The sequence below is a fragment of the Nesoenas mayeri genome, assembly GCF_963082525.1.
Source record: "Nesoenas mayeri genome assembly, chromosome: 7".
NCBI lineage: Eukaryota > Metazoa > Chordata > Aves > Columbiformes > Columbidae > Nesoenas > Nesoenas mayeri.
In genome coordinates, this window is record NC_137551.1 from 11,417,160 (window position 1) to 11,561,338 (window position 144,179).

Here is a 144,179-nt window from a genome sequence, read left to right on the forward strand (position 1 = left end):
AGAAAGAGTCAGGATGATACATATCCACCTTCTTATTTCTGATGTTGCGTTTCTGTTATTGAAACACATCAATGCTAGAGATCTTCTGAGACAAAAAATTCTTGAGTTACATCAGGGATGAACATAGTCTAACACAGTCAATAGGTGTCCCCAGATATAATGCGAGAACTGCTATATTATCGTAGTGTGCACTGCCTTTGAGCACCCTGTATTGACAGTACTGGCCTATTGCAACTGACTGAGGTCATAATTTCATTTTTTAATAGAAGAATCTGTTTAACTGACACAGGAACTAGTGGAATCAGACATGAGATAAGCAAGCAGCCACCTAAGAACATGCTGAGCTTCTTGGGGCAAGGACTATGTTATTGTGACTGGATTTACTCACTCCCTTGTGAGACTGAGATTTCATCCAGAACTGCTGCACCGTGAGTTCTTTGTTGGGGGGGAGGGCCACACAAATGTGCTGGTTTGGAATTTAATAGCTGTATTCAAGGTGAATTTGAAGCCATGTGTTGAGCTTTTTTGATTTGACACTCTGTGAGGTGTGGAGCTGCCAGTGGCAGACAGCATTACCTGGAACCACGTTCCCAGAGACAGGCCTGGCCCCATGTGATTGGGGAAGGGGGGACTAACAAAGATTTGAATTCTCCCATGGGAAAACATTTTGTTGAAAAATTTCTCATTTATTGTCATCCATTTCAAGAACATAAAAGGTGCTAGGAAGAAGAGGTTTTTTCTGTGACATTTTTACCTGGATTTTACTGAGATGGCTATTTGCAGAGAACATTTGGAGATCTGAGTTTCGATTTTAAATTCACCTTTCCCCAAAATCAGTCTCTGACATCTTAGTTTGGGCCTGTCACTCTTGAAAAGTTAAATGCTATTTTGGGCTCAGAGTCCATTTCTGATATTTGGAAATACAAAGGCAGTAATAACTTGAATAGAATAGGAAATGGTCTTATTAAGCCCTGTCTTGTTCTAGCAAACCATACTCCAGTTGATCTAACGTTAGGCCAGCTGTTAATAATTTTACAAGCAGAGCATGAAATAGCAGCTTGATACCTGACTAAAGGGGAGCTACAGCATTGCACAAGAACATTTAAATGTACTACCCTTAGTGAGCAGATGTTAATGCTATTTCAAGGAGTGTCAGTGAAGAGTCTTTGATATTGTGATTGGGATACTTGCTATTACATCCATAGTGACAGCTCCAATTGACAGAATTAAAAAGGCAAAATTAAAAAAGGAATTATTTCATGCTCTCAAGTGCAGATAAGAACAGTTACATCTCTGCTACGTGTCTTGGCTTGACAGTGGATTTTTTTTTCTTACGGCTTTTCATACCCTGTACAATTCTTAAATTCTCTGTGTCATTTCACTTAGTCTCCTCTCTCATATTCTCTTCTTTTCTGCCACATCTTTTTATTCTCCTTACCCCTCCTCCTAAACCTTCATTCTTTCTAAACATCTTTTTTTTTTTTGTGACTTTTATTTATTTTATAGTCTGGAATGGGATCAAGCTGGAACACAAGAGATTCCACTTAAATTTGAGAAAAAACTTCTTCTCAGTAAGGGTGACAGAGCACTGGAACAGGCTGCCCAGGGGGGTTGTGGAGTCTCCTTCTCTGGAGACATTCAAGACCCACCTGGACACGTTCCTGTGCAACCTCACTTAGGCGTTCCTGCTCCAGCAGGGGGATTGGACTAGATGATCTTTTGAGGTCCCTTCCAATCCAGAACATACTGTGATACTGTGATACTGTGAATTACTTTTAGTCCTCATTATTTCTTTCTGCCGTGGCTTTTCTAATTCCTGTCCAGTATTTTAAGGTGATCATCTGTGAGATTATAGTGAGAAATGGTGAGAAAAATCTCACCTCCACTATCCCCACCCAAAAAATAACACAGAAAATCTCTGATATGTTTGAACATATGGAGAGACATCACAGGCTAGAAAAGTATTCATTCCTTTCTATGTAGGTTTTTGAGGTGGTACATGTTCTATTTAACCAGGAGGCTTTTTGGCATTTTACCATGAGATTTTTTTTTTTTAGTAAGATTAAAATATGATATTAAGAATAAGAAATACCTCTTTACAGGAAATAAAAATAGCAAGCAATGTTATATGGCACTTTTAGTCTAAGGGCTTGAACTGCTGTGTAAATAACTCTTGCATTTTCACTATTTAGCAAATATGTAAACTGAGGTGCAGTAAGGTTTTTTCCAAAGCTGGCTCAGCAAAGCTCTCAGTATTCTGAATCCATGTGTCCTAAGGAAGCGTGCTGGTGATCCCTCCTACGCAAACAGAAATTACCTTGACAAGTGGAAATAGTTGAGATTTATAAGAGTGATAACTACAGCTAGACCACATTTTTCAATTAAGTTTGTTTAAAATGTATCGATGCATCTTGATTTAGGGTCCCTAAACAAAAGGAGTAACTGAGTATGTAATGTCAGTTTGACTCATGTGTTGGTGCAGTCAGGATGTGCATTGATGGGAACTGAGCAGTGAAGGCTGAAGTAAGGAAGGAAGGCTGGAGGACAGGGCTTCAGAAATCCTAAACAGAATCCCCTGTGACCAAGAGAATGTGTATTTTTGTTTATTTGTTCCACTTAAGGAGCTGATCAAGTTGTTAGTTAAGACTCGAAATAGACCAAGGACTCAGAGTGTCTAGCAGGGATTTACCACTTCAGCTTCTGGTCTTGCCGCTCATCTCAAGACTGTTGTGTTGTTTCTTTTGGCAAGATAAAAACCTCAGCAGAAGACATTAGGACATGTCAAACTTTGTGATCTTGGATCTGCTCTAGGTAATAATAAGTATCAAGCTAATGATAAAAGTAATTTTTAAACCGATGATTGTGAAACTTGTCATTGGAGATTTGATTATGATATTAAAAGCCCTAAGAGGCTGGGGGATGCTTCCTAGGTGACAGACCTAACAGGTAGGTAGCTGTTTGGCTTATTTTCAGTGGGCTGATTATTTTAATGGTGCTGGTATTTGATATAATTTATTTGAAGTTACTGCATAATTAATTCTTCTGGGATGGTTAGTGGATCCCTGATGACGCATCTTTATTATTTTATATACTAATAGATTATTTTATATTTCTTAATATTTATATTTCAAATGAAATAATTAGACATGCATAATTTTTACTTTTCTGTATTGTTATAGTGTAAATATTACAAGAAACTTGAAAATTGGTGCATGACTTCATAGTCTGTAATTACCTTTGCAGCTCAGTTTTTGGCTGAATTTTTGTAAAACTTGTGGATTGGAATTGGTGTTGTCTCAGGCAGCAACATTAATGATGAACCAGAACTTTACCAGTGTTTTATGTCATTATCTAAGCAATGTGGTACACATTTTAAAATACTAATCTCTCTTGATGTGCCGCATCAGTTTAAAATTATTCACATGACAAAACTATGGAATAAAAATACATCTGGGAAGCATAACATAATTGGTGGAATATTCCCCAGAGTGAAAATTTGGTAAGAAGCATATTTTTTGCTTAGTTAAGGTAGGAATTCTTTCACACTATATTATGAAACAAAAATGATTTCTGCCCAATCTGTAGACGGAGTAACAGATTTTTTTTCTGTGTACAGCAACATTTAACTTTGCCGTGATTACTTTCAATTGCCATTGGAAATTTAACCAACAGATCAGGCCCTATAATATCCCACTTCTGTATTCACGAATAAAGTAAAAGGTAAAGTATGGAAAAGGACAACAGCGTTAGCATTGTGTGACCTGAAGTAAGATACAAAACTAGTCACAAAATAATTACACCTTGACTTAACAGAGTATAGAATGTTCTGTTTAAAGTATGATACATTTTCTAACAAATATGGGCTTATATGGAAAATAATAATCCACCTAATACAAAATTACAGGCAGAAGATCAAATTTTCATTCTATAAAGTTGGAGAAATTTTCCAAAGTGTTTCAAAAGTTTAAAATACTTGAAACCACAGTTAAATATCTTGAAATTAATCAAATAAGCATTTCAAGTGATCCAAACTACTTTCTTTTTTCAAATGTGGTGTATTGTGTGGAAAAAAAACCAAACCAAACCAAAACAAAAACAGAATTGTAAGATAGGATTTTTGGTTTGAGAGGAAGTAAATTTTCTGCTCAAACATACTAAGTAGTATTTTATAATACTACTCTTCATCTGTCCACGTGGAATCTGTGCCCCTGTCTGCAGCCTTAGGAGGGGTATCAGGGTAGGACTGAGAGAGATCCAGCTGCTCTTTGCCATCTAATCACAGTCTCCTATGCGAATATATTTCTGTCATAGTGTGGAGGACCTTGCAGTGTATCAGCTCTTCTGCAATTGTAGAGTGATTTCTAGTTCTTGGGGCTGCAGTTCCAGCACCTTGTGTTGCAGTTCAGATTCAGCAGGAAAAGTGAAACAGTAGAGCTGTCTTCAGGAGCCCTTGTGAGCTGAACTAACTGTGCACATACCTATTGACTGAAGGAAATTAACTATGTGACAATGGAGAGGATGGGTTGCAAGGAGCTTGAGATAACCATGTGGGCTGTGAGGAAACATGCTGATTTATTTACAGTAGGTTTACTATGATATATTGGTCTCTGCTAGGTTTCAACCTTTCTCTTTTGGAATGTTTCTAAATGCAATTTGAACAGACGTTTTTCTTAACCCTATTTTTTTTTATTAAATTATTTTCTTCTCCAGCTCCTGAATTTGTTTGGGGTGGATTTTGAAGGGATTTTTTTAGATACCATATTTTTTATGTTAGCCTCACTTTGCAAATATGTTTATGCATTGCTTGCTCATTTGCAAGCATTAGCTCTGCCGCATGTCTGTGTGTTACTGTATGCATTATTAAAGATTTCAGTTCAAGAGGCTTTGTAATTGGCTTATTTATGCCAAGTCGTCTCTGATTTCTTTAGTTTTATTCATACTCCTCACTTGTTCCCAAACATACCCATTCTCTTCTACGTAAATATTCCCCATGTCAGAAGTAAAATAACACCACTACCAGGTACAGCGATGTATTCATAAAATCTACTGGAATTTGGTTCTTTCTTTAATATGTAAGAAAGATTTTAATCCCCTTTTCTTTCCTTATGGCATGCAGCTTACTGTGCATAGCTGGAATTCTGGTAATACCTTAGGAATGATGGATCAGGTAATTCTACTTGTTGCCTATTAGTACACGCATATGAGCATGACTACATGTATAGGTAGATAGATGCAAGGACAAATACCAAGTTTGGCATTACAAAAGAGTTAGAATGCTGGACCAATAACTATTATTGTTACTAATGTCTGTGGAGGACATCATTTTTAGAAGTTATTTACTGTGTCGAATGAATGACATTCAGATGACCAAATGATGGTCACGTAAGAACCTTGAAGTGGACCTGCCTTATAACTTTTCCTTCTGTCAACATGCCAGATAGACCAAAAGGCTTTTAAATTCAAAAGTCCTAATTTTCTTGTACTTTAAAAGGAGACACTTAATGCTAGACAAATCTTGGAATGGATAGGTGAGACAGAACACAGGGTTTATAAACCAATCTCATCCTGCCTAATGTGGGTTTATGTGTATCCTTAATTCTACGTGTGATTTCAATCACCTCAAGGTACATCCATGTTAACAGGTACTGTAGTGCACTAGTAGTGTTTTTTGAAGAGCGAAGTAATTTGATGCTGAGGCAGTGACGTCCACCCATAAACACTTCAGGGGGTTATTTTTGTCTAGCTCTAGTCTAGTCCTATGGACTGAAAATATTTTCCAGTTTAATTTCATGTAAAAGGAAACCAACTTACATGTTCCAAAACAGTGTCATGATATGAATCAGTGCATGGTAGATGTAGAAAACCAGGACATTTGCTTTAAAAAAAAAAAAAAAGCACTGAAACACTTCTGTAGATAGACTGTAGATAGACCATTCAGACGTTCTCAGTTGCAACAGGCTGTCCAATTCCCCTTGAAAATGCAGACTCTCTACTTGTGCATATGAGCATCAGGACCCCTGTTCCTTGTAACAATCCTCTTGTTCTCTTCCTCTGCCACATCTCACAGGCTGTTTTAGCTTTCCCAGCTTGAGCAGGATCCGTTCTTCCTCTTCAATGTTTCATCTGACCCTATTACTCTTTTTAAAATGCATATACAGTTTGAGAATAAACAAATAAAGTAAGTACTGTCTATGATAATCTTACAGTACGAAGTTTAATCTGAAGATACAGATTATTTAGCGGTATGGAAATAATTTGGCTAGCAATGTTGGTAAATAGCATCAGAATTAGTGTAAGTACAGTGGAGGCAGGAGGGCCAGTGGTAACTCTCTGGGTTTCAAGTTTGTTATGTTGGGCCACAAAGCTTAATGAGAGAAGGCTTTATAGTTCTTTCATATGTTTATTTGTTTTTCCTATTGATAAATTGTCAACTGGATGCGTTTCAACAAATTTATGATTGCAATTACTCAGCAAATGTTTGTTGTTATATTTCAGGCAGTGAATTGCTGACAAACTGTTTTCTATCAGTGATCCTTTGAATATTTGCTGTTAATTGTTTATATTTGCAAACTGATTTATTTTGACTGCATGCACAGGTGACACTTTTTCTCTTGCTTGAATATGTATGTTTGTATGACCAGGTCTCCATGTTGGCTTATGCAAGTTTCATTATCTGTGAAAATATGGTTAACTTCATTTGTGATTGTCATTCTTCTAAGCTGAAGAAGCTTGGATGAAGCTCTCACAAAAGTGAATTCAAAAGCAAACAGATTTGAATATAGGTGAGGTTTGTTTTTTTTCTTGTTTGCTCAGCTCTTCAGTTATATGAACAATCAATTCCTATGAAATTCGGGTTGTATTTTTCTTTTAAGAGGTATATCACATTTTTTCTTAACCAAAGGGTGTTTACATCACTTTAGATGACTTGTAGAGGTTAATTGCTGACTTTTGTTATTTGGACTCTCTTTGTTCAGAATAAGACTTTCCATTCATTTAAAACAGGAATGTGGAAATCATGCACTGAACACTGAAGTCAGAATGGGTCAAATGCACACACTAAATGCTACTTAAATATTTGCCATGTGAATGTACATATTTTCTACGAAATGTATACTTTTCTGACAAATCCTTGAGTTCTCAAGGACTTATGAGTAATGAATTCACAAATGGTTTTAATTCTTTGAACTGAGCTGCTTCTTGGAAAATCATTTTATTTAAAACCAAGGAAACAGGTCTTCTGATACTGCTGTAATAAGTAAGCAAATTATTCCTCTACAGTTCATTTAAAACAGTTCGGTTTTAGCAAAACCAGACTTTCAAAATTATTAATCCTGCGTACCAAAATTTGTGCACTTTTTTAGAATATAATCATCGTAAGACTGTTAATATTAAAGTACTATTTAATTTGATTCTACTATTTCAAGCTCTCAAGTGTGAGTAGACAGCCCACGTTTTTTATGTCTTCCCTTGCAAAGAGAGATAGAAATGTGCTCATGTTTCAGTGGACAATGAGGTTCCCATGTAACTGCTTAGTATCAGATGTTGGGAATATCCAGAGCTGAAATCCTGTGTACCACTTGTGAGGTCCCTTCAAATACATTTCAGGGAGAACAGTCTCAAAACTGTGTGTGGAAAACTTTTCACAGCAACCTCTTTTCATGCTTTTATCAGGGTTTCAACTGATAAATATCTAAAAGTATTATGTGTTCTTTCCGGTTTCTTCTTTCTTCACTGGATAACTCCACAGTTCTTTCTGTCCCATCTGTACCAGATGTTTCTTCTATTTGTTTCTGTTTGCAAGTCATCAAGAACTGATATTCTTCATCTGAAACAATGATCCCTAGAAAGCCCCTGGTCTGAACTGAAAATAAGAGGAATTCAGACATAGAGTCTGTCATAAAGGAAAATATTTTAGAGGGGGTTTTTTAGCCAAAGTTAATTTTCTGGTACTTTATGTTAATTTTTATTTCCAAGATTTCTTGAAAAATACCATGTGTATACTTAAGCATCATGCCAGTAAATAGCCATATCAACTCATTATGGAAGAGCTATACTCCTAAATTTACAAACACGTTAACTAGAATTTCCCAACTTTTTGGCCCGCAGATAAACGTATTATGCAAACAAAATGCTTTATTGAGTGATGTCCTATATCTGGAGAGCATATTAGAAATCAATAGCAGTACAGAATGAAAATTAAGTAATGTGGTTAAGCATCTCTAAATGATGCCATTTTAAAAGCTGATTAGAAATAAATATGCCAATTGCTATGGAACCTCTGTTTGAAATAGAAAGGTGATTATTCAGTTTATGTCTGCAACAATGAGACTGCAGAGCCATAGACTGTTGCGCATGATTTGATGAAAGAGTGGACCATTATGAACACAGAAGCTGCAATAGGATGCTGCAATAATATACTACATGCAAACTCTAAGAGAAACACATCTAAAAGAGGTTAAGAAGCTTGAGATGCCCATTATTCAGATCAACTGGGCTAGAGATGAATAAGGTAACACTACTAAGATGTAAAGTGGATGACCAGATAGGATTACTTGATTCTGCTGAGAGTAAGCTACTTAACCTACTAACCCAAGGTGATCAGCCAACAAAGAAATGAGGTGACCATCCTAAACAGTTTAACATGATCTGTTTTGTTTGGGTTACATATTATCATAAACTCAGAGCAACATCTGCAATATTGAATGACCAGCAAATTCTGTTTGACACAGGAAACAATTCCTATATAGCAAAGATTTGGCATAAAACTAACAGGTCATGGGTGAGGGTTAGTTGTGGAGGGTTTTTTGTTTATTTTGTTTGGGTTTGGTTGGTTGGTTTTGGTGTTTTGTTTTAGAGGCTCTATTTTCTCAAATTTACATCCACAACAATCTTTCTTATGGCAGGCATTCTTCTCAAGTCAGTAGATTTACTTATGATTAAAGAAAAATATTCAGAGTAGAAAGAAGAATTAGTCTGGTCCACCAGGTATTACTAATCGTTAAAATAAACTCTTTGTCTGGCAGTAGTTTCAGATAGCCAGACATTTGTTATTATTAGGATCATCGTCTCGCCTAGAGAACTGCACAGAGCTTTTCCTTTGGCTGCACTGCCAGAGCTTTACTTTGAGGGAGCCCATGCTTTCCCTCATTCTTCCCTGCTGGAAGAACAGGGGTGTCAGATTAAGCCCTACTGTGATTTACAAATGTGAAATAGCTGCTCTTTTGCAGCTCCTGTTTACATCTATGCCAATGAACCAGAGAGATAAAATGTCAATATGCCCTCGAGGAAATTTGTCCTGATTTCCATTGTATAATGATTACTTTAATTCTCTGCATGAGTCTAAATACACTGGAGTTAAATGAAAAGACCAATCCTGGAAATGTGCTGAGACACCAATATTATCACAGTAATAGTAATTTTCCCCTCTTCTTTTTCTAATTTTCCTAGAACTTTTTATACAACTTCGAAACATAGAAAATCCTCAACTCTACTTACCTTTTAAGAAAAGTGTCCTGACTCCATTGAACTTCATTATGTTTTTAAGGACCTGAAGCGATCAAGCTTTTACTTGTCCCCTATTCACTCAAATCTAGGTCTTGATGCAAATCAGTACCATAGATATGGAAGGTTTGTCTCACATGTTCAGATTTCATAGCTAATCCAGTACTAATATGAATATCTTTATCTTTGTCTGAATTTCCATTGAGTCATGCATTCATTTCTGAAGCTGTTTTCTGTCCATTTCATACCACCAGAATGATAAAATACCTATTTTGAGTCAATCCCTTCAACTGAGATAAACTGATGTACTCCACTGAAATATGACCTTTCCCCACTGGCATTTTGAGTGCGTAGTTCTCCTGAGTAAAAGCAAAAAGTAAAAGGAAAGAATACTAATTTTGCTTTATAATGTATCTTACATTTTCTGTTTCTTATTTTAACTACTTAATTATTTTTCCTATGCTTAAAAAACCCTGAACAATTACAATCTGTGGGTGGCAATAAAACCTTTGAGAAGCGTTTCTAATAAAAGAACAGTAGCCTGTGAAATGTGCTGCTGTGGTGTGCAGTAAGTATAGTGGTTCACCTTGAACACTTCTTTTATTGAATACTTCGGGGCAAGGATGCCTGATTGTGTGTAAAAGCTTCTCATGTATGGTATGGAGACCTTGTGTGCTCCTTCCTTCGTGCCCTTTTCCTCCTCCTCTTTTTATTCAAGGATGCAGCTGCCAGACACAGAGCCGTGCTCCTGTACAGTCTTCCCAGGAGGCCTTGTGAAATCAAGTTGCTCGCTGTGTGCCAGCATGGCTTTTGTTCCTTCGAAGATAGTGCTAGGAGCCTGCTTCCACTGCCAAGAATGCAGGCAGACTACCCTGAAAAAAAAGAAAAAAGAAAAAAAATCCCTGTTTTATTCACTGCACTGTTTCATCTTTTTAAGTAGCTGGCATCTGCAGCTGGTTGTGGCAGGGAAAACCTACAAACATTGCACTTGATGTTAATAAATGTGTTTGTCATTAAGTGGCTGTTGTAATGCTTTGCTTGTTTGCCTTTCTGTGTGCACTTTCATCCTTCACTGTAACACTGCTGCTGCCTTGTAATTTGTCTCAGACATTTACATCGCTGGTTGCAGGTATACAAACCTCTTAGATCAAGTAACTGCTCAGACACTTGATAAAAGGATCCGTTTAGGGTCTTTCCTATTCTGTCTGCCAAATTCAAGCACAGCCTTGATGCATGGAATACAAACTGCCTTATAGTCGTAGACCACATTTCACTTCTCCTTGGCTCCTGACTGAATGCTACAAACCATTAAGGAGTTTATGTGAGATCTTTAGTGCAGCCACTCATTTTACCAGAGTCTATCAATGTCTCCTGTGACAGCTTTCTATCTCTCCAGAACAGCTGGAGCAGTTATTCCTAGAATCCTCTGAGTGAAGTCCGTATTTCAAATAACTGAAAGAGGATCATATAACAGTGCTCTCAGTGGGATAGCAGCCATTATCTCCTCTGGAGCATGCCTGCTGTAGAGAGAAGGCATCTCAAAACAACACATCTGCAATTCTTTCAGGAGAGATGTTCAGGGAGATGTTTTTGTATACATGGAAAGGAGAGTTCTCCTCCCCTTTCAAAACTGCCCTCTCTTATTTCTCCTCTGTGCAAACTGTGACAACTTGACAAAGTCAGGCTTGTCTTAGAGACCGACTGACGAAAGTGCTTGCAACAATTTGGACTTGATCTGTATGTAGACGAGGATGCAGGCTGCTCTCTGTCTCTTTTCAGCAAAGCATATGAACATATGCTTAAGTCTCAGGGACTTTAGCAGGACTTGAGTGAGCAGGAGCCTGAGTACAATGACATGTATGAGACAAGGGGAGAGGAAGGATGAGGGGGAAATCCTGCCCACCTTCTTTCCATTACATCTTGGCAAAGATTGTACACTATGGACTAACAAAAGGAGAGATGGAACGTGGGTCCTTTAAAGACAGATTTTCCCATGATCTCACACATTTGGCTCTGCATGTAGTAGGAGGTATCATAGCAGGGAAACATAAGTGGAAGTTAATGTCCTTTCTCATAAAAGTGTCCTGTTTTTATTTAACAAAATGCAAGACAATAGTTTATGCCAGTTCCTTTGGTTGCCATCAGTAATAGTAAACTTAGTGTTTTGTAACTGTACTCTGGCTTATGTGGTTATAGGAAATACTAATAAAAGCAGTTTGGTTGCAAAGCAACATAACCAAGGTAACTGAAATTAAATTGCCCATATTGGAAACTGAACACTTTCTAACGTTCTAGGCTGTGAACTGTCTACAATAACCTCACTAATGTATGCTATTCTGGGCTGAAAGAAGATGTGCTGTTTTCAAAGGAATAAGCAGGTTTGCTTTGCGCCCATGTGCATTCTGCTCTGGTAGTCCCTCTTTAGCTGGGATCTCTTCCTGGCCTCCAAGGGAGAGACTTTCCATGCCTTTCAATTCAGCAGCAAAGCAGCTTTTCATAGTGGAGCACATATAAGTTATATGCTAAAGAGTGAATGAGTAGCTAAATACCTCCCAAATCATTACTTAAATTAACCTAATTACCTATGGATTAAAAGTGTAGCGGTGTATAAGTATAACAAGCAGGAAACTTCTTAGATGTGTAACACAGGAGTATGGAAAGAGAGAAGTAATAGGAGAAAGCAAGGCAGAAGCTACATCATACTTTAAGAGTCTGGGGGCAGATCTGCAGCCCAATGGGAAATCAGGGAGGAAATCCACAGCAAAATGGCATTCTGTGGATCCAGGCTTGCTCTCTATCCAGTTTCTCAGAAAGCAGCTGAAGACTAAGACCAGTTCCTTAAAACTGCTTGTTTGCCTTGCACCAGAGAACAAACCAACAGCAAGGGACCTCTCTAACAAGTGTAGAAATGGTTCAGAGAGACCTGTTTGTCTCTCTCCAACTTTAGGATTCCTTGTAAAGCCGATATTTCTGGGATTAGAGGAGGGAACAATGCTGCAACAGTGGTAGAGGGCCAAGGGGACACATAAGGGGTGCAAAAGGCCAGCAGTCCCAGAAAAAGGGGATAATCACTTGGGTTTTCTTTGTCTTTTTCACCAAGGTATACCTGAAATCAGTTTATTATTTTTATTTGCACTGATATGTTCTTCTAGATGTTATAGGCAGTTCAACTTTACTGACTGTTAACTGTCCTTTGTGGATGGTGTAGCATGAAGATTTACTTGTTCTTCAGGCTTATCCAGAGATCTGTAGATTACAGGTAAATAACTAGAACTCTTATTGAACATTCTGAGAGAGGGGAAAGAACCACCTTTAGCAGTGTCCTAAGCTCTTTGCACTTTAACCAGGCTTTGCTATCTGATATTTTCTGACTGAGAATTTTCACTGTTCTAATTCAGTGTTTCAAGATGTGAGTGGTAGGAAGGATATGTTTTGAAAGGTGTAATTATCTCTCTTTAGCAGTGAGCTCCTCAATGCTGCTTTGATTGTGATACCTCCACATAGCCTGATTAAATCTAAGCCAGGTTAGAGCATTAGGATTAAGGACGTAAATTAATTGTAATTACATCAGAGCCAGTCAAATTAGCGACTCATCAGTAATATAAGCAATGCTAAATGGCATCTAATTCTGTATAATAATTAATTGGGTTCTTCTACTAAATAAGACCTGACACATTGGTCCTTTATCAATCCACTAAACGCTGGTTAGCCTTGGGCAATTCTAACATGAAACAATTACAAAGGTTCTAAAAAAAACAACATGTTTTTCCCCATTTTCATTTTAAGCTCTGACACCCTGCATTTACATGCTTCTCCTAGTTTTCTATTAATTAGGTCCTTCCACTCTTGTATTTCTGTTACGCACTGTGCCTGTCATCCTGGACAGCTGATAGCTAAAATTATGCTGCCCACAGAGCTTGGAAAGAAAGAGTCTAACAAGCTGGAAAGGGCAACCAGAAAATGATCAGTTCTGGTCGTTTGACCAGAATGACCACTCAAAGGAGGGATGATTTCTGAGACAAGATCAAAGCTGGGAAAATAAAGGTAAAAAGGAGGCCTTTCTGTAAGGGAGTAAACATCAATAAAGCAATAAATGATTTAAAGGGACATCCTGTTACAGACTAAGGAACTCATAATTTAGGCTGGATATCAACCACTCCTGCCCTCTCCCCTTCTCCTTGACCGGAAGACATGAGAAAATTGGAATAAAATCTCAAGGGAAATGATGCAGTCATCAATATGTAGTCTTTTGAAACCAGTCTAATAAAAAACAAAACAAACAAAACAAAAACAATCAATCAAACAAACAAACAAAACCAACCAACCAAACAAACAACACACAATGAGAAGATATCCTGTAGAGTACAGTCTTAACTTTGCAGGTGTCTGGGCTAGCAGATCAATCGGCCTTTATCATTTCTAACAGCAGCAGTTCTGTTCTATACCTATTCTAGAGATGCTGCTGTTGGCTCCTTACCACTTGAAGTGATTTGTTTCTTGTTTGTGTGACAGATGAAATTCACTAGCTAGTCTCTCAGACCTGCATGGTTGCCCTCCCGCTGCTCCGAAAGCTTTCCAATTACAGATCCTGCACAAAGGAAAACATATTAGCTGTTCTGAGACCTTGGCTGGAGTCTGGCTAACCTTTATTCAGGACAGAACCTCAAGGGAAGAAAAGCAAACTCCAAACCACCTTTCTATTCTTCAGGTCCATTGAGTTGCCAGGAAGTAGCTTGGCATTGTTCCTAATAGCCACAGAATACCTGAATGGTGTTTACTGTAATTCTGGGTACTATTGTACTGTAAATATTACATACCACAGATCTTCCTGAATTATTTTCTGGTTGTATCATGGGTAAGTTGAATTCATCAGTTTCCTTTTAAATTGCAATATGTAGTATCAGTGCCACATTTAGTATCAGTGTTCTAGAAAAGCGGGTTTGGATGTTAAACCCAGAATCTCACCCTTCCTAGGTGGTTTTTCTCCGAAGAAGGTTGCCAGAGTAATCAAAACTGAGACACAGAATTAATTATTACCTGTTCAGTTTTTCACTGTATTCATTCTTAGCCATTTAAAAATATAGCAAGAACTTTACAAACCCAGGTTTGTTCACTGTTTACATGCTATGAACAATGCATCTTTTTTCTCTCGGAGCGTATCTGGGTTTGGGGACAGCCAGTGGGATTGTGTCACCCAGTGAGCTCAAAACTCTAGAACGAGGTTCCTGCCCCGCAGCTGTCCTGCTGAATGCAGTGAAGCTCATGGTTCCCTCTGCCCACTTGTAGAAATGCATATCTCTGATGGAGTTGATGCTTAAAAGGAAACTAGACCAAGTATAACTGTAATGCAGCAAGAGAAAAGTGTATGGGGGGGAGGGAACCAAAAAACCCTCACAACAATAACAGTAATCAGGATAACAAATTCAATTCCAGAGAAAGGCACTTGAATGTGCCCTTATGTGCATTTTTTAATTAGGTGCTATGTCAATAGGCTCAACACAATGTGCAAAGTTCGCTGTCCGTATGACTTTATGGGTCAGGGATGTTGTGTTTTGTGGATGTAAAACTAAAGGCCAACATGCTTCTGCGTGACTTTTTATTGCTATGTGTGAATCTAAGAGCGCCATCTCTGAAGATAAAAATGGTGCCTTTGACTTTTCATGTCAGTTATACAGCTGACTTACCATTATACATGATTCTGATTTTCCAGAGAAATTTTTCCTTACTCTTATATTTCCTACGGTAATGTATCCCTTGTCCAGGATCTGACATTTTCTAACCAGTGTCTGTATTTCAAATTGACATTCAAGTGGTTTTATTTGAAAGTATTTCTAATGTGTTTTATCTTTTTTCTCTTAAATTATTTTTTAACATAACTCAATGTTGTTGTGCTTTTCTTATAATATTCCCTGTGGATAAGTCCTCTTCATATTCACATATTCACAAATGTATTCTTTGTAATACATTTGTGTAATTGTCAGATACCAAGAATTCAGGAAAAATGGTAGCTGTGGTGAGACTTGCTCCTATTTGTTCTACATGATTTACTCGAAAGATTGCTTGCTCCTGAATTCACCTAAGAGCATCCTATTTTTAAAACCTGCCAGTGCTACCTCTGCATGAAGTAGAGACAGTGTTATGGCATTTTTATAAATAATATCCAGTGACATTCATAGCCTTGTAATCAATTACTTGGCCACTTGGCCAAAGATCTGTAGTACTGTAAATGTTTATACACCCAGAGTGCCTCAAGGCCTGCATAACCATTTGGCATACACCATTTGGTCCACAAGTGTAGCATGGCCTTGCTTACAAAATGCATTCAGGATGGCAATTGGTAGCAGCATACTGCAATGTTCATGGGGTAACAGGAACGGTAGATTTAGCACTGGGTATGACAGAATAGGTTCTGAGTAATCTGAGAATATTTTAACCAAAACTTTTTCTACTGAAAGCATATGTGAATGGATAGATATGGAAATATGTGCAGACATAGACACTATTATACTAGAAATTATGTTTTTTCCCGTTTTATTAAAAGTCTAAAAAGACTGATCATTGAAACTCATATTAATTGAAACACTGAATGCCCTGTGATAAAATGCCGTGTTATAGCACACGTTTGGGAAAGACAATATAAAAAAGATAAAAGGATTCCTTGTTCAGCTATACTGCAGAGCACAAGAGTGAGAGGGAAGTAGAAAAAAAAATAATCAATAAAGAAGATTCTACCTCTAAGTCAGATTTGTTACTGCTCTCTTGGCTGGCCAGCTGCCTCCTTCACATGTCCAGTGTTATGCTGCCACAAGAATTGTCTTATAACTACTTGGAAAATGAGGAAAAGTTTTGTTTCGTTCAAACTGTCTCTGTGTAGTAAGCTCTTAACATCTTAAAATCAAAAACAAAAATCTCTTGCTTTTGAAACCCATTTCTTTGTGGTTTTTTGTGGCATATAACTGATGTTTATTGATATGTGGGATTAGCAATATTGCTCCCATCAGTCACAAAAGAAGCAGAGCAAAAAAAATTAGAAATAGAAAATGAAAAGACTTGCATAAGATGTACAATTTTTCTTTGCTTAATATAGCTGTGGACAGGTGAAAATCTAGAACACTTTTCCGGGGACAAATTTGTAAAGTAGTGTCCTGGTTTTGTTAAAAACAAGACCAGTGGAATGCTGAAGAAGCTCATGTTTAGATTTATTGCTATGACAGCTAAGAATTCTGATAACATCCCATAATTGAGAGGGGCATGTTTGCCAGAAGGGGTGGATGGAACAGGTGACTAAAACTGACCAATTGAGTATTCCACCCCATAATCATCCTACCCGCTATATAAGAGGTTGATCATGAGGGTCTGCTCCTCTTTGACCATGGCCAACATCTAGAGAGGACCCTGCCTGTCTGCCTGCGATCTATAGGCCTCAACCCTGCATCCCTGAAATCCAATTTCCAGTTTGGTGTGAAGTCCCTCTTCCTTATCTTTCTATCACCTTTTATGGTGGGAGGGATTATCTGCCAGGGTTTATTGTCACCTTGCTTTAAACCTTGACAAGTAGCCATAGGTAATTTGATCAGAAAAGCTTACCAGCATTCTCAGAGTGAAGAACCATTCTTGTTGAAACTAGTTGCAAAACTTTTATTAGGCTTTCTAGCTCTGATTTGATAAAGCAGACCAGAGTTGAATCCCTCTGTTCTAGATGTTCATTGGATGGCAATGTAGCTGTGTCTGTGGTATGTTATCCCGTGTGGCTGGTACAGTTAAGGGTAGTGATGCTTCAGAAGGGCTGGTTGGGGCAGGATGTCTGTGCTAGGTGTGATCCTTTATTTCTGAGAAACTTCTATGCGCTTTAGGTAAATTGTTCTGCTTTTCATAAGTTGGTTTAGGAGAGCAGGTCAACAACTTATTGTCCCAGAATCAGAAGAAAGCAAAGGTTTCTTAATTTGCTTTGTGAAGGTGAGAATCAGAAATTTGAAAACATTAGTAACTTACCTGTGTCATCTTGGGAATGCTTTGTCCTCAGGTGTATCTTGATGGCTCAAATAAAGTAGGTAATTTCAAACAATAGCATTATAATGAAAATATTAGATGTGTGTAGTGAACATGCTACTTCTACTCATACCTAAAACTTTCTGTCTTTTGAAGAATGGATCTTTTAAACATCTTATGGTTAACCCATTCAAGATCCTCAAACTTGTGAATTCCTTTGCCTACATTCTGAGCAGTTTGTTTGTTGGAAGCACTGAACAAAACCAATGTGCACTGCTAGGAATGAATACCAAGCAAAACAGGGAACTCATGCTCATTTCACTCTAAAACCACATAGAACAGAAGATCTGTTGGCTGTACCCTTTAATAACAATCTTAAAAATTGGTTAAAACCTACTGGGTAAAATGGATGAAGAACTGGTGTCCATCTGTGTTCTGGGGGGTGGGATCTATGTGTTCTGAGCAGGTCAGGTGAAGCAGATTGCAGAAAACCATCTGGTTTGGGTTTTTTTTTTTTCTGTGATTCAGGTAGGAGATTAGGCAGTTTACCTGACATCTTCTGTGGATTTTGACAGTGCTGTCCAAAATAGTTTCTCTAGTTGTTCAGGGTTTACAGGAAACTTTGGTACTTATGAAATGTATTTGTCACCACAGTTATATTGGAATTAAAGCTTTTGCATTTTTTTAACATGTATCCAACAAAAGCAATTGACATCCTGCTCTTAATGGGGTTTTTTCTTTATGCATTTCAGCTACTGATTTTTGTGGGCAGCAGGCATGGATGTGCTTGCACCCTTTGGAAACTGCACCTAGAACCTCTAAAAACCTGTCCTTAAAAGTGCCCAGATCACTTTGGGAAAGAGGATTCTCGTTCCTGATCAGATTAATAAATATAATGCCTGGGATTTACTGCATGAAAACACCTTCTACTTCACCTTTGCTAAACTCTTTATTCCTTCATTGGCACTTTCTTCTTGTACTATGCCAATGATTTAATCATGACTATGATTTACTGCCAATATGATTAAACTGTGAATACTTCTGTTGTACAGGGAAGAGAATACTTGCCTGTCATTAGTTGCAGAACCTAAAGAAATAATCTCTAACTTGATAATCATTCTGTAAATAATGTAGAACCACTTCATGTTGGTAAAAAGTGAAGAAATTATAGTGTATGTAGTAAAATGCCTAAATAAAGTATAGTATATGTCCAATTTTCATGATAATTCCAATATAAGGAAGTAGAGTTTGAGTTTACTGTGGTTCAGTATATTTTATTCCATTATTAAATACCTGTCCTCCTGGCAGTAGAAGCCTGTTTCTTGGTATCAAACTGTGCCCTGCTATCACAAACAACTAGTACTGGGATGAATAACAGTAGTGTCTTCTGATTCAGCCTTAGGAGGCCTGGGCAAATTGCCACACATTACATTTGAGTAAACCAGGTAATAAAAAAAAAAAAAAGTGTTTTTCAGGTCTGTTGTATCTGAACTTTGGCAGTTTTTGTCCTGCTCCTAGCAAGGAAATGGAAAAGGCTTGTTATTCTAACATTTTCATTTCAGGTGCCTGTCTTTTCATTACTATGGAAATTATAGCTTTGAGCAGTACCATTAAAAAAATGAAAAATGCATATTTCTGAGTTCTAATGGCACCGTAAATCACACCACTTCAAGAAATTTCTCTTTTGTTCAATACAAATTTATTTTATATGTAAACAAAGAGATATACTACATTAATGGAAATAATTAACTATGCATAGCTAAGGCTACCTTACACTTATCCTCACTTTGAATCCATATTAAGTTACATTAAAATGTTTTGTGACCCTAAGTACATTTCACATTATCTGAGACATTTAGGACATGCTTTAAAGAAGTTTAGGTGAAGTGACTTGCTCAGATTCATGTTGGAGGTCAGTAGCAAAATGAAGACTAGAATCCTCCAGGATTCACTCCTAGATCTTTTCTCTAGGCATTACAATTTTTGTACTTTGCAGTAATTTTATTTCACAAGACAGTATATATGTGAAAACTTGAAATCCTAAGATTTCCAAATAAACGAATAAAATTATACTTAATAGTTGTGATGTTGGAAGGGATGAATCATGGTTCGCAGGCACTGTATTGTTGAGTTTTTTCCCCTCATTACTAACATTCTCTTGGGAAAGGCTTGCCTCATACATATTCAGACATGCCACATCCCACATGGTCCTTCAATTTAAACCACATTTTTCTTCTTTCTGCGTCGTGCCTGTTTTATACATAATTGTAAAATAACAACTTTTAGAATTGTCCCTGATAAATTGAGATTGTAAACAGAAATTAAAGCTGCACTTTGCTTCAGTCTTTCACTTGCTAGATAGGATATCCCTCCTAAAAAGTAGTAGAGCCTGGTCCAGTGGGAGTCTTTTGTTCCCTGCTGGAAAAGGAATTTGAAATGTTGGGGTTTACCATGTGCTATATGACTGTAAAATGATGAAATATAAGAAGGAGGGAATCCTACAAAAATACATTTGGATCCATTTTTGTTTCATGAACTGTTGAAGCGAATGAGATGGGAGGGGAAGCTTTCAGATAGGGGGACAGATGTTCATGCAGTAAAAGAATTGGGACAGATCTTGGGAAATTTGCTGCCTATTCTTGCTTCCTTTTATCATAAACTTGAGCAAGCAACTTCATCCATTTATGCCTCTGCTGCTAGAATGTTAAATGAAGATAAGCACTTATTTTGTCTGTCTTGCCTGTTTCCTGTCTAAACTTACTGGGGAAGTGACACGCTGTGTGTTTTCTGAGGAGAGACTCTTCAGTAAAGTCCTAATCTCATCCAGGTTCTCCAAGTATTTCTAGTGGTGACAAAAATAATAAAAACTTTCCACATTTCTCCAGGGCTACATGCTGTGTTTCATAGCTGACTGTGTTACACCGTTGTAAGGCCAGAAACAGACAGCGTAGATACATTTGGAGGCCATGTAAGAATCCTGTCACTTTTGTTGCTTTGTTTCTTTCCCTTGTGACATAAGACTTTACATTTTTTATGAAAACTAGGTGGAATCAGAGGGCTGCATTGTATGTACATGGACACGACATCATTGCACTGCCCAGTTAGGTTTTCCCCAGGTACTTTTAGGAATCTCCCTGTTTCTCCTTATGGTAAGGTGCATGGCCACTATTAACATTGGTTAGAACGGCGTACACACTTGGAGGAGAGAATCCATGCCTCTGGGTGTATTTAATTGCTAGCAGGCCAAGACTACTTCTGCATAACATAGCGTATGCATAGAACATGGTAAAAAAACTGAGAGGCGAAGGACTTGCTCAGGAAGGCGTGTACTTTGCTCTGTGGGGAAGCTCTGCAGAACTTGGAAAGCTCTGTCAACATGGAGAGAAACATAGACGGCAAGCAGGAGGAAATGTCATTTTTGAGAAGCGCATAAGCTATAGTATGCCTGTAACTGATAGTTTGGGTTTCCTTTGTAGCATACAATCAAGACATGCTGCTGAGAATGATTAGCTGTAGAAGCAAGATGTTAACTTTTTTCCTTAAATCCCTTTTCCTTCCTGCATGATGCTTGGAGATTGCTGTGCTGCCTCTTACTCTGACTTTCCGGTGACCTTGCATTAGGTTATAGTGCAGAGGAACAAACTGAGTGAAGACAATATTAAAAGGCATATTGTTTTATTTGAGGGAGTGGAAATTGACTGCTAGGAAAGTGAAGAAAGGTCCAGTGCGTGTGCTCCAGTCCTAACTCTGACTTCTCTGTAAGTAGTTTGATTCACATTAGATACCACTCTTTAAAGTAACGATTTCGTTTTTGTTTTTGTTTTTTTTTTTTAATTTTTCTGTGCCACAAAGCACTGAGTAACTTTTTCCAAAAAAAGGACTGAATGTAAGCATGTGATTAACCACAAAAATTCAAGCAGCTCAGTGACTTCAGGTACTGAGGGAGGTGGCTTCTTTGGGAATATGCATTTGTCTGAAATACTTTTCTGGAGAAAAGGCAGTGTTGGACTAAAGAGTTAGGGACAGTCCTTATGGGTGGTTACGTTATGGGACCTGTTCTGAGGGATGAGCATACCCTGAGCTATTGTGGCATATCAAGTTTCTCCTGAATCCATCTGGAGTTAAGGGCTTCACTAGATCAAGGATTGAACATTGTACAATAAAGTTGAATATTAAAGACTTCACTAACTGTCATTAGAAAGGTTAACTCACCTCTTACATCACAGGTCCAAAGCTATCCTAACAGTAAGCTAATTGCCTACAAAGAAAAACCAGGAACTTTTCAGCGATACCAAGTGTTTCAATCCGAGTACAGTGCTCGAGGTCTCTCTACAAGTAGGAATAGGAAGACGTGACAGTGGCCTCTCTGCAGGATTGTGACTTGCAGCCACTCTGAAAGCTGTAGGGCCGGTGGCCATTGATATCAGTTAGAGAAGCCTTTCGGAAGCTGTAATTTATACCATTTATGTTCAATGTACAGTTAATCTATGAAGTGAAGGAAAACGAAGGCAATTTAGATCCATCCGTCCATAAAATAGGTCACCAAAGAGCTGGTTTAATATGGCACTAGTAAAAGCATAGTTGCAATGAGATAATGCTGGAATGTAATCAAATGAATGTATATAATTGCATGTAAACAATGTAAGTGGCTTTTAGTGGAATTTCGTAAAAAAAAATGATATCAAGTCAGCAATGAGCCAATTTCTAGATCATTTAATGAATACACGTTGTTTAATATTGAGAGTGGAAGTCTGCGTGTGCCTGTAGCTGATTTCTAATTAAAGAATAGAAGATCCAGCTGAAGACCAGAACTAAGAAACGTGCATTTCAAAGCATTAGGAATAGCCTGCTCATTTAGTAGATGCATTATTATACTTCTCTCGGATATGTCTTTAGTTTTCTGAAGTTAAATATGATACATATGGGAAATAGATTGAAGTGCATTAATTGCCTTATTCATCACATCATTAAAATTACGTGTCTAGCTGCAGACTAGCTGCAGTGTCTTATTGTGTTTCTGGTACACATCATTAAAAAAAACGCTCCTGCTAGCAGTATGCAAAATGCACTTTCTAAATAACTGTGCAGCGATTTGGGGCTCACTTATGCAACATATTGCTACAAACTATTGTAATACCCCTGGCACTCGCTGAAACTCGTCGGGCTAGTGATGGAATTAATGAGGCTGGTGCCGCTGCCGTATGCGGAGCACGCTCCGCGTTGGGCTGCTCTTTGTCTGCGGCGCTGGTCGCTGGCTGCCGCGCCATCTCCAGGGCTGAGCCCCATCAGATAATGAACAGCACAGCCCTGCCACTGAGGGGGTGGGGGCGATGGGAGAAGACTTATTATTCCTTCACTCTCAAACAAAACAAAATCATTGAACTGTCACGGTCATTAAGGACCCTGGGGTTGTCATGGAAACGACCTTTGGGGGTTTATGGCTGTTAATGCATGAGTGACTGTCTGTATTATATGTGTGTGGAAGGGGTCACCCTTTTCTTGGTGGCTTCTAAAAAAAGCCGGATTGGATGGCTAACATTCAGAAAGGAATCTCTGTGCTCCATGGTGCAACTATTTTGAATGTAGCAGACTTTGAAGCAGCGGGTGGGAATGAAAAGCTTAACTGACAAATATTTAGACAGAAACATAATTACTCTTGAATTTTGTGTCAGTAGCAATGTAACTTTATTTCCAAGTTTTGGGAAATAAAATCAGATTCCCTCATCATTTTAGAACACTTTTTAAAAAACCTGGAAGCAAATAATTTTGCTTCAGGTTAATTCAGGATAGCAGTACAGAGCACTACCTCGGAAATGGTGATACATTTTAGAGCTGTCAGTGCCAGAAAGAAAATTTTTAATGTACACAGCTAACAAAATCTCTCTCGTCATCATACAGGCTTCATATACAACCTTGGGCAAGTCATTTAACTGTTGGTCCTATTGAAGTCAATGCAAACCATCAACTGACTTCCAATTTGAAATAGCAATATTTGTTGAAAATGAAGAATACTTGATTTTAAGAATGTGGTTTTAAGGCTATAAGTAGCCAGGAAGAGCAGTTATGGTAAATGTACACCAAACATCAATTTTGCCTATTTTTTTTACACTCTCGAATGGAAGTCATCCTGGCATTTTGCTTTATCCGTCACTATCTACTGGCTGATTAACAATTAGACCGTTATACTTCAGTTTTCAGTAGAGACTACAGCACTTGTCTCTACATGAAGAGATAAAAAAAGAGGGAGGGGGAGACAAAGAGGCAGCAAAGCAGGGATAATATTAATGATTCCTTTTACAGGCAGTGAGGAAATACCACCCCCACCCCCCCAGAAGCCAGAAATAATAACGACGAGAAACATTGGTAGCCATTTTTTAGTTACTTTTTCATATTGTGTGGCCCTTAATAGCTATTCTGTTTGACTCTTCAGATCTTTATTCCTGCAAAAAGTTCTGTTTACAGTATATTGACAAAGGAGCTGGATTCTTCTCCCTCCACGTACTTGTTAGATGAATGACTGTGATTACTAGGTTTAAACTGGAGGCAGAATTTTACCTAGCCCGTGCTGCAGAGGAGGAAACCAAGTTTGGCTATGATGAATTAAGTACCCTTGATTTCACGGATTTTTTTTTTTTTTTTTCTTTTTTTTTTTTGAGTTGTCTCAGGAAGATCACATCACCTTTCCTGACTCTTATCTATTTTCTGTGAAGTAGAAATATTCACATTTCACGTTTCATACATACCTTGTGTTAAAGATCATAAGCTACCTGGGTAATACATCAGAAGACCTGCATAAATATCCCTGACAGTGCAGTCAATAGCAGGATGCTAAACACAGGCACTTCATGGCCTTATAACCCATTTGCCTCCTATATGTGCAGCTTCAGAAGTTTCTCAGAGTGGTTTGGCACAGCAAATACAATGACAAAGTTGCTGAAGATCATGATCTTATTAGTTGTATTGGTGTGCTTGGTGTATTTCAGAAATTCTGCTTTCTTGTCAGTGAACTGGTTACAGAATATCTTTGTTAAACAGATTAAGAAGATAAAAGAATGTAATTGAATCACTTAATCTTTTTGAGCTACAGTTGAGCTGGAAGAGTTAAAAAAGTAACTGTTTTTATTTATGTTAATGAGTGTGTTCAAAATATTTAATTAAACTAGGGGCAAAACATGTTTGAAGTGAGTCTTACTAGACTTTCTTTCCCTAGACTCTTTAGAGACCTCTACATGTCAATTGCTAGTGTGACCTTCGAGGCTTTCTGGCCGTAATTCTCTTCAGTGTTGCCTTGCATTTTTATATCTTCTGGAACTGAAGGAAAAATAAATTGTGAAAGCTCAGACTGAATTTAGTCAAGCTCAGTGTCAAATATGTTTAAATGCAAAGCTTTTCATTACTTCAAATTTCCTTGAACTGGGGCAAATGCATGCTGAAAGCTTGTAGGCTTTAAGAACTGTTGATTTGCCATGCCAGGCACCTGTGACACTGGTCATAATCTCATCTTGACGTCTTGTTTCCCCTCCTTGTTTTTGTCTTCTCTGTATGTTGCTGCTCTTCCTGCTCCTCCGAGCACTCCTTGTCCCTGCTGCTTCAGGATCTCCTCTCCCCATGCACCACACCCCACCACTGGCTGCACATCTGGAAATGTGGAGAGTTCGGATAGGTTCCTTTGCTCTTCCTTGAGCTGAAAATAGCAAAATAGCACATTAACTAAGAAATGCATATGGAAGTCCATCTTGAGCACCTTATCATGATTAGTTTTATCTTGTATTTAGTCAACATGGTAACAGCACATTGTGGTGGTTTTGGTTTTTTGGTTTGGTTTGTTTTGTTTTTTTAACCTGGAAGGTATAATAAATGTCTGGATGTTTGTTGATCAAATATAGTCTCCCTATAGCCTAAGACCAGCCTCTGAAATCAACTTTTGTATGCTAGATAGACTGAAAAAAAGTTTTATATATGTAATTCTTATTAGATAACCTTTTTTTTTTTTTTTTTTTTACATTTCTTGAGATGTGTTCAGAGATCATCAGAAATCACTTAGAATCTAGACTCCCTCCTAACATATTTTATTATCTCTTATAAACATGGCTATAGAAATAAACACAGACATAAAGAATTAGAGAAATATTCCTTTGTCCACTGTTCTGCAAGTTGCCATATATTTCAATGCCCTAATCTTCTGCAGCCTCCTCCCTTTCCTGTTAGTTTGGATAAATGTGGTATCTTTCAACAGTTGAATAATTCAGAGCATAGTATATTGTAAGACTTGTTTTTCTTTTGTCAGTAATATTTTCCACTTAGATTTTAATTTAGTAAGAGAGTTTCAGTACAGGACTCACCAAGGATAAAATCTGAATCTGAAGACATTGGTTAGAACCACAGCTACCACTGATGTAAACAGGGCGAGTTCCATCGATTTGTCCTGAACTGCACTCGTGTACACCGGTTTAGGATCTTTGTTGCTCTTGCACTTACATGGCAACCCAAGGGGAATTTATCACAGGAGTACCATACCAACCAACCAGTATAAAAAAAGTAGATGATATTAATTTTCTTCATCAGTCTTCAAGGATTACTTTTGTAATTACATCAGGTTCAGAAATGCCCTTAGATTTGTTCAGTGCCAGGGAATCTGAATTTATATCAAATGCTGCATAATTCATATGGCATGGACAGCAATTATGTGTTAATTGAGGGGTGTAATGTTTAAAAAAAGACACATTAAGAAAGAACATCAGGAATGCTGGAATGAAAAAAAAGATCTTCAGCCCATTGAGGCTCATTTCTTTTATTGTTTTCTTTAAAATGGTACTGATTGTGTTTCGAAGGACATGAGAGAACATTAAGTTCTCTGCTTCTGCACCATTTCTTGGTCACACAGCATCTGAGACATTATTCTTTCTAGGATCAGTAATTCCAGTGTCAGGTATTAAATTATTCCTTTCCATTTTACTCACTGTTTTAAAATGCCTGTTGTATTATCTCTTAGCAGCAGCCATAATCTTAAAACCAGATACATTTCAATTAATACAGTCCCCTTGATCCTTTATCACCTTTCAGATTATAGAGATTAAGCACTATAACCTATTTATATTGTCCTTGCTTTTTGTTCCTACAGTCAACAGAGTTGTCACTTTTCTCTGCACTTTCTCACATGTTATAATATCTATATTTGTACAACTATCTTGAATGGTGCACTGGTAATCTGAACAGAGTTTCTGGCCTGTTTCCATGCCTTTGGATAGTGAGGACATTTAGCACTGCTAAGAAAATATTTGTGGTTTGCATTTCAAGTGTTACTGTGCTGACACGCACTATAGGGGAAATCCACCTCACCCACACAAAGCCAGTGTCATCAGGATTTCAAATAGTCTCTTAGTGGAGGCAGGGAGATGAAATTCCAACACCCTAATCTCTAGACAGGTCACAACAGGCCTCTAACAAATGATCTTGACATCTGTTATTTCATTCTTCAGGCTGGAAAAAGAGCTGGGGGCTACTCTGTGCTACTGGGCTGGGCTCTAGGATTCCTTGCTGAAGTTGCTTCCTTACTGTCTCTGCTATGCCAATTTACTCAGGTCTGAAATGAAGCTCCCACTTGTAGCATGCAGGATGTGTGAGTTTGCATAGCTTGACAGATCATAATATCCTGTGCTGCTCTGTTTTCTGCACAAGATGATAGGAAGGGCCTTCATTTTCATTTGAACTATCTGGACCTACCATTTGGAAAAAAGCGTCACTGTTAACAGCTAGAAAAAAAAAAGTGCACATTTCTTTTTAAAAGAGAGTCAGGTTTTGTCCAAAAGAAACAGAATTATATGGGCCGAGTCCCTTTTAAAAACTACCGTCAATTTTAAAAGAGAATTTTGCTTTTTTAAAAATTCAATTTGCATTTTAAATGTTCACTGGAAAGGATATGAATCAAAAGCATACTTTGCAATTCAAATGGCTTTGTTTGTTTTGTTTGTTTGCTTTATTTTCAAAAGTCTATTTAAAAAAAAAAGTGTTTTACCCAAAGCCTGTGAAGTAATAGTTGAAACGTGATGTCATATTCAACAAAGAATGCATCCATTCAGTGATGGAATCTACAATTGCCAGTAATTGCTACGTTCATTTGGATGACTTTTGATCTGACATTTATCAAATCAACGAGTCCACACTGAAAAACAGGGGTAATTTCTTCATCTGTGTAAGAATAAACCAGTAACAGTGAAAACTAAGTGACTAAGTTACCTGTATGATTTATCTGGTACAACCCATTCCCTCCACTGTAGCTAGGTTCCATGCAATGCTGTGAGGCAGCAAAAGATGAAGTATCTGTTTCTGTCACAAGAATTGTTGGATACACTTGGAAGACTCAGGATCTGAGGAGCAAAAGAGAGAGGAGGCACCTCAATTAGTTTAATTGACAGTATAACCACGTCACACTGATGGGTAATTATTTCATCATTGGTAGTGATGCATGCATCAAAAGAGGCCAGTGCTGGCTGCCTGAAACACAAGTGGGTCAACTCACTTATCATCAGACTCTGCAACCTAATTGTCCGGCACTGTTCATGGGGAGTTTCTCTCTCACCTTATTTCTGTACTTCTCTAAGTCCTCTTCACTTGTATTATCCTAAAAAAAAATAATTTAGAAGCCAATGTTTTCACTGTACTCTTCTCTTTCAAAGACACTCACGGAAATTCTAAATGCTGCCTAGTTTACTTCAAAGGCCCAAGGCATCCTGGTGCCTACTTTTTTTCTCCCTAACATGAGTGTTTTCTTTCCTGCTATTCCCTCCAGTGTAGTGCCTCTTTCTTACCAAGATTTATATCTAAACTCAACCGTTGATTCCCAGCTTTCTTTAATAGCTTGTTTGAAGACAAGGGAAATGTGGTAGTTCTAATCTTTTTGGCCTTCAGTGCAGCATTTGATATGGTGCCACATGGGAAATTACTGGTGAAGGCAGGCAAGATGGGGATTAGTGCAAGAACTGTACAGTGGATAAAGCACTGGCTAAAAAGAACTGACAGAGGGTTGTCCTGAAAGGGAAAGTACAGCTACAGGTAGGTAGGTCCTCAAGGACCACTCTTAGGGCTAATCTTAATATTTTCATTAACGACCTGTGCATAGAAAATAAACCTGAGCTAATGACAGTTGATGAGGAGTGAATAACAGAGAAATTGCCTACAAGCAGGAGGATAAGAATGTCATGAAAGAACTGGATGCTGGTCTATATTAATAGAGGTGGGATTTAATTTAACATTCAAATTGTAAATCAAGAATCCATACTATAATCTAGAAGCTATACACACAGAAACAATGGGGGAAGGAAAAGTTTTGGGCCTTTTCGTTGATCACAGTAGAACTGTGAGTCAGCAGTACAATAAAGTTATGGAAAAAGGTGTGAACTCAAGGTGTGTCTGGCGAAATATTTAATATGGGCAAGCAGTGGTAGCATTGCAGGAAGTGCAAGTAAGATTTCTTTTGGAATGGTAAGTACATTGGCCTCTTAAGCAAAAAAGATGGTTTCCAGTTGTAATAGAAAAGGTTTACTGAGATGAAAAAGGAAATGTATATCTTGCTCCTTAAAATAAGGAAAAAAACCCCAACCAACCAAACAAATGTTGATTTGTTTAGCCTAATAAAATAATCGCTCTTTCATGGAAAGACCAGAAAAGAAAAAGGAACATTTATCTTTGAAGATAACACTGATACAAATACAACTGGGAATCTTACATTTTAGAAGTTAGATGGACTATTTTGCAGCAGTTTTCCTATAATAGTAAAGATATTAAGAAACTTTGGTGGCTTTTAAATGAGGATGGATAGCTAGATTGGTTTATGATCACTGATAAACTCATCTCTGAAACAAAGTTCCTTTCCCTTTAAGGTCAGCACCATAACGTCATCCTGCTGACACAAAGAAAGACTAATTGTATGAAGTCATAGGAGGGTTAGCAAACTAAAACTTTGAATTTATGTGTAGTTATAGTTTCCTTTATTAGATGGAACTCCAGTTTGATAGGTGTAAGTTTACAGGTATAGTTATGGTATGGCTAAAATAGATATTCTGTCTTATGTGCCCTATCATATTGATACAAAAGCACAGGGGAATGAGAGGACTGAAGGTTAAATTCTGAGAAGTCATTTAGAATAAATATTTTAAATAGTATGCTAAGTTGTTCTTATTGCGTGACTCAGTGGAAACATCATGCATATGTACAGACCAAAAAAAAATTCAGGGAAAGTATTCAGTAAATATAAACAGAAATAGTTTTCTTGTAAAAAAATCTAGTAGAGAGGCAATAGAATTTGTAAAATGGTACCTATTTTGTTATAAATAGTGGTTTATATCTTGTAGTTAGAGTTTACAGCCCTCATCAGGTCCTCTCTGAACAATTGTTTTCTGGAGCTGAAGTGTTTCTGCTCTGTCTTATCTAGTAGTGAAGGCCTGATAAGCCAGACTAGCCTGATTTGTTTAGTAACCATGCTCATTTGGTGCCAAACCATGTTTTTTGCATTTTAGATATTTTCCTTTTTTGGATAATTTCAGTGAAGAAATTTGAACATTTCTCTTTAATTTTCAATTTACAGACTGTAATGAAGACTAAAAATGGTGGTGAGATGTTTAGACAAACATAGGATTAGTGACAAAAAGTAGCTGATCATCTATACTAATTCAGTGGCTATAATAGTGGTTTGTGAGAACTTGAAGAGTGGCAAGAATGGATGAGAGCCTTGAATGTCTTTAGTAAGGAAAGACTGGTGCAGAAAGCAATTATTTCAATGGATACTGACTTGAAACTGATACAGCAACAGTTTTTTAAGGACTTTTGTATGGTTTTTGTTCTTCTGCTAAGCCAGCATATCTTCCTGAGACATCTTCTTTCCCACTAAAATTGTAGCATCTTTCGACTTCGGCTTCATAAAGCCTTCAAGCAAATGCGCAGGAGAATTCTAGTAAAATATACTCAAATTGGTATAATTATCTAGAAATCTGCTTGCATTGAGTCCCACTCTGTATTCTGTCGTGCAGAACACAAAAGGGATTGTATATGAGAACAGGGAGTAAAGGCTGAGTCCCGTGAATTAAACCTCTCCTTTTCCCCATGCGGGTAACAGATGGACTCTTTTCCTTGGACTCACATTGTGTTGTGAATCCAGGCAGCAGGGTTATCCCTCCAGTAGCAGCAGGTCAGCTGCAATGGGAAAACAGGGACACGGTCCCTCACCACATGTGAACAGCCGTGCTTGTTCGCTTGAAGCGAGAGCTCAGGAGCAGCCCTGCTATGTATAACAAAGCACATAACCCCTGAAGTCCAGGTCTTCATAGGAGGACAAAAATGAGATGTTTGTCTTTACAAGTACCTTGGCTGAGTGTGGGTAGTGCAAGAGAACTGAAAAGGCACAGGCAGCATGAAAAGCAGTGGCTAGAGAAACAGCCTCTTCAGCAGGAAGATAAATGTGGAATCTCATCAGCATTCCTGAGCTCAGTCCTCTCCCTAGGGCCTGTGCTGGACCGCTCACAAGAAAGGAGGCTGCTCAGCTCACCTGTTTAATCACTTCTCCTGGGTAGTTCAGAGAAAAATATCTGGGCCAGGTGAGAAATAACATTGTAAGAGTGTCTCTAGTCTTGGTGCCTGATCTGACTAGTCACTGAATGCTGAGTGCATGGTGCGGGAGGGACCAGAGACATTGCTGTTTAAAAGACCCCTGCATTGGTGATATTTTTCTTATTGTATTTGTTTTAAGGACTCAGAAGGGATACTCACATACCTACTATGTCTAAATGACTAGGTTTAACTTAGATAGTAGAAGCAGTAGTAAATTAATCAGAGTAACTTTCCATCAAAATTATTTCAGCTGATATATTAATGTTTAAAAAAAAGTAGATCAAGACATTCTGCACAACTGGACCAGCACGCTAACATGTCCGTACTCTTTCTGGTACCCAGACTAACTCAGAGCCGGCTCACGTTATTCACTGTAAGATAACATACTCTAGCGTCTTCAGGATCAGACCAGAGTTGAGCTATGTAGTTGGTGACTTTAGTGTGCGTAAAATTCAGTAATAATTCCTATTCATATGACTTTATTAGTTGAATCATGTCAAAAACATGCTTTTGAGCCAGAGCAGGTGTCAGTCCTGCAGCAGCATGCCATCAACATAAAACAGAGTATGATGAAGTTAAAACTTCCTTAAGGATGATATCCAACATCAGTGATTTGTTAGCTCAAGCCTGATACTGGATGGGAACAGATTAATACAGTAAGAACAAAGGAGCCAGATGTAGAGGTTCTTGGCCATGTTTTACAGTCTATGCATTAAAGGCCAGAGTTAAAGACAAAGTTTGATGTTAATTCCATAAGTCCCAAGAAAAGACTTCTGGCTATTTTCCTTTATGGTATGATTAAAAAAGACTTACGTAATTAAAAGCATGTTACATAAAACAATTTATGTAATTACTTTATAAGGACTGAATGTGGTCCTCTTGGGGCAAATAATATAAGTGTCAAGCCTTACAGAGCCTAGGCACATGCTTGCTTACCTTTACATATGTGAGCAAACATTGAGAACAAACAAATATTGAACTCCTCTGGTGAATTTCTTTAGGCAAGAAGCTGAGACCTGGTAATCCTGAAAAAAACAAACAAACAAACAAAGATTCCTCTTCTGAAAGCAAAGGCCAAACGTGTGGAGCCATGGCCTGTGGCCTTGCCTTATTAATGGAGTTTCTAAAGATTAGAACTTGCAGTTAGTGGCAAGTTTGTATGCAGAGCAAATTACCATGTGTTGTCTGTCTAGCTCCAGAATTTAAATCTGTTACCGAATCTCTTTATTGAGAGCATTATTTCCTATTTTCAGTGTGGTTCAAAACAATGTAAGCTTCAAATAATGAGGAAATAGAGTTTATGAATAGGAATAAACTAAATGGCTTGATATAAACATTACTTTAATTCAAAGTCCAGTAAATAAGTAACTAGACTGTGATAATGACAACTTTTTGGCTTTGAAATGTATTTTAAAAGATACTGGCATTTCACTTCCTGAGCAGACTGGTTCTATTGAAATCTGTTACTTTAATGTATGCCACTGTCAGTGGAGCTCTAATGAATGAGCAGGTCTGGGTACGGCTCAAGAGGACTGTGGGCTGGAAGATTAGTGAGATGAGGATGCTGACAGGTACTTTGCTTCACGCTTCTGCAGTACTCCTGAGCTCAGGCGTGGTTTGAAACTGTCAACAGCGCAGTGCCTTTATGGGGTCATGAGGCTCATGAGAACGTGAAAATAATCCAGTAACAGACAGACTGCTCAAGACCACAGTGCCAGCAAACAGGTGACAGGTTCATGTGTGATTTACATAGAGTATTAATTGATTAACCCTGAGAGCCCTGTGGGTGATTACTGTGCTGATGAGTAATTTCCCATGCTGATTCGTACATCCTCCTTTTCCTCTGGCTCACTCCCAAGTGCCCTGAGCATTATTCCTTTGACGTTCTTCCTACAGCCTAAAGACGTCTCAGCCCAGTCTGGGTTTTGTGCTGCTGGTGACCACCACGGTTGAGCCTGGCTGCAGGCTCGCTCCATGAAAGGGTGGAAGCCAGAGATGGTGGGGCCAAGCCCCAGAGCAGCCTGGCCACAAGCCATGGGCTCTCCTACTTGTGTGCATGAAGATTTACAAAACAGATGGGGAGTAGATCTCCTGGTTTTGCTCTCATGACAAGTAGCAGACTGTTCCAAAGACAGTGCAAAACCACAACAGCTTGTTCACATGAGTAGTCGTGAAGGTCTTAAGTCTTCTATGAACAGACGCTATTTTATTGCATCGGCTACTTTTAGACTTGCCCTGGTACCTGTCTGGTTTTTCTCTTTCAAAACACTAATTGAAAGTTTGTCCTTTCCACAGCATTCAAATGGAGAAACCTTACGAGTGTCTTGTTTTTCAAGTTTCTGGAAATAAAGGTGATTGGGAGATTTGCCACTTAGTATTTCTCATTTCACAGCTTGATTTTAGAATGTCTTCTGTGACAAAATGAGAAAATATTTGAAAAATGAAGGAATTATAATAGAAATAAACAGCTATTATTTTTCTTTGGATAATGTTTCCTTTAATTTCTTAAAGTATGCTGGATTGCATGTTAGTGTAACCAGATGTTCAATGTATTCCACATCTTGTTATTATAACCCTAGTGATTTACCCCAATAATTTGCTCCCAGTATGTAATAGTGCTTATATATACGGGTAGGTTAGAGCTAATTGCTACACAGTTCTTTTTATTAGGGCTATAGAGATTAGTAGCCCACACAAGTTTATGAAACAAAATACACATTTACAAGCATGTAGATCTGATTAAATCTGAGAACAGTCATTCTGAATATAAATACATCTAAATTTGTAAATAAATACATGTAAAAAAAGAGTGACTTTTTAAGGAATGTCTTCTACTGCTTTCCTTTGTGAAAAGGAAAATATTTTTCAGTTGATAGTTTTGTGAAGACTTATTTGTATTTTAATTTTCTATGGAGTAATATTCATCCTAAGAAGGCTCAGTTTCACCAGACTTGAAGATCAGTTGTCTTTTTGTGTCTGTGGCTCCCCAGCAGCAGGGATTGCACAGCTGTACTGCATTCCACAGAGCATAATATAGTGTGTGCTTGATTCCACCTATAAACTTCTGAACTTCTGTTGAAGACATACCTGAGACAGCCATAATAAGATAGTTGCATTCTTTATAAAATGGATACTATTCTACAAAATGAAGGTCATTATAAACTCCTTTGGTGGGTTACTAGTTTGCAAGCTGAAGGCCACTCAGAAGTAGATTCTCTAAATTTCTAATAGATTTGTTTTACTGGTTTTCTTACCATCTTTAATAACTCAATTTGGTTAAAAAACTACTTAAATATGTATGTGAATTCTATGTAGATTAAGAAAAAATGCTTACAATCAAGTACATTTTAATATGCTTTTAGAAGTGTGGATTTTCATATTAAATGAAGACCTGTTAGTACTATCTGTAATAATAATAATACATGGAAGTTGATGAGGAAAACTTTGTGACTAAGGTTTCTCTTATGCTGTCTATGCTTTGTTATTTTTTTAAATAAATCATTATATTTGTGCATACTTTTAAATTTTTGCATAAGGGATTCACAAGAGGGTAAAAAAAAACAATAGATGTGGAGATTTGAATGTGTTTTATATATGCCAAATATAACTGGGATTGGTGAAACCTTGTATTGTATGTATACAGCGATATTGTGCTGATACATGTTGTACAATTTTGACCTCATTAGTTTTGCCTACTGATAGACTCACAAGTTTCTAATTAGTAAGACTAAGCCTTGAGGTGAAAAATGAAAATATGAAGTGAAATATTACTATTTTTATTATTATTTTTATACTGTAATCCTTTCTGCTTGTCTCCAATTTTGACTTACGCATTTGGATGCACATCATACATGACATTTGGATGTCCTTTGAGCAGAAATCACTCACATGTTTTTCTTTTGGTGGTTTGTGCTTCTTCCCATGTATTGTCTTTGTTTCTGTTTCAGATCTTATTCTGGCAAAAGCATATATGTGTACATTTTATGTACAGAGAGAGTGTTCTTTTCTGTTCTGTCCTGTTTAAATGTTTCACAGTTTGTCTATGAACCTGGATTCTTTGGCCATTCAGAGAGTTTAGAGAGCTCCAATCAGGGAAAAAAATGACCAGCAGGTTTTAAATCATTTCCATAAGCTTTATGGGTGGTGTTTCCGCTCCCCGTCCAGCTGCTTCAGCCTGGATGCCCATCCCTGGGCAGAGCTATGGGGCTCAGCCTGGCACTGCTCCATGGGCTGATGGGTGTCCACAGACATGAGGACTGCCTGCAGCACACCTGGGAGCACTGGCACAGCAGCCCAGCACTCTGAAGGTGGTACTAAAGCTTCAATCCACCTTTCCTAAATTCTCCCAAGCTTTGCAAGCTGGGAGTTCCCCACTGCTCCCTTCCTTCACTGTGTATTTAACACAGTTAATAAGTAAAGCAAGGATATCAGATTGGAGAAGGCATGTTGTATTCCCTTCCTATCCCTCCTTTGGTAACTTCAGCCTGACCCTGCAGTAGCAGTTAGCTTCAGATTTTAAATTCAGGAGGAAAAAGCATTACTGTACTTGTAATGCTGCACAACGTATCTTCAGGTTTGGTTCCTAAAGTATTCTACGTCTGAATCTCAATTCACCTATTTAAATGTGTTTCGAGTGCTTGTATGCAGAGTAAAAAAAAAAAAAAATATTGGCTGGAAGTCTGTATATCAGCCCTTCGTTCATATTCTAACATTTGGAGTGTTTATTCATTTCTGCGGTTGTTGGACTGGGCCCTATGTTATGCCTACCTTAGGGGCTGTAAGCTAGGGACAAGATACTAAAGCCAGTTTTGTCAAAAAATGTTAACTGCCACAACTTGTGCAAAGTTTGGCTGCACGTTAAGCAGTAGTAACTTCCAGAAGGTCTTCCATGTCAGCTGTTGTAGGGAGCCTCTGAACAGTGCCCAATGCAATGTCTTGTTCTTAAGGATTTAGTCAGCTGTGGTGCCTGAAAGTTGCTTGTCGAGCCTCAGAAGCTACAGCATTCCCTCTGCTGAGGGAAAATTCAGACACATACTATCCCATGACAATCAGCTCACGTTGTCAAGCTGTTCTTTTAACTGAAACCCAGAGTGACAGGAGACTGTGAAAGTAGCTGAGATTCCCATATCCACAAGTGGATCGGAGACCTGAGTACCCAGCACATAGTTGGTAGATTTATATGAGGTTATGGCTGTAAGAAACATCTGAGGCAAAAAGAGACAGAAAATACCGTGAAGTTTCAGTGGGCCAGGAGGCATAACTGTTAGGCAGGAGAGAAAGGATGGCTTAAGCAAAAGGGCCAATTGTGTTTCTAACATTGCAGCATGTAACTGTCTCTGCATTCATGAGGAGCTGAGTATGTGTATCTGAGGCACTGTGTAGTTACAAGTAGTTTCTGTCATTTTAAAAACTTAGACTCAATTATGTAATTATTTTATTTATCTGCACATGTTCTCTCTGGAGAAAGTACCCAAACAGTTTCTGTTGCTATTAATATTATTAGGATAAATCCTCAGGAATACTGAACAACTGCGTCTTTCATGAGGGAACACCTGAGTCTGCAGGTGTTCAGCATAGTAAAGGTTTCTGGATAATTTGGTCTGCATCTTGGACTTAACCCTTCTGTATTGTCAGGATTCAAAGACTCAGTTCTCCCCTGAGTCCCATCTCACGTTTGGAGATAACAGTTTTATGATACGGGATATATTGGCACTTCAGTTCCTACGGAAAAATGTTACACATATTTAAACCACCTACTGGTAACAGCATCACTAGGTATCTTTCATCTTTGTAAAGCACCGAGTAAGGACTGGATCCTGAGGAACTCTTCACATTCAGAAGTGTTCTGTTCCTCAAGAGGACATTTAAGACAGCCAGAAGAGCTTTATCTGAGAAAGAAACACAATGGCATTGAGCAGAACTGCTTGATTAGTCATATTAGGTATTTGACATTAAATAGAGGCAGCCTATGGTTTTTATTATTGTTTTGAAAAGCAGCACTCTGGGAGGTACTAGCCAGTAATTGGGCATGTCTGCAAACAAAACATATATCCAGCTTGAGTTATTTGTATGACAGCAGTAGAAAGATTATCATCATAACATCCTTCACAGAATATTTCATATCAGGCAGCCCTCCACAGCTGTAGTTCTCAATCTTTATTAGATCTATTATGCAAACACAGAGGCTTCTTGAGTCAGCAGAATCTCAGCAAGCTGATATGTGTTGTTCATGCTGCCTTGCAAATCACTTTCCCTAATCACCTAAGAGTTGATTTAAGTGGAGGTTGATTGGTTAATTTGCTCTCAACCTTGGAGAACCCATGAAATTGATTATTATAGTAGTTATTTAAAATACATGGTACGTCCTTATTTCTTAGGGTTTAGCTGTATTGTAAATACAAGAATTTATGGATCATTATTTAAAAAAAAAAAAGAAAAAGAGAGAGAACAAGAACTTCTCTACTAGGCCTTTGTCTATGTTGCTTTTAAATCAAATAAATTTTCATTAATATCCCTACTTGTACACTGTATGACAAGATTCCTCTGTCTAATTCACAGAAGTCATGGAAAGTGTGGACATGAAGAGAATAAAGAACAACAAAAAAAAGTATTATATCTATCTCTGTCTCATGTGTACTTCAGTTTACCTTTCCAACATTTTTCATGCTGTAAAGAGTTAAAAGTAATGAATACAATTGGGAAAACCTCCCTCCCTACTACCCCTTCCCCTACAGTAAGAGCAAAGATAATCTAGAAAATACTCGTCCTGAGGGAAATGATGGGAAAGCTATTAATGGGGTGGAGTACTGCTATCCTGGTTCCAACTTTCTAGAAAAATTTTACAGTTCCCAGCCCTGCCCTGGTGATGAAAAGGGAGAAAGGGGGGCTGAGTAGTTTCCCAGTACTGCCCTGAAAATGTCTGTGAATGCTGCCCGGGCTTCATGGTTTCACACGATATACCATATATTTCTTCTAGCCATAATGAAAAGAGGGTAATAAAGCTTGAAAGATCAAGTGCTTGGTAAAGGAAAAAATATTTATAGTCCTGCATGTCATTTTATCCTTTTGCTCTAAGTGCTTTGGTTGAATGAATAAATAATGCTTTGTTTATAAGGCAGCTTTTTTGAATTATTTTAATAAAGTATTGACAATCTTCCAGGGGGAAAAACTTTACAGGTAGTAATACAGATGAGCTTATGGGCCAGAGATGCAGCACAAAGATCTGCTCCCAGAGTGACTGGTCAAGGCAGCAGCACCACCACCCAGGAGAAGAGTCACGGTACAGCTAACATGGATAAGGAGAGTGTTGAAAGCACAGATTGAACTGTCAAATCTGTTTCTTCCTCTCCTTCTTTGCAGAAAAAAAAAAAAAAAAAAAAAAAAGCAGCATGATGTACAGGTATTTGGTCTCAATACGTAAAATTAATCTGGTTTCTCCTTGGCCAAGACATCTTAGTAGAACATAGCAGAATTTAAGAAGAACTCAACTTTCCCAGGCAAGAATAATCAGATTTCAGTATTTATGTGGAGCAAGACTAGTGCAGAGTTGGACAGCTAGCTTTCTCTTTTGTGTCCACCAGTTCCTCACCAACTTGCACGAGTGGGGCCAGAAGTTTGGAGCCTGCCCCGCTGTTCCCCAAAGTGCTACCTCACATCTGAATGAAAGTCACTGATAGGGTCTTTGTCCCCTTTCTCCAGCATGCTTGTGGTGCTGTGGTCTAATCACAAATGGTGAGGTTGGGTTTGATCTGGTGTTTAGGGTTTTTTTTTAAATTTATCAACTATATTAGTGCAAAATCTCATCCTCTGACTGCAGGGCTGTTCTCTACTGGCTGCTGTACTGTTTTGTGCACAGTTTCACCTCACTGGTTTCCTAGGTGCATGTATTGAGGCAAGCTCTGTTATCTGGCAGCATTCATTGCAGTTGCTAAAAGCCACGAAAATGTAAGAATTGCATGTCTGTGCCTTCTTTTTATAGTTGCTGTCTGCATCTTTCTGTATACAGTTAACTCTTCGGTAAAATGCCTTGAGGAATTAGTGTGTGAAGTATCCCATCTAATAGATCTTCTAAGTGCATTTATGAAGACATCTTCAGGCAACACTATTGTCATACACTACAGTTATAGAGGGCACATCTTGGGTCCTGTCCTTACTGGTAAACAAGCATTTCTGTGTATTACCTAGTGACTAATTTCTGGCTGAGAAGAAATGTTGGTTGGGAGAGTGCCAGCAACAGTTGGGCCAAAATTACACACACACACGTTAAAAAGAATTTTGCATGCTTTATATCTTCTGCTCTTTTCTTTGTTGGGTAAATAGGGTGCCATTCAGAAGTATATATTTTTTTCTTTTCATGAATTATTCAAAAGAATAGAGGGGAAAAAAAGACTGTTGTGTGCAAATCCTTGGTCATTTTAGTCAACTTTTTGCAAACATTGACACTTTCCAAGAGCTGCAAATTCTCAGAACTCCTGTTTTCTAAAGATCAAATCCGAACTGACTAACCTGCAAAGAGTGCTGATTTGCTACCTGTGGCTTTAAGCAAGTACAGCAGTACATTTTCATTCTGAACAGGTACCATCTTCACTACTGTATACAGCATTTTCCAGCTGGGGTCCCCGCTACCAGTTGATTAGAGCCTTTTCATGCTGCTAAAGGACAGTGAATTGCTGTAGATCAAATGCTAGCAATAACGGCAGATGACCTCCTCTACTTACTGGGGGGAATTTGAAAGAGGAAAAGCATATATATACTATAAACTGCCACATTTGACTGTCAGAAGAAAAATACAAATGTGTAATCACCTTTCAAAATGATATTTCTAGGCAGATATTTTTAATCACCTGTTTTTGCAGATGGCTTTTTTATATTCAATAGAACACATTAGCACAAGCCAGGATTTTCTTTTCAGACTCTGGCACCTGAACCTCAATTAATATAGCTAACAGAGTGGGAGGAGAACAGACAGGACGTTAAAACACCTATAACCTGGCACAGATGGAGCCTTGTGCTTTCTGTAAATGAATTTACTTTCTGTCGTCCCTGGCCAAATATGGTAGCAAAGACTAATATTGCCAACTTTTTGATAACTTCCAGTTTGCAGGGGTTTCCCAATGGAGGTATGATCTGTGTGCTGAGCCTCATTTAATCATTTTGATGTCATCTCTTCAGAAGCTGGTAAACAGACTACTAAAAGTATTTCGTTTAGACTTTTTAAAAAGCATGTTTTACTTTGAAATGAGTATTTCAATAATTTATGTATAGACTAAGATACAATTTTATCAAGTGAAAATGCGAATGAAATATATTGAGTTTATCAACGCAAACATTTTTCTTATATTTCTAAATATTATATTTCCTATACATTGAAGCACTAATAAATTATTTTAGGAAATCTAAACAAAAATTCTCATAAAATGGAAAATCCAGATTCCCAGAGCTCTACTGGTGAACTTTGTAGGCAACTCAGTGTGAGACTCTGTGCTTAGACAGCAATAATCAGCTTCACAGACACACACTGGAGAACAATTTGTAGCGTGGCAGTTTTATAGAAAAGGATCCATGCCGTATGAATCAGCAGTATGTCCATTTCCTACATTGGAAAAGTGCAGATCTTGTATTGGAATGTGCCAGAGGAGCATCTTCTGTGAAATGCATGAAATAAACCCTTCATTTCACACTGTGCCAATAAGGCTGGGCACTGCACCTCTGGGAAGGTGTGGAGTACGTAGAGCAGCTCCAGACAAAAGGAAGAAGAAAAGTCTTGAAAGAGTGAAGGATTAGGTTGTGCTGTCTGCAGAGGTCTGAATGAAGACATGGATACAATGTTCTAGTATGTGAATGTTATTTTAAAAGAGAAAGGGAATAATTTGATTTTCAGAGAATAATTTGTTTTACTATCTAGAAGGAGAAGTAATGGGCCTAAATTAAAGCAAAAAGGTTTTTGGCTGTGACTATGTTAGCAAGTAATTAGGCACAATAAGAGCCTGGCAGTGGATCTAAACAGTTGGTGCTAAAGCCTTTATGTCTACACTAGTGCACTTTGATGTTTTTCTCTAGACTAAATTTAGTCTGGTGCCCTGGAGTGAACATCCCAACTATCCATGAAGTTTGAAACAGCATGAAGAATGAATCATTGGTTCAAACGCATATTTTTCCCATAGGTGTTGGTGCACATTTGATGTGCACCTGTAGCAGATCTTTCAGATTAGCTTTCTCCAAATAGATTCTGACTTCTGAGCACCAAAAATGTTCAGAGAACTGAAATAACGTGATATTGACTTAAAAGTGTATAACTGCTGTGAAGCAAACCACTAATGTAACCAGCTTGCATTATGTTATATACGTAAAGCAAAGCTCTTGCTAGTGCTGGAGGCTTTGAATCAATGAATGAGACTGATGCCTTCTAAGAAGTTAGATGTATTTGTCTGGTTACATAAGTATAGCCCTTTTTCCCAAGATATTTTACACTACAGTTTTCGGTGCTTCCATTGTATAGACAACATGATTCCTACCCAGAAAAAGGGGGAAACTGAGATAGATAAACATTGTAATTGAAAAAGTGTAAGGGGTCACTGGCCTGAGTGCAGGATGAGATGTATTTAGCTCTTGGGGATACGAATAAATTTAACCTACTGTAAGTTATACAGCACTGGTGTACTGTTAGTATTTCTAAGCCAGTTTCATAACTTTCTCTTTTCAAAAATTGACATTTAAAAAGTTTTGTTGCAATGCTTTTTCTTTTTTACTCCTAACATGAAAATGGAAAATTGATTTCTTAGGGTTACCGAAAAAAAATGTTTAAGCTATTTTATTTTTTAAATTCAGCCTACAGCAAGTATTTATGATAGCTTTAACAACTTATAAAAGTGGTCTGCTGATTTCTAAACTCACTCTTTAATTGAGTGGCATGAACTTTAATTAATTAAATGGTTGTCTGTATTTTTAGCTGAATTGGGATATTAAATCTATGTTTCTTATGAAAATGAAAGCAGATGGGGCACTATAGAGGACCAAAATCAATGTACTATTGTACTTGAGTTAGTTTTGATTTTTTGGAAGTTTCCACTTACTATTACATGCTCAAAGAGTAGCTACTTCCAAACAGTCTGTGATAACAGGTTCGCTGCAACCAAACAGAGACATACCTTGCAGAATATCCTGTGTTTACACTGGCCAGTGTCAAATTAATATGATTCTCACTTAGAGGCTTGGAATGTCCTCTCGGATTTACATGGTACAGTGTTCCCATTTTAAAACATTAAATCCCCCAAATTTTAGTTGCATTTACTTCACAGGCTTTACTGGCTTCCTTCAGTACATTGCACTGTTTTAATTTCACCTTCCTCTCCTAACCTTTCCCTATTTCTCACTCATACATACCTAGACCAAATTCCTTTTCAAATGATGATACAACTCTACAAAAATTTATACATGTATGTTAATCAATTAATCATGGTTGATTAAAAAAGTCTGTTAGCCAGTAGTTAATCTAATGATACTATGACTGAATAATCATTTTATATGACGATTTTCTCAGTTTGGGTATATTTTCACTTGAGTTGGTTTAATCCTTCACAGTAGCACCAGAATATCATTTTGAAATTTGGGAAATTACTGGAACTGAATTTATGATGGTAACTATGTGATGTGCAGTCAGAGAAGGGAAATGCCATTAAATTTAGTGGCTGGTTTTGCCTTTCCCAGTACCTGTCCAGAAGGAGGATACTTGACCCTTCGCACCTCCACGTTGATGTTGCTTTTAGTATTTCCTTGTTTCTGACGCAGTTGCTGTCTGTTCACCTTGGCTGGGGAGCTGCATTCTGTGCACCAGTTCCTTGTATTCTCCTCTCCAGCTGTAGGCAGCGTAGGCACATACTCTAATCTCCAGTGGCTTATAGCCGTCTGATTTCAACTTAATGTCTACTTACAATGCGAAAGGCAGTAATATATGCATCTGTGCTGACCTAACATGACCTCACTGCAGTCAGAGCAGTTTTCAATGGCCAATGGGACCTACCAGGTTATGTTTCTGGCTGCACTGATGTGTAAAAGAAAGTCCTACCAAGATTCTTCATTGCTGTGCAGCTGATTACATTTTTTCTCCAGTAAGTGCCATTTGGGGTAACTATTATCAATTTTATGTCCTGAAGCGTATGGCAAAGGCTTGTTTCTCAGGTAGCCATGGACTTTTTTTTTTTAATTAATTCTTCTTACAGGCCTTTAGAAGCACAGATCACATTCCTAAGATATAATGATCACATGATATAGTGTTACAAGTTCTTAACAGTGGGAAGTCAGTTTGTGTCAAATACTGGATTCCCATTTTGGTGTACTGAGATTGGAACTGAACCCAGGTAGCTTTTTTTATCAACACAACTCTCAGTTTAGAGGGTCATGTGTCAAACTGATAGAAAGCTGGGTAATATGGCCTTTTACACCACTCATCTTCCTTAATTTTCCCCAAAATCTTCACATAATAACCATAAACCTGATGTTACCACAGCTTTTGATTTATGGTTGGATTTATTCATGAGGTTTTATTTATTACTAGAGTTTCTCCCCTAAATAAAGAAAAAAAAGAAGTGTTCATTACGAGGTTTGAAGGCTTTCTCTGAATGAAATAGCTATATGCAAACTGAGATAGGAAGAGAAAAAAATCACTTTTTAAATTCTGTTGGAAATGTTTGGGGCTACTTACTGTTTCATATTTTAGATGTCTAATTCAGATGCTGTGCATTGTCATTTAGAAGTGCAGATATATTGAAGAGGTAATTTAGGTCCAAATTTTAACTCTTAAAAGAACCTAAATATTCAAAAGTAGACAGAGCTTCTGTCTCCGTTGTCAACAGCTATGAAAACAAGGGGCAGGAACTACTGTGATTAATTACTGTGAACAGGAAAACAGTTATGGAGTTAATGAAAATACATTTTTACAGTAAATTTTTAATTTACAAGCATGATATGCATTAAATAAAAGTTTGCATACACAGCTGCAGAATTAACATAAAAATTTGGGAAACAGATTTAACATTGCTTCAGAAAACACTACATATTTTTATTTTGAATATGTTTGTGTACAGACATATGAGGCATAAAAAAGAGCATATTTTGCTAAATGTTCACTGAAATGACATTAACCATGCTGTTGAAATTCTTTCAGATTTTTTTCTAATTGAGATTAAATTTAAGTTTGTAAATTGTTTCTAAAGTGTTAGAAATTTCTTATTGATGTTTTGACTAATGATTACTTTATTATCATAGATTTTTATGGAGTCCAACAATTGAATAGATAGTGCAAAACCAACTCTGAAACATACTCCTTACTTTGATGTTATTTAAGTATGATCCTAACGTTAAGCTAATTCTTCAAATACTATGCTGAGTTGAAGACTAATTGAAAAGCTACACAAGACTCATGTGACAAAGACCGGGGAGTGAGGAAAAACAATATAAACATCATTTAAAACAAACTCTACTAAACTGAGAAATTGCTCATCTCAATGAGAACATGACAGATTCTGTTTGGTTTCAACCTGCATTCCAGATGACTGAAAAGTGGCTTCTACAGGAGAAGCATAAAGAATGTCAGCTGAGCTAGATTTTTCATAATGGAGGACATCAAACTGGGACTACACATATACATATACAGCTGATGATCTGGAGCCAGAAAACCGTGTCATCATCTTCTTACAGTCCTAAATAAAGACTACTGCTAAAGCAGCATCTAACAAAAATAAATTTGGCTTTATTTTTGTCACATTGGAAAAACTGTGTGTCCTCTACTTAAATAGATGCTCAAAAAAATTCCAACTATTCATTTGATCCAATACTTAAGACTCACGGGGTTTTTAATCATCTGTTTCCAGCCTATATACCTGGTTAGCAATCAGCTCCCCTTCACTTTCTGTCGTATCCAATGACACTCACTTCTTTTCAGCTGCCATGGGCAACTTTTGAGGCTCTTTTTGTCACTGCTTCTTGTCAGATGTGTAATGGTTTATGCCCAGAGAATGCTTTTCTCCTAGGACATGCTGCCTGAGAATATTAGCACTCAAAATAGTCCTTGAAGGTTTTGAGAAAACAGATTCCTGTTCCTGAGATTCCTAAGCCTATTTTTGGGCTGCTGGTACAGGTGAAGTGTTGCTTGCATATACTGTCCCATAGAGATGGATCACTTCCAGAGAAACAGCACTAACCAAAATGCATTTGCTCCATATACCCACACTTTTCATAATGGGTAAGCTTAAGGAAAACAAACATACATCAACAAGATTTATTCCAGCAAACTGTTCTTTTGGCTACCAGATTAGAAAGAAACTACAGAAGAAAAAGGAAAAAAAAAATAAAGCAAAATTGATTTAAGAGCAAATCTGACCCCAAGTTCTATGTGTCACTTTAAAGCCCCGACACATATCACAGCAATACAGACTGACAGATGGACTGAGGTGCTCTTCATTTCCAGGATGCTGTCTGTCAGAGTACAGTTTGGTCTTGCCTCTCTGTTCATATAACGAGAGGTTTTACCAAAAGTTACTGGATATGATAAAAGTGAATAAAAGCACATCATGACAACCACCCATTTCCTTTCTAATTTATAGGAACCTATTATACAGCAAGTTCATTGGGCTATTTTGAGACCGTGAGAAATGACTGGAATTTCCTTTTGGCTTGTATAAGAAGACAATGTTACTTCTGAAGTACAATACTTCTTTTTTCTTTCACCTGTGTTTTTTTGCTCAGGAAATAATTGTGGTGCATCGTTGCTCTTCCACTAAAAAACTCCAGGGACTTGCATTTTGTAAATCACATAACAAAATTGTTTTTGTAAAGCCCACAGATGACCCATTAATAAAACAGATGTTGGGACTGAGGCACAGGTGCAGCTCTTCTCCTGCACAGAAACACACAAGCCCCGGCATACAGACACACACCCAGAGTGCATGCTTTCAGCACGTTATCATGTCAATGCATGTTTTCCTTGTCTTTTTGTACTCAGTCTCTCAAATTCTGCAGCTCTCACTTGTGCTTCAACTGCTGAATGGAAATGTACCATAGCATATCAGGAAGACTCATCTATTCTCCGATCAAAACAGTAGCAAATCCCTTCCAGTTCTCCCTGAATACTAGATTAAGGGTGCACCAAATATGAGTTTAATGGTGAGAGTCAGAAGAGGTAAGCAGATTCAGCAATGCAGTTTTCCGCCTTGGATCAGAAACTTGGCTATTGTTTTTTTTTTCTTGGGGACTTTTTCCTGTTGCCTCTCTTTCCTATGGAGAGATCTCATTCATTTCAAGACATATCAGGAAGACTCCTGGTGCTCAGCAGCTCTGAGAGGGAACAACTTGTGACATCTTTGACATTCCCTGATTTTAGGGGTGGAAAGGGATCTAGCTGCTCCACACCAAAGCTGGATTTGGCATTGGGCAAAGGCCTGCACAGAAAGCAGTGTTTCATGTCACATATTTCCCACCCTGAGCACCAAACTGCCCCTTTCAGCAGAGCAGTTAAACACAGGCTTATATCCTATTGACTTCCTAGCACTTAAACATATGCTTAACAGCTTGGCTGAATTGAGGTAGACTTAAGCAAATGATTAAGTACTTTTTTGTATCGGGTGTCAATATAAGGGGGAATATTTGCCTGCTCTGCTTTTAATCTTCAGTCTTACTGTTCAGGAGTTTACATAGGCAATTCTGGGTCAAGCAACCTCTCTTTGAAATACTTTATCCTCTTACAGGTGGATGTATGTTTTTTGTCTGGTTAACCAGCATGAGGTATAGTGCACAAGACAGACTGCTTCTCACTTTCCTTCTCCTAGCACATTTCTCAGGTCACTTCCATTGAGTTACTTTTTTATATATTGATTCTGGAAGAAAGTATTGACTGCTTGTTTCAATACTGCCCGGCATAGCTAGATGTAGCAATTTAGCTCTCTTAAGGCAGAAATGAGCAAACTCCCACTGCGACAGCCATCCATTGATTAACATCAAATACTCACAGCCTTTAATGTCATTCTGTACCTAGACTCCTATATTATTTGCCAGTGTCTGGTTCAGAAAACACAGGGATATAAATCCAATTCCATTTTTACCCTCTCCCAAGAGAAGGAGATTCAGAGATATAACACAATCTACCCAAAGCATAAATCTGCAACTGAAGCTTAGATGCCCAGTATCAGACAACAATTTTCTAGTGCAAGCTGCTGAATTGCTTTCCATGGGTGTCTTTTTCATTTTCTCTGTCATCATGCAAATGGATGACTATTGGGTAATACAGCTTCCTTTTTACATCTGAATAAAAGCTTCGTACTCTGTGCTTTATCTCCTGGTGCGTATGGCAATCATAAGAGCATTTATTTTCATGAGCTTACACACCAACCTAACTGGAGGGCCTTTAGGAAGGGGCTAACCTTTGATATTTTTTAGAACAGTATGAGACAGTTGGCTATTCTGATTTGATGTGCACCAATTTACGGCTATTAATCAGCAGGGAAAGCCACTAATGAACTAGTGGCAGATTCCTTAGCTCTGAAGCAGGTACTGCATAGCAGGGTTTCTCCTGTCTGCTAGTGAAATACCACTGCATGTTTCTAAATAACAAAGATTTTCATTGTGGCTGAGAGTTGGTTTACTTCTTTCCTTATGAAATATTTGATTAATTGGACCTTTGCTGAACAGTGCCTCATTGCTGTCTTTTCCAGTGTAAGATCAGTTTTTCCAGAAGGAACCTATACACCTGGGATTATTTTTACCATGAAGTTCTCTGCAGCTTCAAATTTCACATGGCTTGTACACAGACAAGACAGCTGGTAGCCTGTGAGGCTGATCTGTATTAGCCTTAAAAACTGTGGGAACTGTTTGTGAGGGTGAATTTTATTTGAGGCCAAAAGTCAACACAATGAATATGACTGTAGCTTTGAACACTTTTTGAAAGGCTTGGTTTTAGTCCATTCTCTCCCCTTGGGGGTGACATGATTGCACTACATAAATACTTTCTAGAAGTAAACATCATGGAGACAAAAGAGCTAACTAAATTAAGCTTGCCATGAATTAAAATAGCTTGGAAATTGGAAGAGGCTTTTACTACCTAAGGGAGAGGTCTTGGAATAGCCTTGTAGATGGAATAAAACTGATTAGATGTCTGAAAAACTTTGTCAGAGGTTGATACCTTTATGAAAAGGTCAATATGAAATGGGTTCTAGTATTCTGCAGAAATAGGATGTGATGGACCATGAAGCCATTTTCATGAGCTTGATGTCCAGCATATATGATATTGAAGTGATACTCAGGTAGCATAACTTGCAATAATTGTTGATCACAAAGACAGTTAAAATATTTATAATTTGATTAACAGGTGCTGAGTTGTCATGTGCTATATTTAAATTGTATGTGAAATATGTCTATATGAAAATACCTATTGCATACCTATACCATTAAAGCTCAGTCTCATACCTCACTGCATACAGGCACAGAAGTTTTGTCTGAATGCAGTAAATGGCAAAATCTAGACCCACAGCTTCATAGTCACAGGTGATGGCAGGTTCTGTAAGTGCGTGGGTCGGAGGAAGGGCACAGCCAGTGGGAGGAGCAGACCCAGCAGCCCAGTACGAGTCCTGCAGCGTGGGCAATGATGTGTGTAATGGGTAATGACCACTATGTCTGCCCACCTCTGGATAGTTACATAGCCTCCTAATCATCTAGAGAGCCTGTCATAATGAGCATATACAGGGGTTCCCCTGGACCAGCATTGTGGAGAGCATATGCAGTATGCAGTGCATGGTGGAAAAATGTTCTTGGGGTGGTTGGAACCAGCCTCGGTGCATGTGAAGATGTAAGGAGGGTAAGATATTCCTCCTGCTGCTCTTGTGCCACGGTCAAAGGAGTAAATGAAAGGGCTCTGTGTCATACATCTCAGCTGCTGGCTTCCCAATCTGATTTTGCATTTCATAATAGCAAATAGACTGCACTGCTTAATTGACATATAACCCCGCATGGTCAAAAAGTTTAATGGAGCAACGGATCTAGGCAGATTTAGCCCCTAGGTTGCTAATTTGATTCAATATCACTTTGTTGATAACTCCTCTGAGACTTATGAATTTAAACATTTTCTTCTCCAAATGTGAATAGTACAGAGACTTTACTATTACATATTGGACTAATCTATTAATCAGCATAGCTGGATTTCAGTACATTATCAGCTGAGAGAAAAAAATCATAAACTAATCTCATAAAATCTGTTTAATTTGCAAGAGACAAAGTGTACCACATCTTTTGTGAGGAAGATTTCCAGTGAGATAGATTGAAAAAATACTTTCCTAACAGGGTGTTTACAGAGAACTCTAGCATTTAGACATGTGCACAGTGCAATCTTGCTTTACGAGCCGATAGCCTGCATGGATTCTGGCTGGATATGGGCTTGGAAAGAGTTAATGCTCCCGCTGACTGGGGGGAAGTCCACAGCTGCATCCCCTAAGCACAGGGATTTCCAGCCTCTGGGCTGACCCAGCTGTCAAGAATTAAGTAGTTCCTCAGCACTCTGTAAAAGGGAGGTGCTCCAAGGAGTTGGTTTGGCTCCTATTAAGTGTTGGATGCTTTGTGAGGGACAGGAGGGGAAAACATGAGCTAAAAAGAAAAACACCCTCCTTTTCTTGCTTTTTTCTTCATTTATTAGATTCAAATTTTGCACGAAGTTCTTTCATATTTCCTTTTAAGCTTCTGTATATGGGCAGATAAGGGTGTATGTTTGAATTATCCTGTTGGCAGTATTAACCAAAAAGCTTTTTTCTTAGGTCTTCCTTCTGTTAGGGAATAAAGGGTTCCCAGCCAGTTGTCTGCTTTTAAGCTGTGGAAGTTAGTTTCAGGTTTACCTTTGGTGACCATGACTGGTCAGGTAACTTCGTGCTAGGGTTGTATAAAATGGATTGCTCTCTGTATCAAGTGAAGTTACTCTTCTCCTTTAGGTCTGAATGGTGTCTGGCATAATTTTCTAAAACTTGATAAGAAAGGAATCTGCTGCTTTATTATACAATGTTCTGTGAAAGGTAGTAAGTTATCTGAGAAACTACAAGGAAGGCTGAGGAGCGGGAGAGCTTGGAAATCGTTTGAAAGATTAAATCTGTCAGAATTAAAAGCAGCTCTTGGGCTCCATAGAGAGGTTATATAGTCTGTAATAAACTCTAGTGGTACAAAACCTTTATTGTGATTTGATCAAAGGTATTTTGAAAAAGAGCAGTAGAAAGTAGTCCTGTTAGTTCCTTTTGTGCTCTGGCATTATTTGGCTGTGGCATTTGTATCATGCTACCTGAACAAATAGCTTCAGCTGTGCAGAGTCTTCCCAAATGGGCAATCACATAACTCAGTAGTTATGAAAGTAAGAATTTATTTATTGGAGGTAACAGATTTGTATCAACTCTGTGAGTTTAATTATTTTATAAGAAATATTGGGCAACCATATGCTAGGAGCAGTAAAGATACCCTCAAGCAACTCTGTTTATACAAGTAGTTTTTTTCCTCAAAGCGTTGTTCTGTCAGGTTTGTTTTTGGTTTTTTTCACCACAACATGAAGTGCATTTATTATGATTTTATTTTGCAGCAAAAGAGAATGTCTGTGCCCCCTCTCTGTCTTCATATATCTTGATTTTTACTGCTGCATGTCTGTGTTCACTTTGCTATTATATACATCTAGATTAATATGGAAAGTTTTTCTTGGACTCAGTGTATTTTTTGTTTTATCCTGTGCAGCACTGACACTGACATCATAATCCTGCAACTATAACCTTACTTTGTTTTGCTGGGTAAACGTTTGACACCAGAAGTCCACTTTGATTGTACAGCAGGTTCAGGAGGAAAACAGCATCTGACAGAAATCTTGTATAAGCAACCAAAAGGGGGAAGGGAAGCCGCAGACCACAGAAGTTACTAAGCCACAGATGTACAGAAAGTGGCTCCTCGCATAGCCCACAGACAAGCTGTTGGTTGACTAGGAACCCTCACAGCTGCCTGCTTGCTAGCTGGTCCTTGTGCTTATCAGCATCCTCTTATTGAACTTGGTAAAAGAGCAAAGGTACGATAGTATTTTTGGAGGACAGAATCTACTCATGAAAGCTGGACAGCACTTGACAACATTTTGTCTCTCTTGCTTATGACAATTCATTTTTATTTTTTTTCTTCTTACACTGTAGAGATTTATCCTTCTGTGCTTTGAGGATACAATAAAACAGATCTTCAATTATTTTTAAGTTTCTTTATAAGGTGTAAAGAGGCCTTTTGTTGTAAGGAGCCTTAGAGCTCCCCACAAAGCCACAGGACCTAGTTTTAGAAGGCCACACTGAGACTATATCTCACGTGTTACTGGGCTGTATGTTGTAACAGGCACCGATGTCTCAGAACCATGTGAGGTGGAAGGGCCAGCAGGCTTTACTGAACTACTCATGTTAAATGTTAGGTCTCCTATAGCTGTTACTTAACAGCTTAAACTGTCGTGTTTTGTGGTTTTAATTACTAAAGAATGACAATTTATTTCTTCACCAAAGAACAATGAAATACATTTTTAAGGCAAACAGCAGCTGCAGGGTGTGGGCATGATTATTATAAAATGCTCACGCCCACAGGGCTCGGGGAGGCATTTTCTTCTGCCTTATGCCTCGTAAGAACCGTAGGGTACAATTGCTGTGCGATGGTAGCCTCCCTGTCATTTTGTATTATTTAATTAATTCCACTACATTGTCTTCAAGCTCTGCCTTGCAGTTATCAAAGAAACTCAAATATCTGCCTCACCAACTACATCAGTGGTTTACCTCCTATTTGAGCTTACTGTTGCCATCAAAATAGAATGGGACTGTTGTCCATGATGCAGGAGGGGAAAAGACTATACAGTTGTTCTATTTAATGCCTAGATTTTGTCAGGAGGACAGTCCTAAATTTCAAGGGGCACATGGGTTGAGCAGATCATAGACTAATTTATTAGCAGCTTAATCTGAATGGCTGCCAGTTTTACCCTTCTGGTATTACATTATAATCTCACCTCTTGGATTTCAAGACTATTCTGCTTTATATGGTTAAGTGTAGTCAGTTGAGAAATTTGTTTGCTTGCACCTATACTTGAGCAGTGTGCCTGTTCAAGAAAGGCTTTCTGTCTTCATTTGAACACATCAAGTCCTTTTGGCCATCATAGCTTGTTCCAATGGCAAATCTTCACCAGTGAGTGGTCAAGTTTTTTGACTTTTAGCCAGCTAAATATTGACCTCTCCATCTTGTAGCTCTGTAAAGCCTTTTCTTTCCCTTTACAAAGCCTTTGCAATGAGGTCAATCTTCAGTCATCTTTTTGAAAATTCTAATTAGATGGAGGCCACTGCTTTTGCTTTTCCCTGCTCCCCCACCTTGAATCACTTTGTTGTTCTTTTCATGTCTTTGTCCTTAGACCTATTATTCTCATCTCAAGTTAATTATTTCATTTTGATTTTATAGCATCTGTCAAACACTCTAGGCATTTTCCATAAATTAAATCTGCAAGCTTCAACTGAAAGCTTAGCATAAACAATGTAGAACAATCCCATCAAATAATCATCATGCTCAAAACTGCATATCACTATTTCTTGCCTCAGTATATCAGCTAGCATAATGGAGCTTGCATTAATGGCTATTTTTCTCTACGTGTGGTAAAAAGAAAAAATAAAAATAATGTGAATGAAAGCTCTTCCTTATATTGTACTAATTCTTCTGAAGTTTTGGAGTCTTCCTATTGAATTCAGTCTTTTTTCATATTAGATAAAAAAACCTTACAAATCTATTTGAAATTAAAATCTCAACTGTCAAAGGTGAAGTTGGAGTTTTTTTGTGGAATAATGAGTGTCGTAGAAGTTGTATATCCGTCCACAAAGGTGATGAAGCACTGGCAATTGAAACCTCATTTACATCACCAATTTACCTTAACTGTGTTAAGTAATGGTTTAGGAAAATAGTTATGTTATAGTAATGAATTTAATGAATTTCTGTTTGTTGGTAGATGTTCAGAACCAGAAGTTGCAAGTCATTTCCTAGTCATGTTGAAACCTTTCTGGATGTGCTTTGCATGTGAATTAATCTTCGAACATGGATGATGCAGCAAAGCGGAGTAAGTTATACCTATATTTTGTACTTTGCCCCATGCATTTCATACTTCTTGACTTCTGCTGGAAATACTAAGACTAATATATCCCAGAGACGTTTTCCATTTTCACAAAAAGATAGCATTAGGTAGTTTTCACTTACTGTGAGACCTGTTTAAAATATACAGTCTTTCTACTCTTCATGTTCCAGTGTGGAAAACTTCAGCTTATAATGGTAATTAATATTAGTCCTTAAACATGTGAGTTTATGACTTGTTTATTTTCACATGTGAATAGTATGCTATCACTTGGAATAAGACCTTGAGCTCCATAACTTACATCTTGTACACTGACCACAGGACTCATCTTCCACTTGCTGCAAACTATAAACTAGATATTTTGCCTTAGGTCAAGAAAATTTTCCGTCTGAAATGACAGCCAGCTAGAAGGACTCAATTTCTTAAATAGTAAAAGTCATTCTGAGTTATCATTCTCTTATTGCAAATACACGTTATGTAAACTTATTAGGGAATGGATTTTGCCCCAAAAGAAATGTTCACTACACAGAAATGACAACAAACTAAAACAAACCCTGAAGCTGAGTAAGAAAGTAGGTTTTAATTTTGAGAAGATTTATTTTTATGCTGTTTACACTAACATTTAGTCTGGTTTGACTTGATTCATTAAGTACTTTGTAGTCTCTGCCTGTCACATTTTAATCCATGTTTTACACATTAAAGTAATGAACTTTCAGTGGTACATAATAATAGATCATAGCTATGATCTGAGACTCATTTGTGGTACAGAGACTGCTATTAAAATGCAGATCTAAGCATAGAGCTTTTATGTACTTTCCCCAAGCTAAGCAAGCCCTTTTAAAAATATATATATATATATATAAAATAAAAAATAAAGTGCTGAAGGTACTAATTAAAAAAAAAAAAAAAAAGTCTTTAAATTATTATAGGTACTGTTTCAAAAAAAAAGATGAAAAGTTGATCTCAGGTTTACAGTACAGATATACTGATTGCATATTTCTAATATCTGTATCCATAACTCATTGCCTAAATTGAGGTGTTTCAGGTGCTATTTCTTCCACTGCTGATTTGCTGCATTGCCTTGAACAAATCCTTTATCTCTCAAGATTTATTTACCAATTACTTGTCTTTAGAGAAGGCCCTATGTGGAGATCAGTGTAAAAGGACCTTGATTTGTACTGAATGCTACAGCATCAACTAAAAAAAGCTTTAAAAAAATGCTGTGATAAAGGAAAGAAAACTTTGCTTTCTCAAGGAAAGTAATGCTTCTGAAATACAAGGTGAGAAGAGGCTTCAGAACAGAACTGCTGCAAAATGGTCTGCAGAAATCATGCATTTGTTTTCTTTTAAAGAAAAGAATACATTTAAATAATTGTTTCCATCTCCAAGGATTGTGTGTTACTGCCGACCTTTCTGGGGAAGTCACCTGTCTCTGAAGTGCAGCCATCTGTTTAAGATTGCACTGCAACATCAAACTATCAAGTAGGAAAGCAGATCAAGTAAAACAGCAACTACTGCTGGAACAGTGGAAAAATATAAGTAAGCAGAATTAACTAAGGACTTGGAATTTTGCTGTATTTACCATGATAGATAGTCTAAATTCTTCTTAAAAAAAGAACAGTTAAAATGTGAAGAAAGATCTCAGCTTTCAGGCTGTATCTGAGAGTCAGGTGGTCCAATTACTGCCCTATTGTGAAGACTCTCTAGAGGTTGCTCTAGTCCTACTTAATTTTATTCCTTTATGTGCCTTAGGAGTTTCTCTGAACATCACACCCTGGCTCATGGAGGAGCGGAGTACACAATCACTTCTCTGCATTCTCTCCTCCCATGTTTTTGGCCCACATTGTAAGAAACTCTGTGTGGCTTCTTAATTTGAACACAGCATACCAGGTAAATCTTACGTTTTGCTCTAGAGGGAAATGGAAGATCTTATAATTAGGGCATTAAATGAGACTCAGGAGACTTGATTAAGTTGGTATATGACCTTGGAAAGTCCTTTAGTCTCTCCATGCCTTGCTTTCTAAACTGTAGGTTCTAGTATTACCTGTCTACTCACTGGGGAATTTGAAGCATAGATGTAGTGCATGGCTATCACTGAAGAGTAAAATATCATCATCCAAAACACTTGACTGATAGAGTTTAGCATGTGCCACTGCATACTGAACTCTGAAGATGATAGAAATTAAAACTTTAACTTGGTAAATTTTGTTTTCCTGGTGATAAAGTGATTTATTTGATGTGGTAAGGCCAATCTTTCTCCCCTCTGTATTTTCCAAGGCAGAACTTCCATTTCCTTGGGCTGTTCTGCAGCAAAAAGAATTGCTATCAATCTGACAAGTTGTTTCCAACTGCTGCAAGGATGTCATTAAAAGGATCTTCCTAACCCACACATCAATCTTCTTGACATCTGTCATACAGCTTAGATCATATATATCTTTTTCTCCCCTGTGAGAAAGAGTCATAATGTAAACATTCTTTCATTACTTTTAGTCTCATGTCTAAAAGAATCATATACTTATTTTTGGCATGTCCAGCTTCCCCTACTAGCACTAGCTACAGATCTACAAACACACTCCCTGATCATCCTCTCTTTGCATCCTTTTCCTGGTTACTGATGAGCTTGAGAAAGACAGATGTGGACTTTGCATGAAATCAGCTGTACATATTGCTGACAGATTGCTGGACAATCCGATAATGAAGCCAGTTAGCTCTTATTACTCTATTCTTTGTTTGCACTGATAGATGAGACTCTCTTAAACTGTCCCTAGCTAGACTTTCCAAACTGCTTGTCGTATTTATTCTTACTCCTTTTTCTCATCTTTTTCTTGCAAAACCTTTATTCCCTTCTTTTGGTTGCCTTCACCTTTGATGCTGCTCCTATATTGAAAATAAGCTATTTCTGTTTTCCACTTTAATGTGTGCACTTGCATGTTAACAACTAAAATCTGGCATCACGCTCGACTGTAATTCAGATGTCAATTTGGATTGAAGCCATTCCTTGGAGGATGTACATTTGAGGTGGCAGGAAGTAAGTGACTGATAATGAAAATAAGCATTTATTTTGTCAGAGCCTCAGCAGATCATTTATTGGAGAGCATATTCTAATGAGTGCCACCCACACCTACCAGATGTGTCACTGGGGATTAGGCCAGATGCTGAACAAATTTGATGCCCAAAGCAACTTGAAGGAGGGAAAGAAGGGGAGGATTGCAGAACTTCAATCAATAAGATAGTGGGTTCCAGAGATGCAAAATGGGTTAGAGACCTATGGCACCCATATTAAAATTTCAAACTTAGTTGTTGCTCTGGGCTGTATAACTCAACAGTACCTATTCAGCTAAGTGGCATCCTCTGTTTCACTTTTTGGTTGTGTTTGTCTTTATATGCGTAATGTAATTAGTAAAATGTCGTGATCTGATGGAGAGATGCGGGCTACATGTTGTCACATCCTTAGTAATCCTTGTCCCCCAGAAATAGTGCGACTTGTCATTTTCATATTCCTCAGCAGCATAAACGTATATTTTCCTAAAGCTCCAAATCCAGAAGCAGCCTTCTCTTTCAGTTCATACACACAGGTGGGGTTTGCACACATTTTCCATCAAAATTATTTTAATATACATAGACAGACACTAAAGAATAAAGTATCATTTCCCTTTTTCTTGCCTCAACTTATTAATTGATTCCTGATATTATTTGAACAAACGTTAGACCCTTTTGAGGAATTCAAGATTTCCCCCTATCTACTTTCTCACTACCAGAATATGGGATTTCTTTCTGTTGCCATTTTTCACAGTCTCTTCTCCTCACTGTGATAACTCCCAAGTGTTATTGTCCTTTAAAATTGCTTTCCCCCTCTGGAAAAGGCTTACTGATCATCTTCGGTAAGTGTGAAAATTCCCCATCCAACGACCAGCTAAACATCCTTGTTTCTCCTAGTGCTGGCCAGCTATGTTAAGGACTTGAGCCTAGATTTTTTTTTCTGTCATATATGGTATTATCAAGTTATAATTTCCACTGTTGGCCTTCTCTCTCTACCTCTCGGAAACAAAGGCTGACTTTGAATAAAAAGAGAAAAAATACATTCTGAATAGATTTAGAATTTAAAAACAATAGTATGAGTACATTGTTGCCAAGTGGAATGTGGAATTGATACATAAAATGTTTCTTGTTAAACATGAAGAAGAAACAGCAATGAAATTTCACTGTGTCCATAATAAAACGTAGGAATCACAATTCTTTAAAGTATACTAAAAAGGATTTTTGTGATTGGTTGTTTTCTTTATGATTCCAGTTTTTACCATGAATTGTAAGTTTCAGGAAACTAACGAGAACAAGGTCATAATGTTCATTATATTCTGTGTTGAATGTATGCAAACTTAACTCTGTACAAGTTTGAGTCAACAGATGGTGTTTCACAAAAGCTCAGTTGTATTCTTAAATTTCCCAATGTTTCATAAAATTTAGTAAAGTTTGCAAGCTTCTAGTGAAAACAACGAGAAATTCAAGCCATGAGTGAAACTTGGAAAGTTGTCTGTTTGTTTGTTTTCTTATTTTGTATTTCAGTAATAGCAAGGCATAAGATGTAAAAGAGATTAGATGTCCACATCGTTTTCCGTACATGGGGACAGTCAAATGTCTTCTGGAATTCTGTCAGAGTTCCTGGTTGTGGGATTGTTCAGTTTGTCATCCATGGCAACAAAAGCATCCTCTTCCCTGGTTTTCACGCATGTACAGCATGCTACAGCAAGGTGGTGTGTTATGATTTTTCCAACAGTGAGGAAAAGCAAAATAAGCTTGAGGATAATGTTAACCTTGATGATTAAGAGGAATTAATGTCTTTAGCAGTCAAATATGTGAGAACATCTAGAAGAACTGAGTTTTGCCAACTGAGCATTGCCAAAAATCCTCTAATGTCAACCACTCCAGGGTGTTCATCTTGTTTTTACATTGGGTCCACCCTCCAACCTCTTAATCAAATTTGCATGTTTAGATTGGAAGCATTTTGGGACCGACTCCAATCTCTTTACTTGCCTGTGAGGCACCTAATGTACTTCAGGCACCCAGTAAAAACAATAACACTGAGATTCAATATCCTTCTCTCTATATTTCCAGAAACACATGAGCCAGAATTAGAAATCTGAGCCTATCAAAATTTCTAGGGGGATGTTTAGATAAGGATTTTTGAACACTTACTAAATGATTTCATTAAGTAACAGTATTCTGATTGAAATCTCATTTAGTCAATATTGTCATTAATGGCAGCTAGTAAGAAAAGTAGCAAGAACTGTTTCCTCATTGATTATGTTTGAGTTTACATATTTTTATTAGGAATATACAGATATTTTAATTTATATACAAATATTTTAATTCTTTCCATGCATAGTGTTACTGACACCTTTTGTCTCCGTCCTTACCAAATGCTGTACATGCATAACACATTCTATATTTCACATGGAATAAAAAAAAAAAAAGAAGCAGAGAAAGAAAACCAGAAACATTATTTTGCTGAGGTAAAAATGTGTGAGCAGAACACTGTCTGCAGTTTCAGTTTCTCTGGTTTTGAAAAGTTTTTAGTAGAACTAGAAAAGTAGAAGTGTTTGAAAGTGTGATCAAAGGTCTGGAAGAGCTTTCAAAGATTAAATAGACCAGGATTCTTCAGTTTGGAAAAGAAATCAGTGAGAGGGGATACAACAGAAGTCTGTTAACTCTCAACCAGTGTGGAGAAGTGACTAAAATTATCCTTTACTGTCTCTTCTAATTCAAGGACTAACTGGCCTAAAGTAATAGCAGGATCAAAACATCAAGTAACAGATATGACAGAGAGGCTTCACCATAGGAATCTTTGGGCATTAAAAGTTTACATAATTTTAAAATGTCACATAGATACACTACTGAAAGAAAAGTCTGGTTTGTATTATTTAAACATGTAGATATTTCCTCTAGATCATAAAGTCCCTAAAGCTGAATGCCAAGAGTTTATATCACAGCGAGACCACTGTGTGATCATCCTGCAAAGGCATTTGCCTTTGCCCACTATGGCAGGCAGGACAGTGGCCTCCCTGGATGTTTTGATGTGTCTCAGAGATGGATGGAGTGACAGAGAGATGTGGGCTCCTGTATGAGAGAAAGCATCAGCCTCATAACAGATTAACTCTGCAAAACAGTAAATCTCTATGTTGTCCATGTAAGTTAATGATCTCCATCATTGCAGTCAACGTGAAAAGTATAGTAAGGAAGGGCTCTGCTTATGACTAGTATTGGTTTTTATATACAAATGTGTGGGAGTTTATTATAATCTGTGTAAATGAAACTCTGCATTGACCAATAGTTTTATTTTCTGCAGTGATCCTCTTCATTGGTGCATATGTAAAAAAAATGGATTTGATGATCCTTGCTTCACATTTATCTTCCCGTGTATTTTACGGTTATAACAGTCAAGGGCAATAGCATCAGAGATTGTGTAATACTTTCAGGAAATGGGGAGAAAAGTAGAACATATATTAGGATTTGGGCTGAAGCTCATGCAGAGAGCAATGACTAAGATCTCATAGATATTTCCTGTTGGTCCAGCAGCTGCAGAAATTACTAAGGCTTTCCCCACCCATTTATTTTAAACCTTCACAGTGCTATCTCTTCCCCATGAACTGCATTTAAAATGTAAATAAAAAGAAGGCTTTTAGGAGATTTAACTATTTCCCTTGGTATTTAAATTATTCAATTATAACTAAAGCTATTAAAATACAGTTAATTAAAATGGTTAGATTGTTTTCCTTTGCACTGATCACAGCATTGCCCTACTTCTCCCTCTAGCTGTTTAATTCGTATTAAAAATGATAATGCTTTGCTTTATTCATAAATGCAGTAACCTTATGTACGTTCTTCAAGTGATCTCTTTGGTACAAACTGTGCTGATCTTCTTCTTTTCTAGCAGTGAAGCAGAAATTCTGCTGTAGTCTTTGGAGGTTTAATCAGTAGTAAGAGGACTCAGAATTTAAACACTAGCATTATCAAGTAATGAGAAATAGCACAGCTCCAAGTAAAAAGCATTGTTTTTATTTTGATGCAACATAATGTCATTAGGGACAGCAGGAGAACCCTGGAGGTTATTAAAAGGTAGAACCTAAGTAAAGGTTTCATAACTCACAATATAAATTTACCAGTTCTACACTTTTAAATATTTTATCTGAATAGTTTCACAACACTCTGTTGGGAATAGCAATCCAGCTGAAGTGCGGAGGGGTGAGTGCTTTAAAAAATATTGAAGATGCCACGTCATGTCTTATCATCTTTATTTTCACAGATAAGAAGGAGAAAAATCTAACCCTCTGTTTTTTTGACATTACAGTTAGAACATTACAACCTTTCTGTTCCCCTCCAAGGTCACAGAGACCTTCCTTGTAAGGCACTTGTTGCCTCCTTTGGGAGACAAAGTTACAGTGAAGTGAGGAGATCTTGATAGCCTCACACTCTCACTGAATAACAGAGTTTTCCAAGGTAAACTCTAAAAGCAGCTCCTTTCAACTGTTTACATAGCTTTGCATGGATTTGTGTGGTACAAGACAAATGTCTGCGGAGGCACAAAGGATATTATGCAGCTATTGTAACAATAGTGACATCAGGTCAAGATGAGTGTGATGGGCCGAGAAGGTCAGAACTTGATGTACCTCTGATCATCAAAGCACTGAGGGAGCTATATATTTAAAGCCACATCCAAGACATTGATATTTTTTTCCCCTGCCTTGTTGGGTAAGGCTCACAGGGGGGGATGTGGATATGTTTGTTATAAAAGAAAGATCCCTAACTAATTTAGCATCGTTTTATCTCCACCATGAGCATCTGCACAGGGGGGGAGCATACAGCCTGGCAACATAACAGTTTATATGATTTACATTCATAGACCATTGCTGAAATTCCAGCTCCACTGGAGCAGACAGAAGCACTCCTTTGGATTTCAAATTGGCCACTCTTGCTTATTTTCATGTAATATCGGTTTCACAAGAAGACGTTTCCTCTTCCATGTTTCTCAAGGGTATCGAAGGCTTTAGATATTGCTACAACACACAAGCCTAATAAACATAATTTGCCATGTACAGGACTGCCTGAAAAAACAGTGCTGTGGGGAAACTGTGCAACAATTCTGTGTGTCTCCTGCTGTGTGACAGAGAATGTGTAACGCATGGGTAACGAGAGAGCTACAGGCTGCTCAGCATACACGTGAATTGGATGGGAGGGCTAAAGGGCTAATTTGAGGCTTCCCGATGTAGCACATTGGTAGGAAACGACTGCATATAATATAGTCAGTTTAGTTTCAGCCCTGAACAAACTTAGGACCAGGTCAGTTTGCTACACTTGATGACAAGGTAATGGCAATTCAGGAATTCTTGCTGATTATTTTGGTTCTGTTATCTACACTTGGTATTGCTTCATTATGAACTATCATTGACCGTAACAGGAGTCTAAGTGAAGAAACATGCTCAATAACCTAGAGAACAAGCAAGAAGTGTAGCTAGAATTAAACAGCCTCTGGTATTTCAGACCGTGCTAAACCTCTGACTTTTAATCCAAGAAAGAAATGTTTATTTCCTACAATCCTACCTGTTTTTCTGTTGTATTACTTTTTTTCAAACTAAAAAAGCAATCTTAGTGGAATTTGGCAAGCATGAGGGCATTTGCTTAGCCTAATTCTGTATCTCTCCATAAGACTTAGATTTTCACACAGTGAAATTATTCACCTGCCACTTAGATGAGGGCTTCAGACATTTTCCCTAAGTACCCTTGCATGTGTCTGAGTCTATGGGGAGTCTTAAAAAACAATGGTTAGTGGGACTGCTTCCAAGGCTTACTCCAAGTGTCTGGTCCAGTGTTCAAGACTTAGCAATACTGGTATTTTCTGCCATCTCAAATGAAATACATTGTTGACAGTTTTAAAGGAATTTTTTTTCATAGTTGAAAATTGCATATTCAGTAAAAGTTATTAAAGACTTCTATCATCTGTAATGTTACATTGTAATAAATAGTTTAACTAGATAGGTTCTGTTTTCATTTTGTCCTCTTTGTAATTGAAGTTGTCACTAACTTTGCCTAAGGGTTCAGTGAGTTCTATTGAACAAACCAGTGATTCAGAAATGTACTACAGAATATGGCTGTTCACTTATTCATTCAGTGGAGCCTGCTACAGAGACAACATCTGCTTATTTGACTTCTGATGAGGTGTGTGGATGGAAAAGTACATTATTGCTTCTAAAGTGTTATTTTATTCACGTAGTCCTTTTCTGAGAGGCTTTGTAAGGGATTCCTTCTCCTTCCTTAGCTAGACCATTACAGTTACAGTTGGTATCAGTGCTCAAGTTTTCTGTCCCTGATATAGTTCACATGACTGACTCAGCTGGGCTTATGCTGGTGGAAATCCTACATCTACAAATATGCCTAGCTCTTTCTGGTATTCTGTAGCACATCTCCTTTGCCAAAAGGAATAACATAAAAAATTTAAATATATTTTTTTTCCAGACAAGAAATTGTAATTGTTATGCTGAGGGTCTATCATAGAACTTTGTTTATGGATTTTTTATATCATTGTTATCTCATCTGTCAAGGAGATGGTTGGGTTGATACCATTCTTGAGAAAACAGTTTTGCACTGACGTGAATCCACGTATGAAAAATAATGGATTTCTGGTTTGTACTAAGATTTGCCTTCTCATGGTTCTTTGTTTGTTCTATTATTATTATTATTATGTCTGTTACTAGAGGTGGGAAAGAGTCTACGTGGTATTCAAATAAGGATATTTTAGTTGCTGGTCTATTTTGTGGGCTCTTTAAATGGCATAAGTAAATCAAGGCTAACTTTTCTTGCAAAACTGAAAAGTCCATAACATTTCATTTGTGAAATGCAACACTAAAGAAAGGCAAAGGCTGACCAACAAGACACGAAATAGTAAAAGTATTAGAGCAAGCCAAGTTTTAAATCTCACACTGCAGTCACACCTTCTGCATTCTTATAAGTTCTCCTTCCACAAACAGCCAGTTCTTTGCTGCTCTATTGCCACAGTTTCTTCTTATTTGTTCCTATTATGGATGCAAAATATTTGTTCCACAAAGAATTCTGGGTGGTAGTGCAGATTAAATCACTGCCCAGTGCAAAAGGCTGGCCAGTTCATTTTGAAGTTATTGTTTCTTGATCAATTCACTATTGACGGAGGGTGAAAGCAAGATAGAGCTTCAAATTCTATCTTGAAATTGAGCCAATATTAATTACAATCTCATCCACAAATCTTATATTTGAGGTGGATTTATGAAATGTTATAATTTTGCATAAGCTATAAAACAATACTAATTTGTAAAAGATTTTATCTCATGATATAGGACGTAATTCCTAGGATCTTGTCTGTTTCGTTACTTTTTAATGGTCACAAGCTCATCAGGTATTTTTGGTTTTTTAGAATGCTGATGGGAAGCTGTGCAGGTGCATGATAACTGCTTCCTGGAGATGGCAATATTTTATTGCAAGTGACTGATTCCCTGTTATGTTGGTGTTTTGTGGTAAAAACAATCAAAGTGAATCAATCAAAAAAAGATCTTAAAATCTGGAATGAAGAACAGTTTCAACTTCAGTTGAAAATACACTAAAAGCTCGAATCTTAAATTACAAGAAAGGAGAATAAAGATCAGAGAGCTCATTTGAATGTGTACTGCAACAACTGAGCACACACTCCAACTCATCTTGTTTAATCCTGGGAAGCATAAGGACTGCACGTCACTTATAACTGCAGCTTATCCTGAGTTTTAGGATGCATTCATCCCATGTATGCTCTTTGACATCTGTCATACGGTTATGTAAAAGTTTCCGATGACATGCCTGACTGCTAATCTTGAATCAGGGTCAATTCCAGTCACCGTTCCATGCAGTGAGGGTGGGGTTGCTGTTCCCTTTACGCATCACCAAGTCTAGTCTCATTTATGTGTGTGGTGCCACCATTCTCTTCTTGGATACTGCTCTGTAATATCTTCTCTTTTTTTTGCCTCATGTGGCATACGTATTTATTTAACATCATTCTTTTATTGATGGTGCCACATTAAAAAAATCTTGTACTGTTAGCAGATGTTCGCTCTCATTTCCAGTCCAAGTTAGAAGAAAGCCTGGAACAGGCATCATTTTTCTCCTCCGTTACTACAGGTGCAGGTCTAACCACTGGCATTTGACATTAATTCAAGCTAGGGACCTGCAAAATTAAAAGTATGAACAGGTACATGAGTTGAGCTGAACCAACTAGCACCCTTTACAGGGAGCTGTATAGAACTTATATTTGTGTGCACAGTCAGTAACTGTACCATTCAGTTACTGTAAAGCTGATGAAACATCAGGTTTTTAATCTACAAGAAATATCGCCATTTTAAAGTTTCTATTTGGATTAAAAATGTGAATTTTCAGAAAAATATAATTTTACATTTAACATTGTAATGGTAATTTTTACTTTACAGTACAAATTAAACTGATTATTAAGGAAATGCCAAACTGATTTAAAAAGAAAGCAAAAGCCACACACCAAACTCGAGTCTAGAAAAAAAGATCATTGTTTCACTCAGCATCAAATAGCAATTTTCCAACACAGAAACTGAAAATGAACATCATGTCACAATATTTTTATTAAAGTGGGGTTCAAAAAAATTCTTAGGGACGCAGTGAAGAGCAGCTGAAAATGGTTAATGGTAGACATTTGGGTAGAGTGCTGATCAGGCCACTGAATACTTTGGTGTTTTCCTGCGAAGAAATTCTAATTTGTATATGGTAAGGCTTTTTAGTTAAAAATATTTATGCAATGAAGACAATACATTTTCTGAACAAAACAAATTCTCTGTGATATTGCTTTAAAAAAAAAATAAAAAAAGGTAAATGAGGAGGAATATTTTTAATTCACTTGAACCTTACAGATGCACAACTGTACCTGCTTCTACATAGGTGCATGCAAAGATGACAATGAGGCACAGGACTGACACCTCTGTGTGGCCATGCACTGGTCACAGGTAAGAACCCACTGAGCTGTTCGGGGCCAAAATGAAGGAGTCCCAAAAAAGCCCGGAGAGAGAGGGAGGCACGCTGTGTCCTTATGTCTGACAGCCTGTGGTGTCACACACTGACGTTACAAGCATATTCTCCAGGGATGTACCAAACTGCTGCTAGATGTGCTGTAATCTGAGAGGTGTTTTGCTTGAGCCCACAGAGCCACCCCTGGGCTAACCTGCTGAATTGTTACCCCTGATCTCCTCTCTTTAGCACCACTGTATGACCAGAGGTTAGTCCCCGTGCAACTTTGAAATTTTGCACTCTTTCCACTCCAATACTGTGCAATAAAAGCTTTTGTATAACTTCTAGCTGCACTGGCTTTGCTTCTGTATATGTAAGCTAGTCACTCTTCCTTCTAGGCCAGTACACAAATCCACGTTGTGTAACTGCTCTGTGACTCACCCTCCCACTTGCAAAATCCCTCTTTGAGTGGGCCTGGCCGGCTTGCAGTTCACTGTCTGTGGTACACTGACACATTCTTATGCTCTTCTTTGGATAGTCCTTGTGTTCACAGGCCTGATTTTTTCCAGCGAACAAGTGTCACGTTTCATTATAGCAGCCATTTCAGTTTTCAAGGCCTATAGCACAGACACCATGCAGTGTAGTATCTGTGATTGTATGCCGTTCTAGTAAATCTGATTATTTCCTGGCCTCAATAGCAAAACCAGACCTCTTCATATTTACATTTCTTTACTTAAACATTGTTTACTTGTCAAAACTGTAAAATGACAGACACAAAGAAAACAAAACAGTTGTTATGTTGATTTCACTAATGGAATTCATCAGTCTAGTGTAAGGCTGAGATAACGTGATCCTTTCATATCAATTACTAACATTTTGTTATGTTTGTTTATTTAAATCATGCTGTTTTATTTCAAGAGAGCAAATCTGAACTCTGTTTATTAGAAACCAAATAATTATACAGTAATCATATTGTTTGTGATTGGTTAGTCCTTGCCCTCTGCCTCATGGTTATCAGTATAAGTGGAATGAAAACACTAGAAACCTTGCTTATTCACTGTGCAGGAAGCAGAGTCCTTGAGGAAAGGTGTATAAATCATGTGGATATTAAAGCCACAGCGTGTTTGGATGTTACTTCCTGCAACTGATCTGGGTATGCAACAACTATTCCTTTTTGAAAATACTACTTGTCACAGTTTTGGTTTTTTTAATAAAAGCTTTGAAAAAGAAATCCAGGTAGAAGAGGCATTAGAGTGCTATGGAGTATTTAGGGAAAAAGGCTGAGCAGTTGTCTGTTAATTCCTCAATGTCCAACGCAAATATGCTGCTCTTGATTATTCAGGAAAAAGCCTCATTGTCAAGGGACAAAGAAGTAGAAAGGGAAAATATTTGTACGTTTATCCATGAATTCAGCTATGGACTCCTTTGAGCCCACATCATCCATGGACTTTCTAAAATACAGGTTTCATAAATAACTGTATCAGATCAGCATCCAAAATTACCTTTAGTAAGAAAATAAAATTTATTTGTGACAAATAGAACAAGTTCTGTATGAAAGCAGAACGTGGAGGCCATTCAATTAAGGAACAGAGAGCACGTCCTAGTTCTGAATCTCATACACAATCTATGAAGAGTTTGCAAACAAATGATGTTTAGATTAAGTGTTCATTGAATGACCTTAAATAATAATATCTGAAAATGATGCTTTATCCAGTGACAATAGATAGAAAAAGAGACATCATTTTTAATTTAGGAAAATCTGTTCTTCAGATTCCTTGGACAAGAGCATCAGCTGCACTTGGCACAGCTGGGGGGAGGACAGAAAATGTGCCTATCAATCATACATGTAATTTCTGGTATTCAAGCTGTTCTAGGGCCACGTTAGACCCCGAAGTACTTTAGACAAGCATCACAACTGCTCTAGCTTATGTCTTGCCATAAGACTTCATTTCAGCCCCTAGGGGTCTTTGTAACTTTTCTGCCACATGATTTTTTCCAAGCCATCTATGTAAACCACAAATTTCCCACATTCAGAAATAGTCTCCAGAAGAACAAATCCACCCATCAACAAAACACAAAGCAACTGAAAAATGATGAAGGGATTTCCATTCTAAAGGCAAAAAGAGAGCTAAAGCATTTTCAAGTAACAGGGCCATCAGTCCCAGAGAAGACACTGCTATCTTTTGTAAAGCATTCAAATCCTTGAACTAAGGCAGAAAATAAGTGAAGAATGCAGGTTTGAGATCAATATACAGGGAGATAACTTCCATGATTAATAAGACATGAAAATCAATTATAAACAATTAAAATATGTTAAAAGCTATGAATCAAGTTAATCAGGGCTGCACAATGTTATTACTGGGGACAAATGATGGAAAATGAGACAGTACAAATTGACTAGAAAATGCAATAGTCTCCAAAAAATAGATTTTTTAAAAATCTTATATGAACAATAATGACATTTCACAAAGGAATAAGGGCATTCACTATTTATGATCGAATTTGAAGGAAGTCAGGAACTACTAAATTATATTTTTGACAACTGACTAAGTACAAAAAAAATATTAGAGTATGAGAAATTTTGGATATTGTGAATCTCCCAGCAATGGTAGGGAGAGATTTGCTCTGAGGTTGTAAGAAGTAGAATAAAGACCTAACAGGATTAGATTTGTAAAGGTATATAAGTGCTTTAGTCATCTAACTTAAAATGTGGAAAATATTGATGATTAGAGAATATGCAGTATGAGACTTCAGCATTGATAAGGACAATTGATGTTTTAGTGGACCTATTGAATCTGTTTTCTGGGCATCTGTGACTGGGCTAATAGAATTAATCATAAAATTATCCTCCTACATTGGACTGAGCTCAGCTGACAGTGATTAAAGTTTTACTCTGTCTGTTGAGTTGGAAGTTGTCTCCGAAATCTCATGATATAGATTAACATGTTCATACAAATTTCTAACAATTGTTATGTTGATCCAAGTATGTAAATAAGGATCACTATTGACAACGGGTTGGTTTTCTTCATTACTGTACGTTTTTACTGCTACAACAGTACATTATTTTAAATACTTTGCCTCTCAGTGAGTTTTGACTAAACTAGGGGGTTGTACTGAAGCAGCATTTTCAGTTTCCTTATTCCTTCAATTTTAATGAAAGCCAAAAAGCAAACCTCAATGACTAATATATGCCACTGCCCATCTCCTCTCAAGTGCTGTCCTAGCACAGTGCCTTGTATTCCTATTTTTCTTTAGTACTGATAAATACATGGGATTTATTCATCAAATGTTGTAACAGGTTGCTCCACAGCACTGATACTTTTCTCCTTGCAGTTCCTAAAGCTTCACTGTGGGGATATACACAGTTAGCATTAGTGCCGTTGGAAGTACTGACTTAATAAAGGTGATAAACATTAATAGCATGGGAAGACCTTCCTTACAGTTGGATTTTGCTGTTATTTTCATCACCAATACAGCAGCATGGTAAAAATCACTAGCTGACAGCACTAATACCAGTATTGGCAATGGTGAAGTCTGAAAGTCACTTGAAAGTGGGTAGAGGCTGGGGAATGACATCGGAAAACCAGAGTCAACTGGCAGCCACCATTGCAGCAGGAACTTTTTCTTCCGTGGCTTTAGAATGTGGAAGAGTTTTACAAATTCTTTATTTTCCTTTTGTTGTATTATATAGTAAAAGCTTTTCTGCCTGACACTCTCAGGGATTAAAGAGCCATCAAAAGGGTATGGTGAGCTTTGTAAATGATGGGTAAGATTTCTTGAAATGGCTGCTTAGAGTTACACATGTAGGTCTATATGGGTGACAATGAAATCATTTCAGAATGTAAATATCTAACCCTTAACCAACTCTAAGTCAGTTCACATACTTTTTTTGATAACATTGTCTGCAAAAGCATGATATATATTTTAGCTATATAGTATGACTATAAATGCACTGTAATTATCTATCTGCATTTTAAAAAGTTATCAGTGGTTTTGAGAAACATCCTCTTTGTGAACACTAAGACACTCAAACCCAATTGCCACCTTTAAAAATATGAGCTGCTTTTAACGGCTGACTGTGCAGTTACCGTTATTAATATGTCCATGACTTATACAATTATCATAACTGCCGTATTGGGAACCTCTCCAGATTAGAGGACTGTTCACATGATACCAAAAAGAAATGGATATAAGGTTTTGAATCTGTTTCACATTTGCCATTTGAATGACTTATGATTAAGGTGTTTTATTTCGATTTTTTTCCTCCTTATTGAGACCCTAGAATGAATCATTATAAGAGGCTATGCGATTGGGTTATTAAGATGTTTGAAGTCGGAGTTATTACTACTATCCTTTATGTGATCTTTTACTGAAAAGTCCAGTGGCAACACTGGAAATTTTCTTTTCACAGGCGTTTATTTTAACAAGAACTAGAGTATCATACTTACTATTACAGTTCAATAAGAATTAGAACTTAATTTCATCAGCAGTTCTCCCCTTTTGCCTGTAATGATTAGTCCTATTTTGACACAACACAGCAAAGATTAAAACATCACTAAATTTTAAAGTTAGATCTGTTTTCTATTTATTATATGAATGTTATGTCTTGAATTTACCACAAATTAGCCTTCAGGGAGCTATAACGGATTCCATTTGAATCTATAGCAACTTGAAGAATTGGTTAGGCACATGCTTAAGTTTTTTGCTCTTCAGCAAATTGTTTGAGCACATGCTTATGGCACGGTGAGAACAGTGAGACATTAGTTACGTGCTGACGGCTACATTTGAAAGTTCTGTTTGTGCCTGAGTACCCTGCAGAATAGAGGTGGAGTTGTGAAGTGAATGAAGTAGAATGAAATGCCTCTGTCATTCTACACCATTGAAAACTGCATTTCCAGCTTGTGCAAGTTCCACATGAAGGAAAAGGAAGCCACAGAACAGAATCCTGTTCTCAGTAACCCATACAAACAAACCAGGAGGCCTCTGGTTTCATGCTGCAGTACACTAGATCTTTGAAATTACATCTCCCTTCAGCCCAGTCTTCTTGCTAATTTCCATGTACAGTTTATGTTCAGTTACTGAAATCAAAAGATATACTTATATCTTATGCTTTTTGAAGTCGGTACTTCAAACAGCAACAAGATTGAGACAACATAAGCTCTGTTCTTAAATTTAGCAAAATAACTTACAAGAAGAGAACTTTATTGTGACTAGAGAGTTTCTCCAGATACTTTAGTGTTTTTTCTTACTTTAAGATAATGTCTTGTTCTTTTTATCTACTGGGCAAGCTCCTCTTTTTCTTGTGGAAGTAAGTCTCATCTCTGTTGCAATGGAGTTCAACAAGAATACATCTGCATTAAAAATACAATTTTTGCAGACAGGTTTTTTTTTTATCTGAAACAAACAAGAAAATGCAAACCCTTGTATGTGCCCTTTTTTTTCCCAGGTTAATTGTAATGAGTGACCTACTACGATATTTTTAGGCAGAACAGAATTTCGCATAACTTGACAAAAAATGCAAACTTCAAACTCAGTCACAGATTCATACTGAAAAATCCATTCTTATGTTCTGTGATTGAATGTTACTACATAACAGTGACTTTTCATGAGCAGTTTTGCTAATTCAAAGCAAGGAAAATGGAAATTTCAAAATGCTTCTTCCATCAGTGTACTTAGTTTTGGGCACAGGACAGACATTCCAGTAGTTCATGTTCTGTTCCTGGCCCTTCTACAGACTTGCTGGCCATGTAGTTCTGTCTCATTGTCTGAGTGTCTTTTTTTTTAATGTACTCAGTTTTAAAATAAAACAACCTACCAGTTCTACTAGTCCCCTTTTGTACCTTCTCTGGAGGATACCAGTGTAATAAAATTGCAGTCTACTTTGTAATGTGCTTCAAAAAGTACATTGCAGCAGCAGTAAGACACTGCCCAGCCTAGTTCTCAAAAAGCTTTAGTACTGACAACCTAAGCAAGTAGCAAACTACTACTATTATACTCTGAGAATGAGACATATTAACATTATGTTCGTTTCTTTGCTCTGCAGTAGTGTCGAGGCTTAGAAAGCCCTTATGAAACTCATGTCAGTAATTTATGTTAACAATATTTTAAAGCCAGAGTCATTACTAGTAGAATGTCACGCAATTCCTTTTCTTCTGGTGGTTTTTCAGTCATAGGAATAGAAATTGTGGTCCACAGTGTTCTTGAAACGTGCTGAAATGTCAGTTCATGGATATCTGAAAAACAGGTTTTTGATCCAAAAAATCCAGAATTACTTTTCTGCCCTGGAGACTGCCAATTCATTGTTGTCCTAATCGGAGCATGTGTAGCTCAAAACTTGACTTAGATTCAGACACAGCCTTTGTTTTGAACCTCCTGCACCACTGACATCTGTTCTGTTCAGGAGGCTTTTTCTATTTGGATGCTGAACAGCGCAGCCATCAGCTGTCTCTGGACGCTCTCCAGACTAATGCTGCCAGCCACAGGCAGTGCCCACCTCTCTCACCTCTCTGCTCCTGCAGCCCAGAGCACCGCAGCAGTGCCTGGTAGTGCCGAGCAGGGCAGGGGCCATGGCCCCGAGGGTTTTTGCATCGCTCTGCATGAGCAGGAGCTCACTGGGAGGGAGATGCAGCTCCTCTGAAGCCATTCATTGCTGAGTCCCAGCTGGTCATAAATCCCTGTGCAAGTTGTGGTCCAGGTTCTTTCTTGATCTGTGTTATGATGTTGATAACCTCTGTGTCTTAAAATGTATTAATATTATTATTTTTGCCAGTGCTACCTACATAGCCTATTTAGAAAATGGAGGAAAATCAGATAAGAGAAAGCCATCTGGGGGGGAAAAAAAGCACTTGCTTCAGAGCGTGAAATCAGAAAGTTCTGACACAGAATTTAACTAACTAACTGAGAACAGGTATTATAGTTTTGTTGTTTGTGGGGGGTTTTTGTGGTGTTGTTGGTTGGATTTTTTTTTTCTTTTTTCTTATTTCTTAAATCTAACTAAAATCTGGTAATTGCTGTCAGTTACACCAGTGACTTAAAGTCTGCATGACCTCAGTTTCCCTTGCACAAGTGTACTTGCACTATCATATTTCCTGAATTATTCACTTGCATGATGGTAGTGTCCCAAAGCCAGCTCATGTTTGTGTCCCTGTTGTGCTGGTTAATGTATAAACACAATGTAGAGAGACAATCTGGTTTTGGAGTGACATCTAACATCAACATTTTCCATATATAGAATATGGTTAACTTTCTAAAGCCATTTTACCAAAATAATCTGTTGCAATTTTTTTACTATCAAGTAACTAGTAAATTTGAAGCAACAATTTGATGTTAATTATTCAGGTTTAGAGATCCTATTCCTTTCTCTCCATGTGCCTTTCAATCTTCCCTTTGCAACAGCTCATCTCTCCTTTTAAAAGTCTCTTTTAAGAACTAATATTAAATACATTCATGAACCGATGAAGAGTTCTACTGGTTACTTTTATATAAAGCTTATTATTCACTTGCCAAAGGCCTGAAGTCATAGTCCAGATAAGCCATCCAAAGGGTATATTTTCTCACTTCCAGTTTGTTATAAACTACTGTCCAGTTCTCAGAAGTGAGGAGTGTTGGTGTCAATGTGGACTGGAAATTCACTGATCTTTCTTAGCTCAGAATACGTTTGCTTAGCATAGATGCACTTTGTATCTTGAATCTTGTAACTTGTATCTATAAATTATGTTAGTACAGAAACATCTGAAGTAAAACAAAACAAAACAAAAAAAAAATCTCTAACATACAGAGTACACATAGGCCTGAATCTCCGTGACTTTTATGAAAATGAGAGAGAATATTAGATATGAGGGGTTCTGATTCTAATTGAATATTATTTGCCTCAGTTTAAAGGATTTGTCAAAGCCCACAGCAACAGTGCGTTGTTTCTACTGTATTTGTTTAGAAACAGAACATTTCGTGAGATTTTGAAGGTTAGGAAAGGGAAATTCTTTATTTTGCTCTAAGACCCTGAGCTGAACATAATTCAAAATTTGATTAATTTATTTAGTAAACCACAACTTATGTTTTAAATTAATGCTACTGTTCAGACTCTCGGCAGAAATCTTGTAGAGTAGGCAAAGACACACTCCTTATAGACATGTCCTTAATTTTCTTTCTTGTTTTTCCAGTTGCTTCAACGTATCAGAGGTGTTTCACCTGTTTCCATGTCCTCTGCTTTTAAACAATAAATGACAAAATAGTCTGGAAAATGTGTATTCCTACTAGCCTGCAGTAGCCTCTAGTGGCCTGAGGCAACTGGCAGTATGCAAACCAGAAATGCTGCTAGCACCCATGACTTGTCTTTCTTAGCTGCATGTAGGTTAAGTATATGTTCATATCTGCTGTATTTGAAATAATACTTGGTACAGGGCCAGTGTAACATAAGACAAAATAAAGTTTAATGTACATTTTCAGTAAAGCAAGAAAACAAGTCTGAATATGATTTTATTTTTTTTTAATCATGATCACACATTAGCTACAAGGCCTAACTGAAGATAAAGTCAGCGTTACAGATTATATGTTAATTCTGGGTGAGAGTCCATAACTTGGTCATGGATTTCAGGTGAACCAGTTTATATCTAGCTAGACTGAAAGATCCCTGAAACACATTACTGATGGAAAGAAACACAAACTCCCTTTTATGCATTTAATTAAAAACATTTTAAAAGTTAACACTAAGAAATTGTTGTCACAAGTGTCAGGCTGCTGATCATAATAGCAAAATGAACATTTTCTAAAACACCACAAATTAGACCATGAGGAAATCAATGAGCTGGTCTTAATACTAGTTTAAAACTCAATATTGTATTAGTACCAATGAGTCTTAAACTCCAAAGAGTGACTGATGAACATAGCTGTTCAGAGAGTTAGAAACCCTGAAAAAATCATTCAACAAAATATAAATTGAAGATGACTGCTTTTCTGCTAAAATCAAACTACTGTCTTATTTTTGAGCCACAGAATCAGAGCCAATAGAAAGCTTCCACTCTTGAATTTCTGTTGTGATGGCTAACCCTTTCCTTCATTTTCACCTTGGTAGAGATATTTACATTATGAATCTCAAAAGAACACTCTGATTAGTGGAAATACATAGCTGACAGGTTTGTAATTTTTAGAAATGTTAAACCCAGAATACACAACCCATTTTACTGAGTATTTTTATGAGATTGTTTCAAGAATACTTAAACCTTTGTCTGTCGTCTTCCATGTGTAGATGTTATAGGATCATTCAGACATACGTACATACAACAAGCTTTCATGCTCTATAATCAAAGGATAAAAGGCTTGTCTATTTCTCAGCTAATAAAAGCACAAGACAAAAATAGTAAAAAGAAGATTCAAAGCATAACCACATGTTGGCCAACTTTCAAGATTGCAATCTCAGGACTCTTGATGACCTGGAACAATACTGAAGAAGCCAGAAAGTGCTGGTGCAATGCTCTTAGCTACTTGTCTTCTTTAAGTAGGGAGAGATACTGGTCAAAGGCTAAGGAAGAATCTTTCTTGATAAAATGTTTAGTCTCTTCCAAGGTGATTTGGTCTTGGATTTCCGGAAATTCCATTTTCCTTCATAGAGCCCATTGAACTGAAAAGCAAGGTTTCTACTCCTTATCCTTAATTCCTGTGATTTATGAGTATCACTCTCTCTGTCTTACTGCATTTCCATTCAATCCCTTCAAACAAATCAAGTGTGAAACCTGGGACTACGCAACTCATCGGACTAAAATCTAAGATACTAACATAATAAAGTAATGCTTTTTTTTTTTTTGGCTTTTTTTTTTTTTCTTTGAGTCTTTCTCTGTAGAGTCACAGGTAAAAGAGAGAGATTGCTTTGGCCATTTACAGGACCTCAAGTTGTATTATCAAATACCTGAGTAAGAAGAACTGACAACAGGCAGTCACTCCGTAGGTGTCCACCAGTAAATCAAAACAAATTACTAGCATTATGTAACCGAGCTGTTGTCACTGGTCTTGCAAACAACGTTTAATAATCTATATGTTTGAACTAATGCATAAATCAAAATTTTTGCATTTTAGAAGAATTTATCTTGGTAGCAAAAACCTGCTACCCATAGGGAAAAAAAAGTCACATGAATTCTACGATTCTGTATAACTTGCTTTTTTTTATAATTGCGGATTCCCCGGGTTTTATTTTATAATTTTAAAAGAAAAATCGATTTCAAGGGAAGAAAGAAAGGGAAATTATGCCAGGGTGCACTTTCATGATTACTTTCAACCAATATAAATTCCCAGAGATACCGAATGGGATATCCCTGCTCTCATTGCACATGTAACATCTTTTCTTCTGTCAGCACTCATGTTGCTGAGCTTTGTGGGCAGCCAGGTCAGGTATTGATCCTGAGGAAAACAATCCCTTTTTCATTTCTTGGATTAATTTTCCTTTTTTTCTTTTGCATGCCCGAGCAATCACAAAAACGTGAGTGTTTACAGAAGAAAAGTAGTGGGTTTATGCAACTGAAGGACAAGAAGGGTCTGTCGTTTTGACAAAAGCGTGGACTCAGGTCAGTTTTGAGAATGAAAATATTCCATTGGTTAAGAAAAGTATAAATAGGATTTACTCATATGATGAGAACCCATTAATGTCCATGTTTACATGAGAAAACATACCAGTGTATCTATTGCAGAATAAACTCTTCTGGAAGAGTTAACTACATGACCTTCCTGTTCCAAAGCAGAAATCACTGTTGTCTTAGAAGAGCTACTCCAGAATGTTAGAAATGTTTAAGATAACATCTCCATGGGGAATTATTCTAGAACAATTGTGTTAGCCATGTTCCTCGGAGACAAGAGATAAAAATATTGTTTGGCTCATGATGAGTATTAAGAATGTACTCAGCGTTGATTTGTTTCTTGGGCAGTTTGCAAAAATCAGGCTGTTTACATAGTGTAGACAGAGTATACAGGCATTTTCTTGTTTAACACCTGATAACTCACCTTTGCTCTTTTGTGTTCTGCTGAATTGTAAATGCTCAGTCTAATCATTTGAGAGGGAATCAAATGTTGTCTGATACTCAAGAATCTGTGGAACAGATCTAGTGATTTAGTATTATATATAAAACCATTAATGCTCCTCCATGCCTTAGTAGAGCTATAGTTTCCAATACGTTATTCTTTTTAAGATGGGAGTAGAATAACCCAAATGCCTGCACACCTTAGTGCTCAGATTTTCAAGTTGCTCTGTTACTCACTAGCATTGCGTGAAGGAAAGGGCAAAGCAGTCTGGATAGTATAAGACACTTTACCACTGGAACATTGCCCAGTGCTTCAGTCAAATCCAGTCAAGCCTTTTTGAGGTAAAAATAGTTCAGTGTGTTTTCTTTTCTCTTCCTGTATACTTCTTGGATCTTCTTAGAAGCCAAAATAAAAATGCTGGAGATGCTAGTGTGGATCTTTGTTTGATGGCTTACAGGAACTGGTAGAAATTACATTAACTTTTTTTGACTTAGGAAAGTCTGGAGTATGCAGTCCGTGGATTCCATTGGAGTTGAGTATAACTCAGGCTTACCTGCTAGACAGCATGTCTGGTTTAATTAGGAAGAAAAATGTATGTTCAGAAATGGTGAAAAATTGACTATTTCCACCTCCTTTGATTTTCTAGCAAGTCTAGACGCAGCTGCTATCTTTTCAGACGTAACTTAACTTTAATTTGAAAACTTACAAAGCAAAGTTCTTACTCCTACATTCAGAAGATGTGATTGGAAATCTTGGGAAATGTGATTTACTGTCAATGAAAACTAATAGGTTTTTAAGATAATTTAGAATGAACAACTGAAGAAAAAAACCATCATTTTGAGGCCTGGCTAGCATCTTTATTATTTTTAATATTTGGTATTAGCAGAAGTAGGCAGAGAAATCTACAAAGAGGATGAGATTAAATATGTCCCGGGTGTCCTTGGTGCCGAATGGTTGATGACTTTATCTAAATATATCTCTGATATTCACAAGGAGTGACAGGACGATCCTGTTGTAAAAGCATGACTGTGTCCCACAGCACTGGGAAACTGGAGCACTGGATTTTATTCTGCTTCCCATCATTTAAAAATCAAGCCAGGCATCTTCTACAGTGGTGCAAACTCTGCAGGAGAAGACAGTGATCTCTCAGGAAACTTAGTCCTTTATCTTTGTGTGTCTCGGTTCCATATACGTGAAAGAGAGATAATGATAATGCTTTCAATTTCTGAGCTGGTACTGCCTGTCTATTTTTAATGCATAATATAAGTTGTGTGGGTACTTTATAAGCAAATATGACAGTGATGCTTTAATCAGGATTGTGAATTTATTTAATGACAACTAAGTGTCATGGAACTCTTCTGTGACAAATAAATGTGTATGATTCTTATAAAGGCAGAAGTAATTGTGACAGTGACTGAACTGTGTAACTCATACCACAGAACCTTAAATTTAAGTAGTATTTTCATAGGGTACCTAACTTCCTATTTTGTTTTATTTGTTTTATAATCATGGAAGTTGAATGTTCTGAGAAGTGACAGCAAGTCAGCAGTGGAACCAGGAGTTCTATTTATAGTGTATTAAAAGTTAATAAATGATTAGTGGATGTTTTAATAAATAATTAGATGTTGTTTATACAAGGGTCAAATGTGACTTATAACCATCTTTATCACTTACTACTGATGTACATGGAACCATCTGTAACCATCTATAATCACCGCAAAAGCTACGAGGGCTTGAAATATGCATTAAAGAATCTATTAATCACATATTAACCCTCTATAAACCATTTCAAATGGATTCTTAACATGAAGTGTGACTAATGCTTCAGGTTCTGATTTTAAGGTCTGGCCTGTGGACAATCTTATGTTGACACTGTGTCTTTAGGACCAATATGTCACCCTAGATATAGAGCTGTGACTCTTTGTGATTCTGTGCCTCAGCATCATTATTTGTGTACTGTCTGTATTCCCCTTCAACAACGTTCACATCAGGAGGCTTCACAGTTTTATTATAAGCCCTTGGTTACCTCTGTAAAACATCAAGAGCAGTGGTTAACCACCAGCTCCATCATTATTTCTTAAAAACAACTGAAATGTACTAAAATGAACTATTTGACATATTGCCCACTTTTTACTTTTATTACTTACAGCTCATTTTACAAGGTGTTTCAAAAAGATGGACCAAATTTCGAAGCAGTATTATATCAAATTTGGTCCATCTTTCTGAAACACCCTGTATAGAAACATGCAGGTCAGATATTTTGTGTTAAATGCCTGCTGTGTCTCCACTCCTACTCTTTAGCATTCCTTCCTTATCAGTGTGTTTGCAGCCCAGCAAGTGCAGGGCTACTCACGGCGGTCTGGAGCTCAACATCAGCCAGATGCTTCAGTGTGAAATGTTTGTATGTGAATAGAGTGGTGAGAAATCCCTGGACCAGCACACTATGTGCCAAATTCATCCTAAAAGGAGAAGCTTGTACATGAATGATGAGCTCAAATACAGGGTTAAGCAACTGTGCTTTAACTCCTTAACAGAGACATTTGAATCTCAAGCTGTTTGTCTCACTTTGAAATGAACACACAGAAATATTCAAACATGTAAAGAATGCAGAGCTGGCTCAGCATTCGGCACTGTTACTGTTGGTGTTACTAGTGGTTAGTAACAGTTCAGGACAACTTATGGGTTATTGTACCACTCCAGTGATCACTCCCAGGCAGGCTGGTTTCAAACCTGCAAGCGTGGCCTCATGGGACCACTGCTGTAATTAAACAAAACCTCTCTTATCTTACACAGTGGTGTGTGCTAGTAGCTTTCATGTCAGAATTATCTGAGGGAGGCATTCTTTGTGGGAACTGCATTGCGTCAGTGCTGTTGATCAGTGCTGGCTTCTTGGAGATGCTCTGGGTTGAGTGTCAATACTGTGTTCTCTGGTTTCCTTTCTTGCTGGGGCAGGCACTATAAATTAGACAATAGTGTTTATCTCAGCGTGATACTTGTTTAATGCCACAGATTGCTCTTTTACTTCACTCCCTATAGACTGAGTAAACTATTTCAGTTACTTTCAATTCTCTCATTCTTAATATATTTCTGTAGCAGTTGGAGGAGGGAAAATTAAGAGTGTTGGATTTCTTTTAATCTCTAGTATAGTTAGGGTTACCATGACTGATACAGCTCCTCTGTGTTTACATATGTGTGAACAGGGTGGATATGTTGAGTGAATTCCTGCTATACAGCTACCAACATTATAAAAATCGTGATGGTGACTGACGGCAGCTAACATGCTTTCAATTCTAAGCTGTTGGAAGAAATTCATTGGTAATCAAATGGATGGGAAAATTTCTTTGCATTTTCTTCTTAGTTCAGGTTTGTAGTTTGCAAGAGTTCAGAATTTTACAAGACTATTTGTTCTATGCACAGGGTTTTTTCACTGAAACATTGAGAGCAGAGGTAGATAGATGGCTGATGTCTGAGAGACTGCACAACCCTAAGTTCCTTTTTACCAGCAGGGAAATGAGTTCCTATGTATTAACACGCATTTTTTTTCCCCATGTTGCTTATAGAACTTACAGTGAAATCTACCAACTGTGTTGGTGTCATTGATGTTTTTCTTATTGCACTAATGTCATGAGTTATTTTTATATTCTGCTTCTACTACAAAAATGTTAGTCAGTGTTGACTGACTGTTGTGAACATTAATAGTAGCAGCTTACATTTTCACCATGGTTACTATATTGCTACAATACCCTCACTAACACCATTTAAGATTAAAATTACTAATGGTACTTGTAAAATACATGTCCATTGATACTTAGATCTGGGTGAAAATTTGAAAAGATGGTATGAATTTGAGAACATCCTGCAAATTTAGAGCTAAAATTGCTTCAAGGCAGAATTATAACCAGTTAGACACATGCCTCAGTAGCTTTGAATTTTTTTCCAAATCTGATGCTTTTGATTTTAAACTGGATAGTTATTTCATCACTGTGCGAAACACCTAGCTTAGCCACTCAAAAACAGTGAACTCCCACCATAAAAGAATGTTTCTGCTTTCCTGACACGCTGAGCACCTTCTCCTCTCACCATCCTTTAGGAACCAAGTGGAGACAAGATTCATAGAACCTGAATGGGGCTTGAACGACACATTGATCTGAGCAGTCTCTCTGCACAGGTGTGAATTTTGACCAAAGTGCTGAGAATTTGCTCAAATTTCTTTGCAGTTAGGACAGACAGTCACCTGGAATCTACTTCAAGAGAAGCAAAATTGTATGCACAGCTAGTACCTCGAGATAATTTTACTTTTAAAATGATAGTCGCAGCTTATATATTTGAGATAACAGATGCAGCTTTGCCCTGCAGCAAAGCCTTATTCTGCATATCATGTGATTGTTACATGAGGAATACATCCTGCTTAAAAATAGAAATGCCTGCTGCACCAGTTTTGGTAGTAAAGAAGTAAAAGTCATTATTAATAGGAATGTTTATCATGCAATTTTCAGTCAATTAATTTTCACTAATCAAATCCACATGATTTGAACCCACATACCACACCCCCTTAAGCAGTGAGTGTTAGCATATTCAAAGAACTGAAAATCCTGATGAGTATTTGCACTGTGATTGCTCAGGAATGTAATGGAAACTGAGTGAAAGAGTAAGAAAGAGAAAGAGAGGCTGCTCTAAAGGATGGCTGTGTTTTGGCAGATGCTAATGTGTAGCTGTCCTTATAATTCCCAGGGAACTTCAGAGAAATGAAAGGTGCTAGTCTCACTATCCCAGCAAAACTGCAGTTGGGTGAATTGTGTCCTACCTGTTTAAATTTCTCTTGAAATGGGTCTCAGGAGTGAATGCATGCTTAAGGATATCACTTTTAGAAAAACAAGAGTGACACTAGGAAATGCCCAAAATTTTCATTAAATAAGTAATTATCATTCTGAATAGTCTTTGTTCAGATACCCATCTTTTGCAGAGGCAAACCTAGTGTAGGATGAACTGGCATTGAAACAAAAATGACAGTGTAGCCTAAGGCGCACAAGGCACTGGGTGCTGTTGTCAAAGCTACATCTCTGCCACTGGCTGCACTACTGATTGCACGGCCAGCAGTGGGATTTCAGCACCATGCCTGCTCTAATAGCATTGACGTGCTTTTACGTCTCTGAAGCAACATAAAGAAGCGTGATTTTCCTGCTCTGGTACTTCTTGACTCTCAAAATCAAGTGAAATCTCTTCTCACCTAGATGGTTTCATTCTCTCATGCCATTTTATTTCACTGCTGGTCTCTGAAAGTCAATAGAAAGCCCTTAAGTGAATTACAGACAGGTTCTGGTTCGCTGAATACAGAATTATTTTCAAACTGGGGTAAAAACAAAAACTCAAACAAACAAACAAAACCACACACACCAAAATACCTCTGTTTTTTAAAGAAGACTAACAAAATAGGAAAATGTATCAATTTCCTTTATTTTTTAGCCCACTAATTTTTTCTAAAACATTCTGGTGACTTTATGCCAGACACCTTTGCATCTCAGTAAAAGATACCGCTTGCTTCTGCTACTGCTAGAGAAAAGTTTTAAATACTGGGAATTTAATTATAAGCAAAGACAAAATATGCATTTATTGCCTTTATAGTTTGTTGGGTTTTTTTTTTCCTAAACTTAGTTTGTTGTTCTGCAAATATTTCAGTGCTGTAATTGAGTAGAGTGCAAAGGATTTTGCGTGAGAGAAACTAAAGCTAAGTAAAAAGATGCAGCAACACACTGGTAGCTGGTGTTATTGCAGTTCATGTGGAATCTGAACAGATCTGGTTCTCTGCTCATTATGTAGCAGGATAGAGAGACAGACAGGGAATGTGTTCTTTCTGAGCTTGCTTTGCAGCACTCCACCTTCTAAACAGGTCACTAAAAGCTAAGCAAAACCAGGTCAATTAATGCATGATTATGGGCAATACTTCCTCTTATTTTCCTACCTTTTGCTGACATAAATTCAATTTATTTAGCCAGCTAATACTGTAACATGCTATCAAAAGCCATGCTGAATGACAGTTTCTGGAAGTTATCAATCCCCTGATAAAAATAAATGAAGGAATCCAGGTTTTGAAAAATATAACATTGTTTTCTTTGCTTTACTGTCTTCCTTTTTACTTTGTTACTTCACTCATCATAGTGCGGCTGTGACTGAGAAAATGATAAATGTTTGAAAAGATGCACATTGTGGGATTTTTCTTTTCCGGCTTCTAACCCTTCTTTCCTCCTGGCACAGGCAGGCTTTGGACAGCGGCATTGCTCCTGAAAGCCAAGGCCAGCCCAGGTGGGCAGCAGGCGGGCAGATTGGCCAATGTCAGGAGGTATGAGCGGGAGAAAGGCAGATGGGGCAAAACTAACTAGGAACTCATCAACCCCAAGGGCCTTTCAGTTTAGCATCTGATATAAAATCCACCTGCGTCACAGAAGTCTTGCAATTACAATGGGATTTGGTTCAGGTTCAGGACAATAAGTACAACTGAGGCCCAGCAGTAGTTGGGAGAAGATAAGGCCAGGTGCTCTGGTGCTGCTGCTGGCATACAGTCTGTCCAGTGGTAATGAAATTAGTTGCAAGATGAACAGATCTAATTTCAGGGTGAGGGACAAGCTGCATTCAGCTCCAGTGTGGCCAAAGGGTGTGCTTTCTACACAACATGCGACAGCTCTTCATTTCCAAGGAAACAACTAGATTAAAGGGAACTTGCGTCATTTGGGTGAGAGGGAAGTGGAAAGAATTTATGGAGAGAAAGGGAACAGGAACCAGAGGGGAAATGTTTCCAAGGAAGATATCATCAATTTCCAAATGTGGTTCAGTGCCTGAGAGTAGTATCTTTTCAAGCAGCCATTCCATAAATTCCATCTTTTACCCCTATGAAACTGAACATTTATAACAAACATACCAAATGGATTAAATAAGAAATAATGATTTTTAACATAATCTTTATTTCCAGCTAATTCACTGTTATAATGGTACATACAAAGTAGGTAAACTCACCTGTTGATGTTCCAGACTGAGACTGAGAATGGGTGAAATCTGTTACCTAAATTTCAAGTGAGTAATTGGATATCGCATTACTGAGCTCAACCTTCAGCCTAGATTGAAGTTTTTGAAGTTTGAAATTTTCTTCTCCCTCAAATTCATACAGCATTGTCCTTTTGTTTTAGGCCAGGGCAGACATGGGACAAATTAAAAATCACCAGGGAATGCTGTATGAGCATGGTTGGTGGAGGTGCAGAAACTTTGCAAAATCTTCTTTTGGGAACTTGTCCCTGAAATTTCTAGATTTAATTTCAGGCTCTAATTTTCCAGCTCTGTTTTGTTAAGTAGCTGAAAGTGTAAGTTGCTGATCTGAACTGGACTTGCCCATTGAAAATTTCCTGTTTGGCTTTTCAAAGCCAAGTACAAATCTTATTAAGGCGGCAAAAAGAAAATATATTTATTTGTCTACAAACCTCACTTCTCCAGCAAACAGTGGCTACAACAAATTGTTCAACCCAGGATATCATAAAACCTGGTAATTTTTTAAGCAAAAGCCTTTCCTTTTTCCAGCGGTTCAAGTCCTGGCATGTAGTGCTCGTTGTTTAACAAAGGACAGTATCCGGCTCTTCTTTCCTGCTTCTGTGTGGTCTGTCAGATACTTATCTGAAGAAAAGTGAATTGCAATTTGCTGCTCAGCAACAACATGGACATACTGCACCCCTTGGGAGGGATTATATAAATTCAAACCAGAGAGAATCTCCCGCATTCCTTTTTCCCCTCCCATGTGACAACTCTGCTTTCTAAATACAAGAGACTGTTCGAAGCAGGCTGGCTGTGGAGGCTGCTTTGATGTCCTGCCATCACACTGAACTGTGGAAAGCCTTCTTGTTGTCTTATGTAGAGAGCAGTTGAGGATATCAAAGGGAAGATGGGATGTTAAATTTTTATTGATGAATGTTTAATAGTCTGGGTTGTAAGCTGTCAGGAGTAATGCAGTAAAAGGATTCATTCTGAGTCTTGCTGTTTGCCATACAGTGCCTGAAAGTGATTAGTCTTTAAAGTGTACAAATCTTTATTTTTTCTTCTCCAGCAATTTATTTTCTGCAGCAGATTAAAAGAAATCTATCATGATACTTAAAACAGAGTCAAGTGGGCACATTAGGTTAATACACCAGCCTCTCAGCTTGAGACCTGAGTTCGAATCAGGTTTACAGCAAAAAAAAAAAAAAAGCAATGAATTTAGCACTGTTTTCTGAAAGCCCACTAATGTGACAAGTTTGGTCACATCCCACTGTGCTTAGGGTCATGCATCTCATGAGGTGCAACTTTATACCTTGTAAAACATGAAGTATGTTAATTGAACAATGTGCACTAACACTGGGCACAGTCCAGAGGACGCAGCCAGAAGATGGCTGAGTGATCTGTTCCTATTCTCCCCACAAAAAAAAACCCTTCAAATAACCCAAATTTCCTACCTCCTGGAATGCCAAGGTTTTAAAATAAATGTAAGCAAAAAATATTTTAAAAACATGGCTTTCTTGTTCCCCATTCACCATTGAAAAAGTGTGCTCAATATAACATCTAACACACACTTTGAAAGTAAACCTAAGCTAATGTAAGGGAAATTCTGGGGAAATGGGTCATATTGTTACAGGTTAGTCCTGTTAATTAAATGCTTCTAAAGACACAAAGCAATCCAGGTATGTTCCTAAAGGAACAGACAGTGCGCGAGGGATGAGCAAATGAAGGTAGAGGGAAAAGGAAAGGTGAAATCCTTGCAGGAGATTGTATGGCTGGTGCATGTTTCATTACCCTGCCAGTTAATTATGAACAGGTAGTGTGGGCCTGACAGGTCTGAGTGATGCTTGATAAAGCTTCTAGAAACAAAAATTTTTATTATCTTATGCTAAATGTATTTGTTTGTTTCAACATGATCTCTAACCAGCTATGGTTTAAGACTCTTAAATTTACAAATTTCAGTGAAGTTCAAATGCAGTTGTGAGAAAAATGCCAGATAAAACAGCCTTAGGTTCAGGCTCACAGTGTATTTTGTTGAACTCTACTGAACATATAAAAAAGCTAGAATCATCCTTTAACTACTGCCCTGTTCTGTAGAGAGCTGTTTTTTGGATGAGGAAAAAAACATGATTATCCTTTATGACTCCTAATCAACCCTTGATCACAGCTAATTTAGTGACTTTTGACAGCATGAGAAGCATTTGCATGCTGTGAATCCATATTTATCCACTAAGAAACGGATTGAGATACTCCACTCATGCCCTCCTAGATTTCTGAGCAACCATCAGATAATGATTTTTGTTTGCTACCATCTGAGCTGGTGATGAAAAGCTTTCTCAGTTTACAGTCATGTTAGCAATAGGTTAATCTACTAACTACTATCAGTGTTATGATATGTTTTTAAAAGAACACTTTTCTCTCGGTCATCCTAAAAAAAACCAAACATGAAACAATGATTTTTTTTAATGAGATTTCCCAGAAAAACTCTGGCTTAAACAACAACAAAATCTAATGTCCATGCAAACCTATGGAGACAAACTGGTGAGGAAGGAGAATTCTGCATGTGTGTGTGTCATTTATGAGGTGTGTGGGGATAAACTTATGCACAGGGATATGTATGTGCCTGTGTGTTACACACCTGCAATCTCTGGTTTACATATCTGTACAAAAGCATGTGACTGAAAATCTGCACCAGCTCTTTGTTGTCCTGGTACTGATCAAAGGCAGATGGAGCTTCCCTTACTTGGAATAAATAGCTCTGGTTTCTGTTTTATTTTCTCTTCTTGAGACTGTTTGCATAATGAAATCTTCAGTAGAGCATGATTTAACAGTAAACTCTTCAAAAAACAGTGGGCTTTACTTAAGCACCTCGAAAGTCAGACTTAGAAGGGTGATAAATACTTAGGTGGACCCAACAATTAACTGAAAACAGTTCTCAGTCTTAGCTACAGAAGGCTGTAGTGGGAAGAGACAACAGGATTTTCCCAAAATATTGTTTAAGATTAGAAGACATGGGGATTTTCCCTTGGCTGACAGGTTGTTGAAGTCTACTTAGAAAGTGCAAAATTTTCATTGCTCTCCAAAACACTTCACTACATCTCTGATTTTTTTCATTCCCTGCAAATCTGTGACAAAGCATCTCACAGTTCCACAGTGAATCAATGAGAAACAAAGAGCTAATTAAGTTATCATGAATTATTTTCTGTAAATTATGTATGTTATAACAGTTCTTTGGTGTAGGCATAAAATCTCATTTTAATATGTTGATTTAAATTTAATCTACATAAGCAATGGGAATATTATTAATACTTTTTTTTTAAATAATGTTTTAATAACACTGCTTTCCAACTCCATCTCTCACTAAGGAGAGGAAGCACTGCCAAGTGACTCTCTGATCTTCAGGAAGACAATTGGAAATCAGAAAATGGCCCAAAGAACATTGTCTCATTGGGACCTTTCTCGGGCAGAGCAAGTAAACTTCAGACAGAACACTTCTTGATACAATCATTGGGCTTTTCCAATGCATGTCAGATGAAGATGATCACAAATTTTTCTTTTTTTTTTTTTTATTGGAAAATATTTTATACTTGAAAATATTTAAGAAAATGTTCCAGGGGAAAAAAAAAAATCACAAAAATATATCTGTCCTTTAAAAAAAAAATTAAAAAGACATTTCTAGCTTGGTTACCTCATTTGGCTGTCCTCCAGAGTTGGATTCTCTGAAGTGTATCACCTGTGAATGTCCAAGTCAGCCCAAGACTGACTATGGCAATGTAGCACAGGGGCTGAGCAAGACAGGAACATGTCAGCGTCACGGCAGCTTCTCGCAAAGGCGCAAGACTTTTCTTTTGCGATGCCTCATTCCTGTGATTCTTAAATTTGCTTTGATTTAGTACTTGTCTTTTAATTTTCTGGCGTGCATAACTTAAAGAGATACCCAGAACTTTCTAACTGCTTTCCAAGTTACTGGGGAATAATGTCCACTGCATTTTCTTGAATGTGAGCTAGGCTGTTGGGTTATCTTTACCATCCAGGCTTTGCCTAAAGCTATGGTGTTATCATATGCTAATCAGTGTATTCCAATATACTCACACCATCTAGTGTGGATCAGTTAGTGAATATTTTGTCATACACTCAGTTGCCTTAGGCCTTTAAAACATTTTTAGAACATATTTGCTAATACACGTCAACAATGTTACTTTTCTCAGCTTTTAAGCAATGCTATACATGGCCGTGAAACAGAAGGTGCTGAACTCATCTCAGAGTCTGATCCCAGATGTTTTTATGTGCTGCATATTAGCTACAAGTTTACTGACAGTTTACATTGGCTTTGTTATACCTCACTGCAAGGTATTTTAAGAAAAACCCAAACATTCCTTATTTCTCAAGAACTTTTAAGTGATACAGTGGAAAGTAAATGGTTGGATCTAGGTCTGTCAATTATTACATGCTGCGTAGTCTTTTATTTGCAATAACTATACATTAAATATCATGCAAGACAATATAAAGTAACCCTATCCTTGATGGACAAAAATGATGCCTTTGTAAGCACATCCCAGAATGATCAGTTGCCTCTGGCACTACTCTTGTTTTAATGGCAGCATTTTTTTCACTCCTGAGAACTGAGTATGTTGATGGTGTCAACAAGAAAGTCCTCATGAAAGAACTGCTGCAACTTCAAAGTGCAGTGCCTTGGCCCCTGCCTTGCTAGAAAATTGTTCCCTTCCTTTCTTCACTTTAACTCTGACCTTGAGTTTAAATTCTTGGTTGTAAGAGACCACTGAACAACGTTGCCCCTTAGCACCTGATTGCCAATGCCTTTATTAGTGAGTGAGTGTTCTTGATGCCTGCAGATCCCCATGGGAGTTACTGAAAATACTCAGCTGCTTAGAAACTAAACAGGCAGAAATCAGGCTCACCGTCTCTGTCCAATTCTGTCATGAGATAACATTTCTCTCATTCCAGAGAGATCACTTCCCATTTCACAGAACTACAGTTACAGTACAACAGCAGAGAAATATTTTTCTGGGCACAAGTGGAGGAGAGTATAATTCTGCTGGTTTTTGCTTTTTGTATATTCATTTGCAGACACCGAGGCTCCTCTTCGGGGTGGCCATTTAAATCTCTGTTTATTTTTAAGAAAAGATGTAAACTTAGCAAAACTCAAGGAGTTCTGTTGAATAGGACTAAATGGTTCATATCAAAGCCCTTGTTGTTCAGTCTCACTCTCACACCTAGTGGCACTACTTCTGTACAGAAATTAGGCACAAAAATAAGTATTTCTTAGAATTAGGACCTACATACATTGACCTCTCGATAGGAATGTTCACTTGCTGGAAAAAAGTAGAAAAAGGCAGCATAGAAGATAATAATTAGAGGGAAAGGTATGTTTTCCCGTTCATTTGCCTGGTTTGCTAATGAAAGGCTATATTTGGAGACAACAGTGTGCTTCAGTTAGGTAGTTTAAAGCTTTTTTTTTTTTCACTATGTGCATGTGCCAAGCAAATTTTAACTGCATGCATAGGAGCGCTTTTAAGCAGTTTCTAAAGTTAATGGAATAATTTACTTGAGTCATTAGAGCAAAATCTGGTGACATTTTAGATGTGTGAATGATCCTCCATATTAGTTAGAGAAATTGTTTTAAATTTGTAAAAAGGAAAGCAAAAAGGTGGCAGGTTTTAGGTTATTGCAGGAGGTTTCATTACTTGTCCAAGCCTATGTCTACAAGTGTAACATGGGAAGATGACTAACGTCTAGGGCTGCAGAAGGAGTCATGTCTCTGATACAGTGCCCATCTAAATTCTAGTAGTGTGCCTGGAGGCCGTATCACCTATGGGAAGCACAGGCACGTTAGCTGGTGTGGGGATGTTCCATTGATGAAGACAGAGGTGGTTTTACCAAGCTCAGATTTTCCAGAACAGCTTAGAAAGTGACAACTAAGATCTAAGGGCCTCTTCAGTCAGCATCCCCTGGTCTTATAAAGTTTGTGCAGCCTCCCTTGCACACATCCACAGCACAGCAGACCCTGACCTTTGTTTTGTAACAGGTGAGTCTGGGCCTCCTAACCACTCACAAACATTTAGTAATTGCATAAATGAAAGGAATATTTAAGGAAGAGAAATGTTGGTGTTTTGAAATAAGAAATTCTGCTGACACTACAGATTCTGAAAGCATGATGTGCTCAGTGAAAGTACTTGAACCTTGAAATAGAAATACAGACCTCTTAATTAATCTCTCTGTTATTCTCTAAAGTGCAAAGAAAACTAATACAGAGAATTTTCCTCTTAATTACAAATAGAATCTATGTATGTTTGAGTGTGTGATGGGGAGGAGAACATTGGACCAGGGCAACAGAATATTACACTTCCTACATAATTATGTAGAAGGGGTAGGTTTATTAGGCTGCAGCATGCCATTATTTATGCAGGTGAATCTTTATTAGAAAACTACATTTTAACTTTGCTCTTGTTCAAGTTGTAGCAGAATATCTTATCAAAATCTGTTATTTCATGAATGTATGTATAGGCCTCGAATTATTTTCCTTAAGGAGAAATTTGCCATATAAACAAAGTGACACACACTTTCTTTAATCTTCACAGTTACGGATTTAGTTGTGCTGGATCATTCTTCAGTTGCTCAAAACATTAAAATTGCTTCCTTTTAAGGTGCTATTGTTAAGGCTAGGAAACATGATTAAGGGCATCTCCTTCATTTTATTGGTCAACATATGGAGGCATTGTTCACTTTCTTTTCATGTTGCCTAGCTTACTCTTGTAGCACAAAAGGAGGATATTCATGCTGCCCTCAAGCCACCTCTCATCTTCTCCAAGTGGCAGGTCAGGGAAAGATGTCCATGGGCTATCTCTAGTTTGTGGGTCATAATCTAGTCATAATGGTCATGTTGGCACTGACTAGGGGTCTCTACCAGTGATCACTCCCTGAGCTGCAGCACCCTTGCAAAATCACACTTCAAACTTTTAGGACATCTACCTACCCAAAGTGAATCCCACCCACATATCACATGCTTAGACAAACCTTTCCATAGCTAAGCTCTTTAAGCTCCCTCATCAAGGCCCTTCTAGGATTCATCTCTACTTCACTCATCTGCCTAATATACAGTTTGTGACATCTAGAAGTCCATGCCCACTTCTATCAGTCATTTTTTTTATACTGATTGACCCTCCCAGAAAAGATACTCAAGAAAATGTTTTTCAGGAACATATGGGTGCCCTGTGCCACTGTCATAATCTATTCTCCCCCTGCTTGGTGACTTCCATGGCCCTGATGCAGTCAACCCAGACCTTCTTGGCAGTTTCTAGAAAGATGTGATTTACTGAAAAGATGTGACAATATAGTCATCAATTACCATGACAAAGGCCCCATCAAGTGAAAATGTTTTGCCCTGTGCCAAGAGTCTGAATGATGGATGATAGAATCATAGAATCATTTCACTTGGAAGAGAACCTCAGGATCCTTGAGTCCAACCATCTACAGTGGATGCTCATTCCTGAGTCAGGAATGCACCCAAATCTCACTTGGAGAGACTCTTCATAGCCTTATGGTCAATTTTACTCTGTTTATAATTCTGATACCAAACTGTTTTTCATCAAAGACTCTAAACCACGTTAGTCCCTGAATGAAAGTGGCTGTTTCAGAAAAGTTCTCCAAAATTAGTTCTCAGGAGTAATATACCTTGTTGAAGAGAAGTACCTATAGCACCCCCACCTCAAAACTAACTCTCATCCCAATTCCGTGGACAAGAAGCTGACAGTGGACCTAGATGGTGATGTGATGATCAGGTGTGTGAAAATGCTGCATGTTCTGCCTGTGCCATAGAGCCATTGAAAAGATACTGTGTGGTTTGGAGTGGCAGGATGTTTTGTGAAGACCCAGTGGTGAGCGCCATGCCACAAAGCCCTGCGGGACATGGACTGGTGGATTCAGGCAACTCCCATCAGGGGCATTCTGAGATACGCTTCATCTAAGCCCTGGAGCATTTTTTAAAGGCTCCAAGTTACATTTCCTGGAGTTCCAGCTAGGAAGCATGCAGGAAACCTGAAGATCATTCCACAGACTAGGTATGCTCAGGGCATTTGACTTTGAGGATACCATCACAGGTGCTAGAAAGGGGCAGCTGAGACACAGCCAGAGCCTAGGTTTCCATGTCAGTCAAAGGGCTAAAGTTGGGCAGTGTCAATATTCCCAAAGGACTAGTCAAATATCACAAAGGATGACTGCTGGATGCAGCTGTGACCAGGACACTGGAAGAGGTACGAGCTGTACAACTGCTTCAACAGTCTATACCCTGGACAGGACAGTATTAGTGGAGGGTGAGCTCCGCTCCTTTTTTTCTTCTAGCAAATCTGTGCCTGCTCTTCTTCCCCATTCTCTCAGCAGTGCTTTGTTCCAAATTATGTTGCACAGTTTTGCAGTGTATCTGACTTTTTTTGTTATCAGAATGTCTCACATTCACAAATTCTATGATCTGTGTACATTCCTCAGGATAACAATATAAAACAATCAAGGAGGGGGAAAAATGGGTAAATGTAATGTGCCTTGTGAATGAAATATTGGCAGAATGGGCTGTGTTGAATGTTGCTTTTCTTCTGCCCCACAGGGGAGAAACTGAATTAATTCATCATTTTGCTTAAGCATGGAAGAGGGCACCATTAAAGAAAGCTTAGAGAAAAGAGAGTTAAAATGATAGGGTACAATCATTTTAATCACTTGGGCTCAGCTTCATAAAAGGAGGTGAAATTCCTTTTCATTGGTCTTCAGAGTGCATGGATTTCATGCATGATTCCTCATCAACTTGTCTGCTGTACATAATTTAAAACGGTGATTTTTTTTTTTGATTTTTTTTTTTTTTTAATATGGCTTATATAACTCAGTGGATGCTGTATTGAGAAAGATTTGCACTGTTTTGGTATTTTTCTTCCATGGTTCATTCACTGTTACCCTCCAAGAAAGTACCAATTATTTAAATAAACACATGCATACCAAAGTGAGACAACCTCCTGTGCAGCAGCACCAGCTGTTCCTGACCTGGCAAGCACATCTGCTAGAATCAAGAAACACATTCTTATGAAATAGAAAGGGATGAGAAGTGGAAGGAATAAAAAAGCAACACCCGGAGCTCTGTTAAAAAAATACATATATATATATATATTCATAACAAATGAACAGTAATGGAAGGAGTAGAGACAGATCTCTCTAACCAGGCAACCTCTGAGCCCCATCAGAAGAGGTGGACCTTGTCCCTGCAGTACAACTCAGCTATTTCTAGTCCTCTTGGCCTTCTCCTGAAACAAAGTGACAGCTACTGTTTTGTGACATTGCTTTACCAGCCACTAAACTGGGACATGAAAATAAAAGGATTAGTTATGCAGATGACATAGTTAAAGAGAAGCTGGCACAGAGGATGCTCCTTATGTAGGATATAATGTCAGAATCTATATGTGAACATCAGAACCTGAACCGGAGTTGATGCTGGCCTTTGTCTTTTGTTATTTGCCATCGTGAATCTTCCTCAGGTACTACACTGTCCGAAGCAAGTCTCTGAAAAGGGATTCTCAATAAGAGGGCTGGACTGTACATAGTAACCGTAACTGAAAAAAAAAACCTATTCTGATGTCCCTCCAAAACAGAGATGGGGAACAGCAAGCCACCAAACTCATTATCAGCCTCACTTGCCCTCCTATAAATCAAAAATGAGCTAGTAACTGCTATATGCATAAACTATACCTTTATGAAGGTGTTAAATATGCAAGTAGATTATGTAACATCTAAGCGTTATGTTACAAACAATGATAAAAATAAATGCTGTGGGATTTGAAAGCCCAATGAGAAGAGCACCTGCTTAATCATGAAGGACCAAGAATCTGTTTAGGGCTTAGTGAAGCACCCAGCAGCCATTAAGTGACTCTTTTGGCTTCCTTGGCAAGAGTTAACATCTAAATAGCACAGGCAGAGTCAAATTAGGCGGGGATGACCACTAGGAGGAGGATTAAATTCTTTCTAAGTCAGTGGGGTATGGGAAACCTTGGACCTGGATGGGGCCCATGCCAGCTGTGACCAAGCCCCTGACAAGAGTCTCTCTTGTCTTTGTACCCTGCCACATAGGGAGCCTGTCCTGAAAACACAATTTGGGTAAGAATGTCAATCAGATACAACGACTGACAGAAAGGTCTTCAGGATTTCATCTCAGAGGGATTCACTGTGGGTTTTTTGCTTTTCTGTAATGTGTGTCGTCAACTAAGTAAATGTTTCAGTTATTTTAGGGTAAATAAAGACTTGTTTTTCCTTTTACCTTAATCTGATTCATAGAGCTGTAAACTCAGGGTAAGAGGGGAAAAACCAAGTCACTAAGGTCTTGATCTTCAAATCCATCATTGTCAATAGGAATCTTCACATTCATGTAGAATGATTTCAGAATCAGGCCCTAAACTGCTGTGTCTTTGTATACAAACATATTTCTGTATCTGCCTGAATACGTGCTGATGTGTGGATGTGCATAACCCCTGGTGTATGTGTGCATATATGTGTGTATTTACATACACATTCTCACAAACACAAATATATATTTAAGATTTACAGTTCTGGAAAGCCTAGTGAATAATGTAAATGATTAAAGCAGATGCCTCGCAGAAAATATTGTTCAGACTTCCTCATTTAAATTCAGCCTCTTATTCACACTTGGTAATACACTCTGCCATATGAATTATGGATTCCTTTTATTTATCTCTCACACTACACATGAATGTTTGATAAAGATTGTTTCCAATATTATATTTTGTCAAAATGCTCATCTAAAATGCAGCCAAAAATCGTTTCCAGTAATTATGCGTTGACTTAGCACTATTAAAAAAAAAAAAAAAAAAAAAGCCAAATAATATTATCATTGTTTTTCCTGAATATTTGTGCTAAATAAGACTAAGAGACTGACAGGATTTGCAGCCAAAATTCCTTATTTATACTCTGTCCAAATGGAGGCAAGGCAGCTACAGTATGTTTTTCACAGTGCTCTATAAATGCTTCAGCCTCAGTGCTTTGTCTTATGAGGAAGGAGGCTGCTTTTATGCTAAATTATTCGTAATGACTTTGTGAAGTGGATTAATATCCAGAAGGGGTCTGGATTCACACTGGAGCAATATCAAATTTACCTCCTTAGGGAATCAAGATAGTCTTATTACAAGGTTCCTAGGAAAGAAGGGGAGGGGAAAAAAAAAAAGTGTTAGTGTCCACAATGATTTTTACATTTGTTTTATTTTGCTGTGTTTGAAATTGCAGCTCCTGAGGAAAGATTCAATTAGAGAAAATGTATTTTCCCATTTAGAAATCTAGGTCGTGACTTACAATGTTACCTAATCGTCCCCTTCTTTTGTGCAGGGTTCTCTTCAATTTTGGCAGGCTGTGCAGGGGCCAGGTGTGCAGAAGGGAATCTCTTTGGCTGTATCTGCATTCACAAGGAGGGCAGCACAATAGGCGCGTATCTGCAGCTTGAAACAGTGGCTGCTGTGGACCTGGTACCTACAGAGCGTGTGTGTTTGGGAAAGGTGGGTTACTTTAGATTAGCTCAAGTCTAGTTTCGTGGACTGACCTGTCATGAACTGGCATGCACAGGCACGCTGCTGGAGTGCATTTCTGATTTGGTTTCATCTGAAAGGCATCCAGTGTTCTCCAAGAGCAAAATAAAGCATGGTAAATGGGGGAAACTTGAAGATTTGTTTTAAAGGGACAAGCCTGATCTCATTTGAAATGTTAACATAAACGCACCCATTGAATTCAGTAGGCTTTGGATCAGTCTTCAAGTGAGGCTATCAGTCATCCTTTTCCTTTCAAAAGAGGAGACAGGCACTGGGCAAGTGTGGTTACTGGTGTGAACTTTCTGTGCAGGAGGCATTATAATCAAGTATACGGTAACTTCTTGATTGCATGTTACTCTTAGTTGGGGGAAACCTACTGGAAAATTGTCCGTACTGGCAACATAGCCATTTTAATTCTCTCAGTCTGTGTTGTAACAAGTCCAAAACCACTATGTATCTTTTAAAGAACTGGAGGAACCATGGAGCAGTACAAGGAAGATTGTTGTTTCTCCTCTAAAAAAATAAGGCAGATTCTTTTTTGCGTATCTGCCGCTCCCTGCTGCATGTTTAGCTCAGGAATACCCTATACTCCTCAGCATATGGTCAGCTGTGAGGAGATAAAAGCCAGTTTCCTTTACAGAAAGACCCCTCTTCCTTTTCCAAGTGCTGCTCCCACTCCTTTATTTCTGTTCACCTACATATTCTCCTTCTGTTATTTGAAATCCTTTCATGATTGTGTTGAAAGCTCCAAATGCAATGATAAGGAAAAGATTGATCCATAATGGAGAGGTCCAATGTTGACAAATTTCAAGCATGTTTCATATAATATATTCACATAAAGCACATCATTATTAATATGTTTTAGATACATATGTGCTCCATATTGCCAGGCATATGAACCATTTTCCAGTCTTTCTTCACAATCAGTCCTCACAACATGCTAGTGCTGTAAATGCTTTTATCCCTACATAGCTGGTGGGAAAATGCCTCACAGAAGTGGTTTGTTCAAGTTGTAGACCACCCTAAAAAAAAGTGCTTTATACAGGGGAATGATGTAACAAATAACTGAATATGCTTTCAGCTTAATATCACATATGACTTGTTCTGAAGGAGACAAAGTAAGAGAAGAGCACAAGTGATCTATTTCTTCAGTGGTACTTTGCAGCATGCTGAATGTATGCTTGTGAAACAAAACAAACAAACAAAAAGCAACAAAAAGATAAAAAAAAAATAAATGTATCAGGCTGTGCAACTGCTACTCTGCAAAGCAGAATGAAACATTTCAGCCACTTACTTCCATCTGATGTATCACATTTCTTTCAGGACTGCTGGTATATTTTGCAAAAGTTTTTCTGGTTACATCACGATGTGTTATTTTCTCTTAAACTCAAATCTGTGAGTAGCTAATGAAGAGTAACTGCCATTTTTTTTTTCACAAGTGTCGAGGGTTAAGATTGCGGGGTGACAATAAAACCCTGGCAGATGTATTGTTAACCCCCTCTTCCCCCCCACATCCCCTTTTTTGCCCCTCCCTCTCCCCCCTTTCCACTCAGGACAGGCAATCAGGAGGGAAAGAAGAACAGAGAGAAGAGAGTTGGAAAAAATTAAAAATGTTTTACTAATGCTACTAATAAGAATAGAGAAAATAATACAAAATATACAAAACCAATCTTGAAAGTCTCAGCAAATGCAGAGCCGGCACCCGAAGTCCTGGATTAGACTCCGCAGCCAACCAGAGCTGGATTCAGTCTGTCACTAGGCCTCAGTTCGCAGGGACGACTAGCAAGGTCCTCTCCTAATGTCGGCCATAGGGAAAACAAAAGGAAAAAGGGACGAGATCCTCGTGATCTCCCATTTTATATGAAGTATTCACATGAATGGAATGTTATACACAGTTGGTCAGTTTCTTGGTCACTTGTTTCTCGTCGCCCCTCTCGCGAGATGTCCATCCATGCTTATCAATAAGTTTGCATTCCATTGCTAGGTTTTACCAAAACATGTGTCTGGTTCTCCAGGAAAATGCAGTTAATATGAAGGCTTTAGCTGACAGGCAAAATTCACTGAAAGAGAAACTTGTTTTTAACAAAACCAGGACAACAAGTTTAATATGCAATTGATGATTTTTGATGGGGATTTTTGTTGTTCTTTCCTGTTTTTCTTTTGAATTACACTGTACAGGCAGTAAAGCCCTAGACATCTGCCACAGTAGAAAGGGGAAAATGTTTTATCTTGTGAAGGATTGTAAGTGTGAAGGATTATCCTAAATGTAAGATGCACACATTTTGTACCAGATAAAGCCTACTTCCTTGAGAAAAGGGGACAATTTCTACCTGTAGATTTCTCAACTCGAGTATCTTTATCCTACCTACCAGTACTTCTCCCCCTTCTTTCCAGAGCACTTACAAATCTCAGTCAAATCCAGCTGCTTAGACTGACTCTCGCTTCCCTTGACTTCATACCCGGGAAACTCCTGCTGTGAGGCTCCTTTGGGACCAGCAAGGTTGCAAAGATAGCCTGATCGCTCTTTCTTCAGTGGCAGCCGCAATGGAAAGTTCAGAAATTTCTGTGACAAGAACAAGTGCCTAAGTGGTGCAAAAGTCCTATTGACTTTCTGGATGCAACTGCTGTACTATATGCTTAATTCTTTTTGTACAGCATTTTATTAGAAGCTCCATTATGGAAGCCATTAGCACCTTTCTACGTAACAATACGATGACAGGATTTCTGCTTCTTGTTTCCAGAGGCAGGTCCTTCAGGGAGTGCCACAACTAACATAATGTTAGCAGATCTGTGAGTGAGCGTACATGTGTCTATCCATCTGTTTAATAAATGCTACACATCAGTTACTCCAGCTAAGGGAATTATTCTGCCCCATATGGCCATCACTGTGACATATTTCAAGACAAAATACTACATATTTGAAGTGTCAAGTCCTTTAAAAAAGACACATTTTGTACCAGTTTTGGATATCCATGGATACAAGCACAGATGCCTCAGCATCTCTGAGAAAATAATTAAAGCATGAAAATAGTTACTGAAGTTGGTACTTTCACCTTGCGATCAAGAGAAACCATCACTACACCTACCCTAGTGATCTTATAGGAAAGCTTCACATTACATGGCTGTTATGTTTGCTGAAGGCATTATTGGCATTAGTCAGATGTACGCCATCAAAGCAAAGCATCTCAGGGCATGACACGTAGTGCCTAGCATGACAACATTTTAAGGTCAATGAATACTTCAGTGACAATGCACTTGTATGTTGGTCTTATGTATCTGAATGACCTGAATAAACTCTGAAACAGAGTTCACTGGTGGGAAAAAGGATCAGAACATTCTGTCTCTTGCATCTTTTCTTTGTTGCATCACTCCATGTTTTCCTCTTTTATTCTGGAATTGCATAAAACATTTCTGGTGTCTTGCCAGATGCTCAGCTGGAGTCCATCTACACCATTCCAGAAAGCAGTAAAATAGAATTATGGAATATTACACCAGAAAGAATCTTGCCCTGCACACCAGTAATTTATCTGCTATATTTTTTGCATCAGTAACTGTATGAAATCATTATTGGTTCCTCTTCTACTGCATATTTGTACTGTGGTTAAAGATGAGTTACTGCACAGTTTGGGTTAATGGAGGCATATTCCCCTGAGACAGAAGTACACACTAGCTTAAGATGGGGATGGGTACTTTATTATGGTCTATGACTGATTTCAATGCTGCTTTATCATCTGCCAGCATGCACACACAAACTAATAAGCTATTCACTGCTTTTTGCCCCTGAGGGCACCTTTCAATAAGGCAAGTCATTGATTTTTACCATCAGACACACAGACCATAAGCCATTCCCTGTATCATTCTATCCCCAGTGGTGCATTCTGCAGGGAAAACGGGTCATTTTGGTCACACACGTGCTCATTCACACACACACACACTAACCAGCAATAATCTAGCTCGGATGCTTAGATATTTACTTTGCCTCCATTAGAAGAACTATTGATATTAACCTCTTCTGCAATACTGTCAGCATAATTTTTTATTAAAAGTATTGTGATGCAATGCTGAGGTCTTATACAAAGGTCAGAATATACTTTTTTCCCCTGACAGCATGCTTCTAGTACATAAATCAGCAACCGACCATCACTGCCACTCTTTCAAGCATTCCTAGCAGGTAGCCCATAGACTGAATTTCAGTAAAATATATATAGCCAGCATATTTTAGGTTACTTGTATTTCTCCTAGGTCTGCGAAGGTCTCTCGTATGGCATTCTATAGTGCTGCCTTAAAAATTTGCTATCTTATAGACCAAGAGTACTTAAACTTTATGACCTAGCTCACCCTCTTTAAAGTATAAAAGACATAATGTGGATCATCTTGGTTTTAATCACTGCACGGCCTTCTACTCTTGCTTTGATAATGTGTTTTAAATCTATCAGTTTAGCTTCCTAAACCTGACCAGACCAAAAGAACACAGATGCTTATCTAGCATCATGCAGAATAATTCAAATTTCAGTGGGAGCATACTGATGTCCTGCAGCTGAAGATCTGATCATCCCCTAGATATTTCTCACCTCATTTACCCCTCTCTTCAGCAAGCCATACTTGGAAAAATAGCTGACACATGGAATGTCTCCTCCCCAGCTACCAAGATGTAAGGAAGAGAGCCAGTGCAGCAGCTCAGCTTTCCCTGTCATCCTTTCTTCAACCATCTGGCCAAAGCAGCAAAGGTACCTGGTACCTCACGATGCTTGAGATGCTGAAAGCATCCTGGCCTGCCTAGAAAAATGGCCTGTAATGGCCTTAAGCTATTTTAACTTCATCTGAAATCCTAGTAACTAATTCCTCAGGGCCACTTGGGCACAGAACACATGCCATCCCAGAGGCTTCACTTCCAGTGCAGCAAAGCAGTTTTTAACAGCTTTAGCTGTTCATGAAAAAAAAAAAAAGGCCCTAAAGCTACATGATATGGATTATACTTTATCTGTTCTATGTATTCTTCACGATATCTAAACTTTAAATAATCAGCAGTATCACAGTTTAAAGTATTTTAGGCAGAAAGTTTTCCCAACAGCAAAGAAGGATTCCTTAAAAAAAAAGTCTTCCATTAAAAAAATACTGGTGGTAAAGTTTTCCATAAGAAAAATACCAATGGTGTAATACTGGCACAGGTTGCCCAGAGAGGTGGTGGATGCCCCATCCCTGGAAACATCCCAGTCCAGGCTGGACAGGGCTCTGAGCGACCTGATCTAGTTGAAGATGTCCCTGCTTATGGCAGGGGGTTGGATTAGATGAGCTTTGAAGGACCCTTCCAAGTCAAACTATTCCATGATTCTGTGATTCTATAAATAGTCAATTATATTTCTGATGAAAATACTGAAACTATAATTGCAATGAGGTACTTCAAAACTTCTCATTCAGAGCTTCCCAGAATTTTCTTAAAATATTTCTTAACAGCCTTTCAGATTATACCTTTGCATTTAAGGTATGCTCACAACAGAAAATAATTCTGAATGTCAACATCACTGCAGCAACTAAGCTAGTATTTATTTTTCAGCTATCTCTAAGCATTAATTAACTAGCTTGATGAATTTTGTTTCTGTAGTATACACCTTGTTTAAAATTTAAATTATACATGTAGCCTGTATTAAAATCTACAATATTCAGTCAATAACCGTACTGTCAACTCTTCTATGATAACACTATATGCATTCAAACAAAACAACTTCTTCTGGTCTTCGGATATACTGTGACCTTTGATCCCTATCCTCCCACATGGGAAGGGCTCTACGTGTTAAAATGAACGGTTTGACATATAATATGAAGATTTTTGCATAATGAAAACTATTTTCTACAGCAGAGAAAAAGGTGCTTTCAAGTGCTTTGGGTACATACATCTTTCAACATGTGCTTGCAAATCTAGGCAGAAAAGTGCCTGTGCAGTTCATAAGCATCCTTGCAGCTAACTGCATGTCCTGGTGCCATGAGGTTATGAAATATGGTTCTGGTTATTGCAATGTAAGTTTACAATGTAATTTTTATACATAGACCTCACTGTGTCTTCCACAGTGCTGTATTATGTGATCATATGGTCATCTCTGACCTTAAAAATTCATGACTTTTTTGTTTTGCTAAGGAAAATTTCAAGTTTGGCTGACCCAAGGTTGGAGAGAATGAATATCTGTTCGGAGGAGAACTAGAAAATGAAGATATTAATGCTAGCAGCGTTGAGAATGAAAAACAACAAAAAAAAAAAAATCAAAACTATCCCAGCTCATGAAACATCAGTAGAAATCTGCTTCTCCAAACTTAATATCAAAGGATCACTGTTTCTTCTGACAGGGTCTCTGAGCAAAGCAGCTAAGTGTCTGATTGCTAATTAAACCATTGCAAAAAGCCCTTAAACGAAGCACCCCCATGCCTGACTAACAACTCAAATCTCAAAGGCTTTCCTAATTGAAAGTGGAAGAGATTAAATTAAGAAAATGTTAGAGAGTTAATGAATGACCAAAAAAAGTGTTTGGCCTGTTTATAATGGAACAAAAATCAAGAGGTTGTCTCCCCTAGCCATGGGAGGGCATACGTTTAAATACCTGTCAGAACATACATTGTAAAGGAATAACTGCACAGCCGCAGACCCACTGTCCAGCCAGACAAGTATTCTATGTTCAGCAAGGATCAGTCACACCTTATTTTCTTCTTATTTTGTCTGGATTTATAAAAGAGCTGTTTAGTTCTATTCCAAATTGTCCTTCAGGATCTATGACAAGGACTCTAGGAAAAGAAACATTGGAAACTCATATGTTTGGTTCCTCAGTTAGGATGTGCTCCAGCTCTCCCTCCCGTGTGCAGGGTGGGTGAGGAGGTCTCCCGTGGCTCTGGTGAAGGTGTTCTCCCTTCCACGCACACAAGCCACGCTCAGCTCCGACTGACAGCAGCTCCACAGAGCTCAGTGCTGGGGAAAGTGAAGATTCATGTATCTATTCTGATGAAAGTCTTTAATCAGCTGCTCCAATGCAAGTGCTGTTCTTCAGGAATATTTCTAGTTGAGGTGACAAATGAGTGGCAAGTAAAATAAACGTATCTTATTGCATGTGGCCTGCTGTTAGAAAATTACAATGCAAAGACCAAAGGTATCAGTCTCCTATCTTCCACAGCTGAGTGCAAACACAGTGGTGGAAAATTACCCAAATACATTAAATATATTGTTATTCCCAAATAGAGGATGATCCCTTTCTCCTGTGATATCACATAGTCAAACTATGATCTCCTCTTTTTACCTTGTCTTCCTTTACTGTTAATTTTGCCTCCTATAAGTAAGCATCATCAGTTAGATCTTGCTAATAGAAAACATTTGTGTGGATTTAGAAGGGCTTTTGCTGCTATGACAGCGTGCTTCACAATGAACCTTTGTCAGCACACTGCTATTGTTTCCTAGATGTTGTGGGTGTTTGTGTGTGTGCCTGTGTTTGGAGTTGTGGGGGACATGGAAGCTTTGATGAAATGCCACGGGTGAGATGCCTGGCTGATCTGTCAAGCATGTGCCCAAGCAGGGAAATGGTGAGAAGTCCAGCCTCATTCCTCACTTCTCACAGACTCGGTGAAGTGAGGCTTTAAGATGGTGGATCCTGCCCTTGCTGATAACAGACTGCAACATACTACTATCTCCTGTTCTGGAGCAAACCACATGCCAGAGCAAAGTGAGCCTCCCACTTGGGGTGCGTTTTGTACACAATCCCTTGGTCAGGATGCTTTTTGAGCAAACAGCAGCCCCTGGTAGATAAGCTCTTTTGACTGAAATTGCAATCAGTTTCCAAGGTCCACAGAAAAAGCATTTGGATTGAGCTGGAGAAAGATTGCATTTTATTCTTTTTTCTTTCTTCCCTTCCCCTTCAAAGAGCAACTGAGTACTCAGTTCAGTGGGTTTAACTTCAGTGAGGATAAAACTTGCTGGAGAAAATGGTCTCACCTGAACCGTTTACCATCAGTGAGCTTTTGGATCTCAGAGAAGCCCTTTCCCTGCAGGTTGCAAAAGATGAAGGCAAACTCTTTAAGGATCACTCACTTATCAGTTTTCTGATGTTTCAGCCTGGAAAATGTGATCTATGACCAGTGGAAAAGTGGCAGAAGATTTTCATGGGAGTTCCAGAACTGCCTTGGCTGTAGACTGTAATTGCCCTGTAATGAGTACCCTAATACCAGGTCCTTTTGCACAGAGCTGTCATTTCTTTGAGAGAGAAAATAATTTAGTTCACAGGTAAAACACTTTGAAATGGGAAACAACTTTTTTTTTTCTGAAATCTGCTTTGCATTTAAGAAAAGGAGTGTTTCAACGTTATTTTAAACATCTATTCTCTTAATTCCATCGAGGACTTGAGTGACCTGGAGTTTTCACAGGCATCAGGTCTCTTTCACTGTCATAGAGATATATTAGTAGGAAATAATCATTTATTCCTTTAATGTGTTTGAGTTTTTAACTACTTTAGAAATTTTCATGTCGCACAATTGCAGAGTCAAAATCCCTCTGAGACTTCAGTGGAGGTGCTTTGTAGGTAGACATTAAGCCTCACAGAAATTCAATGTCAAGCTGTCAGATTGTTCTCCTGATTTCAGAGAAGAGATGCTGATATACAGCAGATAAGGAGCTGGCCCCAGCTCTGGAATAGAGCTAGTTTGTCCTATCAACCTGCCAGTGCAGAACTGTTTCAGAAAGTATATGTCTGAATGATGTGTCAAATTATTCTTCCATTTTTAACGTGACAAAACTTCATCTGTTTTCCTGGATGATTATTACACAGTTGAACAAGTCTCCCCAGCCCTGGTGACACTGATAAGAACATCACAATGTTAAACTGAAATTTCCCCTTTATCAATTCCATCAAATAATTTCTAGTGATATCTTCCTCGGCTGCTCAAAGAATTCTTCACTTGTCTAGCTGACAAGCAGCACAGCCTTTCTCTAGTGGTTTGGCCCAGCCAAGCAGCCTCAGCTGGCTCAGGAGCACCTGGTGCCCTTCCCTGCATCCGTGAGGTGCTTGGACAACACGCTGCACCTGCACACACAGCCTGGCACGGCCATGCCTGTTGCAATTGCTCTGTGTACAGTGTCTACTGTGTGCAAAGAGTATCTGCAGGTAGCTCCTGGAAGTCTCCCCATGTCAGAGGAACACATTAGACAACAGAAAATGACAAAACTAATCCGTTTAAAGGCACTTCTAGTCTTTGCTTCAAACATGTGACTTCACCCAAACACTCTAAACGTGGGCTGTCTGCCCAGAGAAATGGAGTTAAGAGAGGTCAAAAATGCTTGAAAATGAATGAATCCAGGCTTTGCTGGGTAGGTGATAGAAGTGTGTGTGCCTGACTGAAAACAGCCACTTTGAGTAAACCAACTTTTGTGGGTTTGATTTAACAACAGCATAAAAAAATGTTTCATCCTGTGAAATGGTACATGCAGCAATGATTTCATGTCACATCCAAGCTGTGGTTTTTACAGCAATTCTGTACATTTCTACTAGAAGCTTTGTGTCAGTGCAGCAGTATACCTCATAACCGTCTGGGTCTGCGAGACACCAAATGCAGCACCTACTCTTACTAAAGGATCCTATATATAGTGCATGAGAGGACTGTGCATGAGAAACAGGACTTTATGATATATTGTCTCTGGGGTAGCCAGTATGATTCAACTTACATGTAGTTCTGTATAATTGTATTGAACTCCCCCTACAGCCCACGAAGAAGAGCTTTTTTTCTGCTCTGGCCAAGAATTTCTGACTAGTTTTAAAGTATAACAATCAAGTAGACAGCCCAGGAGCAAGAAGGGATCCAAAAGCCTGGGGGTCAGTGAGACACTGGAAAGAAACTTGAAGTGTTTTCAAGAAAAGGAAAAACTCCTTCTCCGAACAACTGATTCTTATTATTATTTTGATTTTATTTTCCTGGGTTGTAATGCCTGTAGTGACTTTACTTTGACTTTTAGATGTGCTGCACTCACTGGGCTCTATTTTTCTTTTTAAAAACAGGACTGTTCATGAGACAGGTTTTCCCAAAGACTTGCAGCTCTACTTACTAATTATACACTCTGAGATGGGTATTTTAAGTTATGAGCATCTGGCTAAATCGGAGGCATATAGAAAAGACATATTAGGTCATCTTGTGCAACTCACTGGCAATGCAAGATTGTTCAATACAGGGCATCCTCTATGATTCTGTATTAATAAATCACAGTGGATTCATCCACTACTCTTAAGGAACTGTCTTACAGGATAGTAAATCCTGCTGTTGGGATTTTTTTTCTAATATTCATGAACTCAAACAGTGTCTTAAGTAATTAAAAAATACTGAAAATTGTTTTCCTATTACGTTTCTGTGATGCTATATAGTGATTCTTACTAGAAGAGTATTTTTTTAATTGCAATATCACAATATTATGGTATTATTTCTAACCCACCTGTGCTGACCTTTGGGTTGTTAGAACAGATTAATGCAGATTTTGAAAACCATTTAGTAATCGTAGGGCCCTATACTGTGCTTCTCTCACTCAGGCTTGCTTTTTCTTTTTCTTTTCTTTTCTTTCTTTTCTTTTCTTTTCTTTTCTTTTCTTTTCTTTTCTTTTCTTTTCTTTTCTTTTCTTTTCTTTTCTTTTCTTTTCTTTTCTTTTCTTTTCTTTTCTTTTCCTTTCTTTTCCTTTCTTTTCCTTTCTTTTCCTTTCTTTTCCTTTCTTTTCCTTTCTTTTCCTTTCTTCTCTTTTCTTCTCTTTTCTTTTCTTTTCTTTTCTTTTCTTTTCTTTTCTTTTCTTTTCTTTTTTCTTTTCTTTTCCTTTCTTCTCTTCTCTTCTCTTCTCTTTTTTCTTTTCTTTTCTTTTCTTTTTTTTTCTTTTTTCCTTTCCTTTCCTTTCCTTTCCTTTCCTTTCCTTTCCTTTCCTTTCTTTTTTCTTTTCTTTTTTCTTTTCATTTTTTCTTTTCTTTTTTCTTTTTTTTCTTTTCATCTTCTTTTTATTTTTCTTTTTTTTTTCCTTCTTCTTTTTTTCTTTTCCTTTTCCTTTTTTAAATTCCAGTATTACCGTGTCCATTTGAGAAGGCTCAAAAACTTATTCCTACTGGAAGTTTTGACTGACATTAGTGAGAAAGGATTTCATATAGTGGGCACTTCTGGAAATAGTCCCTGTCGCTTTCCTGGTTGTGAGTGCAAGAGCACTTTTCTTCGATGTACATGGTGCCACTGTTCTGCAACAGAATAATCCCTCTGGGAATGGTTTTCCTTGTCATTTAGTTCAAGGACTCCTCTGTCTGGTAATCTGACCACTGCACTGGAGTCCTTTTTATCTTAGCCTCTGAGTGATTTTTCTGTTAATTCTCACAAAGGAAAAGCCTTTTTTTTTTCCCTGATTCACTTGTAATTTTATACTTATTTTGTCTGTTAACAGAGAGAAAGGACAGTTCACAATTGTTTACTAGCTTGCTAAAAACACTGGTAATTTTAATAAAAAACAAAAGATCAACAAGTTGTGAATGATAAAAGCCATTTCAGAGTAACTTTTAAAAGTTAGTGACTCTTGCTGCCATTGATTCCAAGTGTTTATTTCATGAAAGTTTTATTTTCAGTGTAACTGTACTGGCAAGAAAAAAAAAAAGATATCCACCTAAAATGAGATACCCATTGATGAGGGACTGGGAAGGTGAAGCCTGACTCAGAAGGAAGGTATCCTCTTTTTCCTATCCTCATATTTCAGCCTACATCTTTACTTAAATTAGTTTTACTTTCCCTGATGTTTTTTCTGGTTTTTCACTCCTTCCCATGCCCCCTCTCCTTTTTTTTTTCATCTTTCCATAAAAATTGATACACATTTTTAGCTGATCTCCTGAACTGCAAAACCCAAATGAGTTTGGAATGACACAAAAAAGTTAAACAGTTTCTAATTAAGAGAAGGAAATAAATGATAGGTGCACACAAATCAGTGTAGCTTCATTAAATGAAAGGCAGCCGTTGTGCTTTCTGTTTTTAAGAATCTTTATTCTAATTTGTGACTATGTAGTGATATTCACCCTGAATTCATCCTTGAATTAAATCCTGTGGATTTAAACTAAGGGCACATTTCAACCTGTATGTTTTTAGAGTAGACTTGTTTATCACTTTTGTCGTGGGGAACACTATGTATTTCCTCCTTTTCCTCTTTATTTTACCTGCTTTAAATTCCAGTCGAACAGTTCACTTGCTGTCACAAGGAGCAAAATAAATTTGTGCCAAGTTGTTGGTGACAGTGCACTGTGCCAGATCATGCCCTGTTTCTACCACTGGCCACATCTGGTGCTTTCCCTTGGTGGTTCTGCTGGTAGACTCAACAGCTCAGATTCATTTCCTATTATTATCTTTAGGGGAGGATACATCCTTTCCTACTCCTTCTGGAAAGCTTCATGCCTGAAAATAATGGAAAAAGGTTTTAAATTAGAGGTTCCTAAGTAGGAGTTGATTTTTCAATAGCTTGAACTTTGATTTTTACCTTTGAGTTTATTAGATAGCCAGATCAAGGATTGTTCAGTCCTCATTTTTAACTTAATAGGTATATCACAGCTGAAGTCAGGTCCCAATTGGAAAAGATTTGACTAGCACCATTGAACACAGTGCCAAAGCTTGACAGTTTTCTCCATGATACAAATCTATGGGTGCAAGTTTCAGTCTTTCCGATCAACAACAGCAACAAGAAGTGTTTGTGTTCTTTATTCTGAAACTCAGTAACTGACCTTCTGCATGTCTCTCACTGGTAAGAGTACAGGAAATATACCCAATGCATTCAGAAAAGATAGTTTGGTTTGTTGTGGGATAAGTTGGTTTATTTTGTGGTGGTTTTGGGGCTTTTTTGTTTGTTGGTTGGTTTTTGTTTTGGTTTGTTTGAAATGTTGTGATTTGTTTGGTTTTGTTTTGTTGTGTTTTTTAATTGGAGGACCTGAGCTTGTAAAATGTAGTAAGGATGGGGTCACTGGTAGCCTGACAAACAACATTTAACCTTATCTTCAAATTTCTTCTCTTTTCTTTTTCTTACTTTTTGGAGGTCAGTGATTACGTCTGCAGTTTGGCTTCGAGAACATCTACGGCTCCTTAACCTGCCCATTTCCTGAAAAGATTTATGCATTAGTTTCATACTGAATTCAGCCCTGAAATTCAACCCTCTATTCATCTTCACAAAATTAAGAAAGTCATTGCAGAGAAAGACCAAATAGATTTTTAAAAATTGAAGTGTTTATATATTAATATTGGTAAGAAGCACTATTATTAAAAAGGAGTAGCTTTCACGTAACTTAAAAGGATATAAATATTGTGTAGATTTGAACCTCACATTAGTCTTTCACAGTCGAATAAGTGGGTGTAAATTGTAGTCCATTTCTTTGTGCAGTATCTGTAAGAATGGGGTCTGGTGTCACAGGGTTTCCTGGGAATACAATCATGTATGTGTCTGCTGTTTGCAGACATTGTTATAAATGTATTGATATAAATGACTACAAAAGGTGCAAGACAATGGGGAATGACATGCTACATGTCACAAACTATTCCATTCTTCTTGTGCTATTTAAGTAATTTCAGTCTGGCTGTGTCCCTTGTGACTTGGGGATGCATCTTCCTCCTGCATTAAGGTTACTGACGGAAAAATCAAATAAATACATAAATTTTAAAACCCACCAAACAAACAAAACAAAAAATGTATCTAAAAAAAGATTACATAAGTGAATGCAGAATTTGATGTATGGTTTGAAATGTTTCACTAAAATATATAATATTAATAGGTTAATAATTTGCCTTGACTTATATTCAGATTACTTTGAAGAAGGTCTTCTGAATTATGGCTGTCCTGGATTAATTAAAATAATACACAAAAGGGTAAGTGCAATAAATACCAATAATATTAAGTAACCTCCTTGCTGCTCCTCTCAAGTGAAAGAAGTAAGAAAACAATCTTAATGGCATAGCTTCTTGATAAATTTTTATAAAATATGGACCAGACATGACTAACCCCAAATACTACAAAAGTTATTTACAGTCTACAACAACACTGGACAGCCTTACTCTAGAAAACAAGAGAAAGTTTTAATTTAAGATAAATCTAAGCTTTCAAAATAATTTAAGTATAATCAGGAGTCCATAATGTAGAATTCATTGAGGATCATCTATCATTATGCTAAAGGGAGACTAGACAGAGATCAGGAGCACTCGTTGTCCCAGTGCCCTCCCTGTCACCCCCAGCATCAAGCTCTATTGTGCATTAAGCTTCTTATGAGTCTTCTGTATTTTTCAGCTGTTGGTCCTGCTACAAATAGATCTGTGCTTTGTAACGTCACAACCAGCTCCTCTCGGCACAGAAAGCCTGTCAGGCCTCCTCAGCGTTCCTTCTGTGCACTGGGCTTGCAGACACAGGGAAGAGGAAAGAAAAAAATCTAGTTGATGGCTGTGTGTGAAACACCGACCACAAGCACATTAGTTGCAATTAGTAACACTCTCACTGTTTTTGTATACAAATAGGTTTAGGAAATCTCCCGTAAATGTGAGTATTTTGGACACCTTGCTCACCAGTTAAAGAATACTTTTACTGTATAATTAGTGCCTGAAATGCTTGCTAGCATGAAAGTTTTATGAAAAAAAATAGAAAAAAGTTAGATCCCCTGAGATGGAATAGACCCTTTAAGTAGCTCAGTCATTACTCCCACTGAAACACATCTGCAGCATCCCTCAGCTCGTAAGGTATCAGGGGGAATTGGAGCAGTGGTCACAACCAATCCAGATGTTTATCTGTGTCCAGCCATGGAAAGCTAAACAGTATGGATCTTTAGGCACCTGTTTTTATAAGAATATTAAATGTAGGGATTTGTGAAGATTTCACTATTAAAGTTCCAGCAGATGGCATTGAAGAATATATGTAATCACTCTTGTTTCTTGTAGAATAAGGCTTCATGTCACTACGTACCAGAGATTGCTCCCTCCATGCATCTCCTGACCACTGTATGTAGTCTCCTAAAGCAGGGCAATTTACGGCAGCTGGGGACCTGAGCTCAGATGTAAGAAAAGTTAAAAGGCTCTAAACTATCTTTATATGCTAAAGCTTTTCTTTTTCCTCTGGACACAGCCGTCAGGTGAAAAAATCCTGACTGGATTGCCATCAATAACTGAGAACCACCACAGTGGCACAGGTCTCCTGTTGTTCCTTAGTGTCTGCCACAGTTGTGTGCTATCAGTCCTGCTGCCGGTGAATTAGTTAATATCTCTGAAGTCCCTGTTTATGATGCTTCTGCCATTTCTACTTTATGTTTGCAGGGTGAACATGAAGGAAGAACAGCAAGGGAAAATAGGGATATATAAGAAAGATATAACATAAACAGTGAGAAACGAGAAATGGTGACCAAAAGGCTGAAAGATAAATATTAATAGCAGAGCAAAAGATACAGAGATTATGAGGATTTAGTCAGAGATCTCACTTTGATTACAAAAAGTGGCTGAGTTTTAATTTGGATCGGTCTTATTTAGGAAGCATTAGCAAAGCCTAATCTATGTTGAGTCCCTCTTGCAATCAGTTCCAGTCCAGGGATGATGCATAGAAGAGACTACCTAAGAAAATGGAAAACACGTAAAATAATATGATAACTTATTTAGGTGACTGGAAAGTTGGGAAACATAGATCCTTCAAGAAAATAACATTGAAGGTTTTTCCTTCTGATTTGTCTTTCTAGACTTATGTCTTTCCCGTTCCTTTTTATGTCTTGATTCTTTCTGTGTATGTTTTTCCACTTTTTTTTAATTTTAAAGGGTTTGCATCTCTGTCTCTTTAAAAAAAAAAAAAAAAAAGGTAAAAATACATAGGATCTGCATTTTATGTTAGGTATATTTCTCCAGATTAAAAGCTTTGTGCAGCTCCACTTGAAAATCAATAGTAAGAGCTTCAAATATTCATCTCACAGTAAGTGAGGATGTCTGAACAAAGCACTGCAGATGAATCAAATGCTACTGGTTGTGTTTACTGGCTGCAATAAAATGAACATGTCTACTGGTTTCTCTCCATGTTTAATGGTAATTGGTAATTCCTTCCTCCTTGTCTCTTAAATCTACCTGGTTTTCAAATGCCAAATCAAACACCCATCTAGTGAATATGCAGGGATGTGCATGTAGCAGAAGCAGCCACTTGCAGATTGCTTTATTTAAAGTGCTTTGGTTGCCCAATGGGAAAACAGGCTACAGACTAATTAAGAAAAGGCATGTTTCTTCTTCTTTGGCTTAATATTCTCCATAGATTTTTTTCATTATTAAGCACTTCATGAGATCCCAAGTCTGCTGAACTTTGAAAACTTGCAAAAAGCTTTCTTCTGGAATATTTAATTAGACTATTTCCCATTTCAGCTAATGACAAGAGGAGTATATGGCCTCTGATTGGCCTTCATAAACTCAAAGGTATAAAATTAAACTTGTGGGGTTTATTTTAAATCTGCACAAGGAGGTTCTACTTTTTTTTTTCTTGTTTCATTTAGGGTATTTTATGATAAAGTGAAGAAAATCCCAGTATTTATATACCACAGCATCATTCAGCAAGCAAAGGTGTGAAGTGTTGGATTTATTGTGGCTTTAAAAACTCACAGAAAACCAAGCTGGCATCTTTAATGCAGACACAGATGTCAGACATCTTGTGAAGAGAACCAACATGCTGTAGTATGATTTACTTGGCAACACAGTGCAGAAAAAAAAATAAATAAATAAAAGGAAAATTGTTTGGCTGTAGGCTAGACAGTTGATTTGAATGTACCTCCCAGCCAAACAGTCACACTGAACTGATTATGTTATCATGAGTTTATCTTTCTTCCAGAGACCATGATGTCCCCTGTTCCATTTCACACTGACTCCTTGTTTTTGTCACCCAGTGAAGTTTCTGCCCAACCGTGTAGTGCCAACAGGGGTGAAATTTTAAAACATATTTTCAGTGATTAAGCAAAAGGTTAATTAGAACACACACAATATGGTTTTTGACCACATATGGGAGGATGGGGAGAATTAAAGAAAAAAGGACCACAAAAGCTTAAATAACATTAGCTCAATTTTACATAGGGAAATATTAAGGAATGTATATGAGTTTACTCACTTCTAAGACACTCAATATGGAGAGAAACAGAGCATAATCATCTTTCATTATCATCTGCTTTTAATCATTTTAATAAAATGGTTTTGATACAGGCACTTGGGTCTTCAGCTTCATTGCTCATCCCTCTGACCCAAACCCCACTTTTGCACATGGACAGCATTTCTGTTATATCGCAGAGCTTCTGTTTCAGTTTTGTGTTTGACCAGTCTTGTGTTCCTCTGGTGCTACATTCACATCTAGGGCATTTGCCAGACAGTTAGTAGCATCTCTCCCTTCAACGGTTCCTGTGTTAGATGCAGCTCAGCATCCTGACACCAGACAAGTGGGTTGGAAACCACTGGAAGGATAGGCCACAGCACCGAGCTGCAGCTGAAGACAGGACTCTGCACTTGTGCCAAAGGCTTCCTCTCAAGTCAGCAACAAATACAACCCATCACCACTGATTCTAGAGCAGACTTCACATGTTGAAATCTCAGAAACTGAGACCTGACGAGAGCCGTGCTGAGCCAGGATACTAGACAGGGCGGGGAATAACCTAATGAAATTTAACAAGAAAAAGTGTAGAGTCCTGCATCTGGGCAGGAACAACCCCAGGTTCCAGTATCGGTTGGGAAATTACATATTAGAGAGCAGTGTAGGGGAAAGGGACCTGGGGATCCTGGTGGACAACAGGATGACCATGAGCCAGCACTGTGCCCTTGTGGCCAGGAAGGCCAATGGCATCCTGGGATGTATTAGAAGGGGGGTGGTTAGTAGATCGAGAGAGGTCCTCCTTCCCCTCTACTCTGCCCTGGTGAGACCCCATCTGGAATATTGTGTCCAGTTCTGGGCCCCTCAGTTCAAGAAGGACAGGGAACTGCTGGAGAGGGTCCAGCGTAGGCCAACCAAGATGATTAAGGGAGTGGAGCACCTCCCTTATGAAGAAAGGCTGAGGGAGCTGGGTCTCTTTAGTTTGGAGAAGAGGAGACTGAGGGGTGACCTTATTAATGTTTATAAATATATAAAGGGTGAGTGCCATGAGGATGGAGCCAGGCTCTTCTCGTTGGCAAACAATGATAGGACAAGGGGCAATGGGATCAAGCTGGAACACAAGAGGTTCCACTTAAATTTGAGAAAAAACTTCTCAGTAAGGGTGACAGACACTGGAACAGGCTGCCCAGGGAGGTTGTGGAGTCTCCTTCTCTGGAGACATTCAAGACCCACCTGGACATGTTCCTGTGCGACCTCACTTAGGCGTTCCTGCTCCAGCAGGGGGATTGGACTAGATGATCTTTTGAGGTCCCTTCCAATCCCAAACATACTGTGATACTGTGATACTGTGATAATACAGGATTTTCAGTTGTCACCCGTGACACCATTAGCACTCGCAGAATTTCATAAGAACAGAACAAGCAAATACTGTCCACAGACTCTCCCAGCCTTCAGCAGTTTGCAGTTCAGTCTTTCTGAGATTAAATGTATTGCTTTCCTTTTCAAGAGCTGTTTATGGATTTTTCTTCTATAAGTTTATAATTTGTTGAACAAATGTAAATTTTAGCACCAATAGTGCCCTGTTATTATGTCTTCCACAACTTAACTATGTTGCATGACAAAGTAATATCTTCTCTTTCTTCTAAACCTTCTACATGCTAGTTTCATTTGATGGACTGTAGTTCTCATGATGGAAAAAACAATGAATATTGATTCTCTATTTACTGTCTCCATGTCACCCATATTCTAAATATCTCTATCATACACCCACTCAGCTGTCTGTCTTCCAGGCTGAAGAGCTATAGTCATTACTTGTATGAAAACTGTTTCATCCCTTAAACCTTCTTTTTCTCTCTTTCGGTTCTGTTCTGTGTCTGGTTTTGAGATGAGGATTTAAGAATTTGAAAGGTGAGAAAGAGTAACTTGGTGATTTGTTTTACATTCACAGTCATGTTACATTCCAACTAGAACAAATAATGCAAAGTCAGACATGAAGGTTGCAGTAGGCATGAGTAATGCAGTGTTATGACTTCTGGAATAAACACACAGACCATTATATCTTAGACTTGTTAATTTTATTTTTTAAATGCTATCTTGTGTTCTTTATGTAATTTTATGCTGTTTAAACTAAGACTTTTTATACCCCTCTAATAGTTAATTTCTCATTTTAATTGCTCTAGTACCATATTTTTTTTGTTTTCACATATATTTTTCGCTCCATTTTACCCAATAGGCAGAGTACCAGAGTACCTCCAGCACTGACAGCTTTGTCTCCTTTCTACCTATCAGAAGTAGTAAAAATTCCATCAGCCCAACAAGGCCCTACCACCCCCAGAGCATCTCACTGTTTTTTCCTACCCTTTCTGTCATCTCTACCTGTACAATTCAGTGGACTGGAATTAGACAGTTGCAACTGATGGACCTCATGTTAAGAAATACTGTGAAATAACTCTGATCTCATAGATGATGGACTAGAAGCAACCTTCCTTTCACATATTCTAAAAAGAGTTAAAAATATAAAGGAAAGGGTTTTTTTCAAAGTATCTAGGGAATTTGGGAGCAGAAATCCCACTAGGACATCAAAGAGATTTGTCCTTAACTCTCTTGGATGCTCCTGAAACTCCCATCCTCAAAGCTTGCCCTAGCTGCCTGCCCTCCGAGGCAGGATTATAAGCACACTCCAGTAGAGGAATCATGTTGTTCTGTTTGGCAATCTGGCAGGAGAAAACCACATTTGAACTGCGTGTGAACAACCTCCCTTAAATTGCTGCCTGCATCAAAAGATTGGCTCAAGCCCCCTGTTCCTCCTCCCTCTTCCTTCCCAAACTGGCCATGGCACAAGGGAAAACCGATGCTGGATACTTTGAAAAAGGACAAAGCTAAGGAAGGTTTTCATCAGCTGCTTCACATGAATAAAAGCAACTGGAATTATTTTACATTATGTAATTAAGCATTGTGACTGTACCTTCCTCATAAAAGGATCACACCTGATGATACATAGTCTACAATCTAAAAGGCCTTTTTCCGAATAAGAAATTGAGACACTGTGATTTAAGTGGTTTACTCAAGGACAGAGAAAAGGAACAATGGCTAGAACATTAGCTTGAGCCTTGGCAGTTTAATTCAGTGCCTTAGTGCCTTGTCAGATGCTTCTGAAAGTCACTGTGTGCTTTAAACAGAAAGTTTTTTGGTTTGTTGTTGTTTTTTTTTTTTCATAGTAGCGTGAGGTAATTACATTAAAAGATTTGAAGAGCTCTAGACTTGTTCTGGACTTGCAGCCAAGAGGAGAACAAGAGAAGTCAGCCGGGGAAGTTCCTGATGTGTGGATGATCACCTTAGCTACTTAGTTATCCCTCTTCCCTTCCCTCACTGTAATTACTGTTTGTGACCTATCACATGTGATGTAATTACTGTTTTATTGACACAGGGGCTTAAGCTCAGGCTCTGAGGGTGAACCCAAATGTTTGAATAGGCTTTTATGTTATCTTCTCCTTTCTGATAGGGAAATAAGAGCGTTGGGAAGGGAAACACTGAGCTCCAAGGCAGTGGGGCTTATATGTCTCAAAAAGGCTTTCTTTATGAGCTGGTAAAAAGACTTAAATAAGGAAAACCATACAGAGGATCTAATAGTTTGTAGCTATTTGGAGGAAAAGGAAGGAGTGGAGGCAAAGGAAAAATAATAATAATGCAACCTCCCATTTTCTAATATGGACAGTTGGCAACACTGTGTTTTTCCAATTAAGAAGATAGCATCTGGACTACTGTAATCCTTAAGGTTGTAAACTGTGTCATGTTGTCCTCTCCAGAGTGAATTCATCAGTCAGCTGGCAATAATTTATCTGATTAAAAAGAGGCACTGCCTATAATTTTACTGTAGGGTGGCTATATATGTATTTCCTTTTTTGTCTCACATGCAGTATGTCTAAAGCATTGGCCTGGAAGAAAAAAAAACCTGCAACAAAATTAAGGAAAGCTCTTCCTTTATCCTCCCTTCCCTGTTCAAAAATACCTTATATAAAAGAGTTGTGCTGAGGGTCTAACAATGTCAAGCTGAATTTTGTCACCTGGTAGATTAGATGATTTATCATATGCTGGAGTTTACTCCTGCAGTGGTACTCGGGCTGGCTGCAGAGTGGAGACAGAAGCGTGCGGCTTTGTAGGGAAGAGCCGTGTGGCAGACAGGGCAGCGTGACAGCTGCCGCCAAGACGCAGGGCAGGAGATAGGAGAGGGGAAAGAGAATCAGCATCACTGAGGGGCTGGGAAATCCTCAGAAGCAGCAAGATTAGAAGGTGCAACTTTAAAGAATTGAAGAGGAACTGAAATGAGTTTCATCGAGTCAATTGCTTTAGTCCTTTCTCTGGCATCCAGCTCAACCTTTAGATTAGAAAACTCCAATTAATGCTGTTATCCTGCAAAAGCATAATAGTGGCTGCAAAATAAGACCTGTGCTTTTAGGAGGAGAGAGTTTGGTAGGGGCTGTTTTCACCTTGCCTGTTTGAAACACTTGCAGAATTTCTTATTTGAAAAATTAGAAGGAATTTGTCAATAGTTTTGGCACCTTTGTAAGATTATGAAGGGGATTTTTTTCATTTCTTCTAAGTAAATTTTGTCAGGAATTCCGAGCTGGGCTTCTAGTTAGGACAACTTGCCTGCTGAGTCAGATTTTCTGAAATACATCTGAGCTACTTAAATCCAAAAATAATCCCTGTCTCTAGAAAGAAACCAAGGGCTCTCATGGAGCTAACAAACCTTCCCACACACAAGGTCCTTACTTGAGCCTTGAGTAAGTATTCACACCTGTGCTGAAATGGGAGTGCTCGACACCTACTCTGAGCAGGTGCAAGAGGTAATAAAAGCAGTGAAAAGGCAAGTCTACCTTTCCTCAGGACTCAGGTAAGCAGGGGCTCATGAAACAATGAGGTAGGAAGGATACTTAAACTTTTTATAAACCTTTGGAGGTTTTTGTTGTTGTTTTGGTTGGTTTTTTATAATATAGGATAGAATTCCAAAAAGTTTTCATATTTTTTCCTAAATAACTGGCTGGTGGGTTGGACCATATGATCTCCAGAGGTCCCTTCCAACTCTAACCATTCTGTGATTCTGCAGCAATTTCAGATTATTCCTTGTTTTCCTTAGTAACCCCTGGTACTTGTACTTGTTTTTCATAGTTCCCTCCTTAGATGGCTGGAAACAGAAGTAATCACACACAGTACTGCTGTAATTTAATATTTTCCAAGAGCTTTGAGTCATGAATGTAGGTAGAATATCAACAAATGTCAGGTCTTAAGCACGAACTTTGAATGGAAGTTAAGTTCTAATGTTTTGGAGAAGAAGGAAAGTTTTGATAGGAGAAAATATGATGATTTTCATTATAAGCTGTAAGTGTGAGTTGGTGTATTGGTCAGAACTGCTCTGGCAATTTCTGTGTCGCCTGTTCCTACACGTCAAAGAAATGGCAATTGGAGCTCAATGTTGGTTTCTGGTTTGTTTTTTTTTCCTGTCAGATGCAGTACTGATGGCAAACTGATTGCATGTTATCCTTGACAAATTTTTAGAAAGACACTTTATATATGCTTGTAAAGCAAGAGTGACGTGAAGGTACAAAATACTTTTATCTTCACAAACACTGTTCAAACACCTGGAGCTGTGAGTGTGTGGCTTCTTTGTAGCAGCAGCAAGAGAGAGAGTGGGATTTGCCCACCAGGTTGTGATCTGGGAAGAGAGTTTTGCACCTTTATTTGTGTAAAGCACAATTGTATCTGAACTTTGACTTAGCTTGCAGGAGCGTGCTGAGACCCTGTAACCTCATATGAACCCAAAAATGCAGAATAAAACATCCTTCTTTCAGGATAATTTCCTTGAAGCTTCTTAGGGAGTGGCAAAATTCACCCAATGATTTTGAAAAATGCAGGAAACTGTTGGCCTCATCCTCAAAAGCAGCCCAAAAACTTTAGATAAGACCATGATTTAACATCCTACAATGCAATGGGCAAATCTATTTAAATGGCATACCCAGCTTTCCCTCCAGTAAGGCAGTACTAGATTCCATGAATCAACGCAAACCTTTATAACATTTTTTTTTCTATGGCAGAGGCTAATATTCTCCTCATCATGTTATACAGGTGTGGTAGACTTGTCATGACATTTGCAGGAGATGTGGTGACACTGCTGCTTCACTATAATGTAGGTGAAGCTTCTCTTTCAGTTTGTGATTCCCACCTCCAAGAGCCACCACACAGAGACCTGTACAGCATCCAGAAGCTTCTGTGTTTTGGATGAGTGAACTGCAAGTGGCTCTAAGTGCCTGGTTCCATCATGACTCTTTAGAAAGATGTGAACTGACAGCATCAAACTGACTTACATTAATCTTTGTTATGCGTTGGTACTCCAGCTTCATTGCTAATCTCAATTATGTTGGCTAACTGAATTAGTTTATTATTAAAAGATGAGCCAAGGCTGGGGCAAACCCCTATTAGTCTCTCCTCCCGCCATGTCCCTGCCACTAATAGCAACACATTTACATTTTTTAGGTGATTTTTAGCTAACAACCTGCTGAGTGTCCTTCTGATATAGCTGGGAATGTATAAATATATGGGGACTATATGAAAATACTGGTAATGAGTTAGTATATGTAACACTCAAGTAAGCTTAGACGGACAATCAAACAGTTCTGTAAAGGAAAAAGCACAGCTTGGTGAAAAGCAAGGAGCAATCTCTGTTTACAAAACCGTAACGTGCAGACTTATTGGCAGGAGTATTTACCTTGCCAGTAGTAAACTGCGGTTTCCCAGGTGAGCTTCTCTAGCAGCCCGGGTGCAGGGCACAGTCCTGCTGTGGGAACTGTCTTCTGGGCATAAATAGCAATAAGTCACAGCTCCCTGAAGGACTGTGCTGCTAAGCCAGTGTGTTCATGTGCATGGTATTGCAAGCGACCCCCTTGATCTCAGAGAAGAGAAAATGATGCCTGAATAGAGGAAATCCAGAGCCAAGTTCCCCCTCTGCTGTATAATAGGGAAATGGAGGAAAGGGGCTTGTGGTGATGTTTCATTGATGTGGGACACATCAGAGTATTTTTTCCTGCTGGAATAAATGTTCCAAGTGACAATAGCTTCAGTGTTGGATGGAGAATCTGCTGCTTCTGGGTGGGGACAAGAGGTGGAAGTTGCAGAAAAGCTGGCTAGCCTCTGCTTTGCAAGGCAGACCTATGAACTACAGGGGCAAGTTAGAGGGGAGAATAATATCTTACATTGAGCCACAATTCTTATTAATCAGTTATTAAATAACAGTTTGGCCATATAAATTCCCTCCACTTTCAACACAGAAAAGAGCTGTGCTGATTTACCCGAGCCAAGAGTTTGATATAATAATTTTGGGAAGCTTCCTGTTTCTTTCGTGTACACAAGAGTCCTGTATTATGTACAGAGCCCATGGCATGAGTGTTACCTGGCCCAATTTCTGCATGTAATTAATTGACTTAGCTTTTTTTTCTCTCAATACAATTCCACCCACAAAAGGATGTTTCAAATCACAGCCAGTTGTTGCGAATGCCTTCCAAGGAATCTTTCAAAAACAAATCAAAATTCTGTTTTCATTTATTTCCACATTATACAATCATAAAGTTTTAAAGCAAGCAATATGTTATTTTTCTACTGACCCTCGAAGTCATAAGCTTTCTGTTAACATCAGAAATGTTAGAGATCCTACGTAATTTTTCTATAAGAATCTAACCCAAAATACTTGACTAAAATTTCTACTAATGATACTTCTGTGCAGCTCAACCTCAAAGGCATCTCCATAGGGATAGCTCATAAAAAAGAACACTTGGGGATGAAAGGTACTTTTATAGACTACATAAAGCATTATGACTAGGGCTTCAAGTGTTGCTTCTCTGGGGCTTTGATACAGTATTTAGAAATACTCTTTTCCTGGAATGACAGTGTCATGGAGTCATTTGAGTAGTAATTTGTTTGGAGCAATACCTGTGATTTCTGCCATATGCTGGATATTTTAATTCAGGCTCTCATCTGTTGAGAATAAACATTTAAAATGACTAGGCTGGTCAAATATATAAGCTAGTTTTTATGACCTTGAGTTGAGTGAAGTTGTAGTATCGGTGGGAGCATATTTTGAGTTACAATAAAAAATGGTCTCTTTAAAGAAAGTTTCAGTTTGTACAGAGAGGAAATTTGCTGGGGTTTCTTTTGTAAATGCTGATTGATAGAACAAGAAGGATCTTCATCAAAGGGGAAAACTTGAAGAGAAAAGAAAAATAAAAGGGAGGGGGGAAAAAAGCAAAGTTTGAAGGCTAGATACTGCATCCAAGAGGAAGGAGAAGAATAAAGGGAGGATACAAAATTATGCAGATTTCGAGGAGAAAAATGATACAAAAAAAGAGCATGTGAGAAATGGAGAAGAAGATTAAGAAAAAGAGCAGAGCAAACAAGATAAAAAGCACAAGGAGCAGTGCTGGAATTAGACCAGTGCTGAGTTGTGCCAGTTCACAGAAGAGTCTAGATGGCTTTCTTAGTAAGGGTCAGACTAATTGAAATGTGTTCCTCTCCATTTCTGGTAGATAAATTCCAGTACCAATGAGGGAAGCACACAGAAAAATGCAGACTGAGAAAGAGCTTTCCAGTATGACTAGGAAAACATTTATTTAAGTGTCAAATATACAAGGAGAAGAATATAGTTTTTCAAAGCTGTAAGTTGGGGTTTTTTTCTTTGTTTCCAGCACACTGTGAATTATCAGAAACTGAATGTAAGTGGAATTCAGTCAAGTTCCAACTTCAAACAGCAGGCCTAAGGAGACTTCTTAAATGTGAGTAATATGGGTGTGAATATACGTTATTAAAAATTCTTTCTACGTTCAAAAAATAAATGTTATGATTTGAGGAGTAATAAAAACTGGATTCATTGTATGTAACTAGATAACTGGTTGTACATTCTAAATACAAAGCTTAGCGCAGGCTGAACCACAGGATCTTGACTGATCCTTCTTTAAGATGGAACTTCTTAGATGGTCTCCTATAATTAACACTAGAAGTAATACAAAAGAGGAAGATATTTATGATGCAAGGTCTGCAGCTAACAATTTATACCAGGAGAAGATCTGAATCTTCTTGTCTATTTTATGTATCATTAAATCATTGCAGGAAATAGATGAGACAAAGGATCCTTGACTTTTTCCAAAGCAGAGTCTCCTTTTGCGTGAATTATGTTAATACATTTTTAAGAGCAAAATACAGTTTAAAATATTGGGTTCGAAGAAAATGTTTAAATAACCATTTTACCTAACAAATACATAGTACTATGGAAAAGCAATTACATAGAGTAAAAGACATGCACGGTATTTTTCATTCAAGGTGGGAAAGACCTGTCACTACACCCAAAATTTATGGGACATAATTCTTGCTTTTTACTCATACCAATTTAAAAGAGAGGCAACTCTGCTGAGGTAATGCTGATATAAAATATACTGAAGATCTACCCAAGTGATGAGGGGACTGATTCCGCCAAGTATATAAACACATGCTTAAACTCATTCCCACTCATAGCATATGCTTGCATCTTCTGCTGCTTCACTATTGCACACAGTTTGTCAGCTGCAGCATAGTCCAAAAACTATAAAGTAAGTAATTTCAGAAGGTATGCAGAGCTGTAGGCTGTAAATGTGTTCCCATCAGTATCTGGGCACTGCAAATGGAACACAAGAACCTAGATTCTGCCCCCGAGAGCTCCTCCAAGCTGTCGTGAGAAGCCTTTCCCAGCACCAAGAAGGGCTTTCTGTGGCTGGGTAAGAAGGTGTTTTGATCTTGAATTCTTTTGGAATCTCTATATTTAGTAAAAAGCCAGCTACTCTGTTAATGCATTTGGATAACATAGTGATTGGCACCTTAGAAATAATTAAGACAGACAGATAAAAGGACTCCAATTGCATCCTCTGTGAATTTTTAATACAGAGATTTTTCATTGTCCAGTGATGAAAAAAAATTATTTGTGGGAAGACAAAACTGTTTTTCCATTAGTATCACTCACTGAGTGTGTTTGGTTACATTCAGTGTCTTGATAGCATCTTAATCACTTTGCTATTTGTAACAACAAGATATGTCATTTGACAAGCACTTTTATTTTGTGTCTGCCTTTCCTTTTTTTGCAAGCTCCAAAGCCCATCTATTTGAAATCATTGAGCTATATTTTTAAGCAATCATGGAAACCCCTGACTGAGGACACTGGCTAAAATTTGGTGTCCTTTAGGCTAGTCTAATAGGGAAGGAGAATTGATGATCGGTGAAGTTCTCTGGTGCAAAATTGTGTATTTACAAGCAATACACCAGTTCTGGATTTATTTTAAATTCCAGAGAAGCCAAAGAAGTTGGGAAATAATTTTATTGCTTCAAATAATCAGGTTTCTCAACTAGTCCTGAATCAAAAAAACCTTTGCATCACAGTTCTTTTGGAGATCGAATACCAACAATCACTCTGACTGTGCTTGATTTTGCTTTCATTTTCTGTTTGGTACACTGAAATACTTACTCTCCACAGCACCTCCCAAAATTATGTATAAGCACATTCTTCTATCCAGATAATTTTAATTGGTAGACAGCTTCCTATTTGCCCTTGCTTTGGAACAATGAGTTGAGTCGTGAGGTTTTGGTTGAAAGAGAACAGTCAAAGCTACTAGCTTCAATGACATGTGACCTGGCTTGTAACACCATGTAGCTAATGTTTCCTGATGAAACAAACCAAGTCTCAACATTTCATGGTTACTCCGTAGAGTAAGAATGATTCACCAAAAGCTGACAGACTCAAAATTACCTGGTCAGTTCTTCGGTACAGAGCAGTACTCTCATGTGTCACTTAGTTGTTTCAACATATCCAAATTACGGTTAAAATTCTTTCTATATGTGTTTCTCTTACCATTTAATTAGCTAAATTATCCTTTATTACACATCCTCAGACTCTTTTAAATTCCAGACTTCAATCAGCTTTAAACTAGAATCTGTGTTGCACAAATATTAGTAACAAAAAAGGATTCAGGTGTTTTCCACAAGAGATGATATTTTATTACTACTTAAAGTGACCCTACTATCGTTTTTAAAGGAAAAGTTGCAAAATAAATAATCACTGACATCTCTCACTCAATTTCCTAAATGTATTTATGAATTTTAAAAGTCTGTAGTCAATCTATTTTTTATGCAAGTTATCATAATACTAATGAGGATGAAGAATTTTATAAATGTTCAGTATGTGGTGACAAATAGTATATTTTTATAAATTAATTTCAAGTTAATGCTAAATTATGATGGAATTACGTATTACATACACTTTACTAGCAAAAGAGTTCATCATGATTAATGTTATTACAGTGAACACCAAAGGAATTAATAATGATTTGCACTTATTATAGAGTGGTACCAATGTAGAGAAAAGAAGGTTAGCCTAATTAAATTCCAGAAACCACTTTAGGGCTCTGCTGCATTGTGGAGGCTGGTTTTTATGTTAATTAATTCTGTATGAAAGGTTGCTGAAGTGTTTTAATATTGTTCAAAGAGGCACCAGGAAGTATTTCAGAATTATCCATTTTTTTTTTGTCCAGCATATCTTGGCCAAGCCAGATGGGGTCCTTTCTATGATGAGCTCCTTCATGCTCTGTAAATAAAGATAAATAATAATAAACTGAAGATTCTAGTCTTTTACTGAGGGATGGACATGTAGTTGGGTGAGGATATTGCTGTTTTCTGAGAGGACAACTGAACGGGGAGCAAACCTCAGGCCTAGAAATGCAGTTCATTTTCAGCAGTAAGCAGAGTTACTGGACAATGCATTATGGACTTAACTCCGAATTCCTTACTGCACTCACACCAGGTCTTCCAGATAAATGAATGCTAGACCAGATTTTAGTTTTCAGACATTTGATTTCATGATGATTTGGTACTGTATTTCAAGGGGTGAAATGAGTATGATTTTGCATGTTATTTGCTTTTTGGTTCTTTTTAATCTGTGATAAAGCAGAGAGGTAGAAGGCATTTATTGGTAGCGTTTTAGTGACCTGCCTAGTTCATTTGCAGCTTCTCTTAACCATTATTGAGTAATAGAAATACTTCAGACTCAGATTCACACCAACAAAAATAGCTATTAAAAAAAAAAAAAGCTCAAAAATTTGCTTTCCTTCTGCTTATACTGAAATTCTTGGAAATGTTTTTACTTTCACCCTTCTAATAGACCTGTTTGGAAATCCTATTCCAGCTGGATTTTTCAAACCCCAATTCCCTTAAGCACATGCTTCATATGTTAGGCATGTGTTTAAATTCTCTTGATTTAAAGTCATATACTTAAGCGCATTGCTGAATGAAGAAGGGCATGAGCATGTACTTAAATTCTCTGCTGATCAAAGGAAGAAACCTTTTGATTTGATCTAGGTTTAATACGAGTTAGATCACCTTTATCTGTTATTCAGTAGTCAAGAATTTACTAAATGTCTCTACTAAAGACAGTTCTTGATGAAGCTGTATTCTTCTGGCTATGGAAATAGAAATAGCTGCATAATACACCACATTTCTTTATTTTTAATGGCATTGGTTGTAAATTACATTTTCAAGTACTATGGTCTCACTGCAAATAAAAGAGGGGATCAAGACAGTAAAAATGAAAAGAGAGAAGAAGGGTTTGGTTGTTAAAGCCATATATTTGGTGTAATACCGGAATGATTCAATATGGTTTATGTTCTTAATATTTTTCTTTCTATATACAGTATGGTATGCAATACATCTCTTCCTCCTTACGCTAAAAATTTAAATTCAGGATACCGTAATGAAGTACATCTTGAGTCTCCTTTTCATGGCTAATGAGGAGACAACAAGAATTTGACTAATACTAGTACAATTACTGGAGCAGTGAAGCGTGCATCTCTGATTAGACGTGATAATTTGCAAGGCTGGGCTCTTCACATTAAGTTTGCAAACAGTTTAAAAATCACTTCCTCTATTTATCCAGCTAATCTCTGTTTAATGACTCCAGACTTGACAAAAGAAGAGAAAATGTCTCTTAAAATGCTATACTTCATTTATGAGGCTTGCATATAGAGCAGAGGTGTAATTTACAGTAAATCTTTTCCAGAAGACTTTTTGATGAAGCCATGGAGCTGACTTTTTACAATGCAGTGCTATTTTTATTCATCCTGTAATATTCAGTTTCCTTTATACAGAGGCTTGTTGTCTATATCCAGATTCAGACATATTTCTACAGATTTTTTGACTCTTTTGTTCGATTTCTTTTCTTTCTAATTCACTGTTTGAATTTGATACTTGGTTATCTGTAGAGCATGAACATTTTTGTCTGATTAGCCTTTTTTTAATTTTCTTTTAGAAAAGGTTGATAGAGTAGCTGTTGGTGGTGGTGCTAGGGAATACTTCAGCAGCAGCGTCGTGGGCAGGCAGGTTTTATCAAGAATTCGGCATGTACTATTCCACATTTTTTGAAATGCTCCTTTTTCTTTGAGGCCTATTTTCACCATTTGGACTAGAATCAAAGCTGCCTGAAACAACAGCAACTCCGATTAGAATTTGGGATTAATTTAATTAAGCAAATAGAAACAGCTCTTGCTGTCAGTAGGTGGCAGTCGTTCTGAATCAGGGGTGAGAAGATGTTGCTTTAAGTGGGCAGCTGGCCGCTTCTGATGGGCCTAAAAATGGATATCTTCGTTTAAAACTATATCCCAGAACGCATCACTAATAGAAGTAATGTGTCCTAGGTGTAACTGCAAAGAAAGAACTTGCATTAGAGGATTAACTGAGTTCACCAAGTGTACAATTTAATTGCCAGTTGTTACACTTGTGCCTGGACCAAGTGCCACAGTGTTAACTCTGTATTGTGCAGTGGCGCTATAAGATTGCAGTTTCTTTAGGATCCTCAAAAACTGAGTCAAAACAGGTTCAAAAACAAGATACTGGTCTAAGAAGGTAGGAAGGATTCAGGACTGTGACTCACATGGGTCATTCCTGGAGTCTTCCCTGAAATGTGCAAAAGCACAAAGTGAAGATCAGATACTCATCCTTTTCTACATATGTTTACTTGCTTATATAGCTTTCAGACAGCATGATTAACTGTGTCTAATGCATCTTGTTAAAGATTGGCCCTGGGATTTCCCTGTCTGTTTTACTTAGAGATACCTAATAGCTTTTTGTTCTCACTGAAAAACAGCAGCTGTAGCAAGAATTGTGTGGAATATGCATCAGCTTCCTTCCGTACCTATGGAAGTTATTGTATCAGTGAGTGGGTCCTAGAGAAGTTTTGACAGACTGCATGGAAAAAGACTTTTTTAACTGTAGAGGGCATCTGCATCTTCCTCCTCTTCCAGTCACAAAGGAGATAAAAATAGAAAATTGTGGGTTTTAGCTTTTGGGGGTGGCAGGTTTCTAAAACTCACTGGTGAATTCCCAGTAGCTGAGCACCCTCCCTGGAGACTGGGTTGTAGAAGGGTGGAGATAGTGTAAGATGACATCACTTTCTGCTGTTAATAATGTGATGGAACCTGGCCAGTGCAGCTTCAAAAATGGAAAAAGCAGATAAAGGATTTTCTTCATTTCCTCTCTGCAGTCTCCACTGGTGGTCCTAATAGGGCCAACTGTCTGATTTCACTCTTCCCTTATTACAAAGTAATAGATTTAAGGACCAAAGGTAGCGTTTGAATAGCTGTTATCTCTTCGTGTAATTCTTAATACTTTTTGAAAATTTTGCTCGTTCTGCATAAAACTGTATCAACTAAGGAAGCCACTAAGGAGAAAAAGTGAGAAGAAAGTGCACTATAATCAGGACTAGAAGTGTGATTTCTTTGCATATTTCTTGTTTCCTATGCTATGAGAGCTATTGTTCATAAATTCATACAAGTGCTTCATATGTTTGATATTATTTTGTAATGATATGTTTCCTGCTTCTAATTACATCAGCAGTACTGGGACAGAGAGGATTATTTTGCACTTGCCTGATACCCTGGGAAGCAGCTTATCCCCACACGAGTGACGGCACTGCTCTGGTGTTTGGATGGCATTTGGATTGTGATTGTGATTATTGGGAAGTGTCCTCACCACTATTCAAAGGGCAGTCCCAAGCTAATGTCTGCTACTGTCTGTAATCTTCAAAGCTGCCCATGAAGCTTTGAAGAGGAATCCCTGAGTCTTGTATCAGAGGACTGGGAGGGTGGAGCTACTCCCTCCCCAGCTGCCTGCTGGAACTGGGATGTACTGTGCTGGGATAGATAATTTAGAAGTCATTTAAGTCACAAAGTGATATTTGTACTTAAAAATAGGTTAAAGTTAGTGCAAGTAAATGATAAGAAGACAGAAATGACAAAATAAGTCACTAACCTTGAATTTAGACTTCCCTACTAACTGATTGTTGGTTCCAACCTATGTGGTCAGCTAATTAACTACTGTAGTTTTTTCTAGGGCTCATACCTGGGGAAGTTCCTAGGGCTACATAATTCCTACTCCTTTTGAAGCAGATAATTAGTGGAGCCACCCTGATTTAATTCTGCTTTTTTCCATTCAGAATTAAATAACACCTTCCTTTTTCTTCTCTGTTTACGCATCTCTCTGACTGTATAAAAGGCAGGACAGGAAACTTTTTCATTCTTTTCTACTGGTTAGTTATTATTAACTTGTATTCTCTGGTGGAAATAGCAAAGTACATTTTGCCTGGTAGTCAAACAGGGTCTGAATCGGATCCCTTTGAAATCAATGGAAATCTTTCTAGTAGCTTTATAGTTTCATACTAGATTTATCACTTGTACTCATTGTGAAAGAAACAAAACCACTTGTGAGTTGGGGAAAAAGAGAGAACCCAAGTTTTGTGGAAATATATTCTGGCAAGGAATCTATACTAAACAAGGTTTTTACTTGAAGAGAGTGGCAACACTTAGAAGGCATGCTCTCATTTTATCTCAAAGCTGAGTTATTCTCGAAAATAGATTACAGTGGTTGTCAGGAATATTTAAAAAAGAAAAAGGTGCATTGGTACTATTCTGAATATGCTCCTAACAAAACCTTAAGTTTACTCTGTTCACTGTTCTTAAAATCAAAAAGTGAATACAGCAAAATTTTCTTGCCAATAGTTTTCTGTTGTCATTATCAATGTAATGCAGCACTGGTTCAAGCATGCAAATGGTGACTGTGCTTTTATCTTTAACGCAGTATTCCTGATTTCTATGTAGCAATGTCTTTGCTTAGTCTCTCTGTCTTGTTTTAGTTCACAGTGAGAAAAATCTGGAACCTAATCAGGCAGCCTAAATTTTCTTTCACAAATGACATTCAGAATCCCCAGTGCTGGGTTTGCTGGCAGTCTGCCAGATACCATGTTCCACTGCAGAGATGTATCACCTTTCCCTGCTCAGATTAGTCACGTGGAAGTCTTCACATATCCCTGAGTATGTCCAGGAGGAAAAATGGTTCTGTGCTTAAGGCATTAGCCTGGAGATCTGGAAATCTGAGCTCAGATATTAAGCCACATGTCCTCAAACATGCAGAAAAATCTATATCATAAATGGTCACAGCATCAGAATTGCCTGTTTGTAAAATAGAAATAATATTTCCTCCTTTGTTTGCTTAGATCATGTACTCCTTGAGGAGTAGATGGTGGTGCAGTAATCACAGAAATAATATTTGGGTTTTCCCAGGACATTTGTTCTTCCACCGTGAGGAATGTTGAAATAAGATTCACTAATCAACAGGGAAACCACTGTGAGTCCCACGTTTACCCAATCCCTCAGGTTGTTTCCAGCTCTCTGTATATCTGAATTATTTGAATCCTGATTTCCTAAGAAGATAAGTTTTATGTATATTTACCTGCCTTCTCTTTTTGAACCAAACATATTTGTGTATAGCGTTCTTAATCATATTGAATTCCCAATAAGTAATGAAAAAAGCTCTCCTAGAAAGTAAATAACCTATTAGTATACCTGCTAGAGGGAGTGAAAAAATAAGGATCACTTAAATCCTTACTAAAGTAAAAAAAACTACACAGTGTAGCCATTTATGAATGCTTAGCAGCTTGGGAAAAAAAAGAAGCATCTTTTGGAGTTTTTGCTGTTTCAGACACTGGAGAACCTCCTCCTCAACAAAAGCTTCTTCACTATATGAATTATCTCTTTTCAGACGAGGAGCAATAGACTATTATTTTTTTCAACTAACATCTAGTGGATGTTTAATTAGGGTGAGCTCACACATACTCATTAAAGCCAACCAACTAGAAGTTTGAGTCCAGTGGAAACCAGATGGAGTTAGCTCCCATGCTCATGGAACAACTTGTTCTCTGCAAATTCCTTGGCATTTCCTCACCAGATGTAAGCTGTGTCCTCAGGTTGCTGTGCCATTTCAAAAAGATTATTCACAGGCTCTACAGGCTTCAGAGTAACTCTTGTACAAAGCCAGTCACCCTCAAGTTTGGAATAAACAGGGATTGATGTATTTCTTATATTACAATTTAGAAAAGCCTTAAATTGTAGCATTCCTTTCCCTTCAGTTGTAGTTAGTCTGAAGCTGGTGCTGTTTGTCAGATGAGTCTTCTCATGACATCTCTTTCAGTACCTTCATTTTTGCCACCTTTGTGGGCAAAGTGTGCTGTTTCACTCCAAATGAGACTCTGCCCCCAGGATATCTTGCAGTGGCGTTTCTTGTACTTTTGTCATATCAGAGCACTTTTAACTGTGTAGGTACTTGCAAACCTTGATTTAGTCACTTTTTCAGTTTTCTGAACTCCATGCCTGAGCCTGGAATTTCAAGCGCTTTGGAACACTCACCAAGAAACTCCTTATGAGCTGAAGCTTTAGTTAATCTCTAGAAGGATTTCTGTTATGGTCCGTAAAATAGACAAAATAACTCTTAAAAGGCAATATTGATAATGTTTCTCTAGGAAATTATCAGCCTTGTTCTTCCTCATAAGCTCTTTACATTTGGATGTGGTATAAGCAGACAAAACTGGAATTTCATTGCCCCACCAGTGAGCTCTTAGCCTACATGATCCACTACTCCAAAACTAAATATGGTGCCTTAGGGCTGTTTATGAACTGCAAAGCCTCAGGTCATAGCTATTGGCACTTGGGTGTGTGTTACTATTGAAAACGTGCAAAATGTTTGGCATTGTCAGAATGCAAAGTCCAGCTACAGCAAAAACAGTGGTTCTGTGAGAGGACACGTATGTGCAGCAATGCACCAAGTGTCCCTAGAAGACTCATTTGAGAATCTGCTGTCCTCCCGATGTGCAAGGGGAACTTATTTTTGTGTGTGATTTCCATTAACCCTGAAATAAGGGTTACTTAACATAGAAATATTAAGGCACAGGTTGGGTTTGTTGGTCATGAAAATTAAAACAATTAACTCATTCATAAGGCAGGAATTTTAATTGAGATCACCAAGGCTGAAACACAAGTGAGTTATTCGTGAGTAGCGTTATACCTTTTCCCAGCCCTTTCCTCTAAATATTTGGTCATAGAAGGGCTTGTTTTAGACCAGCTGCAGCAGAAGAAAACATTATACTTGAGTTTGATATTCTGTGAGGCAGTGGAAGCTGGTAACACACAGCTATATTTATCTTGTCCTGTCATTTCAAATGTACCTTACCCACTCTATGGAATCATTTCTTACAGATGCTAGGAGCAGTCCTTGCCATCTCATACCTGATTTTTTTTTTAAGCCAGACTTGTTTATTTTAGACAGGTTGCTTCACACCCTGCTCAGAAATGAAATGTTTTCTTTGTGTATGGACTTTGACAGAAATGAAGAAAAATCTCATCCATTTTCTTCAGTTGTCCTTACCTCATATGAAGGAAAACATTCACAGCTGTCTCTGGTGTCCTGCAATGCAATAATTTTCCTCAGAAGTAGACTAAGACTAGAAAAGCTGCTGACATGTCCGCTTGCCTTCTGGGGTACTGTAATGTCTGGACACCAAAAGTACAAGTATGATCTCTGTAAATTTCCATTTAACCCAGTACCCCCTTGAACAACTCATAGTGTGTTATTTAGGTGAACAGAAAACATACAAAGATTTTTATTGGCACTGAAATAAATAATTTTCAAAACACCCCAGAGAGCTGTACACATAGATCTTACTGAAAACCAACAAGACTTGTACTCAGTAGAAAATTCTCTCTTTGGACAATTATTTCAGACAGATATTAGCAATTACTCTAAATCTCCCACCTTGGATGAGTTATTTTTCTTTCTCCTTTCTTGTCATCAGGTTCATCTTTCCTTCACAGAGAGTATACTGGACAGTGCTATGCTACTGAGGCACTTGTTCAGCATAAAGTTGACTTGAATTGGTTTGAACCTCAATTGCTGCTTTAATAACCATTTTGAAGGAGGCAGCATGAAAAGAATATGCTACAGTCTGGACAAAATGAAGATAAAACAAATATAAACTTAGATCAGATAATTAACACATCTTTGTGAAGTACTTGTAACAAATCCCAAGTAACTATTCCATGTTTTTTTAAAGCAAGAAGGTTAAGCTTTGTAAACTTAATGAGGTTCCTCTTTCTCTCTTTGATCTAAACTGGAAACAGTTTTTTGTTTAGGGTCAGGAAAATGCAAATGGCAGTGGATTTGAAACATTTCAACCTTAAACCAAGTCATTCTAACTTCACAAACTCTCTTTCAGAGATGCTAAACAGTACAACAATGAATTGTAAGAGTGCTGGTGAGGAATAAGATCTTGATGAATAGAAAAGAGGACAAAGTATTTTCTGGAGGATATCCAGACTTTTTCTCTGTTTGGAAAGAGACTTCCTGAGTTTTACCGTTGATTCAGATAATTGAGCTGAATATAAATCACTGTATGAATAGAAAATGATGCCTGGCATACATAAGAGAAAAGAATTATGTTCTGAGTAACATGCAGCAGAGAAAGTGGGGATCCCAGTGCAGTTCCATAATCCATGCTTAACCCTGTAGTAGCACCTGCAGTATGTCACAGCAAACTCAGGTGGTGCATATACATACACACAGCAAAACCAGGTGTGTATAAAGGAAAAAAGCATTTTACAAGCCAGACACTGTAGGTTGAAGTCAATAGTGGCTACACCCTAAGAAGGTCAGAATTAGACTTTAAGCATTCATTCAATTTTGTTAAATTGAAATATATAACTATTATCCTGATGGTAAAAAAATTTTTCTTTACTGTATATCTAGGGTTTTATCCTATTACATGGTGACCTTGCTTATATAATTGGCAAGAGGGTATTCCATTAAAGGTAAAAGCTTTTTTATTTCATTTTTTCCATATGGTTCAATTTTTTATGTCCATCCTCTTAGTGACCAAGCATTTACCGGGTTCACTGACTTTCTGTAGATGACTGTGTATCATGACTCCATTGCTCTGAAGTCAAACTACTGGTTTTTTTCATTTATTTACTTAAATGAACAGACCTTTCTTGTCCAGACTGGCCGTCTTCTAAGATAGTACTTACGTCAGAATAAGCCACAGCTTTCAGGTGCGGGAAAAAATGTTGCATATTGGATGTAAGTACACAGTTCACAAACTGAAGCACCTCAGAACTTTCATCTTCAGGCTCTTCTTTTTATTTTTCTTTTTTTTTTTTTAGCAATTAGAAACTGATGAGTGCATGAGAGCCTGTATGGCAGTGCTGAACTTTAATCCACTTTTCTGTGAATGTCTGTGTACACTATGGATCTTTGTCAGATCAATAACTGGTACCACTAGTTGACAGTTTGACTAGTTTGATAGTTGAGGAAAGGCAGAACTGGAACTATTATATCCCTCCTAGAGGTTTCCGGTCAGTGATAACAAAGGAATACTAAGGCAACTGCCCTGTTTCCCTTAAAATAAGCCCTAGCACAATTTTTCAGGATTTTTGAGGATGCTTGAAATATAAGCCCTATTCCAAAAAGTCAATTTAAATAGTGTCCAGGCAGCTATACATGTAAAAAAGTAAGTATCTTTCAGAGCAAGAATTAATATAAGACCCTGTCTTATTTTCATGGAACCAGAGTAGTCTAAATTATCAATTCAAGTGTGAAACTATGAGTGTTTAGCTTTGGCAAAATAGCTACTAATTAAATTCATCTCTGCAATGGATCAGATACACTACTAAAAAACAAAAAGATTGAATCTTATCTGAGAGATCTGTTGCTTTAAACAAGTCCTCAGCTGTACACTGTTACGAGTTAGGTAGTAGTTTGAAGTCTTTCAGTCAGTGGTGTTAAGGCAGCTTGTAAACCACTCTGAACTATTCCACAGGTGGGGAATGCAGTTGCCTCAGCACTGTGGTATTTCATGTACCTTCTCTGTGCTGTCCTCCCAGTTGCAGAGACTAAGAGAGGTAGCTGTGACTATATTATGAGCTTTGTTTTATGGAATTCTGAAAAAGAAATGCTAATTAACAGAAAAAAGTTTGAAAATACATTGAGAGGTATAGATACGTTTTACCTTTGCATTCTTTTAAGTTTTTAAAAAATAAAAATAAAAAAATCAAAAATAAACTAGGCATCTTGAGACAAACTCATGATTTCAGTAATAAATGGAGCTTGTAGCCACATAGTATTTATTAGTATCATTGAAAATTTATGCTGGTTTGAGTGAAAATGGGTTAATTTTCTTCCTGCAGTTAGAAAGCTTGCTTTCTCAGAGCTAGCGCACCCATTATTTGGACTTGGTTTGAGAACAAGCAGATAACACCCCAGGACAGAGTTACTGATTTTAATTGCTTTGGCCTGAGAGCCAAGGACACAGAATGCTCTGCCCACAGGTGTGAGGCATCAAGGAGCGGGGGCAGAGCTTGACTCACATCCACACTGATCAATGAGAGTATTCCATCCCATTGGTGTCACGCTTCAGGTATAAGAGTGGAGCCTGCAGCTATCTCTCTGGCTTCTCAGGCGCTTTCTCTTGTGTGTATTGTTTTTCTTCGCTCTTTCTGTTGGAGCCAGGGGAGTCTTTGGTGCAGGAAGTTTAGCCAGGCCTTTTGCCATTTTGCAGAGGCCTCTGGGCTTTACTGCCTTTTTCCTCTCTTTCTCTCTCTAGGATCAGCTGTTCGGAGCAGGTGTGGCTTCCTGGGACTGGCTGCTCAGTCGTGGACGGAGTTCATAAGGAACTGTCTTGAGTATCTTTTATTTCTATTTTATATATATATATATATATATATTTATATATTTATATATTTATATATTTATATATTTACATATTTATATATATATATATGCTTACTTGTCGTGTATTAGTATTTTATTATGTTATTAAACTGTGTTTATCTCAATACAAGTTTCTCCCTTCCCTTTTAGTTCTCTCCCCTGTTACAGTGGGGTGGTAGGGAATGGGGTGAGCGAGCGGCTCTTGTGGTTGCATGGCTAGCTCGGGTTAAACCACGACAGGAGGCACCTATAGAAAGTGACTCTTGTGTTCATATAAATCTGAGCTCAAAAAAGATGTGGTACTCAACTGTAGCGGTGTGATGAATGTGGGAAAAGTTCAGAGGAGAAAAACCAACACAAAGACACAAAATCATAGGGGTGAATTCTTTTTCTCAAGTCTCTCCTTTAAAAGGAAGCCAATGGGAAGTGAGAGAAGTGTCCAGGAGGTAAGAGAAAACCCTCAGCTATCCAGCCAACATATTTGCTTCATATAATTTCCAATGAAACAAAGTTCAAAACGTCCTTGATCTACCAGAAAAACAAGAAAAAATTAAGAAATATCTGCCTGCCACAGATCTGTCACCTCATGGAACTGAGTGTTAATTCCATTCCCTTGGCAGTATATTCCAGAAAAAGGTGTCAATTCATTTAATATTTTAAATGATTTTTTCAACCCCACTAGATAGGCAGTAGAAGTTTGGCAATTGATATCAACAGAGCTTGAATTTTGCCCATTCCCAGATTCTAGGACCACCGTCATTCAGAACACAATCCCTCTCCAGAGCCAGATGTCGAGTCTGTAACCTCATCTAGAACCAGTAAGCAATCTAGACCCTCCAAGTGACCTAGAACCCAATGTAAACTCTTCATGCTACCTATAATGTGCTCTAGAACTTTAAAGTGGCCTGGAACATGCTCTAGAGGCCCCAGGTGACCTAGAACCCCATCTAGATACACATTCACTTCCACCAAACCAAACAGCTCCAGAATTCAGACCTGCTCTACAAACGACTGCACCAACATCACTCGAGCTCTACAAACAACCAACCCCCAAAACAGTCTCTGGAATGGACTCAGACTCTGGGGCCCACCCAGATACTGCTCAGAGCCAGCAAGGACCTTTCAGCTTCAGTCATGAAAACACTTGAAATATGGATGCAGTGTCTTCATTGGCACACTCTTCCATGTCTGGCCTGTTGCCTTGCTTTAGAGGACAGAGGAGGTTTTTTCAGTGAATGGGTTTCTGACATTTTTGGCAGCAGAGCTGGCTGCCACAGTGGAGGGGACTGCAAGTTTTACTGCAATGTCTTCTTTGGTTTTCAATTTTATTTCATTTTACTTCATTTTTAAAGGTACTTATTTTGCCTACACATCTATCTCACTGACACTGTCCTGAGGTCTCCAACTTTTAACATTCACTGATTCATAACATTTGTAGACAGCTTTTTGTAGGTACTGTTAGTGTTAAGCTTTATAATCCTGGACTTTTTTAGAAATGTTTGGATATGATTTCCCTTTTGATTTTCTCCCCTGTTGGGGGGTCAGGGGATGGGGTGAGTGAGCGTCTATTGTGGTTGTATTGCTGACTTGGGATAAACCATGATGAAGTTGTACAAATTTTTCAGTATACTTTGGAAAAATCTCAGTTCAACAATAGTGTTGTTGGTGCCTTTGTCCATTCAGCAGACCAGTGCTGCTTCAAGGCTTCTAATGTTTTTCATCCATATCTTCAGCTTTGTTTAGTTACAGAATAATCTCAATGTATATGTCTGCAAAACAAACATACTAATGCTACAATAGCTTCATTAAAGCTTTCATAGCCTATAGAAATTTTGTAATTGGCTTTAGTCTAGGAATGGAATATCATGAGACAGAATTTAAGGTTTTACGCATTGTATAATTCATAATAGTTTTTGGTGTGAACTGAAAATAATCAACAAGCACCAAAGATTATATTTTGAGAAACTGAACAAATTACTACATTTCTAAATAATTATTTGCAATATATACCCTGTTTTGCACAGGACCAAATCTTTTTTTCAGAATAAATAATTATTCTACATGACTTTTTTTTTTCCTCCAAGTATTTTCTTCTAACTGAAAACTTTCTTTCTGATTCAATTTTCTCATCTGTTCCTGGTAAAGCATTTCATTCATATATAAACTTTCCTATGACCTGCTTTGATGGCTTTGCTACTAATACACAAGAACACTGTTACATACTTGTATGTGTAAAGTGGAGATAGTATCTAGTGGCATATTTATTAACTGGGTTCCAGACACCACAGTAATACCTATTAAAAAGAACACATTTTGGTACAGAGAGGCATTTATATTCATAAATTATTTTGCTGGTCAGCAGTTATATTTGTGTAGAAGGTGCAACATGCTATCTGATCGGGTCTTAATTAAATCTTGGAAGCAAAGCATAGCCATTGAGTAGGTGTCTCATGAATTCATTTCATGAACTGAAATAAATTTAATATAAATGCAGTACAATACATATATAAAAGACAAAACAATTGTAGTAGAACTGATGGAATAGATCTTAAACTAGATATATGTGGGGTTCGCTTGTGATCCATCAGCTGACAAGGATGATTGGTAAAGCTTTAGCTTATTCATACCTCTTTCATGGAGGAAAGTAAGAAACAAAGCTAGAGGTGTTTCGTGTAAAAGGAGTTTTCTCATACATACAAATGCCAAAAGACATTTTGTAGAAAACAAATTAATTCTCAGGTTCACAACTGTTGCCCAGTTGATTGAGAGACTGATGACACCTTTCTGAAGCTAAAACCACAGAAACCAGGGGCATCCCATCCAGATTACCACAGAACCAGCAGTCTTGAAAGGACTTGACGCTTATTTTTGGAAAACTGCCTGTCCTAAGATTTTGTTCCAAAGAATGAAAACTTTGGAGCCTACGCAGATTGCTCCAAGATTGGGCACAGACCTCCAATATTTGTCTCAGAGTTTGCCATGGCAGAAACTACAACCTTGGGAAGCCTACATGGCAAGCCCAGCAGGTTCAGCCCTGTGGCACAGCCTCTAAGGACTGTCCCTGCAGCCCTGGCTTCATACTGCAAAGCATGGGTGAATGCTTGAAAGCGTGGAAATAGTTGTGCAGTGCCTGTGATGGCAGCACTGACCTCCTGGCAGGTCTGTCTAGAATCCATCAGTTTTGAGAATCGCAAAGCTTAGAGAAAATGAGTCAGTCAGTGCAGCTGCAGGGTCCTGAGAACTTATTTTCTATGGAAACAACGTGGTTTTGAAAACATCTTGCTGTCAACTCAAATTTGCCCAAACCCAAACTCTAGAACAGGCATATTTCCTGAGAACTGGAAACTACTTTTTGACTAGTTCCCCCTATAGCTATAACCATGATTTTTCTTTTCTCTCTCTAATTTTTGCTGTCCTCCTCCACTTTTCCTGCTCAGCATGTTATTTTTTTTTTACCAGAAATGAAGTCTCTTTAGAACAGAGCCTCTTTGACCAAGTAGACAGAGGAATAGTTCCAGGAGATACAAAACCAGTAAGAGCAGCAAATACTTTTAAAAGCTTCTTAACATGCAGAGAATAGAACTCCCATCTCTTTATGGGGAACAAGATATATAGATAGATAGATTTGTTTTGTTTTTTTTTTATTCTGGATTAGGGGTTCAGAAGAAGGGGAAAAAGCCATTCCCCTACCCCATTATAGACTTGCCATCCCCATGGGGCCTCTCTGTTTTAGCCAGCTGAAGGGTTCGCACACATCTGTGTTAGAAGATCTATAACTTTAACATACACAGTTGGAGTATGTCTAAATTCTGTGATACACAGAAGTCACTGCTTGAGCAGGAGGGGCTTAGTCCAATACCTGGTGATGGAATCCCACTGATTCTGAAGAGCTTTAGATCAGTCCTTAAGTAAGCACAACCATGAGCTTTAATACTTTTAAGAAGGTACCACCTCAGCTACGAAGAAAAGAAAGGCAGTATGTCTTGATACATAGAACGCTTTCCAATTTGCTGAGTTACTGGCCAGCTTCTGAAATCTCTCACTCTTAATCTGACAAAATGTGTGGCCAATCAAAGGAAACTGTAAGCACTGAGAATGGAGTAAGGTCAAGACTTTAACACAGACAAGCTGCTTTAGAGTTACTAATGCATTTTCCCTGTTAAAATTATGTAGCTGCCAGCGTTACATGTTTTTCTCACATAAGCTCTACCGAATGGAGAGACGCCCCATGTACCTTCAGATAAACTGTGTGCATTTGGTAGTAATTGAAATGTAGAGAAGGCGGGGTTTCTATTGGCATTTACTGATATGGTCTGATTTATATTAAGATGGAATTTCTGAGATTGGGAATGTATTACTCTAACAAACAGTGGTTGCTATAGGAAATATATGATCATCTGTATTCTACTTGTACAAAAAAGGCATGGATACTGACAATTTCCTGGGATTTGAGTGTGTTGGGGAAAGATAATGGATTCTAAGTGTGTTATACTTGTAATTTCATATCTTGGATTTGTTGTCTTTACTATTGTCATTGTAACTATTATGTATAGTTATTGGGAATTTGTGTGGTCTGTGTTCTGTCACCAGTACACCATTTTGTATTTTCCATCTTCAGTTTCATCTGGGACAAGATGGTGATTTGGAACAGCCAGAATAGATTTACCAGGGGCAAACTGTGCCTGACCAGTCTGGTAGCCTGCCTACTAGGATGAAATGACTGGATCTGTGGACTAGGAGGAAAGTGGATGGCTCTTATCCTGACTCTAACAAGGATATAAGGAAGAGGGGCGGGGGGGGGGGGGGGGGGGGCGGAAATCTATAAAGAGGTCAAATTAGCATTCCTGGATATTTGAAATCTACAGTTTGTTCTGAAAATAACATTGTAAACATCTGTAATGTAGATCTGTAGTCCCTATTAATGTCTAGTACCTATTAATGTTTTTCATATTCTAGTTTTTCTCAGCCTTTACCTGCATGTCAGGTGGCAGAAGATGGTGACTGGGAAAAGGCGATACCATGCAGCTTCCATTTCTGTCCATGCCATGGAGATTCTCCCTAAGTGTATATATATATGTTAGTTGCAGCCTTCTGGCACATTAGGGGAACAGTTACCATCCTGTTTCCAAAAGACCAGACTGTTTGAGGAGTTTCGTTCTAGCATCAGGTACATTCAAGCCCTGCTTCAAGATCTCCATCTCAACAGCTTGTGCAGCATGCCAAGTGCATTCACAAAAAAACTTGATAATATTATTTCTCGACGGAATCTGTGTCACTGAGACAGCATATAGTGACAGCATACACTGAAATCCTCTGTATTGTCATAGCTCTGTGATACAGATAACAGACAAAAAAGAAGAGGGGGCTGGGATGGAAGCCAGACATAGAAGAGTAAAGAAACAGGAGAGCCTAGACTCGGGATACTTGCTATTGATACTGTACAGAAAAGCTGAAAATATATCAGTACAGATAGAGCATGGAAGTATGCAGCATTTAAATTTTGATCATTCAAAGATGCAAAGCAGCAAGCATATTGATGAGGGTCAGATTGGATTTACTGTCACAGATATTGTTTCATGGACACACTCCATCCCCTCCTTACCGCTGTGCAAAAGCAGTTTATTCCAAGAGCTGAAATGGGGCTCAAAGAGTATCTAAGGCCAGTTTTTCCATGCTCTGTGCACCCAAAAGCTACTGAAACTGTGACAAAAAAGGTGTAGGGTGTGTGGAGATGGTGATGCTAAGCTTCCACTAACATCTGGTCATTAATTTCAGCTTTGGGGACTTCCAAAATACTGGCAAACACAGCTCCAGCTGGCCTGGGGACTGTTGCTTCTCCACAAGCAGGTAAATAGGCCAGATGGTCTCTAATTTTACTACTGTTTCTAGTATGGATGATGAGTCTTGGTCCCTACAGAACAATACGCCTTCCAAACGCTGAACATTTTTTTTCACCTTTTGACCACATAGAAACAATGTAATTATTAGAAAAGTAGTAAAATGATTAGAGTGGTGGCTAAAAGGAAAGTCTGAGAGTGAGAAGCAAAGATAGTAACGATCACGTTGCTTTCCTCTTTCTATTAATATTTCAGAATGGCAAAGGCTGGAAATCCATTTTGAACAGCTGCACTTCCATTTGTGTTTGCTGTAAAACAAAACTGTTTCACTTGCATGAAGAGACTGGGGGAGGCTGTTTTGTCTTTGTCATTTCTGTTCTTTTTAGCAAATAACAACAAGAAAAGACCAAACAAAATTAACCACACAACCAAATAAGAAAACCCCTAAAATCCCACCAAGCACTCCCTAGAGCTCTAGTGCTAAGAAGTGCATTAGAAAGCTGGGAGAATCCAAGTTTAAATGCTTTATCTTCAGTAGTTATTGGAGAGAATTTTTGCCGTGGCTGTATGCAGCATGAAAACTTGTACCAGGGTGTGAGGATGACATTTGGAGACTGGAGCTGGAACCTAAGGCAATACTCAGGCAGTGATTATGCAATTGTTGCATAATATGGGGAGTGCTTGCATGAATAATCCTATTAACATTAGAGTTTCACAATCAGGCAATTGAACACTACACTGTTAAAAATCATCTGCATTTATGGTGGAAAAATCAGCAAAATCATGACTGAGGAAAAAAGAAAGCAGTGTCATAAATTTGGTCTTTCTCTGCAGGGGATAAGAGTGTAAGGATGGCAGAGGAAAGAATAGAGGAAAACATTTTCTCAGTTTAGATATAGTAGAAAGGTTTGGATTTAATGGTTTCTCTTGAGAAAGGGAAAAGTATATATGCCTATTCTGGGTTGCCACTGATTTATTTGTTGTGCCTGAGAAGGGCTGGGAACACTTGGATAGACAAAATTGAAAGGAAAGGGGAAAAAAAATTATACTAGTGACCTGAATCAGATGCATTTTTTTATTGGTATCTAGAAAATGCCAGAGCCAGCACAAGCAGAAGGGTTAATTCCCAAACAACTGGCAATGCTTTGTGGTAATGAAGCAGTAAGGGGAGCAGCAGGTGACCAGGCCCGCTGCAGGGCCCGCTGCTCCCCGGGCTGCACGTGGAAATGACGGCGGCAGCCGTGGTGTCCGTGCCGGGGAAGCTGCAGCATCTCTCTGAGCTGATTCTGTGCTCCCAGTGGGGAGAACACACACGCTGCGCCAATGTTTGTGGCAAGGGTGGCCCTGGGCTGGGCTTGGGGTACACATGGGGTGGGAGCTGTGTTCCCTTGGCACAATGAATGTGCCATGTCCTGCAACTTTGCCAGCTACAAGGCAGCCGTGCATTTCTAAGGAACCTCTGCACAAACACGGAGGCGGCAGCAGCAAAGCTGGTGCCAGCATTGCTGTGAAAAACAAGTCATTAAATATCTGATCTATGAAGTTTAAGCTACATGCCAAAGCAGAAATAAACATCTCTTAGGCTGCATTTTTTTCCCAGAAGCTTTAAGGCTACAGAAGATCAGTGAGTCTATAAAGATGCATCTCTAGGCATCAGGGACAAAGCAGAGTGACAGCTGAAATTTAACCTGAGTTAATGTTGCCAGAAAGAATTTGAACATTTAGGTGCTGATAGCTAAAGAATTTGTACAGTCATCTGTGCAAAAAGATGGGAAAATCTATACCTGGTTGAGGAAAGTCATCTGCTTTTATCTCATGCCACAGTGTTAGAAAAAGAAAATCCAATGCCCTAGACACCAATAGCTGCAGAACACTGGAGCCTTTCAAAGCTAGTTTGCTTCTAGCTGGATTTATTCATTAGCTTTGTAAACCTTTTGACATGCCGGAACTTGTGACCATTTCTAGACCAAATAGAACTGGCTTGAAACAAAGAAAAATAATATATTTACAGTTGTTCCTATGTGACAATCCATGGTGAACTCTATTCTGGAGGATAACTGTGAGGCGATCTTCCCTATTCCGGTTTCTCTTAAATCATTTAAATCAGTTGAGGGTGTGATTCACTTTATGACAAAATGTCTCGACTAATATAATTAGCTAAAGCTGCAATCAAAGCCCAGCAGGGATGTGGGTTGTTGCAGCAACATAAAATAGGGGGGGGAAAAAAAAAGAAGAAACCACTGAAAGTTTCCAATATTTGCGAATATGTTCAGCTACATCTACTGTTCCATTTTTTTTATTTATTGATGTGATAAGTGGGGTACTGTGCCAGGAGGAGATGAGGCAGCTAGCTGAATGGGAGAGTTTGCCTCATAATTATGAAAATTACTTATTCTTTTGCCTTCATTCAAGTAACAGACATGTTAATGTAGACCTGTGGCTGCTGGATGAGCAGCAGAGAGAGCTGCTATCAGAGCTTACATTATCCATTTTCGTATTCGCTGTTTGCAAGGCTCTCTGTTTGCCTCACCTTAGGCAAATTGCTATCTTTCTCTGTGCTTCAGCGTTCCCATTGCCAGACCCGTCTGGCCAGATTTTCCAGGCAGAGCTTGCTCTTGCTCTGTGCCTGTCATCATGCCTCCTGCAATGAAACTCGCCCTCGTGTAGCTGCCGCTTTCTGTCCCTTTCCAGCAGCGCCATTTAGAATGAATGCAGTAATTGCCAGGAATAAATGTATCAGTATAACCCAAATCCCCTAACTATTAAGAATTACAAGTTGACAAGAAAAAAATTTCCAACTTAGCCTTTGACTTAGTTTATTAGAGTGGACCTCTATTTCTTTTGTTTAATATTTTCCACACTATCACAGTATCCAGGAGCCTCAGCTTTTCTCTTGGCTGTTGATCTAAGTGGGAAGGCAGCAGACAAGAGCGTGAAACACATTATCACTGACATTGTAATGGTTTCTGTGTTTGCTGTGGACATGTATTTCCATGAGAAGTCAGACTGTAATAATTTGTATCTTGTCAGCAGAAACAAACTTCATTGCATCCTGCTCCCATTAATGTGGTTATTTTTCAATATCCAGTTCTAGGTAAGTGAGAATGCAGTTCTTTTAGTTCTCAGTAGTATAGTGGGTACAAAGAGAAACCTTCTCCTGGTGATGATACTTGAGCATAAAACACAAACCAGCATTCAAAACAATGTATTGCATCTTGGTGTCAGAGAACCCTCACCAAAACCTTTCAAACAAATATCATATTATAATGATATCATAAGAGGCAGATGAATGATGAGTGAACATTTACTGTATGTGTTATTCATTCCTGCTCTAGCAACAGAAAGAAATGCAATGAGAGAGAGTGCAGAAAGGAGGAGCATGAAAGCAGAACCCCTGGTGGTGTGGGGCAGGACACAGCTCCTTCTGCTGGAGTGCATGTCCTCCTCTTCCTCCAGAACCCAGGTTTGGTTCTTCCATGATCCAGATTTCCTGGTAATGGATAGAAATTCATGGCTAATGAAAATAACAGTACACGGGAAAGGCTACCCTTCTTAATTGAACTTCAGTAATCAGGAGGCTGAAAATAAATACACTAAAGCTACAAATTTCAAGAGCAAAAGAGTATACCTTGAAATACCATCATAAAAATTTCCTGTTTGGAGCAAATTTCTGTCCTAGGAATTCTGGTTGTGGTGACCAAGAGAAATGTGTTAATTTCCCTGTAAGTCTATAAGAAGACCAAAATATCAGTCTCAAATTTTCTCTTGCTAGCACTTCTTAGATTACTTACTCTCAGGTTCTCTTAGTTCCACATACCTTATTTCTTTAAGGCTTGAGCTTTTTATGAAGTACAGTTTGCTAATTTCATCTCAGTTTCACATATATTATTGTTTTTGAGGATGGTTAATGATTTTTCAGATATCACATACTTCAGGTAGGAATATTAAAGGCTAATGGATCTACAAGATGAAGAAGATAGTCCAAAGGTAGTAAATGCTCAAGGCTAATATGTTTAGCAGGCTATCAAGAAAAAGAAGAGAATCTGAGGCATTGTCTGGGAGTTACAGGATTATTGATAATGCAGTTTTCAAGCTATCAGGCTTTAGAACTGTGTGGCTGTTTTCTGTCCATCACACACTTGCAAGCTGAGCAGAACTGGACCTTCCACTTCTTGCTGGCTCAAAACAATGCAAGTTTGGTGAGAGATTTGACAGCCACTCACTCACCTGCTCTCCAAAGACGTGTAGCCAAAACCAGTACCTTAAAAAATGTTAAATGAAAC